The sequence below is a fragment of the Hippocampus zosterae genome, chromosome 19 (genome assembly GCF_025434085.1).
Source record: "Hippocampus zosterae strain Florida chromosome 19, ASM2543408v3, whole genome shotgun sequence".
NCBI classification, from domain to species: Eukaryota; Metazoa; Chordata; class Actinopteri; order Syngnathiformes; family Syngnathidae; genus Hippocampus; species Hippocampus zosterae.
In genome coordinates, this window is record NC_067469.1 from 5,263,183 (window position 1) to 5,403,103 (window position 139,921).

A 139,921-nucleotide genomic window follows, 5' to 3' on the forward strand; every position below is an offset into this window, starting at 1 on the left:
ACTGTATATTAAGATGCGGTATATTTGACTTGATGAAAAGCAATTCGCCTTGAGCCGTTGAGTCAACAAACGCTCTTCTCCGAGAAAACCGCAAACTGCGTTTATTTTACTGGGAGTCGGTTCCCTCGGCCGCTTAAAAAGCCGCGTCTGTAATCTCTGTGAAATCTCTCCTCCCCGCAGGCGATGTGCCCATCTTAGGGAGTTTACTCCTTAAATTCAATGTGCAGGTTTCACTATTAAAAGACCGTGAAAAAAAAAAAAAAAAAAGGCCGCAGAGGCCGAATTTGCAAATTAGCCGCGGAATTTGTGGAGTTTGTTTTAACGCTCGGCGAGGAATTATTTACAACCAACCAGAATGAGAAGCATCCATTGGATCAACAAACGGAAAACAGCACAGCCCGTTATTGCATCAATCAATTCTTAGAACACAAAAAGAGGAGAACATTGCAGAATCCTTACTAACATCTTTGACATAGCGAATTCTCTCAATGATCCTAAAACCATGGCGCCATCCGCCATCCACATTAAAAAAGCAGAGGCAAAAAAGCTTTGCCATTGAGCATCAACGATCCACTGAAATTACCCCAAAATGTCGACTGCAAACACACACACACACACACAAGCACACACAAGCACGCCTGCACGCAACTTCACATCCTGAAATCCATTTCCTGCAGCAAAACCTCCCTGTTATTATTACACAAGACTCAAGTTGGAGATCCGCCGTGTTTCACAAAAGCCCAGTCGGTGCATCCGAGGGTTAACAGTGCGGCTGCGGTCGTCCCCGCCGCAGGAAGGAAGATATTTGCTTTGGTTGTCACGCCGAAAAAAAATAAATGGGCAACAAACTCGGGTTTGTTGAATGCTGGCTTTCCGGTAGCCTGCTGACGCCCTGCGAAGGACGATGCAGGGACCGAAGGATTTGAACTTTTTACAGGTCTTGCATAAACGTCAATTGCACATTTTAAAATATCTGTTGGGGAGGGCATTCCAGGACGCAAGTGTCTCACGCTAAACAGTTTTTGCCACGCACTATAAATTAAGAAAGGTGAAATAGTGAAAAACAGTTAAAGGCTATAGTATATAGTCACATGTGAGGCCATTGTTGTTTTTACACTTTGTAACGGGTTTTCACCAATTCTTACTTGAGACGTTTAATATATTCATCATTCATTCACTTCCGTACCGCTTGATCCTCACTAGGGTTGCGGTGGGTGCTGGAGCCCATCCCAGCCATCTCTGGGCAGTAGGTGGGGGACACCCTGAATCGGTTGCCAGCCAATCGCAGGGCACACAGAGACGAACAACCATCCACGCTCACACTCACACCTAGGGACAATTTAGAGTGTTCAATCAGCCTGCCATGCATGTTTTTTTGGAATGTGGGAGGAAACCGGAACACCCGGAGAAAACCCACGCAAGCCCGGGGAGAACATGCAAACTCCACACAGGGAGGCCGGAGCTGGAATCAAACCCGGTACCTCTGCACTGTGAAGCCGACGTGCTAACCACTGGACTACCGGGCCGCCCCGTTTAATATATTTGGAAACAAATCTCTGAAAAAAACTTTGGAGGGTCTATCATATTTCGAAAGAACTGATGGAACAGCACATAGGGAAGTGATAGCGTTGCATTTTCTCACTCCTTGCCATTCACATTCAATCACAAACTTGAAATACTGTTTACGTGGCTCCATGCGGGTTGAAGCTGGGAAAAATGGGAAAGGAACGGGAAAGCCTCCAGAATCAGGCACACCGACCAAGCGTAACATTCCACATGAAACCACAAAACGTGTGTGCGCGCGTGTGTGTGTGTGTGTGTGTGTGTGTGTGTGTGTGTGTGTGTGTGTGTGTGTGTGTGTGTGTGTGTGTGTGTGTGTGTGTGTGTGCGCGCGTGCGTGAGCCGTGTGTGTGCCATATGTGATTAGAAGGTCGAGGCAAAGAGGGAGACGAGTGATGCAATTCCCCGGAAGCAAAGCCAGAGAGGACACGAGGAGGATGTAAGGAAGGAGGAGGAGGAAGGAGGAGGAGGAAGGAGGGGAGGGGAGGTTGCTTCTGTCGGACTCCGCGAATGTGCTGACGAAACAGTTGCATTTGGAGAAAACAACTTATATCTACTTGTATTTTATCTAATATTTGTAGATTTTTTAAATATAATATTTCTGTTGTGCCCTGCGATTGGCTGGCAACCGATTCAGGGTGTCCCCCGCCTACTGCCCGAAGACAGCTGGGATGGGCTCCAGCACCCCCCGCGACCCTAGTGAGGATCAAGCGGTTAGGAAGATGAATGAATGAATGAATATTTCTGTTGTTTTGAGTCGTCCCATCTGATATTTTGCACTTTTTTTTTTTGCATTTTGTCTAGTATTTGAGGACAACAGAAGGGAAGAAGAAGCAGCAGGAAGGAGTTAGAAGGAGGGAATGCTGTTTGTGGGGGCGCTCTGGAAAACGCACTAAAGGGAACTGTTGCGTTGTGGGGAAACACCTGACTAAGCGTGACACAAATGTTACCAAAAGAGCGTGTGAGTCACTTATTAAGGCTGCAATCTATTTTGGCTGCAGGAGGTAAGTAAGCCCTCTATTTCTGAACACGGCGGCGGCGGCAGCGAGCGGCCGTCCGTCCTTGAGCCTCTCAAGTGCCAGATTCGGTTACAACGGAGGGAACACTGGCAAGGACGAATGAAGGAGGAGGAGGAAGGAGGGAGGGAGGGGAGGAGGGGCCACTTGGGACACAGGCGATGAGTCAGAGGCCAAAGTAATTCCATCTTGGAATTCCGTCTATCGTTTCATCAATGGAAGGATGGAGAGGCAAGGCTGATCAATGAAATGGCAGGGAGTGTCAAAAATTGATCTTTCCAATGCCTTTCATTTCGTGAAAATGAGTCTGCGGACATCGGATGAAAGCGTCTTTGTTTTGCACATTCCCACATGATTATTTGCTCATTTGCTCGGCATTGTATTGAGTCACTATGTGGCTTTGGCAAGCCAAAGTCTTTCCAAAAAAGTCCTCTGAGGGACACATTTAGGAAACAATAGGATTCATTACAGCAATGTTTCCCGACTTTTATTGAGCCTATGCACCCGTTTTTCAGGAGGAGATATCTCACCGCAAAATAATAATGTCACAAAAAAGTATGAGCATTTAAATGAGAAACTTAGCAGCCTTCCTCAGTGTCCTAACACTTCAAACGACAGATATTTGAAGACAAATTGTGGAGCAACACGTTTCCCAATACAGTATTCACAGGCATATATTCTTTATCCATTTATCCACTGGAAATTTGTCTGCATGACTTTTTTGTACTGCCCATAAAAAACATGACATTTTTGTATTTTTCCACCTATTATGTTTTTTTTGTATGTGTGTGTGCAACATTTAGCTTTATTATTTTTACAATACAATACAATACAATACATGCTGATTTATATAGCACTTTCACAACAGCGGCTTTTGGGGACATTTCTAATGTCTATTGTGGCCTAATTTACCGGTATTTTCTCTTATTTGTTATTTTCTCTATTTTTTTGCCAGTCGCTGAGGCCACAGTGGTGCACTCGCCGATGGTGTGGATGGAGGTGTAAATGGTTTGTTTGTCTCTATAGGTGCCCTGCGACCGACTGGCAATTAGTTCAGGGTCTAGTGACGAGAAATCTGCTGGGATAGGCTTCTGCGACCCTCTTCGGGAAAATCTGTTACACTTTGGATCATATGATGTTCTCTTTGAATGTAACGTGTTGCATCACCTGACCAGCTGCGATGAATCAGATGCTTCTTACTTCCACTTCTTGTCCTTGACCTTGTCTGTTTTATTGTCTTGCCAACTATAAAGGGAAAAAAAGGCGGCAGTGAGAATCCTCCTTAGATGACACAAAATGTCCAATCGTGCAATAGAAGCAGGGAGACACAAAAAGCATGTTGCTGAAAGGAAATCTTTGGCCTCGTATTTGCTGCAAAAAGGATCGAGTCTCATCAGTCCAACAAAATTTGACCACAATTACGAAGTTCTGCTTTTAACGCTGTGGTGTCCTCATCTTGCTCTCGAAGTTCCGGCTCGACTCGCCAGGACTAGACTCTCGTGGTTTGGCATAAAGCCAATCGAGACAAGCCTGGACTCTTGTCTATGTGTGTGTGTGTGTGTGTGTGTGTGTGTTATATTGCAAACTCACCCTTAAAATTAAATGTTTGGTCACAGTATAGTCTATCACCCTAACGATAAGATGATCAAGGTTCACCCCCTTGAATAACATCAGCAAATAAATATGTTAGGTTAGCACATAAGCCTAACAGTTCTGAGGTTTGGGGTTCAACTGCAGACTCCACACTTCCTGTATGGATTTTGCATGTGCTTTTGTAGATTTTCTGCAGTTACTTTGGTTTCCTCCTGCATTCCAAAACCATGGATGTTAGGTTCATTGACAACTCCAAATTATCCGTAACTGTGAATGGTTGTTTATATATGCCCTATAATTGTTTTGTATCGTTCCAGCATTAAGACCGAGAAGAAAACACACAATTGAGGTTTTTTGACGCTTGCTAAACCAAGGTGTGAACTGTAAGATCGTAGCACCGACTCCACAGAAGGGAAAAACATGAATGGAATGATTGATGTTTATTGTTGAATGAGTCTGAGGGGAGCGGAAGGCCAAACCACCGCAGAACACGGAGCTGGACCCAGTAGCGGTCGGTCTGGCTCGGCCCCAGTGCGCTTGTCTGGTACAAAGAGAAGACTGCGGTTCTTGGAGCTCATACACCAGCGCTTCACCGCTGCTTTGCTCTCTTCCCAGTTAATTTCTGCATTTTAGCATCTGCTGCGAGTATGAGTCATATCTGGGGAGAAGCTGCAATGCTTTCGCGTTGACATCCGATGGATACACTCCATCCTGATTACACGGTTTTGGTGTAGGTAGAGGGATTTATTTTCCACACATCTGTCATTATACTCTGCATGAATGTCGGACCAAGTAAGGGCAGTGGTATTCTCAACCACAATGGGGAAATAAAGGATATCTTAAACCCAACAGCTATAGCTACAGTTAAAAATATTGAAACAATAAACATTGTAACGTGAATTGCCGCCCTCTATGGGACTGGAAACTACTATCTTTTAATAGTTCTTCTTTTAATCAATAATATAAACTTTGATAACTTGATATTTTCGTCTTTCACCCTCAATCTGGTTTAATTAAATGTTTGGGAACCCTCGAATACGGTGACAAGAATAACATGAAATTAATTTGTGTGAGTGCAAAGCTCTGGCCCTGCGTGTAGTATGAGTCACCGAAGCGAGGGAACACTGCAGGCTTGTAGGATTCATTATGCTAAATGGGAGCTGTATGGATTTCTTTGAGGAGACAAGAAACCTTGGCAACAGCAGAGCATTCTCCACCGTGCACCGAGCGTTGCATGTATATTTACAATGTGTTTTGCATCTTGGAGGATGATTTATGCAATCCTGAGTATGAATGGCTTACTGACACGCTCCCTTGAAGGTGCTTGGTTATCAGCTGTCTCTCTTACATAACTCCCAAGTTATGTATCAGCAGGAACGGACTATTGAATCACCTCGTTTGACGTACAACGTTCAGTACTAATTAACTGCTGGACGTCAGAATGAAAAGGTGAAAAAACTGAAAAGGATGAGATGTAACCGTATGTATTGTACTGTAGACGGTACAGTTTAGATATATATTTGTAAAGCTAGTTGGCTCGCTATGTTGACAAGCTAGGCAATAGCGCCATCATGTGGACAAAGTTTGAACCTAAAACCACAAGCTCCTCGCTGATGTCCCTGTGTAAATTGTAAAATAAAAAAATCATATGCCAATAAATCATCACAGAACATCAATAAATGCGAAAAACATGTGCCTTTTTATCAATGACAGAGAACAAATACATACACGGTACAGTATAAAAAAAAGCCACATTGCGCATGCGTAAACCCGCACTAGGCCTTGGAGATGTACGGAGTATCATTGGGAACAAACTAGGTTAAAACTGTTGCGAAAGCGACTCTTTGTCCACAAATCGTATTAAAATATGTCAATATATATTGATAACTGACGTTCCCAAAAGAGCACTGCAAAGTAAACTGCAAAGTATTGCTTTTATTTTTAACTTCTTCGCCTTCATGTTGTTTGTCTAAACGGAGTTGCCGTCCATCTTCCACTGCGGATTAAGTTCCGTGTGCGTTTCGAGTACGGATAGGGATCAGCGTTTTCGACTGTTCAGAGGGGCTGCCATTTTAGCGACCTTACGGTAAGAAAGTCGTTGCGATCCTAAAATGTGGATGAGCCTCAGCCCTGTTTACGATGCAGTTTAGCGGTAGCTTTCGTTCGCCTGGATTGCCAGGACAACGAAAGGGGCACAGATGTGTTTTTTAGTGTAAAAATAATATGGGTTAGCGTCGTTATTTGAATGCATCTTTCCGGAAAACGTTTCTGCATGAGTGCCATTGGGCTTATATGTAACACTGGCTATGATCAGCACTGGCTATGATCTACACTCTTTTTATTCACACATTTATTAAAACACAGATAGTAGGTATGCAAAGATTAAGGTTTCAAATTACGGCTACAAGGTCACTGTTGGGGTTTCAAGTTCGGGTATTGAGTGGGAGAACCTAAAAGTGGTGGTAACCCCTTCCTTTCTTTGATATCTAACTTGCTTCGACCACCCTTCTTACCCTCCATCATTTCAGACCACCCTGCAGCCCTCAGTTTCGTCTTTGCATACATCAGTTTAAAAAGTGTAGAGCAGTGCCTTGCGGCTCGGGTTTCAGCGAGCTCTGCGACCATGCTCAAAGGATCATTCCCGATTGAAATGAAAGGAAATGCCATTAATTCATTCTTGCACCCCGCCCCAAATTCAACCAATGTAAATAGTTTGTTTTTGTTGAGAATAGCATACTATACTATTATACTTTATACTAAACAAATATACAGTAATTACAACTCTTGTTTCCATCAGAATCACTCTATGATGGGCATGGCGGTGGTCCAGCTCAAGTCCCAAAAACACCACAAGGATATCCTGGATGCCCTGCAACACCTGAGGCTGCAGGGACACCTTAGTGACATCACAGTCCAGGTCGACTACCAGGGCCACTCACGGGCATTTCAGGCTCACCGGGTGGTCCTTGCCGCCTCGAGCGGCTACTTCAATAACATCTTCCTGTCACCAGATGCCATCCCAGACCACATCCCGCTCTCCAACATGCATCCATCTGACTTTTCTGACTTTTTAGAGTTTGTGTACACTGGTAAGGCGGAGGTGGCCCGGGGCAGGATGGCCGATGTGCAAGCGGCGGCCAAGATCTTGGAATGCAGAGAGCTAGCCAGGGTTTGCAGCATGAATCGTAAATCCTGGTCGGATGAGGTAAAGGAATCATCACAAGTGACCACGACTGGCAAAAAGAAGAAGCCATTGACGCCTCAACTTCCTCGAAAGAGTTCAGAGCGGCTTTCAAAAAGATATAAGGTGAAGACCACCAAGCTCAAACTGAGTTTGGGTGGCCGCAAAGTCTTGCAGAGAAGTATCCCAACTAGAAGCGAGGAGTATAATGCTGAAGAGGAAGATGACTACATCTACTCGTCCTCGCCCACCTCACCTCACTTTGATGACAACACACCGAGTCTGAATGATACGGAGGATACATTGCTGTTGTCCGGGGTTGAGGAAGAGGACATCAGGGCGTCCAACAGCACCTCCAAGGGGAAATTCTCGTGCAGCGAATGTAATCGGTGCTTCCAGTACGAAAGGAGCTACCTGAAGCACATGAGGTAGGTGCTCGGTTGTCCGGGGTTCCCAAACCTATTTGGTCCAGGGACCCCTAATTCAGTTATTACCGTGCACATACATATTTGTCAACTGGAATCTAACCTGCCACACGTTTTACTAGATTAAACACAGGTGGATTTTATTTATCATCACTGTCATTTCGGACAATATTGGATAATTCAGAAATGATCAGGGAAATTTTGGGAGTCACAACTTAACTCGTCCTCCGTTTCACGCTTAGCACCTACCACGGAGTCAAAGCTGACCTGGTTTACCGCTGCGAGACCTGCTTAAAGACCTTCTCCAACCGCAGCAACTTGAGGATCCACGAGAAGCACGTCCATAGCAGTGAGCGGCTTTTCACATGTGAGATCTGCGCCAAGACCTTCAAGCGCAAGAAGGATGTAGTGCGCCACCACAAGCAGGTCAGGTTGCAAATGGGTGAAAGACATCTTGTGAATTTCCACCAGGGTTCTGGTAAATTCCCATGAGAATTTCAGCTGGGGAATTATGGAAGATTTCTATCGGAATGTATGGGTATTGAAAAGCAACAGAAAGTCCTAATTTATTTCCATGGCCTTTCCAGGTGCACGATCCTCATGTGCACCAATGCTCCGACTGTGGCAAGTCACTGAGCTCCAAAGCATCCCTAAAGTTGCACAAGCGGACGCATAGCGGCATCAAGGCCTTTGTCTGCACCGACTGCGGAGCGCGCTTCACCCAGAACTCGGCTCTCAAGATGCACCACAGGTACGAACTTGGCCACGGAACGAATTCAACTCACGAGGTACCGGTGTACTCTGTTTACTCTAAATAATGCATTTTTGTTCATTTATTGATGCCAGCGAGGTATAGTGACAGGCAAAACTAGTGAATTCAGCTCCATGAAATGGCAGAAAAGATTTATGTCTGGCTGTTGGTTATCTTTAGAATCCACACGGGCGAGAAGCCCTTTGCCTGTGATGAATGCGACTCCCGCTTCACCCAGAAAAGCATGCTGGCCTATCACAAGCGCTCGCACACGGGTAAGACGACAACCCAATCACGATCTTGTCCTTTATGGCGCTTTTGTCAACTTTTGTTGTTGTCCAAGGCGAGAAACCCTTCATGTGCGAGGCCTGCGGGAAGAGCTTTGCCTCTAAGGAATACCTGCGGTATCATTCCAACATCCACACCGGCTCCAAACCGTTCAAGTGCGAGCACTGTGGCCGGGGCTTCGCCCAGAGGAACTCCCTTCGGCAGCATTTGACAGTGCATACGGGTAAGCATTTGCTTTGGATCTTCCAAGTTTGAAAGCTGAGATTGTCATTTGACATCCCGCACCCTTTCCCTACCCCAGGCGAACGTCCTTACGCCTGCACTTACTGCGACAAGCATTTCACGCAGCTCAACGCTCTCCAACGGCACCAGCGCATCCACACCGGTGAAAAGCCCTACATGTGCGGGTTGTGCAGCCGCACTTTCACTGACAAGTCGACTCTTCGCCGACACACCGCGGTGAGTTACACGCCGTCTCGAAAAACAAAAGACCCAACAGATGGAGAAATAAAAGTGTTGGAACAAACAAACACAAAATTCTGACAAAAAAAAACCCCAAACTGAAAATAAATTAAAACCTTAGTACAAATATTTAAAAAATATAATAAACCACATCTTGTGACCTTTTCCTCCACTGTGTCCCAACTTAAGACTCATGATGCCAATGCCCCGTGGAAGAACTACCTGGTGGTCTTGGAGGGCAACGTGGAGGAGAGGAAATCCAAGGCTACAACGCAGGAGAAAAAGAGTGCAGCCAAAAAAGAATCGAAAAGCAACGTCACCTCTCTCGCTGCCGCAGTGTCTCCCGAGTCGGGGGCCATCACCGTGGTGAATCATGACCACCTGGGCATGGTCACCGTCATCGAAACTGAGATGCTGTCTCGGGATCAGGCGGGGACGTCAGATGGCAGTAGCGGTGGCATCACGTTGGACATCCCTGTGGGGGCAAACTGCTCCGAAAGCACCCACTCGCTCCCCGTGGATACCCCCTCCATGTCATCCCTGCTGGAAGAGGCCGCCTCGCACACCATTCTGGCTCACGAGGCCGAAGCGGCGCAGCTCAACATTCTGACCGTGGTCGTGACTGACAATATGTGTGCAGATGAGCAAATTCGGCAAAGAGCGTCAGAGATTCAAGGAGATGAGAACGTGTGAACGTAAATACGAATTCCATTGGACTCCATGTTTAAGAGTCATGGCTGTATTAAATCACAATTTGAGCTTATTTTTAGCTGTTGTAAACATTAAAGGAATTGAGATTTTGAATCAAAGCAGAAATAGTGGCTGGTAGCACACCACTCATGAAAACCAGTTACAAAAAGACGTTCTCTGGCATTGTTATTGGGGTATGCATAATTCATAATACGAATGCGAATATGAATTGCAAATAAAGAGCCCTGTATCAACAAAATAAATAAAAGATGTCATCACATTTTGGTCCCGGATAAATGAATTGACAAAGTGTGTTTTAAGGATATATACATAAGGATATTTTTTCTATATTTGCTGGGAGTTAAACCATTAGCATATTGTAGAATGTCATTCAAATCAATAACTCCAATGTGTTTTGAGTTCTTCTGTGGAACACAAAAACAATGCGATTTTGGATGACTCGGGTGCATAAAACATGGCTGTGGAGCCTAACAGGGATAGAATACAACTTTATTGTCCATTTGCACAAGCTTTGTTTTTTAAAGAATAGGCTGGATACTTTGGTGATAGATTGGAATCGACACGGGTGGGGAGGGGCATGCTTGGTGAGGAGGTGGAACGACATGAAATGATAGAGAGCTCCTAACATGGCAGAATAGCCGTCAATAAGTATTGAACTCGACAAAATCAGTCATAATTTTAAATAAAACAATCCTGAGGTATTCCACGCACATGGAGAGGAAATAAATGGCTTTTGATATGCATAACAGTCTCTTTTAACGCATTTCTAAACTTTCTGAACACGCGAGAACGTCGTCATAATGTGTTTTAAGTAGAACAGGATTGATATTGATAATATTTGCTACAAACAGTTGTGAATTTGTGAGAAACGCGAGCAATTTGAGAATCCTTTCTCAAGGTTTTAGTGCGCTTCCTTTAACCTTCATTGTGTCGCTTGCAATTGGATGTTGTATGTGTCACAGTCAAGAAAAAAAAATTGTGGAACTATTGCGGTGGAACGATCCAATGGGGGGAAAAAAATTAATTCAGATTCAACCACCATGATTTTTTTTTTCTCCCCATCGGATCATGACCCAATCGTGCTATGTGAAAGGTCACAAAATGAAATTATATTTAGCCATTTCAAATATTAAAAAGCATACGTATCGGCTGGAAAGGTCTTGTTTCTTTACAGTGTCTCACCTCATTGAGAATATGGGAGTTACAACGACAAAAAGGAAAACCTTGAACGACTAACATGAGGTATACATGCGTGTTCCACGCGAGAGGAGTGGATGTGGAGATACTTTACATATCGACTGGATTTGGAGGGAAACGTCACTGTAGCACAATGTTGAGTTGTGGGTGTGTGTGCGTTTGGGGGGGCGGGGCATGCGCATAACTTGTTTGTGTGGGCGTCCGCCTACTCTCATTTGAGGTCTCCCTCGTCACCCTGGATGGTCTTTTTGATGCGCAGCAGCAGCGTTGTGTGCCACTGGTCCAGACGCGAGATGGAGTCAAACTCCTTGACCTGAACCACAAAAGCATGGCACGATTGTCAAGCAAGAAGCAGATGCCCACAATGAAGAGAAACAGGTGACAAAAGGAGAGAGTGTGGATCAGCCAAGAACAAACTGGCAAATCTCAGTTTTAAAAATCAAACGTGGCCCTTGAACCTCCTGAAAAAGACTTACCGCCTCTGTGAAGGCCTCGCTGTTCTGTTCCTCATGTGCCTCAAGCAGTTTCTTAAACAAAAAAAGTAGATTATTAATACTTTTGTTTGAGAAATAAAAACTGAATGGCGGTTACCTTCAAGAGTTTGCATTCTCTCGAATCTGAGAAAGCCGGGAACATTTCCTCATATTTCTCCACAGCAATCTATGGGGAGGACACACCTGGTTGGTAGAAGGTCTTACCAGTGGTGTAGAAGAAAGCCTCAAGAAGCACACTTGCCTTAGCGTTGAGCTCGTCCACGATGAAATGACACAGCGCCGCTTTGAAGAAATACTCCTTTGCGCTGTACTTAAGCAGCGGGTTGTCCATCGTGTTGGCGCCGACCTGTTTGTATTCATAGTCATAAAAAAATCATTCAGCCTCAATTATAGATACCAATTATACTATTTAATGACATCAATTTCCACACTCATTTCAACCAAACTGTCAACTAAGTGTACATTTTTAGTAATTGTTGTCCCACGAGGATCAATGCCAGACTCCATTTTGGCCACGCTTTTACCTGCTCGTAGATCTCAATGGCCTTCTGGTACTGCTCCAGCTGAGCACAGTAGGCCCCCACCTTCAGCAAACACTTGTTGGCCGAACTACAGGAAGAGAGGAAGTCTTTACGTTACAAAAATCACATCACTATTCTAATATAGATTTCTCGCAGATAGCAATTTTGAATACCTGTTAGATTCCTCTCCCTTGTAGTAATCTGCCGCTTGCTCAAAATGTGCAATTGCCTTTGTAGAAGAACAACAAACACTGTTTAAGTATTCTCAGGCAATAGTGGCGCATACTTCCAGAATCAATTAGAAGTGTACTTTTTCGATGTCCACCAGTTCAGCCTCGTAGATTTCGGCGATACTGATGTGATGTTTGGCAGCGATGGTGAATCTTCCCTGGAATGGATTTATTTCAATGAGTTATTTAGTTGTTAAATGAAGATATTTCTTCCAGTGTCAATCAATTTTTTTGCAGTATTACCTTTTGAGACAGCTTTTGTGTTGTTATTTGCATAACATTATCTTGTTTAGCTAATGAAGTGCCTATTTACTACATATTTTGCTTTCTTACCATGTCTGTGTAAATATCGACGGCGGCATTTAAACACTTGATTGCCTCTTTTGGCAGCATAAAAAAGAAGAAGGAAGAGGAGGAGGAGGAGAATGTTAAGTCATGAAGTGTTAGGTTACACGACAGGACATAAGTTAAAAACCAGAGAACACAAAAAGACACACAAAATGGCTACTAGAGACAACAAAATGTGTACAGCTTAAGCATTCCCAGTTGATGTTATCGGTCCAGAGGCTCACCGTTGGGATCGGACTTCTTGTATGCGTTGCCAGCGTCGATAAAACTGGTGGCGCTGTCGTGTTTGTTTTGCAGCTGCATGTGGAGGTGTGCAGCCTTGCAAAATGCTCCACCAGCAGCTAAAAAAATGTTTAAAAGAGTTATTTAACATTCAGAACCATGAGTCAGCATTAACTTGGCAGCACTATCATAAAATGCTCCTCTGTGCAAAAAGAAAAACATCCTTGCAGGTGAGGGGGGTTATGTTTATTTTTCATGTTCTTTGCTCACCACTCCAGTTCTTGGCCATCTTGAACATGTTGGCTGCTCTGCAGTACATCTCACAGGCCTCCTCCACTTTGTGATGTCCTCTATGCAGAAAATGGAAGGGGAAAAGGTACATGACGCTTCAATAAAGCCATGTTTAGTGTAAGCCAGGCATGTCCAAAGTCCGGCCCGCGGGCCAAATCCGGCCCGCGGTCGAATTTCATCCGGCCCTCGGCCCCTGTCATAAAATCAGTGCCGTCTGGCCCGCAGGTTGGGCGCAATGGAACACGTGTTGCATTGACTGAGGTCTCGTAGACTGGTGAGTGATGTTTCATAGAGTACTGCTTCCCTCTAGTGGCTAAATGAGTAATTACATTCACTAAATGAGTAATAGCATTTAGACACTAGAGGGCATCACTCACGAGTTAACAAGACATCACTCCGTGTTTATATTGACTGATATGTCATATTTCAAATTCCTGTTTCAAATGAACCAAAAGAAATTCTTAAGATTGTTGAAATTCAAATAAAAATGGAAATGTGAAACAGACTGGCTTACTAAAATTTGTTGAACAATATTGTTGTTCAATGTAAAGAATGTCAGCCAACGTCGGCCCCCCGACATTTTACCACATAAAATCTGGCCCCCTTGGCAAAAAGTTTGGACACCCCTGGTGTAAGCCATTAATTGGAGTGGACTCTCTTGAGTTCAGTCTGATAGTAATGATAAACGAGACAGCCAGCCAACCATGCTAAAGGATGACATTACCCCATGGCCAACCACATAATTACCGACGATACTAAACATTAATTTTGCCTTTTTAAATATTTTGTCAGTTATTTGCGTCATAAACTCAACCAAGGGGGAAAGTGCTGAATAATGCTAATGCAGTCTTCTTCGTGATTTTTCTTTTATGGATGATGTGGTGCCAAATTCACTCTATAAAATGATAAGCCTGCTGCCGAAAAGTCGAAAAAAATGTCGTGAAGGAATACAAATAATCATGATGAGCTAGCTTGTTTAAAGTATCAAGAGGCTAACCAATGAGTTCGCATATATCACACATGTCATGCCCTCGTAGTTGAATGTCTATATTTATTTGTGTGTGTGTTTTTACTTAATACAATAACAAACCGGTTCTGGGCGTAAAGAAACGGGCTGTGTGCCATAATGTCACGGAGAGCAGCTTCCTTACCCGCCAAACATCCCTCCCAAAAAAGAGCCCGACGACTTGACTTTCTTGTCAGCGTCGGCCATGAGCTGTATCGCCTCTTTTTCTTTCCCACTGTTGTCCATGTTTTTAGATTATAAACTTTGCAGAAAAGAACCGCAGAGGATTGACTTGTCAGGGCAGGGATTACGCAGAGCGGTTTTGCGCAGCAGTGTGGTTCTTAGTCGCTTCGACTGGGCAACGTGGGAGTTGTATTTTTACGTCAGCGTATGCGCATGACTTTTGAGTGAAAAAGAACTACAACTCCCAGCTCAGTGTAAAAACTAATGATTTTTACACGAACGGAAGCGACATTAAACACTAGTGTCGTTTTTCGTTGTCATGTTAACATTTTACACTATATTGTTTCTTACACTATACCCTACCTCCTAACACCGTAAATACAAAATGTTAAAAGTAAAAGTGACTTTTAAAGTAGCTCACAATTCTGACCAACAGATGGCGCCAGACTATTACATTTTAAGCTTTTCCCGGAAATTAAAACGCTAAATTGTGTACACACGCACTCCAGATTCAGTTTATGTTGACGTGGCTTGTTTACAGCAGCTAATTACAGTACGGTTCCTTTTCGACATGCTGCTCAGTCTATATGTGATTTGCAATTCACGCATTAAAATATATTGCACACCCTTTGTCATAATGTCTGCCTTACTGGCCCATGTCAGAATCAGAATCATCTTTATTGGCCAAGTATGTAGAACACACAAGTAATTTGTCTCCGGTATAACACGCTGCATTAGTATCATACAATACATGCTGATTTATATAGCGCTTTCACAACGGCGGCAGCTGTGACAAAGCGCTTAACAAACTGTTAACAAAGTAAAACAATAAACAGATAACACAAAACACGGGCAATCGTGCAGTCCTAACCACTTTTCCGTCACACGCTTTGTGTTTGAAGCAGTTTGAGATGAAAGAGGACTGAATCAAAGTGTCCTTTAACCAGTGGATCAGAGACGTCATGCTCAAAATGTGCACACGTCGGCTACAAGCTAAGTTTCAAAGTCAACAAGAAGCTGTAGCATCCATTGATGGAAAAAAAAGAGATTGGTTCACTTCTCTTCATCTTCGTAAACAAGGACATGACAAATAGGTATGCAAGGACATTCTGTAATGTGCGTGAATATCACCAAGAGCCATATGGCTCTTGGCCTGCAAAAAGTCAACACACATGAAACAAAAACAGGTTCCTCTTAATTCTTCGAAGCAAAGAGTATGTTTGTTCGCACCCTGTTCTAAAAACTCAGCATGAAAATGTGTCTGTGCATGACAGACATTCCAAGACATACACCACCAAGTGATAAAGTATTGTTGCTATTTAATGTAGGATACTAGAAACAATGTAACAGAAGGCAAAGTGGTGCTTGTATATAAGATAGTGCTTGTCGTGGTCCAGCACTATCGCTGTTTCTTTGCACATTTTCAGATTTTCTTTCTCTGTATTTGTGTGTGCGCATGTATTGGAATCTTTCTGTGTTTAAACAACGTGTTTAAAGCGTGAAGAATGGGTATGTTAGGTCTTATATTACAATCCGGTTTTTGTTGTTTTTTTGGGATTATTCAATCGATTTTCCAAATATTTTTTGCTTGCAAGTGTTGTGTTTAAAGTCTACTTTAGACACAGGTAAGTTTGGTATGTAACTCCTGTGATGAACGGTGGATCACAGCACTGCATAATGTTGCAGTGCTTTATGCGGTCTAATATCACACTTCAGTATCCTGTCTAAAATCTGAACGCAGAGGCAAGCAGTCGCTACAATTGAAATTCAAAGTGGCCATTTTGTGCACATCAGCGAAGGTACTTCAAACTCAGAACACAAAATCCCTTTTGTGAGAATTGGACGGGGCTACGAGGAGCTGAGGCCAGAGTCGGACTCGGCACTGCCGCTGCAGGCTCGCTCCTTGCCGGCGACACATGGCGCCATGGAGCACGGTATGGAGTAGCAGGAGCAGGCGGGACTCTTAAGGGTCTCGTCTGTGATGACCTCCCGCAGGGAGTGTTGCTCCTCCACCTGGAAGATGTTAGGCTGCTCCGCTTGTTCCTCGCAGATCCTAGAGAAACAGGGGGGGAGTTTGCTTTGCTTTGATACATTTATATCAGTAGTGTCAAAATATTATCATTTTGGTGAATTACATTAAGCCATTTTACACTTAAGATACATAAATGGGACATGAGGCAAAGAAAAAAAACATTAATGCACCTATTTTTGTTGACCTCAGCACAATGAGTAAAAACCTGCATTTGGGCTCAGTGGTTGATTGCATTAATTGCTCTTATGTCACTTTCCATTGTTTTCAAATGATTGTGAAAACAGCTGCAGTTTTGTTGGTATTGGAGCTTTGGGTATGACTGTATTTTTTGTTTAAACAGTACCAAACCTTAAAACCCTTGGGGTACTTTAAGTCTTTTCTTGGACTTTGCACTGACACGAAATGTCAGGACAGTTCGCATCTGAGCCTTAACAGAAGAGTGCAGAGTGGCACTTAGTTGTCCACTTCTGCCACTCTGCAGTGTTGAAAACAACGGTTGCCATCCATGTAAGCGTTTTACGCGTCACACCAGATGTCGCGTAATTATTATCATTTTCAGAAAACAGGAGGCCATGCCGCAGTTGAGGCAAAATCCTGTCTGTTACGTATCCATTGCAGCAATTTTATGTCTAAATATGGGTAACGCGATGAAGAACTACAATGTGGTGTCTGTGTAATTATGCAAGCAATCCCCATACTGGTGCATATTTTATTTTTACATTTGTCTCAAGCATGAGGGTGTTTTTTAGTAAAGTGTGACAGCTAAGTATCCCAAATGGTGAGGCAGAAGACTGGTGGTGATCTTTTAAGCTTTCGACGTAAAGTGAGGCTGTAATCCCTTTCAAGACTATCATTTGAATTCCCCCGGAGGATCACATGCTACAGAGACCAAACCGAATGTTTGTTCTGTAATGTTTATGCTACTAAAAACCTTGATGTTAAAAATACATATTGGCTCCCCATGCAATTCAATTAGCGCTTTGAAGTCGGAATGTTTGACAAGACTCATGAGTAACTGTCCAAAGCTTGGCCCGTGAGGCATTTTGAGGCCCATGGCTCTTCGAGTGAGCAACGCATCCAATACACCCAGTGCCTCATGCAAAAGCTTGTCATTCAAGTTTGAAGCAACCCAGCCACAGAGCGCGGACATGCCAGGACCCATAAGGCAAAAAGCAAATGATAAGTCAGGGCAGTTGACCAACTATTTCTTCTTTGGTTCAGTCCCAATGCACTACTCTGGGTTAATAATTAAGAAGTGCATAACAAGTCAACTGTCTTGCATTATCACTGAGGAACATTGAAAGCTCCTGTTTCCAAAGTCAAATATGAGCATCCAAGCACCAAAATGCCAGAGAGACTTAACAGCAATCTGACGGACTCGACTCCAAATGTGGCAGTGAGATGTCCGTAATTCTGGGAGTAAAAAACAAAAAAAAAAAAAAAAATTAACACAAGTGCCTGTGGGACAAGTCGCAATGCACGATGAATTGCATTGTGGAGAGGAGCAGAGCAGAAGGTCACACAGGGGTGATTATTTTCTTGTCTGATGTGACGAGCATTGAAGATGTGGAGAAAATGTGTTTGCAGAAACAAATCTGTGAGAAGGACAGCACAACCTGCTGACCTTGCAGCTTTTCACCGCCAGGCAACTTTGTGACCCGCTCCAGAATGAAAACGCAATCAACTGGAACGGCAGTGGACGTCCGCCAAAGAGAAATAACCCCTATTTGTCAGACCGGGAAATTATCATCAAATGTTCCTGTTCCTGTAGGAAATGGTCATTCAACTAACAATTTGGTCACTTTCCCACCACGCACAAATGCGATCGGGCTTAAGAAGTGTAAATAAGTCATTTCGTCATGTTGACCTCAATGCAGTAAGCCAGGATTGGGTTCAAATCTGGGCTGACTGGGTGCTCAATAACTCTAAAATATTCATATTTCATGAAAAAGAATAGTTAAGGCAAGACAAAGACTCTGCCCAACAGTGACAGTGCGTGTCCTGCCACTGAAAGGCAGTTAGGCTCTAGCTCACTCACGACCAGAATGAGGACAAGTGCTATGACGGCAGAAAAAAATAATAATAAAAAATAGAGACACGGATGTCTTACCTGTCATAGATGAGTCCGTCAATGCCCTGCTCCCTCAGTTTCCTCCTATTCTCGTGCTCGTTGTTGTCATCGCCCCAGCTGAACACCACCAGGCCTTTGTCCTGCGCCTCCCTGATGAGGCTCACGTTCATCATCAGCTCCTCGGTGTGAGCGCTGATGCCCTGGACGACACATTTGTTTAAAAATGTTAGCCTAATGTCCAAAAACGGGAATAGTTTTCCTGTTTAATATCTAAAGGAGGGCCCGAGATAGGGTGGGCGGGGTCATACTAGGATGTCCTCGCTCTGAGCGAAGCTCATGGCGATCTCGGTGGTCTGGCAGCGTATGTCCATCAGCTCTGGATACTTTTCAGAGATGCCCTGCGTCAGGAAAAGGATGGGGTACTTGTTCTGCTTGCGGCGCACCCTGAGGGATAAACACAGGAATAAATTTGGATAGGACTTCATAGGATTCTATTCTACCAGACATCTAGCGGTTATTTAGTCCAGACTACATTGAATAGTACAGTATTGATGACATTATTTGGAAGTTAGTTAACTCAACCCAACCCCATTTAGATGGGTACAATTAGCTGTGTTTGCATTTTAGTAAAGTTTGTGTCTTAGTTTGACTGACCACGAAGATGTCACTCCTGTTAACGGTTGTATGTGAGCTTACATGGAGCAGATATCGGGGTCGAAGCAAGAGAAGACGATGCGTCGCTTGCCTCCTTCGCGGAGAACGCAGGACAAAATGATGTCTAAGAACATGTTCATGTTGAAGTAGGATGACATGTTGCCTTCCCATGACCCGTCCTGTCGGGACAAACGTTGAGCACTTCGCACATTTCCATTGATTTAGCTGTCGTGTTCCGTTTTAGATGCGTCACCTTCATCTGACTGATCCATTTGAGCTCGATGTTGAAGCCCACATGTTCTGGGAGAGCTTGGAAGATCTGCGTGGGGGGGGAAGGATTTCAGTCAATTGACAAGTCAAAAGAATGATGCTTGTCTTACCTGCGAGAGCGACGGGAAGGGCTGATGCTCGTCAATATCGTCATCGTCCTCCAACATGTCTGAAAAAAAAACTGTTGGGTCAGCTGAGTTCTGTTATTTGACGTCGTATCTGAATCGGCTTTTGAAAAAAACAAAAAAAAACAAGACCTTTGAGATCGTTTCCCTTCATGGCGGTGACGTGAGCCAGCTGAGTAAACAAGACAAACGGGCACCTTGAGAACTGCGTGGCAATCTCACAAACGTGCAGTGACACTCAAAGTTAACCCTTGAGCCCAATAATATAACTGTCAAGAAAATACGGTCACGTCATTAGGCTGTCTAAACTAGAAGCATTCTTCTAGTAGCTTAGAATATCAGAGAAAACACAAAAAAATGTCAAACATAACTTTTGTTCTAAATAAAATTTAATGACAGTAAATTAAATTTTTGGGCCACAAAAATGGGACACGTGTGGGTATAAGACAAGATTTAAAATACATCAATAAACACATTTTCTTTTTGCCCCGATCTGAGCAAAATGATTGTCATTTAAAAAAAAAAAGTCTGATGAGTTTGTGTGGACTGTGTAACTTACCTTCAGAAGCTGCAGCTGATCAAACGTTAGATCTTTCACAGGCACCTCAATGAGCTCCAGAGTCTGGTCATTTTTCTGGAAAATGGCACGCAACATCCAAGTCAAGATAAGGGATTGTTTTCCCATTTGACATGCTTCTACCATTCCACGTGACACTGTGCAAAAGTCAATGTATTGCGATGTGAGGCATGATGTTTGCACATAGACGTAGCTGACCTCCCCCTTTGTCTACAGCCCTAATGGAGCCCCGTCAAGTAAATGCTATGCCGTCAATCTTATGCTGTCATTGTATTTCATGACCCCAATCCAAGCGGTGACCTTTTTCTTGGTGGCGATGCAACACGTGAGGTCATGGTACACGATGGGCACGGCGTCTTTGGAGAGGTGGACGTCGAACTCCACGAAGGCGGCCCCCTGCGTGTCCAAACAAAGTTGCACGGGTTTTGAACGGTGTACTGTCGAAAAGGTCGCGCTGCCTTTGTTGGCATCCAAAGAGACATACGTGCTTGGCGGCGCTCTTAAACGAAGCAATGGTGTTCTCTCGCACTCTGTGATGCCTGAAAACATAAATAGTGCATTTGGAGAGACTGGCATGTAACAAGAGAGGGGTAGAGCGCCAAAAACACCTTTCGCACAGCCAGTCAAAAGCTAGAACAAGACAGCACAGTGAGACCTTCCTTAAATAGCCAAAACCAGCATATTGACTGTACTGTACTTACTTGGCAGCTTGGGTGCTTCCAGCTCCCCGGTGGCCCACGTTCAAGGACCTTCCTTTCTTCCAGTACTTGCTGAAGGTGGCACTCATGTCGCACTGCAGGCCCGGGATGGGCCTGATCACCAGGTAGTCCACTGCAACACAACAGACGGTTGGGCTTCTTCCTCACTGTCATCTCATCCTTGCAATCTTTATAGGTTCCTTGCCTCGCACTTTGCCGATGGTCTGCCTGGAGTTGCGCCCCATGATTGGTAGCGTTACCAGACCGTGGTCCCTGCCGCTCTCCAGGAAGGTGGAGGAGAGGAGGCAGGCGGTGCCCACGTAACCCGGGTGAACGTCGCCCTGGACCACGTGCTCACTCATATCCTCCTGCAAAGTCCCACGATTAGAAAAAAAAGGCTTTCAAAGTCATCCTCACCTCGACCCATGCGTGTCTTCTTGCCTCAAAGAACTCAAAAGTGAGCTCCAGGTTGTCGGGGTCCATGCTGTGGATGCTGTACTCGGTCCACCGTGAAGGTTCCAGGGCGTAGCCGCACTCTGGCTGCGAGTGGCGGGACTTGTAGCATTTTGGGCTGATCATGCTGATCTCCAGGGTGGTGGGCACTTTGGGTGGGGATGACATGTTGCGCGAGTCCTCCCCCTCCTCCTCGCCCTCTTCGTCCTCCTCCTCAACACCCTCCAGTGTCAATTTGATCCTGAACAGATGGGCAGATGCAAACTATGTTACCAAATGGCATGTTACCTTACTCAGGCCTTAATTATTTTTTTCCCCAAAAACGTTTTAAGTCAAAGCCAACTGCAGTGCACTATATAAAATGCATTAAAGCCAGAGCTGCCCGAAATGAGCAACAAAAACAAAAAAAAGCAGGTAAAAAATGTTCATGTGCTTTTTTTGGGGATTCAAAAAAATGGAACTACTGTACACTGGACCTCTTTTAAGGGAGACAAAATGGTCAATGCCTGCTCAGTGATTTATTCGACTCATGTAACGGCTGTGGGCTCAAATCATTCTCCCAAGAGGATGTGTTGGGCGTTGCGTTTTGGCCAACCTGAAACGAGACTTCTTGAATTTCTTCTTGGTGATGGACACCGGAGACATCTTGGAATAGTGCAGACGCAGGCGAATCTCCGTTTGGCACGTGAGCCAGCCGACGTCGACACACGTGACCCCATCTAAAGCGTGGGAGGACACAGCAAATGAGGAAGGACATTGTTCATGCTTCATTTCAGTTCTGTTCTCGCTCCAACGCTATTCAGAACCAAAATCTTAGAAAATTTAACTATGCCCTGAAATAAAAACAAAGTCTGCTGTTGCTCAGAACAAATAAATAGGACGCTAATGTTGTGAGAAAAAAATATGAATGGGGAAAAAAGTGATTTAGTATTTTTGTTAATCTCCAAATGACTTTTTTTTCCACTTTGGATGCAAACATTATTTTGGTTTGACAGTGACAATATAAACAGAGCTTTTTTGTTTGTTTTTTTAATTCAAGTAGCTGACACAGTCCTACTTGAGGAAATAAGGTTAGCTTTTTTTTTCTTTGTTCATTTGGTCCAATGACTTACTGTGAATTCCAAACTGTCCACTGTTGACATTCACGTGCGGTGCTGTAATGAAGGAAAACAGCATTAGAGAAAGCAAGAGAAAATAAATGTGTCAAAAAAACAAAACCACTCAGCCCAGAGCAGCTCCTATTAAGTTACTTTATATTGACAACAATAGTGTAGCTTTACTTTGTGAACATTGAATTGCAACCATGGAATGCCAAAAACCAAGGACATGCTCGGAATGATGCCTTTCCACCGCTAACACCAAATATTGTGAAAAGAAAAGAATTTGCTCCCAAGAATAATCGCGTAACAGTAATAAAGGGTGGTGTGACAAAGGTGTTTATGCTGTAGGCTTCTCTAGAACCAACTTGGTTTGCGAGAGCAAACATGACAGTCATATGCTTGTTACCCCAAGCGACTACTGCAGCGTTTACTTGTGTGCAAAGCTCGTTCCAGACAGTATCCCAGCTCATCGCTTTCATAAACCAACAAGTGCTGAAATGTTCTCCGGGGGTGATTTTTTTTTAAGCTCTATAAGGAGTTTATTAACAAGCTTTGCCCAAGCCAAGCACATTGTGCACCTGTTGTAATACCTGTGGGGCTCATGGTGCGGGGATGATGATGGCTCTCCCACACATTGACTATCACCTGAGAAGGATCGCCCGCCCTCTGCAAGTAAAATGTTTGTTTTGTTTTGGGGTTTTTTCACAGTTTTAATGCACACAGCATGAGTAAAAGGTTTTGGTCTGCTCTTCAAGTCATCTCTGGACCAGACAGACCATCAGTGGCCTTAGGCGGAGGGTTGGGAGGAGGGGTGCATGTCTGAAAAGGGGGGGGGATGTGTGAGAGAAGATAGAAATGTTAGGCCCCCCAAGGAATCGCCAGATTTACACAACGAGGTTGGAGAAAGTATCTTGACGGCATTTTCATTTTGAAATACCACCATTTGTGGATTAAAAATAATGTCTAAAATATAATATGAATAAATACACAAAGAGATTTTACCAACAACTTAACCTGCGTGTGCATATGACGAAATACAGAATTCGCTTATCGTGTCATTTATGGAATTCAAGTTTGCACATGCAGCAAAATTTGGAACCACCTTAAGTTGAGTCTGCAACAACAACTAGATTAGATGATTCTTCGTAGGCATTCAAAGGAAGGTGAAAGTTCATGAAAGAGAGAGGGAGAGACAGAGAGAGAGAGAATTATTCACAGATTCACAGTCAGAAGAGGGGGAAAAAAAGTAGTCTTCCCGGTCCTGCCAGAAGTCAATCCATGACGTCAGCTAGATCGCACTTGGACATGTCACAAGATAGAAAACAAGTGTGTTTAGTCAGGTTAGCACGAAATCTTTGCTCCAGGTACTTAGCCTTTAGATGACGCATTATTGTATTATGAAACATTTAATTGTCTACCATGGATGGAATTTCCTGTCTGTGTCTGAGAGGAGTCACTCAAACAAAACACAGCCACAACACATCGTCCATTTCCTGTTCTATGGTTTTACAGTCATTGCACTTTTTACACTTCACAACTGTCGGACACATTTTCTTGAAAATCCGTGTCAATTTCATCCGTGTCACACCCGATTACAACTTCACAATTGCAAGATATTTGACTTATGGCATCAGAGTGTTAATATAAAATGACTCACTTTTGCCCCTAGAAAGAAGCCCTTGAAGTAGCGGTACTTGACCTCAACTCCCCTGGGAATGGCGACCGTTGTCGTCCACTTATTTCTGGTGAAGCGAGAGAGGACATTGCAGTCAGAAATGCAAACAAAAAAAGATCTTTTGAGCCTTTGTGGAATTGCAAAACCAAGTTATCACAAACCCCTCATCACTGGCTTTCAAGACCACTGCTTTTTGGTAGCTCCAAATGCCGAGGGATTCACAGCTCCCAACCACAGCAATCACCTCGCCTGAGGAGCATTCAGGAGAGGAAATTTCAAACAGGAAATAAAAGGCCAGTAGCATATCAACTACCTCGACAACATAAAACACAACAGTCAACCGTAGCTATTCGCAGGTTTTCAGGAGCATTACCTGCTGCAAATAGCAAATATGTTCCATGTCAATATGTTAAAAACCCTAAAAAACTTCAATAGAAGTCTGGCTCTTTGTGCAGTTGACATCAGAGGAGCTAATGTGGTAAGCATTTCAAGATGAGGCATAGGAACGTCTGGTAAGCGCTCAAGGCATGACAATGACATTATGTGACAAATCAGCAAGGGGTGACTATGTTTGTACTTTTGTGTTGTGTCGGCCGGGTTGAACAAACCTGGACAAGTTTCTCCTCTGACACTGAGGGTCACCTGGGAGACGTCCATTATTGACAAGACTGTCCACTACCACGTGCCAACGAGAAGGGGGGGGGGGGACATATTATTTCGTGTACATATTGTCACTCAAATACCCGCAACCACATGGACAGTAATGTAAATGGTGTCGATAGTACATATTTATATTAACGGTTGCGAGGTTATTTGATATGTATTTGCCCCAAATCCTGGAAATGCTTTGACGCTTTGTACAGTTACTCTAACAGTGAAAGGTCATTTTTAATAAACCGATTTACCGATTACATTACCGATAACATCGAAAGCACGCATTTCACATGAAGTTGCCGTTTTGTTTTTGTGTGTGTGTGGGGGGGGGGGCGGGGGGTGCAAGTACATACATTTAGCTTAAGAGTTTATAACCGAAATTGACAAATTGCTATTTTTTAATACCTTAAGCCACGCAAAGCTTGTCTGACAGCTTTCCTAATTGTTCATTACCTTTTTAGGCAGCAATTCGTGATGGAGTCCGTTTGGTCAGGTTACAAAGGCATTTTTATGAACGGTAACGAACCTCTCCGCCTTCCGCGAGGCATTTTTTGTCCGACAACGAATGATACCGCCGAAATTAACTTGAACTTCTTAAAACGTCAACGAAAACGGCTTCAAGGCGTTGACGCGCTAAAAACCGCAGAGCTAGTCCAACAAATAGCTTTCTGTCTTCTCCTAGTGGCCGAGAGAATAGCGACAATGTAGAGGATTTAATTTCAAATTAAAACAAGTGCTATGTTCAAATGTAACTTTTCTGTTATTTACTTTCAAACTTTTGACAGTATGATGATAGAATAGTGATTTGAATTATTTTATAGCGAAATATTGGCCTTTTAATTATTTTTGTCTCGCAAACAAGACACTCTTGCATTTTATTTTGAAAGCATGCGTTAGTGTTATTTGTCCCCTTATTTTCCGGTTCCCTTCACCACACTGTTGTAATAAACAAGCTGAGACCAGCCAAAATTCATAATGTAGTTCATGTGTTTAACGGTGAAAGTCTCGTGTTTTCTGTCTTTTTTTAACAAGGGTCAAACACGTCTGAATGACTGTGGTGCGTTTATTGTCGTCCGCGGAGATCGTAAAACACGTTTTGTTTCATTTCCCAATTAAAACACTGAATACACTTTGGACTGAGTTGACGTAATAATGCATTGCTGGCTTTAACGTTGCCAACCACAATCCAATGTAATCGTTATCAAGACTAAGAGTTCACCTGAGCATTTTATGAAACACTATCAATGCAACAACCGAACGATCAGGAAGAATTTTTGTGTATATAGCCATTAGGGAAGTGAAAGTAGTAGTGTCTTACTTTTGGCAGCAAAACCCCAGCCAAACGTTTCCCGTGGTTGCAGATCAGACCTGCACAAAGGTCAGGAGGAGTTTTGGACCATTCCTCTTCCAAAAAACGGTTTCAGTTCAGCAATGTTGTTGGGATGTCTGGTGTGAATCACTCTCTTGAGTCATGCCACAGCATCTTCATCGGGTTGAGGGGAGAGTCTGACTGGGGCACTCCAGAAGGCATATTTTCTCCTGCTGAAGCCATACTGTTATTGATGTACTTCTGTGCGTTGGGTCATTGTCCTGTTGCATCACTCATCTTCAGTTCGATTTGTCTTATTAATTTCATTTTCTTTTCTCTGTTCTCCCTTTTTTTCGCCCCTAAGAATGGTAATTTTAACTTGTGAGATTCAGAATTTCTCTATCGAATGTAGTATTTTGAAAAAATTATATCTACAGTTTTTATTTATATGTACAATGTTTGTTATGCGGGTTAAAGTTTATTTTATCTTTTTATTATCAATTTTGTTTTACGTCTTTTTCCCCATTTTTTCACTACAAATAGTCATTTTTGTTTCTCTCATTAGCATCATGATTTGTACTTTTTCCGCCTTGTGTCATTTTTCTGGAAATAATTATTTTTGTACATCTTCATCTGAGTACATTTGTAGAGTCCAGTTCTGTCTAGAAGCGTCCAGACTCATGACAAGATGGGGTTAAATACATTTAAAAATGAATCAACGTTGTTGATTTGAACTCAGAGATTGTGTTCATATTTGACCTTTAAAAGGCGATTTTGTCAACCGGAGCATAAAATGGCTGTGATTGAACATTTTGGTGTGAATTGAATAAACAACAGAAACTACAATCTTCTCTATTTCTTCGGTGTTTGCATTAGGTAAGCAATGATGTTTTCACAGAAGACACACAAACTTGCTTGAGATAAAACAAATGGGCGTCCTGTTCCTGTCTACTTTAGTGTGCGCATTGAACGAGCTAGTCTGCTTCAGTGCTACGCACCGAAGCGTAATATTCATCTTATGATAATAATTGTGCACTCGCCATGTCAGATGTTAATGCCGTGAGTTGGAGAAGGAGATTTTCCAGCTGCATAATCGTGCAGCATCGAAAAAAAAAATGAGCCGAAGGACACTCATCAATATGCCATGACAAGGTTGCATACAGAAGCGAGTCAGGTAAATATCAAGTTACATATACTTAAGAGAAATATGTGGCATGTTGATGCCTGACTGTTTGTACTTGGCTAAATGTGTGTGCAACCGATTACTATCCAGGAATCTGTCCACGTTATTTATTTCACACAGACTGTTATCTCTCATGGAATTTATCAGGCAATATAATCAAGACTGAATGAATGCAGCGATAAAAACATTATCGCTAGCCACATATTGTCTTGCCAGAAAAATAGACGGATATGATATAATTTATGCAAAAGAAGCAGCAATACCACAAAAGGACAAAAAAAAAGAGACAACAATAAAACAAAGTAGATCCCCAACATATACAAATGTCAAAGGTGCAAAGTGGGACTTATTGAACCTCAAGGACAGTTTGGAGCAGTCGAACCATTGTAGGTAACAGCATAGAACGTAGCACGCTAACCATTTTTCTGTGAGTGATCAAGCGTAAAATTAAAGATATGTTCCAAAAAACACTCGAGTATACAAATTGCAGAACATTTGAGTGAACCATAGCTTTGGTTTAGATTTTCCTAGACCAAAAAGGACCAGGCATGGCTAAACTGTAGAGGTCAAGTCACCGAAGCAGAATCTTTGCCACTCTCAATGACAAGTCGCGGTATATCAAGCTGTAATGTACGTTATAGGCAAACCCGAAGATAAGAGTATAAAAAGTAACGGATGTGGCCTGCCTTCTATGGTATGCCTTTGTCTGACTTGCAGAGAGGCGTTTGCTCTCCCCCCGGGCAGAACGGAATTTTGCGAACCCAAGGCAGTGACGACAGACACCTTGTGATGCCAAAGGGGAGGTTGTAAATGTCGTCGGTTTCCAAGGTAGCAGAGGCCTCCGGCTGCGTTTCGTCCGTGACGAACAGTCCACGCTCGCTTTTGGTACCTGTATCACAGAAGAACTCTTTTGAAGAAGTGCGAGTTGACGGCTGAGGCTAATTTAGCCTTAAACCTACCAGGAATGGTGTTGTCCAGGAAGAACCCCAGGAAGCCTCCGACAAACATCGGAGTTGTAAATAGGATCTGCAACACCGCATCCACTTCACTTTGGCCTACGGAAAAACACATCCAGACGTTGTCATAGGTTAGCTAGGGCCAGTGCTTGATGTGCGCTAGGACCACGAATGAGTCCTTAGAAAACTGTCTCCCCACAAAACCCAAAGCATTTCAACACTCATGCCTTACGGTGTCCTTTCATGCCAGTAAAAAGATGCGATTCATACCCGTGACCAAGACATTTGGATTCTTGTTGATCCAGTTGGGAATGACTAGCCCAGAAAACAAGGAGAAACCGAACACAAAGTTGTTCCTGGAGGAATTCATATCTGTTGACTTAAAAAAAAAAAAAAGTAAGTAAGGTCATGACTACTGAATAAAAAAGAAATAGTAACTACGGGTCACCTGTAGGTTAGAGATTCCCGTCGCAGCGATGACCCCAAACATGATCAGGAACATCCCTCCAATCACAGGGTTGGGAATGGTGGAGAAAATGGCTCCGATTTTACCCAGGACCCCCATTATGATCATCACGACTCCGCTGAGCAGAATTACCATTCGACTTCCCACCTGCACCTCAGACACATCATCAGAAATCATTCATTCCTTCATTCCTTCATTCATTTATTCATTCGTGTATTTCAAGGCACTGTAAAGCAAATACTTTGATGGCGCTGAAAACTTAAAATGATGTCGCGCTCTCTTTCAAACCTTGGTGATGCCCAGGGCAGCCACGTTCTCGCTGAACGAGGTGGTGCCGTTCCCGGTGCCAAAGGCCCCCGCCAACAAGCTGCCAATTCCTTCCACGCCGATTCCCCGGTTGATGGCGTGCTTGGGCGGAGGCGGCGCCCCTGAGAGCTTGGCGCACGCATGATAGTCGCCCACCGACTCTGCCATGGAGCACACGATTCCCGCCATCATGCCAATAATGCCTGCCAGGTTCACTGCCGGGGTGCCCCACTGGCCTGTGGGAAAAGGCGGTTCTCGATCAAGGGGTTCTCCAAATGGGGTCAGGGGTCTGTGAGCCATAGCTCGGCTGTCCCTTGGACCTAAAGGTTGGAGATGGACCAAATCAATGTGTGGATCGGAATGCTTACCCGGATAAGGCAGGACAAACCAAGAAGCCTGGGTAACCACGCCTTCCTTTACGTCAGTCCGGGCCTGGTGTCCGTATTGGTTCGGATCAGATGGCAGCACGTCGTAGATGGTGAGCAGGTGGCACACTAACCAGGAGACCGCAATGCCCAGCAGAATCTAATCGACATCAATTTTTTAGCATCGTACGCTGACTGTAGCGGAGTATTCTGAGGACCTACGGGCATCATCTGGAAAATGTAGAACCTTTTGGTGTGCAGCTTCTTGGCCTTACTGTATGCAGGAATGGGCAGCTCGATGAATCGCAAGTACTGGGAGAACAGGATGATCAAGGCTGTGGTCCTGTGCATTTTAGAAAAAAAACGTTACTACTGCTTTACTGCGGGCGTTTGCAAACCTTTTGGGTCCGGGGACTCCTCAACACACAGACAGACATTGCATTTCATGTGTAGCAGACGCACATGGCTGAGATTCCCCAGTGGCTGCCGGCCCGGACTCCAGCCGCGTCGAACATGGACAGACCGATGAGCGAGATGGTGGGCGCGATGGTGAGAGGGCCGACAAAGCGCATCAGGAAGCCGACGAGGCCAGAGAATCCCACTACGATCTGCAGGAGGGAAGCCACCATGATGGAGCCTTGCAGCTGGGATGGGAGGATGGAACCTGAGAAATTATTCCATCAAATTTGACCATGTTTGAGCCGGCTTACTGTTGTCAGTCGGGTCCGCCACACTTCGATGAAAACGGGCGAGGACGTGTTCACCAGGGTGGCATTTTTGGTCCAAGAGGGACACTGGAATTCGGGTATGGACAACATGGCCAATGCTGGAGTGAGTAAGGCAAACGTGCCCCCCTGCAGGATGGGAAGCCTAACAAGAACAGGAACCAATGGTGATTTTTTAAAAAATATAGATCACAATCATGAAAGTGTGCATTATCCAATACTTTCATTCTTAAAATGATGAATTAGCATTAGCTTACATCACTGGGAAAATAACCACACTTCATTTTCCCAATGGTCCAAATGTTACACCCCTTGTGTTTAGCATGTTCTCACCTAATGCCAAAGGTGACCTGCAGAATGGTGCACAGCCCAGAGACGAAGAAGATTGTGTTGATCAGGTGACTCTGGGTCAATCCGTCGTGCTGCAAACACAGGCTGTCCGCCAAGATAAGCGGGATGGCGATGTTGCTGCCAAATGCCGTCAGGTAATGCTGTGGAGTAGAGAAGAAGCTCTGTATATTGGACGGGGACATTGCAAAACTACATTTTTATTTTTTATTTTTTGGCGACAAGTTTATAAATCACCTGAAAGGCCAGGAAGACTAACAAGTACCAGGGTGGGGTCTGGGTCACACTGTACACTGTCACACTCTTGTTACGGTCTACTTTACCACCGTTTTCACTTATGAAAGGCTTGAGGGGCTCTGCCGCCCTGGGCTGGACTTTGTCCTCATCCATCTAAACACACGAAAAGAGTACTCAGAAAAACAAACCATAAATCCACTCCCAAAGCTCAAACAGGTAGTTCTTAGAAGGTCCTTAAGCTTGACATGAAATGAATAATTTAATGTGCAGTTCAAAAGAAGTTTGTTAAGTTTCTAAAAAGGTGGTTGCTCTTATAATGTGTTCGTGAGATATATGAGCTAATTCAGCCTCTGATAATATTTGAAAATGTCTCCAAAATTGTTTGCTAAAGCTAATGCTTACCTCATATAGATTCACTGTTTGTTTTCTAGCTCAAATATGCCGTCTTTTTCGTGGTAGGTTTTAACCGAGTTACTATTACATGAGCAGTATTTCTGAGTCTTTATTTTGCACTTTTTGTCAACACGTTTTTAATAGACATACCATATGGATGGACATATTTGCTTTATTGGCCCATGAGCCTTATGTTTGACACCACTGTTTGAGCTGTATATCAATTTTGGGCAACCACAAACCTGAATAAGTCATGTCTGGTAATATTCAACAATTGCTTTTTCTTTAAGTATTTGAATATATTTTATTATAATAACAAAAGCGCGCATCTCTGTGGATCAATACTCACAAACCATTGATGGTCTCAAAACGACCCTTTGCATAATAACACTTACAGGCTGCTGGCCCGTTAATGATTTCGATGTTTAATTTTTCATGTTGAGAGATTAGAGAGGCAATTGTTGTGAAAAGATTTTTAATTGCGATAGGAAAAATACCCCAATGACTGCACACACAAAAGCTTCGAATTCTCTTTGTTGTTTCAGTATGTGCCCGATGTGGCAATGAAAAAATATGGCCAAAATGTTTTTATGGTCTCCTCAGGACGATACGTGCTTGCAGTATACATACACAAAACTACCATAAAGCTCTTACTTACTTATAAATCTCACAACTAACATACATAACTAGCTCGCCTATCAACAGCCAAATTCCCTAATGAGCTAGCTAAGCATATTAACAAAACTAACAAAAAGGTAAATCAACAAACAATCTAGCTGTCAATTCGCGAGCAACTCGAGAAAGTCACGTGTTATCTCTTTTTTTCCGTTTAATCATGCCAACTAGTTAACCAACAAGAAGCAAACAACCAACTAGTCAACAGCCAAATGACATCTTATCAACAAATACGGCCCTCATCTATCTAGCAAGCTAACTCAACAAAACGTGACTCTTGTAATTTGCATGTTACTTCCCCCCCGCATAATCCTGTTGCAAAGTAAACATATATCATGAACCAATAAACTCCACCATTAGTACAAACCAACAAGCAAACCTCATAACTAGATAATTCACAAACGCATATCTACCGATAGGGCGGCCCGGTAGTCTAGTGGTTAGCACGTCGGCTTCACAGTGCAGAGGTACCGGGTTCGATTCCAGCTCCGGCCTCCCGGTGTGGAGTTTGCATGTTCTCCCCGGGCCTGCGTGGGTTTTCTCCGGGTGCTCCGGTTTCCTCCCACATTCCAAAAATATGCACGGCAGGCTGATTGAACACTCTAAAATTGTCCTTAGGTGTGAGTGTGAGCGTGGATGGTTGTTCGTCTATGTGTGCCCTGCGATTGGCTGGCAACCGATTCAGGGTGTCCCTCGCCTACTGCCCGGAGACGGCTGGGATGGGATCCAGCACCCCCCGCGACCCTAGTGAGGATCAAGCGGTACGGAAGATGAAATGAATGAATATCTACCGATATAGCTACGTATCTATATAACTTAGTCACTTAGAAACCAGGTATGCACTTAAGCTACTATTCGCTACTCGTTAACTAAAAGCGAACTATCAATGTAATAATTAACTAGCTGAATAAAGAAATACGGTTTGTCTTTCAAAATGTATTGTCAGAACAGTAAAACTAGAAATTCAGCCACCTCCTTGGTCCCAATCTAGTTATATAATTGCTCTAAATAACAAGGTTAGCCATTGAAATAAAGGTCAGCATCAGCATCAAGAGTGGAACAGGATTTGTTTGACACCTGTCACCCGAGGCCGGACACGATCGTAAATAACCAGATTGCATCTTGCTGACCTTTCACCCTCGTGAACAACATTTAATGTCAGTGTCACATTTAACAAAAAGGTTACAAAATGGAGTGGGCCACCAGCAGTCAATTAGCTTTTAATTGCCATGGACGTGCGAACATAAAGGTGTCGTGATGGTATTTGATTTGATTTTTCTTGGTGCAGCAAGAAGACAAAATGAGATCCACCAAATGCTCATTAATTATTAATACAAAAAGATTTAGAGTCAATGCTCCAAACTTTTTTCCCTTTTTACCTCACTTATTGCTCATATACAGTATATGAAAATACGCAAGTTTGGCCGACAAACTCCCTGCAAATGCCTTAATGCACACTTGCACACAAGGACACACACGCACGCACGTCTGTCGTTAACTTCGGTTACACATGCTTGAGTAATTGAGGAATTCTCATCAAATCGTCCAATAGAAACTACATTTCCATTCAATTGCTTTTTAAAAAAAATCCTTGAATATATAATTCTCCTGGAAAAAAATCAACTTTTGAACAAAACAATCAAAATCAACTCCACTTTCCAGACATCTTTCCTGTATTATTCTCCTCAAAACAATTCTCAAAACTTCTAACTTACAGGTTCCATTCTGGCCACGCGCAGCACACTCCTGTGGAAGCGAATTTGAGCAGTGTACACCAGACAGACATACAACTCATATCGCATTTTAATCTGAATGCGGCTTTACCTACCCAAATAAACGTCTGGCAGCGTGGAGAGCTTTCATCCCCTTGTGTAATTGTTCCTGCGGCATCAGAGAACGCAGAGGGAGGAGAAAAGGAAAATTGAGACACTTGAGAATTGCGGCTCATCGTGGTGGCGGTGGATGTGTTTGTGGCAACTATAGTTGCATTGCTGGTTTAATCAAATGAGGTTTGTCAAGCACACCATCGTTTGTCATTGCTGGCAGCTAATGATTGAAAGGACTGCATCCCTTCAAATATTTGATTTTCCAGGTCCAAGTTTCAGTCTTCACGTTGACATCACGTGGCTAGTTTTGGAAACAAAGAGCATGGAATACTATTCAAGACAGTGAACCCTTGTTGGAGACAAAAACCCGCTCACAACATTATTGGCTTGCCCAAAAATGTTTAGAATGGCAAACATACTTAGCTCTCAACGATTGTAACACGGTAACGAGTGGGTTACTCTAGCATGTGAATGTTTTACGGGATTAGTCTGAGGCCCAAAAAAGGGTCTACTGACTTTTGAACACGAGTTGACTGAGATTGCTTGATTATGAACATCCATATTCCGAGTAATATAAGGGTGTGCGCACTTATGCAACCACATTATCTTATTGAGTTGTGCAGGTTATAGATCACATCAATAGTGAAAAATAATTAGGAACGATTTGTCTTAGTCACACATTTTCGGCTGTTTGTCGTGTGCACAAAATACAAGCGTAAACAACAATAACGATAAAAAAAAACCCCCATCCTGCAGCAGCCGGCTCTGGTAAATAACTATTACAGTGCACGTCGTGTTTTATCTGTTGCCTGTGTACTTTATTATATTAAAGAATAAAATGTGATTTAGGGTAATGCTTCTTGCTGCACTCCCCCCCCCCCCCTCTTTTTCTTTAATATAAAAAAGGCCAGGGAGCATCATCACAGAGCGTCACATGTGAGCGCACACTGTTGATGAGAATGTGGCAGGCCTGGATGATTGAATGCCGTTGGCTGCAGCCCCCCCCCCTGCCCCTTCTTTATCCTCTTCATTCTGCTGAAGGCCATCTCACGACTCGCATGCACGATTCTTCTAACAAACATGGACATCGGCCCACCCCGACGGCTGCGATATGAGCCCCCGTGGGATGCGGCGTTGCTGTCTTTGGTGTCGGGACAAGACTAAATGGGTCTATACGTAAGAGGTCACTTTTTGTAAAATGTGTTTTGAGAGCGTTTATATATATGTTTATAGAGTCAACAACAAGGCAATCTAAAATAAGCATGCAAAAGTAATGCCCATGTCCACATGCAGACTTTTTTCTCCCCTTCTTCTTCTACAGTATCTATTCGTGTATGCACTCACGGTCGACAACAAGGCACTCTAAAGCAGACACGCTCACCTGAAGTCCCACTCCGCATGCCAGACTGTTCCAGGCACCGGCATACTATCACACCTTCTCTCCGTGACGTGCATGTACTCAATGCCGACAACAAGGCGCTCTAAGGCCGCCGTACCAGTGCACTCGTCACACTTGTCAGGCTGGCTTTTGTCACACCTTGTGTCATTCATTTATAAAGTCAAACGCCGTGTTGTCAAAGCTGAATAAAATTGTAACAAAATACATAACTGAAACACATAAAAAGATAACTAATCACCCTTGGATGATGTCCACTGGAGTGTTTGTCATCTCACCAGTGTGCATAATAGGGGGCTTGACCTCGCGGAACACATTTTTTTTCCCACCTATAAAACGGACAGAATAAAAAATGTAATTAACTTTTGAATAGCTTATTTATGAGGATATAGTGTACTGCATCGTTCTCACCTCACATGTGGTAGTCTTTTGTTGTGCTGCAGAAAACAAGAGTCAAGTATTTCTTTTGTGCTTTCATTATACTGTAACCGCTACTGAGCCCGCATGTCATGAAGTGTTTTGCTTACTTCAGGAGGACTGCTGAGCTGAAGCCGCACCATTGGGGTGAGAACGTGTGATGTGTCGAAAAGCCCAGATGAATATTTGACAGGGAGGCTAACGATTGGTTTACAATCACCGGACACTTCATTAGGTACAGCGGTGACTGCCAATGTGAGAGCTGTTTTGAATTTTGTGATATACGTAGCTGATTTCAAACTACACAGGCGATTCAACTGTACACACACACACACACACACTTGAAGGGATACACTGGTTCAACTAAATCCAAAACAAACCTTAACACAAGGGACCCGGATGACAAGAACAGGTGGCGACAATAAAGTCACACAAGGAAACAAAACCAAATATAATCCAAACAAAACATTTTTCTTTTCTCTCTGTCTCTGATTGCATTATCACAGGCTAAAGGTATCCTTAAAGCTGCATAAAAACACATTAAAGTGAAGAACTGCACAGTAAACTTAACAATGCAGGCAATTATTTCAGTTTGAACGGTGTCGCTTCTCAGAACGGAACTAAAAATGAAGGTCTGATAATGAAGTTTGCAGGGTGTGTGATTGCCAATAGTTGCCATGCCTTTGGGCGCCTCGCGGCATTAAGCCCCCACCTGCTGACAACTACCCTGTTCCTCTCAGTAATGTTTAAACCATCACCTGTGTGATGGCTTATTTCGTCTATAGGAGAAGAACAAAAACAAAACAAAAAAAAGAAAGAAAACGAGTTGTTGCTGCTTCTCCCTGCAGGTCTAATGAGTCATGACATGAGCGTCCCCTCCCACGCTCCTTCCCTCTCCCCCCTTCCTCCCCGACTCTGAGCGCCTTTATATTAGAGGGGCTGCTCCCCTTCCCGCAGAAGCCTCCCTCCCGCCTTATCGGGAGGCTCACCGGATCTCACAAGATGACTCGGACTCCTCTCGTTCTGCTACTTGGGTTCGCTTTTCAGATAGGTGAGTTCAGCACCAAGGACAGTGACTCTGAGCACTTTTAACTGCACCTCTATTTTGTTGTTATCCTTCCTTGCGGTTTGTTTTGTTTTTGTAAAGCCATGCATATTTGTCTCTCGAGCAGGGAATCAAGCACTTCCAGTGGGGAAGGATGGCCAAAGAGAAGATGTGGTAAGTTACTGTATTATTTTGCATTAACATGGATGTACCGTATACGACACGGTATATCGGGCATATAGTATGCAGTACTGTATCCTGCGTGCAATCAGCAATGAACACATGAGAATGCAACCACAATCATTACTGTGTAGGAAGGAACTCACACTGCAATTATCCATATATGAAGGGTTACTTATTTTACTCCATACACTACAGTCATGAATGTAAAATACTAAATATTGTGAAAATGTGCCGTGTAGGAAGTTGAAGGAAAAATAAACTCAAATAAACAAAACTACTCACCTTTAGATGACGGTGAAGAACAGCCCAGGTGCAGATTACTGTGTGTGGCCAGGAGGAGAGTCTCTTTGTCCTACAATTTTTTTTTTTCTAGAAAACCATATCATTATACTGTAATGTCGGTTAAAAATGACAGAAAAAGCACAAATTCTTCCATCAGGTTTTGTGGAATCTTGATAGTAAATGGATAAAAAAAAAACCTCCCTTGGCAGAGTACTCAGCCTACTGCATAAAATCAACACAAGGCTTATTTCTTAATCAGGTGACAAGATGTTTGGTGGAGGTTCTGTCCAAATCACTCACCCACCCGGACGCCCAATTGGACCAAGAGTGCAAGGAGATCTTCCAAGCAGGTTTGTGCCATCTTCCAGTTAGTTCAGCAAAAAGAATGGCAAACAGTACATGATCCATTTTGTCCTTTTACAGGAATTAAACATGCTCCGCTGGACAAGAACAGCAAAGGGGCGACCAATGAAGAGCAGCCCAAAGATCACGCACAAGACATCCATGAACTCCAGAGCGCAGTAGAGTCGAACCGGGAAGGCGCAAAGAGTGAACGCAATCAGGAATCCTGGAGTCTGGAGAAAAGACACCAGGGAGACGATAGCGCGGAGGAAGAGGAAAAACGGGAGAAGAGAAGCAGCTGGAGGCCAGGAAGGTTCCACCAGAAGAGGCCTAAACGTGACAAGGAACCTTTGGGAGGAGAGTCCAAAGAGGAGGAGCGTGATGAAGAACGCAGTCAGGAGTCCTGGGATTTGGATCGAAGGAGCGACGATGACCTCGAGGAGCAAGACCAGCTCATTTGGAAGCCCTCAGATCAATACCACCCCAAAAAGAAGTTCCACAAGCGTGGAGATGAGGACTACGAACGCAGCCAGGAGTCGTGGGGGCTTGATGACGTGAGGGACAAGAGGGAATGGAGGGTTGGGCGATACCATCAGAGGAGACACAAGAGGGATGAGGAGATCTCAGAGGATCTGGATGGGGAACGAAGCCAAGAATCTTGGGATTTTGCCACCGATGTATCCAAGAGAGACTGGAGGCCCGGAAGATATCACCAGAGGAGACACAAGCGCGACGAAGAACTCTCAGAGGTACCAGATGAGGAACGCAGTCAGGAATCCTGGGATTTTGACAGTGGGAGGGCCAAGAAGGACTGGAGACCTGGGAGATACCACCAAAGGAGACACAAGCGTGATGAGGAACTGTCAGAGGACCCGGAGGAGGAGCGCAGCCAGGAATCTTGGGATTTTGACAGTGACAGATACAAGAGAGACTGGAGACCAGGTAGATACCACCAAAGGAGACACAAGCGAGATGAGGAACTGTCAGAGGACCCGGAGGAGGAGCGCAGCCAGGAATCTTGGGATTTTGACAGTGACAGATACAAGAGAGACTGGAGACCAGGTAGATACCACCAAAGGAGACACAAGCGAGATGAGGAACTGTCAGAGGAACCAGATGATGAGCGCAGCCAGGAGTCTTGGGATTTGGAGAATGACAGATACAAGCGGGACTGGAGGCCTGGGAGATACCACCAGAGGAGACACAAGCGAGACAAAGAGCTCTCAGAGGATCCGGATGAGGAACGTAGCCAGGAATACTGGGATTTCGACAGTGACAGATACAAGAGGGACTGGAGACCCGGGAGATACCACCAGAGGAGACACAAGCGAGATGAGGAACTGTCAGAGGACCCGGAGGAGGAGCGCAGCCAGGAATCTTGGGATTTTGACAGTGACAGATACAAGAGAGACTGGAGACCAGGTAGATACCACCAAAGGAGACACAAGCGAGATGAGGAACTGTCAGAGAATCCGGATGAGGAACGTAGCCAGGAATATTGGGATTTTGACACTGATAGATACAAGAGAGACTGGAGACCAGGTAGATACCACCAGAGGAGACACAAGCGAGATGAGGAACTCCCACAGGAAGCCCGAGAGGAACCTGATGAGGAACGTAGCCAGGAATCCTGGGACTTCAACGGGGAGAAGAAGTCCTGGAGGCCTTGGAGATACTACAAGAATAAGCCAAAGCGTGATGAAGAACTCTCAGAGGAAAAGTGGGAGAACTCAGATGGAGATCGCAGTCAGGAGTACTGGAACTTCGACAAGAGACATAGCAAATATGATGACAAAAATCCTGAAAAGTACATTTGGAAGCTGTCGCATCAGTACAACCACAAAAACAAATACCACAAGCATGGAGGGGAGGAGGTGCCTGAAGATGAAGACCTGAGTGACGATTCAGAAAATCCAGAGGATAGGAGCGAAACCCTGGGGTATTTAATTCTTCTGACAGATTACAGGCCAAGTCCTCAGAAAGTGTAGAGATGACTTCCTGGTTTTACTCGGGGTTAAAATGAGTGGTTGTTTTTGCAGATATCTGGCTGAGAAAAGAAACCCGTGGATCTACTACCATCCCGCCTGGTTCAAAGGGAATCAAGAAGAGCACGCTGCCCCAAACAAGGTAGACCAGATATTCACAATCAAGCATCAGAGCAGTTCAATTCCAATGTCGAGCATCGAGAATTTTGAACGTGGTTCTGACTTTTGAATGAGTGCAGATGGATGAGGCGGCCAAGCTGCTGAGTCACAAAATCGACCAGCTCGCCGACCAAGAGGCATCACAAGGCGCCACGCATCCGAGGGCACTCACGCCGCATGAGGTTCGTCAGGCTACATTTATCTAAAAATCATGTCATCCCACAATCAGACAACTGGATAACATCTCACGTCATCTGTTAAAGGTTCTTCACAGCCTTGTCCCAGCATTGCACAACACCCTGTCATGATATAAAACTTCAAATGACTTCAGCCCTCAATTCCGTGTCTGTGCTGTTCTCGTGTCGTCTTTTTGAATCATTTGTGGTCAGACTGACAATAAAAGCCTTTGAGGAGGTTTGCCCAGGGTGTTCAAGCACCATTCTATGGTAGAAAATCAGCAGAAGATAACGTGATGTTCTGTGGGTAAACTATTTTCCATCTCGTGCTCGCTGACCCACTAAAGCCGCGGAGCACATCCAGTCGCTCCTTCACAAACACGCTTTAGGTGGGGGGGGAGAAAGGGCAACTCATTATGGAAATGTACATTCCGCACAGAGACATGCCGGGCACTTGCCGAATGAGTGCACATCAACAACTTGGCCTACAAGTACTGACAATGCTAATATTTCCTCAGCAGAACTTTGGCACGGCTCCGCTGCCTGCATCTTTTATTTATTTATCCCCCCCCCACCCCCACAACATTTTTTTTCCCTTCAATGGTTGACAGCACTTTTTTACGAGCCAAACTTGCCGCACCGTCACGACCTCCCAGGGCCATCACATCACCATTAGAAAGACACGCGGTGGCTCCTGTGCATCCTGTGGGGCTAAACGATTAAAACCAGAGGAAATGGCTTGTACGACCATATGGCCAACTGTGCATTATTATTTTATTTGATTTTTTTTCAGGAGAAAGCACTGGAAAACCTGGCGACAATGGACGAGGAGATGAAGAAAATTGCTGCCAAGTTGCATGATAAGGAATGAGCTACGACTAAGGTTTACATGGAAAACAAAACGCCGTTCGTTTCGTCCGCAAAGTTTAAGTGTATAAAAAAACTAAAATGGAGCCGTGCTTAAAAAAAAAAAAAGAATCGACGACCTTATTACTGTATTTGTGCCATTTTGATGTGACATCCTAAACACGTGCATGGGAATGTTTTTTGATGTTTATATATACAGTATATATCTATATAGCAAGTGTCCAAAATTGACTGATGTCATTGTCTTTTCAAGTGTTTGTGTTCAATTAAATGATTATATCTGGGAACAAATACTTTTTTTAAATCCTGTGCTGTCATGTCACGACCCATTTACTCACAAAAATGATTAACTGTAATACATATACTGTATATATTTTTTTGTGTGGATGTTTTTAAGACGACCTGCTAACGTCTTTGTTTGGATCAATTAAAACAAAGTAAATTCCGCATCGGAAAAAGTTTTAATTTTGTGAAGATTCGGTCATGAGGCTACAAAAAATAAAACTTCCAGGGTAAAAAAAACAACAACAAAAAACAAATTGTGGCCTACATGACAAATCTAGGGCGCATCTCTTTCGAGGCCTTTCCTTGCTTAACTGCCTAGAAGAGTTTACGATGCACCGAAACAGACATTCCCGCCAGTTCTGTTGCCGATGGTGCTTTTAAGCCCTTCAGCTTTCCGTCATTTTTTGTTTTTTTGCCGCTGGCTCTTCTGTCACTTTTTGTTTTTTTGGCGCCGGCTCCTCCGAGTTAGCCTGCCGCGAACGGTCTGTCTCCACTGTGATACCCGAGAGGAGGTAACCGCCACCGCCGCTCATCAACAGCATGGGATGCGTCCTGTTCGGCAACACCTAAGGGGACAAAACACAAGTCAGGACACATTAATTCTATGACGAGGAGGACCTGAAGGGTAACACTCGGTGGGCAGGATGTAACCTGATAATGCCGCAGCCATGTGTCGGTGAGGCGCAGGTTGACCGTGCCGCCTTGCTCCTTCAGTTTGGTGAAGCACTCGACTAGCGGCTGCAGAGAAGACGGCAACATGGATGCAGTGATGTTCGCCGAGCTGGCAAAGTTAGCATCATTCCTTTCACATACTGACAAAGTGCTCAAAAGAAGCATTAACCCACACTACGTTATTGCACTCGGCTTGAGAGTTTTTGAACAAAAAGAGCGTTCGCCCTGAGCTTTAGGAGCCACACATCCTGTTCTGCTTATTTTCTGTTTTTACGACAAAACATTTTAATACTGAATTGCTGAGACACTTGCTCCCATTTAATTTCCTTGAGGGATAAAGACGCATTTTCTTTGTGTACCGGTATTTTCCTTTGGTGGGAAGCTCATTTTTCACAGGACCCCTGCAGTAATAAGACCCATTTTAAATAATAACCCTTGTTCAACGGAATCGTTTGCGAACTGAGCTCACCTCCTTATACTGCGAGTAGACCACAAAGGGCCTGGAGGGTGACAAGAACCTGAGCAGGCACATCAGGACGGGACATGGGTGGAAGCGAGAGGCGATGACCAATCTGCAAGAACCGCAAAACAAGATGAGCGAAGCAAAGAATCATTTACGCCGTCAATGCATTATTGGAAATGTTGTCATTCCGCCTAATTTGAGAAGCTCGTGATTTAGGACACAAGGGGAGCAGCGTAATAGCGTTTACGATATAGCCGCCATTATAAAGGAGAATCCATAAATAAACACCCTTGCGACGTTTCATCAATAATAAGGAGGCTGTGGGGCTTGAATGGCGCTCCACCAACTGGCAAAGTTACAACGGTTATAACACGATTCTGATCTAGCCTTGTCCACACCGTCCCACGGGACATTCCATTTGACATTTCTGAAAATCCATTTCAATCATAACGAATTGAGAAATGACACGAACCCGTCTGCGTTCATGCCGTCTAACTGGGCCGCTGCCGCCGCGAGCTTCTTGCGCCTCTCCTCTTGCTTCACCCGCTTGAGTTGAGCCTAAAACATTTCAATCACCGTGATGACCATCCAGCAACCTGTCAATCATACCCAATCTTTTGCCATACCTTCTCATCTTTGCTTCGTTGGCGATCGTCGTCTGTGCCTGGTTCCCTGCTGGCGTTCGTCTCCACGTTCTCGGAGTCACCCGGGGTGTCCTCCATCTTGGGCTGCGCCTCAGCAACCACGTCGGGGTGAGGTGCCTCTGAGAAGCCGGGAATCCACAGCATATTACGCTTGTGAATGGAGAGAGGTTCCGCAAAACTAGCATGTGTCTGTGTTTGTGGAAATTGCTGTGGATCTTCCTGTAAGACGGACTAAAAGTAGGATATGGCTTCAACAAACTCTAGGGGAACCTATACCTTCAGCACTATCGGGGTCCTTCGGGCTTGTGTCCAGCGTGCCTGCTAGCAAAGCATTCACGTGACAGATGGGAAAGTCATGCAGCGTGTCGTGGAAGTGAGCGGGAAAGCCAAAATTCTCCACTCCTGCCCGGACCGGCCCGCCCCCCGGGTACATTTGGATCACTGATCCATAGCCTAGACGGGAGGAACAGGAGATCAAAAGAGCGAGTTAGAAAATGAGAAAGCACTTATTGTACATTAAGGGGCATCAGATGGTGACATTTGGATGACCATTTCGTATCTAACATTCATTGATGTACTCTATACGTTAACATTTTCTGCAGAAAAAAAAAGCAATTTCCGTAAAGAATTTTAGAAGCATAACAATTCAATGCTTTCAATTTACGCATGTTTCCAGCTGATGGCCCTTAATACAACCGGATTAATATTTATTGTGTTGGTTGTGGCGTGCTGTGAAATGTTACTGAATGTTAAGTATGTGCCTCGGGATGAACAACAAACTCACCTCCCATTCTTTCCATGACGGCCCCCAGCACGAGGCCAGCACATGTTTCAAACACCAACACCTTGCTGCCGGCGTGGATGTTGGCCAAGGTCAGCATCTGTGCCAATGTGTCATATCGCAAGTGACTGTACCACACACACGCATACACGTTATTCAAACCGTTATGCGTTTCTGCTGGATGCGGGCAAAAAAGATATGTATATTACCAGATCTTTCCTGGCTCTCGTCCGTGGTACATAAGCGCCATGATGCGGCAAGTCGGTTTAAGAATGGTCACAGTGTTCTCATACCTGAAAAAACACGAGATACCACTCACACACATACAATGATTTTATTATTTTTAAATATGTGCTGGGCTCTGGCTCACTTCTTTTTTTTCTTCTTAATATATTTGTCCTGGGCGTATTCTGTCTTATCCCTGAAGGTGGAGCTGTTGTCTATGAGCTTCTGGATGATTTCCTACAGCATAAACAAAACAACATATTCAAAGAGACTCTCAACTTGCTTCACTTTTAATACTGCTCAACCGAGCCTTAAGGTCTCAAAAATAATGAGCCCATAAAACATGGACAAGGTGGATACCGATCTACCAAACAGTGTCATGGTGCACGTCATGGAGTTTCCAGCATTACCTGACCCTTAAGGCCTTGCTCTTTGAGTGTCTCAATGTCATCTCGGGTCAGCTTCTGCGACTTGCCGTCATCCACGATGTTCCGATTGTCCGTACCCGCCTCCTTCGTGTCTGTAGGAGCATTTTGTGGTCTCCAAGAACTCCTTCTTCAAACAACTCTCGGCATTGCCAATGTTTACTTCACTATTTATGTCCTTTCCCACACTGAAAAACAAGAGCAACAAAAAAAAAAAAAACACTTACCAGATGCTGCACTTGTCTCATCTTTTGGTTTCACAGGCTGCAGCTGTCCTCCAGATACAATTTCAAAAGTGGTGCTGTATAGGTGCCCCACGGCGTTATTCAGGAAGAACCACTGCTTCTCAAACACCACCTTCCTGTTATCACAATATGGAGAAATAATGTTCTTCACAACTTATGTCAGTTCCTTGTTAACGCAGACATGAGGTTACTCATTGGAAACCCCCAGGTTGAACAACGACCACTAAAGTCCAGTTTGCCTTCGCACACAAGATCGAAAACAACACTTGTTAAGTGATCTTGACATATGATCAAAACGACACGAATTAAACGTTTGAGACTAACTTTGTCGACTGTATTTGTACAGCTTTGTAGATCTCGCCCCGCTTCAGCATAACGTAGTCCCCCTCGTTGATCTTATACGGGGAGTCGTCGTCTCCACTGTCTGCCATGATCGGCGAAATAGACAAATGACCGATCAATAACAACGATCACCGTGGTTTATGAAATTATCGTTAAACTCGCGTTGCACGTGTCGTCTTCCACTTTCCGTCTCAGGGTGACGGGTAGACAACAGAATGGAGCTACTTCCGCGTTTTCATCATTGTTGGCGGTGATTGGCCCGAAACCGACTCTAGCCAGCCAATAGTGTGCGATATTTTGTATAGCAGATGCCGATTTCAGAATCATCGATTTAAAGTGAGTATTTTTTAAATAACTACTGTAAAACGTATATTTCTCCATTGTGTCTTAATGGACTAAGATAAATTTGACCTGACTATTTGGTTTAAATTAAGAAGTTAAAAATGTACAAATCAAGCATGTTGTTCGCATTGTATGGAGCTAGATAAACACTGTTGTGGAGAGAGACAGTTAAAGGCAATAAGGAAGTCACAATGAGGTAGTAAAATCATAAAAAGGGATTTATTCTTACAAGGGTCAATTCATACAAAGTTTGAGACCAAAATTATTTACACAAACACCAGGCCTTGGCTTGACAGCAGATCAAAATGCTGAAAATGTAGACAAAAAGATAAATAATAACTAGAAAATTCATGACATTATTGCTCTGTTGAGCTCTTTTGTGGATTACAAAACAATAGTATTTATCCTTGGCAGGGATTTACTGTGTTTCATCAATAAGAGTATCACCGTGTTGTTCGCTAGCCCATTACGAAATTACAGCATTGTCTTTTCTCAATCTTGACCTCCGGTCAGTTTGTGGAACAGTTCTTCATCTAGGGTCTCATTCTGGTCCTTGGATCGCGTTGAGAGGAAGATGTAGCCGCCGATGAACTCGTGCACCACCTTACAATCACAGCTCAGGCAGCAGAAAGCTATGGTCACGTTCTCGTCGAACTCAATTGTCACCTGCAATCACGCACACACGCACGGCAAAGCATGGCTCCTAGAGACTTTTTTGTGGGTCCACTCATGAGAGACACTACTATCAAATTTCATGCTGTCGATTGAAAACAGGGTTCGAGGGTAGAATTTTTAACTAACTTGATTAGCGTTTAAGACAAAATCTCTGCAAGAAGTTCTGCTTTGAGGACCCTTAGAAATAGCTAAAAAAAAGACCTTAACGTGGTTGCTTCAAGCCAAAATAAAAGGCTCCCTGAGTCTTTCCCAGTTTTTCGTTAAAACTCACTTGTTTTATTTTCCAATTGACGTTCCACTGCTTCATGTTGGCGAACCTCCACGTGGTGACGGGCAGGCAGGTGGACATGTCAAGACGGATCAGGCGATTGTACGAGATGCCAAGGATTTCGTCCTTCTTGCAGCCCCTGAACCTGATACAACAAAGTGGACTTCTTGAATGGTTTCTGATGAACGACACACTTTTTTTTTTTTTGCCTTACACACGACCTGACGATGTAGTAGTTGATGCCAAACTCTGGGAGAGACTGCCAAGCCTGGATGAAGCGCATCTTGGCATCCATGAGGGAGAGGCGCGCTATGTTCTGATGGGCCTCCAGGATACGTGCTGTGAGCTTGACACAAGATCATTGATGGTAGTGGTAACCGGTGTTATAAAACATCACTTCAAAATCAGCAAGTTCTTTTTGCCATCTATGCTTCCATCAACCTGTTTGGTCTTGTGCTTCTTGGCGTAGCGTGGCGACACGAAACATTCGGCGTTCATCTCCATGGCGTCCAAGTCGGGCGCCGCTTGGCCCGGTGGGGGCGCCAGGCTCTTCATCTGCAAAAAGGACTGGATGCTCCGCACCTCTGACTTATACGAGCTGTATGCCATGGTCTTGCCTTTGGAGGCCAGGACGCACGCCGCCTTCCACTTAGCGTACTGCGTCTCCTGCGGTACCACCAAAAAAAAAAACATGGTTCAAAATTCACTTTTTTAATCGCTGTAGAAAAGGGAGATGTGCAGTCTGATCAATACAAGTATGTTTAATTTGACACTATGTATACAGGTAATTTCAGCTTTACAGATACCACGTCGACTTGATATGCGCAGTATATGTAGCAAAGGAGCTTACATTGTCACATCGGATGTACACCTCATTCATCCCATCCGCCACCGGCAAAAGGAGCTTGATGCCGAACTTCTTGTCTGTGACGTTGACGTCAGGGACAATCTCGCAGCCTGAGGATAATACAGTGACGTAAATTCAAGTTTTCATTTCTATCAGGAACGAATCGTTGAAGTCACGCAATACCTCGTAAGTGAAACTGCTCTATGGGTTCTCCCATGGCAGCTTCCTTATTCTTGTAGTAGGAGATGGTGGTGTCCTTAAATACAAACCAGTACTCTTTGTAAGGCCGCAGTGTTAGTCTTCTTGGTCTGAGTTGAGAGAAAGTTGTTTTCACAGTGATTAATTTATTTTACACTGGTACTCAATAAGTCAAATCTATTCTCTTTTCAATTGTAATGTTTTAAACCATTGTTAACTTATTTTTGCACTTGTATGACTGTTACAAATAAATCCCATCTTCTTTTTAGACTTGGACCACATGTTCAGATTAAATGTCCTATGTGCCATTTTACAGTGTTCAACCCCCCCCATACACACACTTGGATGACCATTAAAAATGTCGAGAGTCCAAGGTGGAGACGCCATTTGTGTCATTTATGGCTAGCGGCGGATTCTTGACACTGGTAACAGAATAAAGTCAATAGGAGGTAGTTTTTTTACCTGAGAAGGCGCAGGTAATCTGCCAGCTCTGGAACGTCTGTAATGTCTTCCTGGGGGTTCGAACAAACAAGTATCGATGATCAGACATGCATACATGCAATCAACAGAGGCCCCGAAAGATGACATGACAGTTCTGAAATACATTTACCATAATTCTGTCCGAGACGCCACCTTCCAGCGTCACCTCCAGGTTGGAGAGGGCGGCTTCCACTTCATCAATTTCCTGCTCATTGGAGTGGTCCACTGGATCAGTGGACACGGTCAGTTTACAGATGTGATACTGTAAAGACAAAGCTCGAGTCCATTCACTCACGTACAAAACAAAACTGACAGACAATATGTTTTCCGTTTTTGATGTGCGATTATGTCACGTTATCCTCTTCACCTGTAGCGACGCGAACATGAGCATCTCCTCCTCGGTGCAGTCGATATCCTCGAGCAGGATGGACCAGCGAGCCTGCTCATAGAGCTGCGTTATCCTCACGGCGTCGTACTGAAATACAACATCCATCTATTTACCAGTTGGTGGCCTATGGGTCAGATTGACCCGTCCGGGTCTTTTTTGTGTGGGATGCCAAATATATATACATTCAGAATGCTGAATGGTTTTTTTATGGCTTTTACTGAACCAGTGTGAATGGAACGGTGACCTAAAAAAAAAATTAAAACTACGGCGTGTCGCAAGCCAAGACTTGTGTCATAGTGTTGCAGATTGACGTGGCGTCATCGTAATCATCAGTCCCATAAACAATGATGTGGCCCTTACTTTGGGATTGAGGTCAAAGAAGACATTGTACTTGAAACGCAGCAGCAGCTTGTCGTTGTCTTGAACGCCCTGCTCCATTAGGGAGCGCGAAGAGTCCAGCCAGCTGTCAATTACATGGCAAGTATGAATCAAAATGAATAGTAGCAAAGGAAAGACCATATGCAGGAACACAATGAAGTCTTCTACCCGGCGTTTCTGATGGCTTTGTCCTCCAGGGATAAAGGCTGGTAGAGCTTGGCCAGCTCGTCAGGTGGCAAGTTGGGCTGGCAGTCGGCGAGAGGGTTCTCCCCAAACCACAGGCTGGTGGCCGACACCGGCATCCCGTTCTCGGGGTCGTAGGTGGCCGTCATGGTCTTGCTGTACATTGGACCTTGTGGGTTAGAATGAATGATTAGGGCTATTGGTCTTAGGGTTGGGACATTAAGATTAGGAGAGTGGGGTACCAGGTTTGGCGGTGACAGTGTCAGGATTTCAGATTAGGGCAGTGACGTTTGCTAAAAGGTTTTTTTTGTCTTTACCTGAGCCCCCTGGCCCGCCGCTGACTAAATCAATGTCCCAGATATCCTCCAGCGGAGAGTTTTGCCCTCTTTTTTTCTTCTTCTTGGATGGATCGTCCGGAGGCTGGAGCAGGGACAGTTCCTCAGACCGCCGGATGTCTGACAAGAAGACGAAGAAGGAGCAGCGGCTTATTTAAAATGAATCAAGTTGCATTTGAAAGAAAAAAAAAGGGGGGGGGCACACACTCACTGAGGATTTGACAGATCTCTGCCACGGCCTTGAAGACCACGCAGGAGAATCCGACGGTCATTTGAATGGTTTTCATATTGGGGAGCTGCAAGAGCAGGCTTTTGTGTTGGGGCGTGTAGCGCAGGACTGCATCAGCCTGTGTGGTAGGAAAAAAACGTAAAAGTCTGAAACAGAGCTGGTCTCGCAATAACCGAGAAACCCACGTCTCATTGAATGCATCCAACGAACCACGAGACACGAGTGAGTGCGTACTGGAGAGAAATTGTATCGAATTGGAGACTGAGTACAGCAAGAAAGGTGGACATTGCTTAATCAATGTCAAATAATTGCACATTGGATAAGCACACGTTGCAATTTTTTGGGGGGGGATTGATTTTGTCGCTGACAAACGTTTAGTACCTTTGAAGTTATTATCGCATTAAGTGAAAAGGAAATGCATTGTGGCTTGCACAGTACTTACAATTTTCTCCTATTTTCCCCACCTGAATTCCATACTTGTCCAAGGTCCAGTGGGTTTTGAGCAGCCAGCATTGCCGTTGCTCCCACCACAGGGCATGATCCGACCAGTCCTGGGGAACCTCTGCACATGAAAACATCACGCATGTAAGATATATAAAAACCCCGTTTCTATATACATTCTAAATGTATTCATGGTATGAGCTCGTCCATGTTGACAAGGCCGTGTGTGATCAGGTTGACTCTCAACTGAACTTTGTGCCCTGGGGCAACATGAGCCATTGTGGCTAACAACAATGGCACTCGAGTGCGGAGCAATGCGAGGCAAACAAAGGTGCGGCCTGACAAACAACAGGGCCAGATAGTGTTCGAGAGCTGCGACATCTGACACCTACTGATCTTCTCCACCAGCTTCAGCATGAGACCTCCGATGTGCAGGTCGCCCTTCACGCGCAACGTGAAGCTCATTGCTTTATCGCCGGCTTTTTGGTCCACGTGTACCTGCAACTCCCATGACGTTTCCCCATACTCTGCTGCAGTCATCATTACTCTGCAAAACCATGTATAAAATCTAAGAATTATACATATGTAAAATGACAATACAATGTGTATGATGCACAAATATTCATATGAAACAAAATAAAACATGGCTGCATACAAAATGAAACTGAAATATGGTGTGAGGCAAAAAGTAAATTGATATATACTGATAGATAGAATGGAAAGAAATAAAATGAAAGTAAATACGGCGAGATGTAATAACGTCACAAAGCTGACTAGGATGAAATGCCTGCTTGGGGGAACTAGACTAAACTATGTTGTTTTGGTTCTTTGGAAATATTGGGCAACAGCTAGGACAAAAGACAAAAGATGTTTCTCAACTTCCTATGACAGCATCATGATTAATTTGGCTGCCAGTCCGTAAACATTAAAACAATGACGCCACAATGAACAGGAAAAATTATTATTATTATTCTCAAAATAGTTTCATTTTTGTCCTTTTAGTGTCACTGTAACCACAGTTCTGCGGCCCCCGCAACTGTCCATTTAATATTATAAGTGTGGGATAAAAGGCTTGGTGGGGAAGGCAGGTAATGAGGGGAGACAAGAAGAGCAGGAGGAAGAGGAGGATCAGGGAGGGTTCCGCTGTGGAATGCATGACGAGCAGGGACATGACTGTGCTGCACTGGGCACCAATCTGCAGCTTGGAAGTAAGGAAAATGCTGGAAATTCCACGCTCAGAATAGTTTCATATTACAATTTAGATTGATAAATAAAAATTGTAAAATTAATGTACAGTAGGTTTAATTGTGAGCATGCATCTGCATTGGTCTTAACGTTAAGATCTTATTTTATTTACATATATAAAAAAATGAATTCCAAAGAGACCACAGAAAGGACATCCCTATCCTAACAGGGTTAATTATTCTAATTCCTCAACCTGTGGTGAAATTGCATACAAAGTAAGGGCATGTTAAATGACATGTGTCAATTGTTTTTTTTAAAGCTTTGATGTACACAGAGAGGTCAAAGGTTCCAGACAACTCAAGTAGAAGAATAAGCAAAAGCATTATGACACTGACAATAACAGTCTTTTCTTACTGTTGTGAAAAAAAACACCCCAGTAAATTAACCATTAACTTACATACTCACGCAGGACCAAAAACGAGTTAGACGCAATATAAATCACTTTTTCCTAATCGAAACCCTTCTTTAACAGGGCTCACCTGGATTTGGATATTTGAGGCGCTCCCGGTGGAGTTTTCGTGAGAAGTGGTGGGAGGAGATACTGGCGTTCGTTTCAGACGGAAGCTGCGCCCCTTTCGCCGCAGGTGAGTGACGTAAACGGAAGTGGTCCTCTGTGTTATCTCTGCTCGTCCGCAGGATGAAACAAAGTGTGCTGTTTTCCTAACAACTGTCGTTTTTTTGGGTTCAAAACGCAGAACTAATTATTTTAGGGGTCAAAAACGTACTGGAAGGTAGCTCGGGTGGTTACATTCAATTAGCACGTGAACTAATTTCCCTGCAAATTCTCATCGAATTCCTGGAGAGAAAATGGCTGCAATGAAGATACAAAGTGTTCTCCTCTTTCCTTTTTGGATTCCCGCAATTAGTGATGCTACCTCTAATACTGAAGGTCCGAAGCACGCTTCAAACTTGATTTATAGTGAAGCAGTGAGTCGGAGCTTGGTTCGGGTGACGTCACTGTTATCATGAATCATATTTCAATTCCCACATTGCTAAATCATTAGGACAAGTAAGATTTGAGTCATATTCAAGATGAGCCGTTCTTACTGACGGGATGGCAAATACATAGAAGGTAAAATAAAGTCTGCTATGAGTAACGTTTTGTCATTTTGTCTACAGGCCCTTAGACTGTGCAAAACTTGCTGTCCCCCAATTAAGTCTAAACACTGAGTACGCCAAGCACAATCCCCAAAAAAAGATATAAATGACAAACAAACTTTCAAGTCTTTTTATTTATTTTTTTAAATTGTGTATATATATTGATGCTTCAAGGATCTCATTTTATACGTTGGGGTTCAAATGACAAATTCCTTGAAACACCACTGACATTGCCAAGTCACGCGACACATTTCTACATTAAAATTGCAGGGTTTTATTTATACACAAGATGCACATCACATTTTTCTTCCGAATGAATCTAAATTGTCTCTCCTATGCAGAAAGAATGAAGTGTAAAAGCACTAAATGATTTCCTTTATCCAGTATTCAAAATCTCATACCTGTTGCTGCCACACGAGGGCGCCAGTTCACCGTGTTACAGTTGATCCCATGCCCACTAGTTGGAGGACTTGAGGAACAGTATTAAATTTTGTTGTCCTGAAAGGAAGAAAACAGTGGCTTACGTTTGCTTCTTAGTGTAACACCACCCTGGTTTTAGAGGCTTTACGTAGCTGAGCGTATCCATTCAAAGTGAACAATCCCAGGAGGATTATTAAGCATTTATGGGGGGGACTAAGGAAGAACTGGCGGTCCAAGCTGAACATCTCCTGTTAAGTGCAGTGTGAAAAGGCCTCCTGAAGCTCCACCTTGCTTCAACTGCCTGTTTCTTTGCTAACCTCAGCCTCTTCTATGCCTCTTTAGCTACAGTACTCAGATGACTTGCCTCATATCTGGACGCTGCAGTATTATACGTGACGGCTTCCGCTCTCCTGCAGCAACTACATTTTTCTCTCAGATAAAATCGATCTCCTTTGCTTACACCTTTTGTGACGTTTTAGCGCTGGAATCTGGCTTATTATACATCAGTTTCTGCATTGCCAATTTTCTTTCTGCCCTTTGTCTCCTCTTGGATAAAATTTGCTCCTTAGTGAATACAGGAGACTCTTGTTTGGATGCATTCAGTGTCACGGTGCTTTCACACCTACTGTATCTGTAACTACTCACTAGGTTGGTATTTTGTAGTATAAAAACCGAATGCCCCATGATACTCCACAGTCTCTACATAGCTGCAGCACTCCACACCCAAAACAAACATGCTGATTGTGTCATGTTTCTACATGAGATCATTGCGGTGAGCTTGTGTGAGAGGAAATGTAAATTGTAGAGAGGGGAACAAAAAAACAAACTCCTTAGCTTTGGAAAGCATGGAAAATAACCAGTCACACTGAGTCCATGTCCCTGAGACACCTGCAGTGAGTGGCAGAAAAGGATGAATATTGATGATAAAGTGCACTTTTTGAGGCAAAATAAATTAAATGGAAGGCGGGCGGGAAACAACATCTGTGGGGGCCCTCTTTTGCCGACTTTCCGTATTTACGGAAAGGGAAAACCTCCCGGTGACCTGGGAACACGCTTACCCAATTAGCAGCCTCGCCTATGGATCAAATGGAAGTGAAAACATTCGCTGCCGTGACGGAGACGCATCACAATGACCCATTCATGCCGCTGAGGCTCGTGCTTTGGGGAAGATTTGAGGGTGGGGGGGGGGGGGGGGGGGTTCTTCCAGAGACTGAGTGGGGCGGTGGGGATAGACATGAGGGAGTCATGAATGCAACAAGGAACTACCTCACCGCTAGCTTTGATGGCTCAACGGAGGCCTAATTCATGACTCAATATGGGTGCGGAGGTAAACACTGTTCAAAAGTGTTGTTTTCATAATGTTACCGAGTCGCCGCCATCCGCCCCCAACCCCTTGGACGCTCTCACCTCTGCAGCCTGGTGAGACCGCTGGACCCGTTCCTGTGGGAATAGTGCAGAAAGGCGGACGGGGGCATTTCAGGAGGCCTGAGAAGTAGCAGGGAAAGAGAAACTCTTGACAGCACCCAACTCTGGGGACTGGAAGGGGGGCGCTGCCCTATGGCCCCGCCGAGTGTTAAAACTCAGATTCATTGCCCTCCTGAAAATACATTTCCAGTCTGGGCTTCTTAATTTATTTTTTCGGAAGCCTTCGACCTCTTTGGAGGTCATGAAATCCCTTGCCAGGCAACAGAACATGCGCAATCGCTTATTTGGTTTGGGAGTAAGTTTAGAAACATCCCCTGAAAACGAACTAATTGATGAATAGATCACAATGTCTTCACATGGGCTGTGTTTGCGCTGCGACCAGAAACTCAGAATAAAGCTTCCTCTATTTCCAGATTAATTGTTTATTTATGAGTGTGGAGCCACAGGCGCTTCTATTGACGGAATCGTTTAGAGGTTTCCGTTGAGCCTTATAAATGTGTTAGCTCCACGCTATAGGAAATCCAAATGTATGAAAACTTTTCAGACAGCAAAGCGCTGTTGCTGTGCTTTATTTCTGGAGGTTGCAGGACTGATCTTTTCTGCATCAGTCCAACGACTAGGGCCTAAAATCCACCACCCTAAACCAGGGAGAGGAAAGCAAAAAATGGAAATAAAATAAACGCATAGTCATGTTAGCTTACTCTGTGGCTGCACCTTAGCTTTGACCGACGTACTCCATACTCTCCATTTTGCTGCTGTAGTCCATTTTATTGCTGCCCGCAGTTTCCTCCTGGATGAAATTTGTTGAAAAGTAAATGCATGTGACCAGATTTTGGATGCATTCAGCGGGGCGGCATTTTTTTGCAGTTTCATATGGCTTGTTCTCTCCTTTTTTTTTTCTTTTTTGAGCAGTAGAGAAGTTGCAAAATGCGGGGTGGCCTTCTGCTTCTGTCAAGGGAGAAACAAAAGCTAGCGGAATGGGGGGGTGCGAGGATGATGGGAATTACATCACTGTAAGCCACGGCCGCCACCCCTGATATCCGATGTTTCTGCACGGCGCTCTCCGCATGGAAACATCTGATGGAAATAAAAGTTTTCACGGTGCCTGCTCGGGCTGTCGTAAATACCGCCTGTCAGCGGTGTATAAGGCAGTACTGGAGACGGGGTTTATGGCAGGGGACGTAATACGGTGCCTCTTTGGGAAATGTGGCTACCGTAAACTGCCAGTATCGCTTTACCTGTCTCTGGCAGCTCCTTGTCATTCTTCAGTTCTGACTAAAAAGTAATAGATGGTGATCATCCGCCTCGGACGTGTTCTTGGCTGACTGCAAGACGCAAATTGTGCGTAATAACCTTCAAATTTTCTCTTTCGTCGTCACTCTCACGGCATGAGGGGAAAGTTTGATGCTGTTTTTTTTTTTTTGTGTCCCCGTGTGAATGTCAGGTGTGCTGAATGAAGCCATATGCGCCTCTGTGACTTTTATTAGCTTTGTCAAAGCCCTCAGAGACTAGAAAAGGAAACCCTACGTATACAATGGCTTTAAAATACCACCTTTTCCTCTGCAGGGCCTGGATTTCAGAGGCAATGATGTGGAAGCGATTTGATGCCGCGCCGCCGCCTGCTGTGCTGCGGACGAAGCTCCCAACCCCCCCACTTACAACTCGGAGATGCTGTGACCGATCTTGCAGGTAAGAGTGTAAGAGGAAGTGGGGGGCCTCGCGCCGCTTCCCGCCACACGTCCACTTTTCCGACCGGCCATGAATGGGTGCCATTTTGAATCATGTAAATCCGACTAGCCTCTGCCTGTATCAGCTGATGCTGGTTAGTGTTGTCTTTGGCCCGACCTTAAAGGCCCAGGGGTTGGGGGGCATGGGGGGAGTGGTGCGGAGAAAGACATACTGAGGGTTAGTAAAGGTTGCATAAACTCAAGCCGGGATAATTTTACAGACACTTTCTGTGGTCGGCTTTCTGTGAATGGAACGATTGTGGGGGGCGGAAAGTCAACCCTGTTAGGATTCAGTTCATTAGCACCTATCTGACTGTTTGAAGTTACCTATTCATCCGGTATCTAAGCTCCACTCAGACCGAAGGGAATAAAAAATGATCTCTCTATCTCTATATCTATACAGGTTTCCGAGAGTCATTAAAAAAAACATTAAAAGTTCATTAAATTGATTTAGCAAAAACGAAGGCCTTAAATGGCATTCTTTCTAATGTCCAGAGGCACTAAAAAAAAAGTAGTAGTTGATGGAAAAACAGTATTCACAATTTACCTTGACGATACAAACATTTAATAATTTTGATTGCAAGTACAAGCGTGATGATTGACAGGCCTGGATTGATTATTTGGTCTAGGACGGCCACATCCTCATTTAATTCTGCATCCTTGAATATAAAACGCAAAGTTCCTCTTCAAACCGAACAATAAAAAAAAAATAGAAGCAAAATTTCCGATTGCTCTTCTTCTTTGGATGAAAGATCATTTGAAATCACAGCTGACCGTATTGCTATTTGTCCTTTGTTCCGTCCTTCCATCCGTCTGTCAAAGCGCCCATTCGAGATCAATGAAAACACAACATTGGCCTGAATATGACGTCGCCGGACTTTGTATCTCAAATTTCAATGGCTGTCCTTCTGAACACAAACCAGTTCACGAAATCGTCATTTGCGATGTCAACTTAGCACGCCAGCTGCACGTGACCGTCTCACTTCACGTTGGCTTTTCATAACAAAAATATGTCTTTGCAAACCTCCGACGCATGTCCAGAAAAAGACATCGTCTTTCTCCCAGGAGTGACACCTCTTCGTATTTACAATCCTTGTTCCTGGCATGAGAAGGGAAAGACAGTCGAGGGCAGTGGGAGTAAATAACGGGATGGGGACGGGGAGGGAGCGGGATGGGGAGACACAGACGGACCACCGCTGCAGATGTTTTCCACATGTAGGAGGAAAACAAGCTCGCAGCAAGATGAGTGCGAGGAGAGGGAAGCGAGAGGGCTGCACCTGTTGTGGGCCGGTCGCTGGCCAGGGGTGAGCTCACTCCCTTGAACGTGTAAGGCTGCTTTTGCTATTAAGCGGCTCAAGCAAAGGCAAGGTTCACTTTGAGCACATTTTGAAATTGCGTATCCCAGCTTTGCGTGCGCATAGCTCGGGATTTAAAACAACTCGGAGCCGCATTCTTTTATCGCCGCCGGGTGTCAAACGGGGTCAACACTTGAAAAAGATGCAAAACAGAAGTTTGATTGTGTAATCCGTAAAGTGGTTTACGATATAAGTCTTGTTTTTTTTTAAGCTGCTTTTACTGCTTTGGCTACCAAAGGAAAAAACAATTACACAAGCCAGACACTTACCGCTCATGTAAAAAAAAAAAAAAAAGAAGAAGAAATGTACTAATTAAATCTAGAATGGCAGATAAAGCGCGGGTCTCCTCCAAGGCCTCCTAATTTGCATCAACACTGGTTAAATACTGTGCTCCGCAGTCTCCGTGTTGCTGCAGCGGCCTGTTTTCTTGCTGCCCTCTGTCTCCTCATTCATAACATTTGTCAAAGTAACAACAAGAGAATATTGTTTGGATACACTCTGTGCTGCAGTGTTTCGGCAGACGATATTAAAAGGCTGTGAAGTTACGAGTTGCAGTATACCGCAGCGTCTCTACATTTTTGCATCGGTCCATGTTCTTTCTCGGCTGTCGGTTTCTGCTTGGATAAAGTTTGTCCAAAAGTAGATGCATGAGTCCCTTGTTTGTTTCACTGTAGCAGCATTTTTTGCACTATCCCGGGACCCGTTTTCTAGCTGCCCTCAGTCTCCTCGTGGATAAAATTAGTCGGAAGGTAAATACATGAGGCCGTGGGTCCTTTGCCAAAGCCAAACGATACAAATTTAGATCAGTACTGCCTATATGTCCGAAAAATAAAATCCAGAGTCTGCACCTTTTACAAATAACATTTCATGGGTTTTCCTCTGCAAAGCTTGCCTGATAGTCCGTCCCTTTTTTTTGTCTGCTTATTGCGTCAGCCAACCACCAACGTGAAGACTTCCTTGACGGATGTAAAAATACTTCTTAAAATGAAGTGAAATACAACATCAGGCCATCCGTGTTTTGATGTTTTGGAGGGAGGGGGGTGGGGTTTCGGCGAGGGGGGGTGTTTGGGGGTCTTAAAAATATTTAAGTCAACATCGCACACCTGCCCGATTTCCATCGATCACTCAAGACTCTCTTTATTTCTTGTTACACTTCGGAAAAGTGGTAGGTAAATATCATTTCTGACAGGGTGACAGGAACAAGGTCTGGTCCAGCCTTGGAATGGAGTTCTTGGGCTAATCATGCATGATTGCAGCCCTCGCATGCCAAAACACACTCGGCGTGAGAGAGGCTGTTTTCAGCTGCTTGTTGCCGCAACACCGCTGGATGACAGCTTACTATTCTCCTGAGGGCTACCACTCATAAACTCATCTCGACCGGCTTGGTTTGTAGCAGGTACCAGGGCCTATCTGGGCACCGTCCTTTGGGATCCGGTCAAGGCCGGCAGCAGTTGGCACCGCGGGGAAATGCGGGCACAACGGTATCTCTTGTTGTTGCAAATTGTTTGTGGCAACGCTCTCTTGTGGAAAGTCGAGGCCGGCCAACGTGTAGTGCCAGACAACTCTTACTCCAGCTCACCTGTGTGCCGTGACTGGGGAACCAAGTGACCCAGATCTGGATGGAAACCATTGCAAATATTTCCCCCATGCAGTCTGTGGAATAAGCATTTGCTGGGCCTCTCTGCGGGGTATTGCACAAACTGTAAATGATTCTGACTCTCCAGTTTGTGTCATCTGTTCCAAAGAAGTGGTAAACAGTCAGTTTGCCATCGAGCCATCCACGCATGTAGCCCGGGCCGTGATGGCGAGGTGAGAGGATTTAAGTGGAAGAAAACATCAGTCGAGCGCTTAAGAAAGACGTGTATCTTGACTTGCAGAATTATTTCTTGTATAACAAGCAAAGAAACGCAAATTGGAAGCAGAGTGGTTGGATGAGAAGGCAATCTGTATCTAATTTCCTTGTCTGCGCAGCGCTCCTGGCAAGGACCAACCTCTTTTGCCCAACTACTGCTCAGTTTAGAAGCACAGGCCATGCTGCAAATATTTGGCTTGGCTGTGGATGTTGAAGTATATTGGCACAGAGAGCATAGATATAAAAAAAAAACAGCAACTCGGGAACAATTATGAAAAAAAAGTGAAAAACAGTCAAATGAAAGTGCTACTAGTGGTGCACGTGTTTTTCCTTTTCCTGTCCTTTTCTGTCCTGTCCACTCATACACTGAATGATGACGGCAACTATTGTCAACGATGTACACAAGTGCCATTGAAAATCGGGACAAACGAGTGCAGAATTGCTCTGGTTGATGACGAGCAAGGAACGCTGAAGATTTAAAATAAAACAAAGGAGAGAATCCAATATCGGTCATCCAGGAGGGACTCGGAGTCGAGCCCTGAGGACCACCCAGGACACGCTGGAGAGAATATATCGCCTGGCTGGCTTGTGAACTTCAAGTGGCTGGAGAGAGGGAAGTCTGGGCTTCAATGCTTAAGCCGCTGCCCCCGCGACCCGACCTCCAATAAGCGGAAGTGAATGGATGGATGGGTTTCTCAGGTACGATGAAATATGAGGCTAAATGGGATGAATAACCGAGCCGTTGCGGATTCAAATGGGATTGCACAAGGCGTTGTAGATTTGAGATCTTCTATTGCACTCATATTCCCCCCCCCCCATAAAAAAGTCCTCATCAACAGGTCATTGAGTGTGTCGTCTCTCATTTGGCATTGACGCAACGCCTGCAGGACACAGGCAAACAAACACATCGTTCCTCTCATTGACACAAGCACCAAGGCAGCTAGCCAGCTACCTAGCTAACCGTCATGCAAACCTTTTTAGCCAGCTTTGTTTGTTCACAGCTGAGGCTCAAAAGAAAGGCAGCACCGGTGCACTAACGGGCCAGCTTTGACAATTTTCACACAAAGGCTGCACTGTTGGCTAACAGTGAGCGGCCTGTTTCTGGGAGGTTTGCACTGTTCCTGGGGCCCATTTCATGGAACAGTTAGCAAGGCCAAAGGCAACCCGTGGACTGGAGTGATAGTTAAGACCTTCGAGGCAAAACCTGGGTCTGGGCTTCCAGCTCTCCCCTCGTAGCCCCCCCCCAGCCACCCCTAACCCCTCCGTTCAGATGCTTTCACAAAGCCAAGTGGGAACTGTGGGTGCTGCAGGTGTCCTCTCATAGAGGGCCACATCACATGGGCCGGCTGATGAAGTGAGTTGGCATGTTTTCCCTCACCGCAGGTGTTGGAAAATCTGGACAGAAATTATTTGGCCGGGCAGCATTTGCAGTATTCGTAAACATGATTTTCATATTGCGAGTTTGTAAATAAACCACTGCAAATACTGTTGAGATTTTTTTATGGTGATGTTGGACGTGGTTTTGAGGCCGTGTTCACACCTCGGTTGTCTGGTTTGGATCAAACCCACAAAATATTATACATGGTTTGTTTTTCATCGCATTTTTGGCTCCTGGTTCAATCTAATAGCAAAACTATATCGACTTTGTTATATTTTTTGTGACTTGCGGAATTATAAGGCTGTCCCCGGATGGGATGGGATGAGATTTAGGGTTGGATTTGTGTTTACCGATCCATGGTGGTATTTTAAAAATATGATTATAATGAAAAAAAAATATGGTGTTGCTCCATTGTATCCTACAATTTTTTTTCTGGACTCCAGCTTAGTGATTTCTCTCTTAACACTGATCCATATCTTGGGTTTGAATTGATCTGAATCGTTTGCTTATGCGCGTGAACCACGAAAGCGTCTTCAGTCAATCACAAGAATTGCTCCGGTTTGTTTCAACCAAAATCTCCAAAACCGAGTTAAATAGAAATCGGTTGAACGTGATCTGCGCATCACTTCAAATAATTAATTCATCGTATCTTATGTTCGATTTGAGGCCTTCTCCAGCCGCACCTTCATTTCGAACCGTCGTCGTTTGATTCTACCTCACTAGTACGAAAGCATGCAAGAAGTCAAAAATGCCAGAGATGAATATCTAGCCTCCTCTCCTTCTCTCTGACCACAGAGTGGTCTTAAAGAGCCCACTTCCTCCTTGATGTCAACCCTTAGCCGTGCCTGTCCTGTACTTTTCAGTTTGGTTTGGACAGAAGGAGACGGCCTGGCCAACAGGAGTTGGGAGGACAGGGCCCAGGCTCTCCCACATCACTCACAGCTTTCTGATATGCGGTCGCGCAGGCGGCTAATGACAGGGGCAGCCATTTCATATGAAAGTTTCCTCCGCTCCTGTCTGACATCAGACTCTTAAATATGGGGGATGAGAGAGTGGCATGGCCCTTTTGGCGAAGACCTGTTCACCGACAATCTATGGCGGGGTTGCCTTGAGCATATTCCAGTCCAATACCAGACAAATGCAATCGTTATTTAAATACACGTTGTGTAGTATTGAACTTGAAAAGCCGTGAAAACAGATTTTGAGACGAATAAATGTCAAGTGTCACGAGTGAAAAGACCTCATTGTCTTTGCCGGTTTGCAACTCGACCGAATAATCAAGCGGCTCTGCGACAGGGCCGCTCGCTGCACCTGCATCCACAGATCATCACACCATTGTGGCATTTGAAGAAAAGACCCCAGTCAAACACGTCCCCTGACCTTCTGCCGCTAACATAAACTAATTAGGCTGGCTCTGAAAGGAATGGCCCCGCCGTTAGATTAATCAGCCTACGCAGGTCTGGACCGTGCAATCCCTGCTCCGGCCAGCTTGCCCCCGCTAGACCCTCATTATCTCACGTTTTCAAAGGAGCGCCGGTTGTGGCAAGGAGGAGAGGGAGGTTAGGGGGGCTGCGGGGATGGAGGAATCAGTCGAGGTGGCGGTGGTGCGGGAAGGGGCTTCCCCAGTTCAGACCCGGAAAGAAAATGTCAAGCGTGAAGCTCTGTGAATGGTCAGTGCTGCTCGGTCCAGCGGGCGGCACAGAGGGGGTCTTTGTCCACCATCACTTAGCACCAATTACAGCCCGTCAAAATAGTTTTTCTGCTGCAGGGCGACGTGTTAATGGGCCTGGCGTTGGGTGTGAGGAGCGGCCTTGTCCACACACACCAACCAGGGGTCAAAGGTTAATAGATCCCCTCTGATGTGGCGGATGAGATTTTTGCAACCTTTAGCTGGCAAGTGAATGCCGGGACAAAGCCTGGAGAATGTGATACAATTAGGCGGACAGCTCGCTAGTGTCAATGCGGTGGGCCGCGGATGGCTGCGCCCGCTAGGACCAGATGGGCAGATGGACCGTAGCCAAAGCGGAACCGATGAAGGTCAACCCCCCCCCCATGCCACATCCAATGAAAGGACCCAGGTGAGGAACCAAAAAGCATCCCAACTGGAGAGCATCCTTTTGGAGTGAGAAACGATTAACACTCCTGGTTGGGGGGGGGGGGGCAAATGAACTCACCTTGTTCTCAGGAAAAGGTCAAAAGGTCAGAATGCTTTCAGACTTGGAGGGAGTTGACCATTTTCAAACTGTTGCCTGTCATCAGTCAAACTTGGAAGTTGTCTTTTGTCTCGATGGGGGAAAAAAATGAACCTGGCGTGGCTGGTGTCTGACCCGCTGGATGTTTCCTGAGTTTAAGTAATCAGTGATTATCTGATGTCAAGATGGAAAAAGTCAGTGTTGGTTGAAATCGCATTGTGCTACGTGTGCTTTGGTTTGGATTCGTGAGGACAAAGCCGGGCCGTTTAAATGCATAAGTGTGGGAATGGAACCGTTGCCAAACAACCTGTGCCAGGGGACTCGGGAGATTTTTAGGAAAATACTCCACACCACAAGGAGCAAATCCAACCACACGCAAGCCTGCGGGAACTCGTGGGTGACATCAATCCACATATGAGTAGTCTTAAAATACTTTCTGGATGTACCGGTGTTCAAATCTACCCCCCACCCCCACCCAATCCCTGAGTAAATGGTCATGGTGATCTGTCGAATTAAAGTCGGGAGGGGGTTCTGCATTGGATTTGTTTAATCTGCATCAAATTTGAACATCTTATGTAAACACGGGAGTGAGCGCCCATGCCAGGAACGCTACTACTGGAAAACGTAAATGTCGGCGGTCGAGTTTGGCAGAGAATCACAAGAGCGGAGGCGGGGGAGAGAGAGAGAGAGGCCTGCACCGAGATCAGCTAACCTCAATTGTTAGTGGCGGGTCAAAGACGACCGTTTCCATCGTCAAATTAGTGTCTTAAAATGGCCCGCTTGGATCACGGCTCATTGAAGACCACGAGGGGGTGGTGGGGGGGCGTTTCATTTCATTTGATTTTTTTTTTTTTTTTGGATCATTGACACATGATCACTCTCGGAAGTCGCCCCCGTATTTATCGCACGTTTTATAGACTCGCAAGCTCCGTAAACATAGACGTGGCGGGCTAATTATCTTTACACTAAGTTCTGCTGTGGTGAGTGATGTGGAAACAAAATTGAACAAACGCAAACACCATTAAGAGTTCGTGCGTTGCTTTTCAACAGCCCCGTCTTGTTGGACTCATTTCCTTAATGGCTTTGCAGCTGTAGTTCACCCTCACATTAGGCCACAACTCTTTGGCAAGCGACGCCAATGCCCCCACCCCGACCCCCGCCGCCCGCCCCATTCGCCTCGTTGTCCCTTTTGAGATAAGTGAGAATATGACTTTGATATGAAGGGATGATTTTTATGATTTATAACTCAAGCCGTCATCCCTTCAACTACAATGGAACGTATTTTGTTGAAGGGGGTGTGGGGGGGGGGGAATAGCGACTGCGAAGTGAAGGTCATTGGAGCTTAATGCCGATCGCAGTGCTTCCTTGAAGCGGCGTGACGGCGTGTCTCCTGCGCTCATCGATCAGATGAATTCCAATGACTTATTCTTTTCTTCCTGTTATTTATGACCTTTGTTGTATGATGGATCTTGGCATGAACTCCTCAGGTTCACAATCTGTTGTATTTTTTGTCTTACGTATACTTTATTCAGATGTTTGGACTGATAACCGTTCTTTTTTTTTTGGGGTGCGTGAGATTTATGACGCGCGCGTGTCCGGTGGAGGGAGGGGGCGTTGAGATGTTACCGCGCCGACCTTGTTCTTGTCATCGTCCTAATATTTTCATGGGCCCCCCGCTGGTCTTTTGACTCTTCAAAGTAAAAGAAAAAGGCCGAGGATGAGAGAGACAAAAGGAGCGTCGAAGACACAACAGCAACGGAAGTGTGCGAGAGAGAATGCGAGTCAGGCAGAAATGTTGGCCTAAAAAGGAAGAGGGAGAAAATAAAGGAAAACAAAGCCAGGCGAGAAAGGGAGTGAGATGTGGGCCATTCATAAGCAGACTTCTCTAAAGGGATCCTGGGCCAGCACACCTGCTACTATTCACTTCAGAGGAAATAGACACTCTGTGGAAGAGAGGCTTTTGGCCTCAGGACAAAACCACTGCAGCGCCAAATTAGAAACAGGAAGGACTGTGGCTAAGGCTCAGATTAAAAATGCACTCTCCACATGGACTCAATATACTGCGGCCCTGATCCCGCTCTGGAAACCCAAAACCCAACAGCACTATTTTATGCTCCAGTCAACAGAACGCACCATGTTTGCACAGCGACAGTACGGGGGATTCTTTCCACTGTCGACCCCTGCATGTTGGTAAACTGCGGACTTTACGAACGCCATTTGTAAGGCAGAAAGACGGGCCTGAAGTACACTTGATTGCATTGTCATAACTTGTAACGGTGCCGCTGTTTGTTTGAGTTTTGGCCGAGGCGACTGTATCCTCGGCATTTGAGGAAAAAAAAAGTGTTGGGCCAACCCTAGCTTTTTTTTTTTTTGAAATTGTGACATACTGTCCATTAAAAAAAAAAACCTTCAAGAGCTTGTTTACATCTCTTGATTGCATCACATGTGAAACAACATAACTAGCGTTTTTTATGAGCTGCCCATTTTGGAAAATGGCTTGTATTATTCAATACAGCGTCCTTGAGGATACAATTGCATTCTTTTAATTATGGTGGGCAGGGTTTAGTTTATTCAAATTTAGGTTTGCTGCTCAAAATAGTGCCGCCCCTTGTTGTCATGGCAATAAAATCTGTTCTCGTGTTGGCACACACCAAAGTCGAGGCGTGTGGGGTGAACATTAGGTAGGACCACCTGATTTCAACAGGGGTGGTGGTGTGGGGGGGGAGTAGTCTTGGATCTTGGTATTTTCCACAAAAGCTTGTAGAGGTGAGGCCATGGAATTTTTGGAGAGGATCTGGATAAATGTTTAAAAACGGTTGTCTGTCGATCAGTCATTGGAGATCATTTGTGCATTCCCTTTGTACTCTACAGGTGAGAAAATAAATATAAACAGGAGACTTATCGGATCTAGATTGTCATGCTCGCATGGAAAATTCCAGCATAGAAATTGCCAGCTTTCTTCTCGTCGTATATATAATATATTTTTTTTAACCTAGCAACACATGAATATTCAAATACCCTGTCCATGCCTCATCGGTTTTTTGTCTGCTGACAGTTACCTCAACATATTTCCTGACCATTGACGTACATAGGACCACCCCACCCCCCCTCCCTGCAAATATTTGAAAAATAACATAGGAAAGTGGGGAAAAAAAGGTATGTACTGATGCATAAAGAATATTTCCATTTAGTCATGAGCCCGTCCGAGTAGTGTAGTGCTCGTTCCTCAATCTATCATTTGACTGTGGTCGCTGGTGGTATAAAGGCCTCACTGTAATTATTCCTCCATATATTGAGGGCATGTAGAGTTTGTTCCTTCCCCACACCGGAAAACGGCGCGACCACCACACCACCTCCGACCCACTCTTGAGTTCATTTTTTCATAATACAAAGTCAAGATTTGCAGATAGAATTTTTTTTTATGATGAACTTGAAGGTCCTGTTAGCACCATATTCATTGTGTGGGCACTTTTGACTGTGAATGTTTGAGCGAGAGAGAGCCTGTTGACGGACGTTCACGCATTATGCCATGACTCGGAGGAAAGGAAAAACCTGCCATGACATCACTCCGCAAGTTGGAGTGCAGGTGCAGGGCGGGGATAGGAAGTGAGTAACGGGAAGCTCGGTGAGGCAGACTTTGCCGCGCTGCTGTCAAGTCTGTCGCTCGGCAGTTTGAAGGAGTGACAAATACACCTTGCAGCTGAGTTGGCTTTGGGAGACTTCAAGGGGAGGGTAACAGCTCATTAGCATGTCCGAGTGGAACATGGAGAATATTATTGTAGCCCGTGTCAGTCATTGCGAGGGGAGGGGGGGGGATTACGGAGTCCACTATTGTGATTATTCCTTTGTGTGAGTCCCTCTTATTTCTATGCAATTAGCTCAAAACATGACGTTATTTATCCAAGGCAGTTTGTCGATTAAGACAAAGTACAATGAGCTAGTTTTTGTTTTGTCTGGATGCGGTTGCGAATCTTGTGCGGGAACATAATGACACCTTTTCACTTGTTGTCGAGGTACACGCTGTTGATCTAGATAATCGCACTAATTGCAGTGACCGGCACATCGATGTGGATGAGCTGACGCCCGCGCCCTTGACGATAGATGTTTTTACAAAACGTATTAGGCTAATGAGAAAAATGCGGTGGAGTGGAATTCTGTCATACCACCCAGGCAAAATAGAGCCCTGTCAACCCCTTGGCTATCTGCATCTGGAAGCGGCCTTCTGGTAATCTGCACTAAGTACAAAAAGTTCAGCACCAGCTTGTTCTCATAGACCACCGAGTGAGACCCCCCCCCCCTCCACCTCCTCCATACTCCCCAACAGGTCGCCTTTCATGGCTTGGGATCAACGGGTGCTCCGCTGGTTCCAGGCCTAGAGCTCCACAAGGCGCTGCGTTGACATTGTACTAACTCGGGACAATATTATCATTGGTTTTATGTGCTAATCGTACCTCTGCGAGGGCTAAATACTTTTCTTCCTTGAAAGCTGCGAAAGACCGTCATGCGTCACGCCCCAAAATGCAAGACGGAGTACAAATGCGAACATCCGCGATGGTGAGATTTACTGTGTCAGATATGGACATTTATTTCACAGGCGTGCCGCGGGATGTCATGTCGCTCGCTGCCTTTGATTGATATCTCCACTTCCGACCGCAAAGGGAGAAGAAGGCCGCTCCTGCAACCCTTTTCAAGCGCTGAGTGTAGGAGACGCCCTTCAGCAAGCATCCTAGTCATCAGTCGCTATTCGCCTTGCATGCACCCCCCCAAAAAAAAAAAAAAACAACCGTAACCATCAACAGGAATAAACACTGCACTGACCTTAGATCAGTGTCTAGAGGCAAATCCATTCGCCCGTTTTAGAAGTTCATATGTGGTCCATATGGAAGTCCTTCCTGTATCCTCTGCAGAAATGTGTTGGTGAACAAAGGGCTAGAAACACATCCGGAAGTTATTTGATCACAGGACGACAGTACAATAAAAGTAAAGAAGATTATGAAGTAGAATTTCCCCCCTCCTTTGATAGTTCTTCAAAAGAGGAACATGATTTTGAACCTTAGGGGGGAAAAAAAACTGGATGTGCCATTTAGTCCACGTATTGGGCGATAAAGACTTTGAAATGGTCGTTTGTCTTGTCTAAGGGGCGTTGAATCATGTTCCAAACCGGTTTTGCTCGAAGGGGGGTGGGGGGGGTGGAAAAAAGTGTTTGGCGCAAGGGCTTGTCCATCAAAGGTTTCGCTCGCCGTTTCCCCGAGGAACGAGTGGTGATTAAAGAGCCATGCTTTTTAAGCTCGCAAATGTAGAACTTCATAATGGACTCCTCCAAAGCCGGAGGTAATGACCTCAGCATGTCACTCCGGGCCAGCTCCGCAACGATTGCACGGACGATTAACTCTTACAGCGATGGCGCTGGCTGAACATATGTACGAATGGTCGCCAATTCCATTCCTGCACTTTTTTGTCATGTCAATATGGCGATCAAAGTCCAAACAAGTTAATTTGTGGCACATTTTACAAATGACTGCCGAGTCGCGCTCACATGCCTAAGTGTGTATGCGTAGAAAAGCCGTTCGATAATTTCCTTATTTGCCCCCGCTAAAACCGATCCTGCGGACGCGTGTCCGTTTGATGTGTTCAGAGCTGCAGCGCAGATGCTACAGTTTTAGCGATGTCGGACGTCATCTTGCCGGCTGTTCTCGGAATACAGAAAAAAAACAACACCGGCACCACCTCTAAAATTAGCGTGCGCAGCACATGAAGGGGGAATGATGGGGAGGGGGGGGGGGGTTCGCGAGGAAGAGAAATCGTCTCGCCTCAAGTCGATCGTTTTTTTTTCTGAGCGATCGTGTGGCCTCGAGCCAATCGGAGATCGCCTACGGTGACTTTGAGGCCGCTCTCATCAAAGATAAAAGCAGCAAGTAAATATATTCCTTCTTCGGGGCCTCGCCAGGAATCTGGAAATGCGATTTTTATGTCTCTGTATTTGGCTAGTTTGTGTCACAGCCGTGCCCACCGCACCTGCTCTTTTGTGTCTGCACCCTGCCATTTTCTATCCGACCACTAAATGCCCCAGACTTTTTCCTTAAGCTTCCGAGGCCGCTTGCTCCAGTTCAGCTCCGACGTCTGTTTGTTGATATGTCTAGGAGAGCCGCTGCATTAATGCCAACTCCAGTAGGGTCAACGTCAGTGAATACCATAGAAAAAAAAAATCGAACTCGAATGGCATGAGCTGAGAGATCGCACTCTTTGATGTGAAGGATGTCACGTATGGCGAGTCTTATTTTATTTCTTTTTGGGAGAGGGCGGCCAGGTGGTCGAGTGGTTAGCGCGTTGACCTCACAGTGCAGAGGTCGTGGTTTCGATCCCGGCTCCGGCCTTCCTGTGTGGAGTTTGCGTGAGCTCCCCGTGCCTGTGTGGGTTTTCTCTGGGTATTCTGGTGTCCTAACACATTCCAAAAGCACTCAAAATTGTCCCTTGGTGTGAGTGTGAGGGCAGATGCTTGTTCGTCTCTGTGTGCCCTGCGATTGGTTGGCAACCGGTTCAGGGTGTCCCTTGCCGAATGACCCCCCCCGCCCCCCGCGACCCATCTGAGGGTAAAGCGGATCGGAAAATGGATGGATAATGTGGGAGTCTTCTGACACACATTTGACTCCAATAAATCTGTTTTGAACCAAACCAAAGTATTCATAAGTAAACAAGCGATTTCCAATCATCAGATGCGTAATGCATAAAATATTTTTGTGCATAAAATAAGCTCTGACTTAGCACCCTTTTTTTTTTTTTTTTTTTTTAACGGATGTGCCAGATGTTGAACGAGTAACGAGGGGTGGTGGAGTGGCGGGGATCTCAGAGGCTCAAGTCTGTGCAGCAGGTGACGGGATGCTTTCCAAAATCACATTATTGTGCTTTCAAAAGTGATTGAAAATACATATTGTCATTTCAGGCAGGGTTTTTTTTTTGTTTCTCTCCCAAAAAATAAATGGCTTTAGAGCATTGTGAGTTAGTTTTGAATGGTGGCCTCTTGTGTCCCCGGTGGCTGACCGCACTTGGAAGCCAGCGGTCTGGCGATGAGGCCTGGAAGTCAACCCGGTAATGGTGGAGATAATAGGTCCTTATGACTTTGACCCTTGAAACCTGTTCTTAGCAAGACGTTTAGGAGTGGTCCCGGAGGAGCTGTCCGATACTAAGCGCGGAGGAGGCAGAGGAAGAAGGGTCGGAGGAACTGCAACCCTTATTTGGCTCTAAGCGCATTCTTAGAAATGAATGAGACCCGTGTATGCAACATTCAAGGAGCCGTATTTCTACCCTCAACCAATGAAAGGTTTATAGACTCTAACTAGAAAGACAAACCATTAAATCTAACACTTGTTTTAAACACAAAGATACTTCCCCTGGCCCCTTTGTACCGCTTCCGACATTACCCCTGGAACCCACCTCGCAGGAATGTCCAATGTTTTTTTTTTTTTTTTTAATCAAATGTTCATTAAATGCGCCCATAAAGAAACTTCCTCCCTAAGACCGTTAAAAGTAGCTACTAGCGCAAGTATGTGCAGCCCATATGCAGGCTTGCGGTATATGGTGGGGTCGATGGAACAGCAATGGACACCAGATGGGGGTGCGATGTAGCAAGGGGGGGGGGGGCAGGGGGGGGTGGAGATGCTAGAATCAAATAACACATGCGGAATATTGTGTTTGTGAGCATATATCATCACACTGTTGCATCAACTCCAAAAGCCGAGTGCACATTTGGAAGTGATATTCAATTATGACCGTAATTTCGCATTCGCGCAATGTTCTACACACACACACACGCACACACACACACACACCGCCATCTTTTGTTGAACACACATTTGTTTTTTTGCACCCACCAGGAAGCCCTTCAATAGTTGATTGAAAAAACAACTGGTGCACTGGTTTTCCATGCGAGCGTTTCATGTGTCCGAGATTGAAAACCAACATTCCACGGTCCCGATGTGCGCACACTTTAAAAAAAAAAAAAATCGAGCGTTTTGAGCGGCCTTGTGATCCCCTCAAAACCCCCTTTTCCCCAATGCAAACACGGCAAAAAATGCCATCCGTCAAAACTGCGCAAATCTCTCCCCGGGCTTGTTTTGTCTTCCACACATGTACACACACACCTCCTCTTATGATCTGATCCCGCCATTGTAGCCCCCTCGCCCCCTCGCCCACCCCACCCCATGTCTTATATATATTCTAGCCTTCAGTTCAAGCCTAGAAATGACAGTGCTTCCATCATAAAAACATTGCAAGCAGGAAGATATTGACACAGGTGTTCCTGCTTGAGACTGTCTCGCTGCAACACATGATATGTTTTGTTTCTGCCAGCCAGCCCATTCCCACTGTCTTAGCGAATAAGACTCTCAAGCTGTTTTCAACCGTTCGCGTACGCTTTTGTTTGCCGCTGTGACACATTCCTAATTTCCACCTTGGGATTGTTTTTCTTTGATTCGTCCGGCGTTGAGACACAGCAATGACTCAGTCATGTGAGGGTGGAATTAATCTGTCTGAGCACGAGCTGGATGTGAACAGGTGGAGGTGTGTTTGTCTTAATTAATTTAAGTGCCAGTGGTTTTTTTCTATTTTTGACCCCCGAGGGCCCGTTGGCGTGGCTTCAGTCTCGCACGTTTTTCGCGTGATCCCCGGGTAGCAAACCTCCGGATGAATCAACCGTAGGCTTCCCTTCTTTAATTCAGGCCATGTTCAGACCTGTAATTTGGTTCTCCGATACTGTCGAAAACAAAAATTGGTATTTGAATCAAACGTTCGGTCCTACTGAACAAACCCGAGATGTAAATTGTGTCCGCATGCTAAAGGTGTTTTTGGGAATCATATCCAACCCACAAATTTGCATTTTGTGTACATGTTTTCTCCATTTAATGGAAATACATTTGTACTTGGTGTGCATTTTTTTTTTTGTGGCCACCAAATTTTTTTCTTCTTTTTCCACTTGAGCCCTTGTCTGCTGCACTTGAATTGACCCAAAAATTGCTCTTGATCATTTGGACCGGACGGCGTATTGTATGAATCAATCATCAACTTCCCCGTTTTCGAGTTAGGTCGTGTTTGCACCTGTAATTTGGTTCTCTTGTCCAAGCCAAAGCAGAAAATCACACCGTTTTTTTGTTTTTGTTTGCTTTTAATGCTCTAATTTGCATTCACACTCCCCCGTCTGCAATTTGACTGCATAAGGTTCTGTTTGAAACGACTACGGGCTTACCTACTTTATTCAAAGCCCATGTTCCCATTCGTAATTTTGTTCTCTGGTCCGGGCCAAAACAGAAGATCAGACACTGCCTATTTGCATCACATAATCGGTCTTCATATTTAATGAAGGCAATGTGCAGACCCTGTAATTTGGTTATCCGGTCTGGCCAAAGCCGTGGCATGACACTCACAATACAAAAAAGTGATGAAAAAAAAAATCGCACGGCAGTACAGTTTGTTTTGTTTCGTAGTATCGGGTCGAGTTTATCTGAGATGTTGGCAAATGAATAGAATATACCACAGCAGTTGACTTAAACCGAAGCTTTGACGCTTCAATCATAAATCCGGACAAATCCGACTCGAGTTAATTTTCAGCCAAAGCATTCACATTTGATCCAACTGAAAAATGGCAGCGGTGCGTCGACACCCGAAGCCTTCATACTCAATCCATCAGAAAGAGGAATCGCAGAAGACTTCGCATGGACCGAGCTCAAAGCTGTCAAGTGTGAACACACTTTTTCTTCTGCTAATTTGACAAGGAAAAACACCGGGAACTGCTTTTCACAAGAGTCTTGGGGGTCTTTGCCGTCGTTCTTGGAAAACAAGCACCGATGTTTTCCTAACCCTCCCACGGGAGTCTCTTGCGCTTGTGTAACTTGTCTCCGCCGTCCTATGACTGCACTTCGCCGCAGCAGCGGCACTCTGACCTCAGCCGACTACACTATTGTTGTTGCGCTCCAGTTACACTTACCATCAAGAGCTCACCGCTTGCTTTTGCAATCTTTGTAAGAAGACGCGCTTCTGCTGGCGTGTCGTGTGTATTTCTGTGTGTCACCGATGTGGAGGGGGGGGGGGGGGGGAACTCGAGGCAGAGCGTATTTTCTCACGATAAATACACATTTATTTACAAATAAAGTGGTTATGATAGAAATAAATACAAAATAGAAAAACATCTGCGCATTATACTTCATGTGGTATTGCACCCGTTTGGAAATGTACATCAGAAATACATTTTTATTTTATTTTTTTTTTAATTATCAAAACCAGTAAAAGGAATATATTCCTCTGATTAAAATATTTATTTCCCAACTTGACAGAGACATAAATATATTCATATTATATGCTTCTTCCGGGATAGCTCTGTTTTGTGTCTTTTCATATAAATAACGTCTTCATTGGGAAAACCGGGTGTCCATCATCACCCGCCTGTAACCCGCTTTCTCATTCTCACCGGCAGCCGCATCCCTCGACCACCATGTCCTGATAGTTTTTAAGGATGACCTTCTCATATTCATCCAGGTATAGCAGAGAGATGGGGCTCAGTTCGGTAGGCACGCAGCACGCCTTCGGGATGTTGGCGTTCACAGAGTTGACCAGCGTCTGCACAATGGCGTGGTTGGTGGAGTTGAGGTGGTCCGCCAGGGGGAAGGGACACTCCCCGTGGCAGTAAAAGGCGTGGTAGCCCGGGGGCGCCACTATCCACTCGTTCCAGCCCACATCGCTGAAGTCCACGTATAGCGCATGCCTCTTGCAGCTGGCTTTGTGCTGGTGCTTCCGCCGCTGTTTGCGCAGCGTGGCCTGGCGCTTTTCTCGCGTGTGCAGCACCGAGTCCCCGCGCCCGTCGTGGCCGTACGTCACCAGCAGAGGCCTGGCTTGAGGCCACGAGTCCTGGTCCTGGTGAAGGGACCTGCTCACCCGCACGTGCCTGCCGCGTCGACGGGCGTGCTCGTCGCTGGCCTGCCGCTCCTCCGGGTGGCGCACCTCCACCATGAAGCCGTGGTTGCGACCTTTCCCGGAAGTCCACTGCGACACGGCGGGGCTCACGTCGAAGCTTTCCCACCGGCTGAAAGAGTCCTTCACCAACCGGGTGTCTAGCAAGCGAACCAGAGGCTCCCCGTCGCCGCCGGATTTGGGCGTGCCGAATATCTCGTAAATGTTGATGCGATGGAAGCCGGCGGCCGCCGAGCTGACGTTTGCGGAGCCGTTGTTGGGGCCGGTCGGGGTGACGCCCTTGACTTGGTCCCTGTAGATGCGAAGCTCTGCCGACGTGATGCGCTCCTCTTCTGGGACGGAAGTGAGGTTGAAGTAGAACCGCTGGGTGGTTTTGCTTTTCAGGCTGGCCAGGGCCTCCATCGACTCTGGAAAAGACAGCGCAGGTTGAGCTAATTTGGAAGAGATAGACCGTCAGGGCCAAACTGACCTACATTTTACATGAACATTTTCGAGAGATTTTTTTTTTTGTCTAATCAGGTTGTTAGCACGTGAATCTAAATCCGACGGGGGCCGTTGGAATCGGGAGTGCTGGCCAATAGAATTGAAACTATATTAGCAATGGGGACCGTTTCTTTAACCAGCCACCTTCACAAGACTCGCAAGGCCAACTAGATTTCGTCGATAAGTAATCGGCATCTCTGGCGAGTTCTTACCCAAATATTGATTATAAACTGCTGCAGATGATAGAAGTGACATCGTACCATATTGTTTTTGATATAGGACCAAGAAGTGGATGAAGATGTGTAAATCCACACCGAAAGTTTTTTTAAAAATGCATCTTTAACTCATTCACTCCCAAAGACGGTTTTAAACGTCTTTTCAGACTTGGTCCAGAATTGGCTGGTACTGAACTGCTACCCGCTGGTTTCTCTCACGGTTAAGTTTTAGAACTAGATCGGCATGACTTTAATCGATGGACAGTTACCATAGCAACCACAGAGAGTAAAGGAATGCTCCGAAGTTCAGTGTCAAGGCCACTGTTTCGGCAGCCGTACATTAATCCTCAGACAACAAACAGGATTCATTTAGCTCGGGATCAGGACCGTTTTTGAGAGACTTGGAGAGGTTGTTCCTTGAAAGTGCATTTCGAGCAGCCGCGTTATTTTGACTGCCCCGAGGCATGGCTAAGATAGCACGGTATATAGACTCATTGGTTTTTCCCTCCTCGCTGCGTAAGTGACACAAATTATAGTGCGGCGTGCAATTTTCTGCGCCGCAATCCCGCTTTGAACTCTTACTTGTGAGCATGACGAGCCGCGATCTGCACACGTCGTTGCAAACTTTGAACGACGCGCCCCATCGTTCAAAGAAGCCGTTTCGGAAATTCCACCATCTCATCCAAAAGCTCCCACCAGAGGCACAAAGACCTCAATTAGGCGTATCACTCCTTATTTGATGTGGTGAGTGGGGGGGGAACCCCAACTGCCCCCACTCTACCTTGTCTCTCCTTCTTCCTACTCGGTCCCCTCCCCTCCCCGAATCCCAAATCCTCCTGTTCTCCGTGTTCCAAATCCTCTTTGCTCCGTCTCGCTCTCTGTCACGCCGTCTTTAGCTCCCTCCTCCTCCTCCTCAACAAACAAGTCCGGGCTTGTTAGAAACGTGCGACTTGTAGATTGCGTTGATCAACATTCCTAATTTCTTTTCAGGCTCCCGTGCCGAAACAAAACGGGCAGTGTCACTTTGGTTTTTTTATGTCCCCATACCGTTTTACGCAGCTGCTTTTTATTCCTGGATCTTGACTGCAAGTGGAAACGAGGACTGTATCTGAGCAAAGCGATGATGATAAACAGATGTGTCAATCATCGGAATACAATTGTATTTTTGGAGCCCTTGTCAGTTATGACACTTTTGAATCTTAATCAGGTTTTGCCCTTTCGAGATCTGGCCTTACGCTATAACCTGAATCGTCATCTGTTCGCTCCCTATTCACGGGGTTCTTGGTCCTCATCTGATCCTAATTGTGCTCATTTTTAACTTCTGGCACCCTTGGTTACCTCCCCTAACTTTTCTTCTCGACACTCAAACCAGAATTTTGTCCCCCTAACAGCACCCCTGGGTGTAATCCACCCAACAGAGCTTTCAGAGGTTTCCTGGTCCTTAACCAGGCTAGTCACCACTTTTGCCCCTTCCTCAAAAGCACCACCAATCACCTGCAGAGGTTCCTGATCCTAAACTGGTCTGGCCTACCCCCTCATCAGAATTCTCATCCGCCTAAGCTTTTTCTTCTAACAGCAGCAGACTACGGTTCCAGTCCCCTGCATGGGTTCCTGGTCCTCAACCGGTCTGGCCTACCCTCAAACCAGAATAGTCATGACTTCCGTCCCACTTAGTTTTCTCCTCTGGAGAGGTTACGGATCCTCATCTAGTCCGGTAACAAATCGTGATGACTTTTGCACCTTTCTCTCGTCCCTGTGTTCGGTTCCCTGGTCCTCAGCTGGTCTGGACTACACTCAAGTCTGGCTTGTTTGCGGCGTTTCTGAGTGTCGCACCCGAGTAAGCGCAAACGCCTCCCTCCAAACCGCCCCCGAGGTCTCTGCGTTTCACCGCCTATGTCACTTTAACGTGCCACCAAACACTACTTTGGGGAATTAAGTGGTCGTCGCTATTATTTTAGTATTGCATTGCGGCAAGTCGAATGATTTAACATTTAAAAGACATTTTAAGTAGCTGAACACTCAAATCGGCAGTAAAATCAACCGAAAAACCAATAATTCATATAATCAGGGTAGTAACGGACGTTTTAACGACGCAGGAGCATTTTTGAGGAATGGTGCAACGTGGAGAAGAGGTAATTTGGACAGGATAACAATTTGGAATTGCGTCTGGCTGCATGACGCGTTTGCCTTAATGCCATGTTGTGGGTTGCTGAAGTAACCCGGCGCCCGAGCGATCGTCTGCGCAAAGACCAACGCCGCTCTTTATCCTGCTCCTGCGGTGCGTGTCTGGAAAAACTGTTTTCAGAGGCGTACTGCAAACACCATCAATTATTAAGTAACAAATTTACCCCTCGGGGACTACACGGCCACTTGGATATGTTTTGAAGCTCTCGCTACGGCCCTGGCCGGCGGACGTGGTAAAAGTACTGACGCTGGACTTTGTTAGAAGTCGAGATATTTGTGGGGAAGAAATAAGAACACACATTCAACTCTTTTACTGAAGTGAAAAGTATCGGCGTTTGTTCCAATTTTAGAATTGAATTGAAATCGAATGCCAGAAGCAGCAAGTTGTCGTTTTTTTTCCGGCTGTCACAAAACAATGCGTTTGATTCAATTTTGGAGCCACCGTCAAACAAAATCTCTTAAATAAGGCTACGGAAGTGGAATATCTTGCTTTGTCATCATCGTTTGTCCCTGCTCATGTTCCTCCATGTCAGCTGTAACTGTTTTTTTTTCTGCCTTATAATGCCACAAGACCTTAACTCATTCTGGACTAAGTCTGAAAAGACGTTTAAAAACGTCTTTGGGAGTGAATGAGTTAATCAATCAAGATCGAAATGGCAGTTAACAACCTCTGCCGGGAAGTTAACAAATTAAGGAAAAGAAAGGACGGATAGTTGTTTTCAGGAACGTGGTCAGAACATTTAATCCTCGAGTACAGTTTTGAAGTATTTGTTACTTCCCAGAAGTGGAAGCCAGACGCCCCCCCCCAATGTTTGCTCAAAGGCCTTGCGTCACAACCTTTTTTTTTTTTTTGAAGTGTCCCCAAAACTTACATTAACAGTGTAAATAAATTGAGACGCATGTCACCTTGCGAATGACTAAAAAGGTGCTGTAAAACAACCGAGTGCTCTGAAGTCAGCATGCTGACACCCTGAGTCACGTTTAAGTACATGTTTGGGCTGTCTGAGAGAGCCCGGGAGCTGGAGGCTGACAGGTCGTGGTATTCGCTAATACGCACCTTCGTGGTGAAAGCTTCTAATCGTGTTGGCCTCGCTGGCTGCCCTCTCGGCGTGCCTTCCCATGTTCTTGGGCCGCCGGGCGCTATGGTCGCCGTTGGCCGAGTGCATGCGGTACAGGTCCACCATGTAGCTCGGGACCACGGCGTGCTTGCCCGGCGACGGCCTGCGTTTCAGGCCAAACATGCTGAGGAGCCGTAACTCAAACTCGTGCAGGGCGCCAGCAGATTGCTGCGGGCTGTGCCGGCCCGACTCGCCGTACCGCCTTCGGCCCACCTCGGGGATGAGTCCCGTCGCGCCTTCCATCAACACCTGAGCCATAAGCAGTACCATGAGAGAGCCGACCACGGTGACCATGATCAGTCAGTCCCTGCGGAGGAGAAAGTGGGGACGTCCTGTCAATTTGCCGAGCGACATGGAAGAAAGGGGGAAGACGCCTCGTCACTTTGAGGTGGCGGCGGCGGCGGTTGGCGATTAATCATCGGCATGAAGTCTGATCTCTAAGATGAAGATGGAGGAAGTCTATGAAGGACAGGAAGGGCAAATCAAAGAAGTCTCCAATTAGAAATACGCTGAAGGAATGCAGGCGAGTGGAGATCAGAAGAGACATGAAAGAGTCTTTTCGAAGAGGGGGGGTGAAGAGGGAAAAAAAAGAGAAGGGGGAAAAAAAAAGTTAGGAAAAGAAGAGGCCCAGCCTGCCAGCCGGCCGGGTGCTACAAGCGTCAATTTGCGGAGACTTTGACTGTATAATCATAAGGGATAGGGTTACTTCAAGAGGCTTGCAGGTGTTAGATCTGACGTGCACCACCGGGGCCAGATGTACAATACATCTAAAAAAAAACTGCCTGCAAAGGAAAAGTGCACTTTAAGCACACGTTTTCCCACTTCCCTGCCTCATTGAAGAGCATCAATACATGCAAAGCGTGATAAAAGTCACTCGGAGATTTGAACTCACACGCTCAAGTCTTGTTTTATTATTATTTTTTTCTTACCTGACGAGGAAGCGTTGTGTCCGGTCGTCGTTCCACCGTTGGGCTCCGATAAAGTCCACATGAAGTCGCGTTAAATCCACGCTGCTTCTCCGCGGAGGACCACAGACAGACAGCCCGACACCCTCACTTGTCCGCTCGCGCACATAATGTCACGCGCCGGCTCGGTTCTCTCTCTGCGATTTGTCCTTTTTACGCACACACACACACACACACACAAAGAAGAAAAACCAGAGCACCAAACGCGTTCTTGTCACGAGGAAGTTTTTACGCGCAAGAGGGAGCGATCAAAGTCGAACGCGTCTCGGTAGAACATCTTCCCAACAACGAAAAAGCGGTCTGGAAGCAAAGTGGACTTGGGTGCGCTCCGGAGCGCCGTTGGATGGTCGCGTCGTGCGCCACCGACGGAGTGCTGCGATTGATTTGGCTCCTTCCCCTCGGCCGGCCACTCTTTTTGTCGTCCGGTGATGTCACCGAGGGGCTGTCAATCACATGGCCGCCCATGAAAGCGCCTCCCGCGGACTTTTAGCCCTCGGGCGGACGGGCGGGGTGGTAGTAGTAGTGGTGGTGGTGGTGGTGGTGGGTGCGAGACTCACACCCAAGCCAACTTTTTTTTTCCGCCTCTTTTTTTTTTCTTTTACCGTGTCAAATAAACACATGAGAGTCAGTGACACCCCCCCCCCCCCCGTTTTTCTTTTTTTTTTGGAAGGCCTTCTGGTTTCTCACCCGGTGGGGCTTTTATGATAAGGAAAAACTACAATAGCACTTAAAACCATGTAAATTTGGATAAGCACCAATTTGGGAACCTTTCGAAATACAGACCATTCATGCATTATTAATAGGATTAAAAACCAAAAAAATGTTATATATGTTTTCGGTGAATATGAAATAGATTTGACTGCACCACTCAAGCTATATCAATACAAATCAGCGATAAAATGGTCCTGTCGAAAATTCAGCAAGTTGCAATATTACTTCGGATGGGAATTTTAGCCACATTTGTGTTGAGTATGGGCTGGAGATTTAATTTTCGATTTTTTTTCCTTAATTCATCCCCATTAAAAAAAAAAAAGCCACCATTGATCCCCTTGAACGGGGCCCATTAGGCCATGATAGTTGGGCCAGGCGCTTGTTTTGGCCAAAGCGGCTGTTGTGTTTTCATCCATGGTGATGGCAATAGATTAAAGCCCCCAAAGATTCACAAGATACTGTATCTTTGTCTCCTGCCGGGATAATAACATTTGATGAAGGATAATCCCAGATCATCCACTTTGCAATTAAAATACAGATATAGGCATCTGGTTGCATAACGTTAGTCACCTCAGCAGCAAACCTCTTACGTGTTTGCTGTTGGGATCTTGGCGATGGCTCCCAAAGCAATTGCAACACAATTGAATATGACGCAAAAAAGGATATATATATATATATATATATATATTATACACAGTATATATGTATAAAATGTGTGTGTGTACAGTATACATACACAATTTTCTATTAGCCAGGTCTTAGCTTTGGAGGTTACACATCGTGCACAAGTCGGCACGTTCACTTCATGCCATATTTACTGTTTTTCACTTTTTTATTTTTATTTTATGCCCTACTATTGTTTTTCATACAAATATTTACAGTAATGACGGTAACGACAGTAAGTCTGCATGCTTGTTTCAGTATGGGGGGGGGGATTCAAACATGGCACATAGCAACTTTCCGGACTGTTTTCATAATTTTTTTTTTTTTTTAGCCCTGGAGAACCCATGGGGTCAAATTTGGCCCCTATAAATTCTGCTACTCAAATGCTACCCTTAAATCCCAAAGGGTCAAATTTGGTCCTAATCCTAAATTAGGATTAAAGCAGTAAATATTTGAAAAAAAAACATATATTTTGGTGTTCATGGAACATATAGCAGTCATTTCATGTAAAATTCCTAATTTTCCAAAGAAGAAAAAGGTTCTTGGGTTCTTCAAGGTTAAAGTATGATCTGTATTTTTTTTTCCCCATGACTTGTGTTCCATTCCTTCTCCTCTTGTTGAGTTTGAACTAAACCACAATCGCCGCTTCATTCTTTGCATGACAACCGAGCGCGAACGACCGGCAGACAACCGCCACCATCGCTGCTCTACTTCTTTTCCCTCCAGCGTGCATTTGTTTGTAAATGCGATCCACAAATATTCCCTGAACAAAAACACAAGGTCAGACCAGAGGGGCTCCCACACAGAGCTCGCTTGCGCTATAAAAGTGAAGGGCTTCAGAGTGGTTTACTTTTCTTCCAGCCGTGTTTTTCCCCGGTGCTGCGAATGAGTGGGGAAACATCATTCAAGTGAAATGCATCTCTGTCCAAACAAGCGCGTCTTATAGCTTTTCCCACACTCTCATTCCAATCGGGAACATCTTCATACGTCATATTCCAAAAAAAAAATTTGAGAGCGGAGAGAACCTCTTCATTGTGCAAACTGGGATTTTTAACACCCCAACTGTTAACTAGTATGTAGCGAGTACTAATTACTGCGATTATTTACATCGTCGTCCCAAAAAAAATGATTGGCCGGGAATTGGTTTGTTTCATTCTTCCATTTTTGTTTATCAGTTTATCCTCTCCGTTGGACACCTCGTTAGGTTGTTCATTTATGTCGCGGATAAGCTATCGAAGTTTGCTCGGCAGTGTTGCCCTTTCAATCAACGTGTAATTGGATCAGCGCGGAGAGTGAGATTAGATAACGGTGTCATATCTGTCTCGAACAATGACATCGGCGGTATCGGACTGAGGAGGAGGGGCGGGGGGATGGGAGGGGGGGGGGTAAGCTCAAGATTGAAGCAGCTCTGGTTCTGTCGCATGGACATGCAAATCGAACTAACTCCATCTGAAAAACTGTAACGTCGAGACATCTGATAAATATCCATTCGGCCTCCAACGATGCATCATTCGGACTTTTTAAAATGTTCGTGTCGTGCTTGTCTGCCTCATCCTTTTTACAAAAAAAAAATTCAGCTGAGTTCACAAGTTTGTTTGCATAGGAAGAGAGTTACAACACACTTCCTGTCCATTACATAATATGCTCTGACCCTGTACCAAACGGAAGGCACCCGACCATATAGTACCATTAAAAAAAAAAATGTGAGGGTTCCTGTCGGGATGCACTCTCCATCTATCCATCCATTATCATCTAAATTGATGATCCTCAGTTGTATAGCAGGAAAACCGAGTCAATATCACCTTACTGGACTGGTCGCTGGCGCATACGAGGTGTGTCAGCAAAGTTCCAGGACTGGCGTCATTGAAGATAGAAAGAGGAACCAAAAATAAAAAATAAAAAAAATCTCACAGTGAGTAGGGAGGTTGTTCTAACACTCAAATGTTCTTCTTGACCATAAATTGTCCGAGGCTCAGCGGATTGTGAGCGGGCAGGTTGTCATGGTGGCAACTCTCGCCTCTTCTCCTGCACAGAAAAAAAACAGTAGCATCATCTGGTTGTCGACCGGTTGTTCAGCTGGCACATTTTTTTTTCAGTCTCCCACATAGAGACAAACAAGCATGACATTTACAATAATTTGTTAATTCCAAGTGCATTTTTTTGCGCTAGGGTGAGGGAATTGAGAAATCCAATCGGTTGCCTTATCTTGTGGAAGACTTGCAGAAAATGGAGTGAGATCTTCCATGTGTGTGTTCCACGTGTACGTTTTGCGGATGGTACAGCACTGGCTTGTCATCACCTACATTCCACGAGTCGGGGGGCCGTTTGTGGGGAGATGGTGGGGGGGCGGCTGAAGCCCTGAGATGACACCGCAAGATCCAACCATTAGCCTTTCACCTGCTGTTAACAGCAACTTGGCCGGACTCACGGCCCGCATTCCTCTGCCTTGAGCCAGATGGGCTTTTTTACACTCTGGAATATGACCTGCTATGAAATCGATTTGGCTGTGCGTTTGCTGTTGTGAATTCCCTAATTTCATTCATTCATTCATCTTCCGAGCCGCTTGATCCTCATTAGGGTGGCGGGGGGTGCTGGAGCCTATCCCAGCTGTCTTCGGGCAGTAGGCGGGGGACACCCTGAATCGGTTGCCAGCCAATCGCAGGGCACACAGAAACAAACAACCATTCGCACTCACACTCACACCTAGGGGCAATTTAGAGTGTTCAATCAGCCTGCCACGCATGTTTTTTGGAATGTGGGAGGAAACCGGAGCACCCGGAGAAAACCCACGCAGGCCCGGGGAGAACATGCAAACTCCACACAGGGAGGCCGGAGCTGGAATCGAACCCGGTACCTCTGCACTGTGAAGCCGACGTGCTAACCACTGGACTACCGGGCCGCCCACTTCCCTAATTTGATTGTCCTTTTTTTTTTTTTTTCGTGGCGAAATGATTCAAAGTGGAACGCGGAGAAGCACTGCGAATGGGAGGCTGGTTGGGTGGAAGTGGGACAGATGCCATTATAGGTTGTTCCCGAAATGGAAAAGCCACTAGTGTCAGAGACGGCCGGCAAAAAAAAATAAAATAAATAAATAAATAAAAATGAGCCAGAGTCAATATTTATGGACACCGAACATGTGGCACGCTTCTCTTCCCCACTAATTTGAGCAACAAATCCATCTCCAGATTATACGGCCCCCTCGCAGATCACAGGCAACCAAGGCTCCCAAAAAGTGCGTGCCAAAGAACGCGCTGACGTTGGTCACGCGCTACAAACGGCGCATAATTTAGCGAGCTGTTTATTTGTTTGTGGCTTCTTTTCCATGACACTCTTAATCTTCACGCTCGGCCTGTAATTATAAGCATCCACTGCAACCTCCAAAGTCGAACTCCAACCGAAAGGAGTTGAAGCAAATTTCCTGGTGAAAAAAATCTGCACCAGAAGTTAAATCGGGTGTCGCGGTATAGCCGAGTGGAAAGCACGCCTGCCTCACAGAGAACCGGTTCTGGGTTTGAACCGAGGCCGCGGCCTTCCCGCGTGGTGTTTGCATTATTATCCGAGAACCCGCGCGGCTTTTCTCAGGGTACACCGGCTTTGTCCAACAATGGGAAAACTTGCATGTTAGCTTCTTTGAAGACCCATTGAATGTGACTGGGTGTGTAGCTTGCAAATTTCAGATTCCAATTTTTTTTTTCTTTTTCAATACAGTACTGAGGTAGTCCAGAGTTGCAATGTGGATCTTATAGACACGGCACATGAAGCGTCATTTCTTTGCTTCATGTGGCCTTCTTGAGAACATGCAAATAGGAATGGTATCGAGATGCGTGCTCCATTTAGCATGAGAGAGAGAGAGAGAGAGAGAGGGAGCTCTAAGTATAGGGATGTGCCCTTTTGAATGCAGCTCCACTCATAAAGAGCCCACGCGTCACTCAATTATACGTCTGCATGATTAGAAGCTTGGGTTCTACGTAAACAGCCCGCGTAATTTTTTTTTTTTATATTTGACCACTCAACGGCCCGAGCAGCTGTTTACAGGCAGAGGAATGGGAAGCACTTAGCGAGTATGCTGCTCAATATCTGTGGAAGCATGTCAGTTTGCAGTAGAAACCTCCAAAAGTAGTCCCAATGCCCTTAAAAGTCGTAGGGGGGGGGGGGGGGTCACATAAATCTGACCTTCGAGAAGCTGATGGCCTTGGTTTGGAATGTAGCATCGCAATCACGCAAACACAAAAAGCAAAGCAAGAACAATATTCAAGTGACCTTCACTCCAAAACACCAACAAGGTTTTTAATCACTTTCCCCACCGAGGTGAAAAAGCGTCATGTGTAATGTGGCTCATAAACATGATGCTCCAGCTGCACCCCCCCAGAAAATCTTCACTTTCGATTAATTTAAAAAAAAAAACAACTAAAATAAAATGTTTTTTGAAACACATCGCCATCTCACAGGCCAAGATTACAGTCCGATGTAGCGCTTGGTGTTTTATCAGCATGCCTGATGACACACAGAACAGTGCCGAGGTTTACGCCGAGCCCAGAATCTAATATCAGACTAAGCAAGGTCAGATTGTCGATACGGTTTGAGGTTAAATAAAACCAATGACACTAAACAAGCTTGCTGTTGATTACGTAACCTGTAAACATGGCACTTGGGCTTCATGGGGGGGGACAGAGGGGGGGCTTCTGCTCCTACGAAAACCGACCTTAACCAACTTTGTACATTAGCCGTAATCGACCTCGTCGCCATCACTGGCCATGCATTTTACAGACTACTTTTACGTAACGCCAACATATTTAATTTTCCCAAATTCACACCGCCCAAGTTGGTCCTCAGCTCTCCGCAATTCTCCCGTCGCATTTCATTCAGCCGCTATTTTGCTACATCCGATCGCGTCCGTCGGGCCTACGCAGCAGTCAGGGGGCGGGAAAACAAGAAGAAGAAGAAGGCTCGTCGGCTACAGGGAGGACCCGATTGTGCTCTGGCATCCGCAGAATGACATTATAGCAACGTGGTTTGACGATAATAATAATCCTCGGCGCAGCTGTATAAACATTGAACTGACATCCACTCCCTGGGCACGCCGTATGTATCTTTAACTTTGTCTGATGCAACTATTAGTGTCTCCGCCCAGCTGGCCAAGCCTCCCTTTTGGGCAATATTCCATCCCCATTTGTAAATTGCCGTAAATGTCATTGGAAAATGGATGTTCGCTTCACATTGCTGTCGAAAGAGAAGGGGAAAGCGCACCGTGTGACGAGTACGAGCGTGTCATTGACTCTCTTAAGTGTGGGAAGTCCTTGTTTGATTTTCTTCAGGCAATGACGCCCCCTGACCCCCCAACCCTCTGTCTAGCGTATTTCCCGGTAACGTTTGTCTCCATTCGTGGCACTTTGTATAAATATTTATGGGACTAAACTAACTCTTCTGTATACAGTTACCCCTCTTCCACACACAATCTCTTGCGGAATGCCATCTAATTGGCGGTTTCCTTTGTTTATCCGCTCTCCGTATGGCGGAGTGATGTACAATCAGGTGAAGATAAAGCCGTCAATTGAAAAGGAAATCAAATGAGGTTCATCATGCACACTCCTCGTACCCCCCCCCACCCCCGCCCCACGTCTGTAATTCACATGCTAGATTACCATTACGTGTCGTTGTTGTTTGTGATACAATAAACAGACTCCAGATGGCTCTCGGGGTAAGACGTGTAGTTCCAGAAGCCAGGCGGTGGAGAACTGCCGTATGACTCCACTCGGGCTCCTTTTCTGTTCTGTCTCATCGCAACCACGAGGAAATAGCAATTAAAGCTTCCCAGGTCGGGGGATTAATGCGTGTAGTGTCCCCTTCAATAAAACCGCATGACTAAGATTGGACAAATCCGAGGCCTAGCGAGAAGCAGTTCAAACTGTCTGACTCGGGTTGCCTAAGCCCCAACACATCCTTGACACTGTGCAGCCATGTATGTAAACGGAAGGCAGGAAACGAGATCTGCCAATTTTCGCTCTAACCGCACGACGCTGTGTTTTTGTATATGTCTATGTAACAAGTAGACAAGTCTATAGACTGGTTTTGATCCAAAAGTACGTGAAAACACATACAGTGGTACCTTGACTTTATTTTGTTCTATGACCGCGCTCATAACTGAAATTATTCAAATAAATAAAAGACACCCTCCCCCAACCCCCGTTGAAATGAATTGAGATTAGTTCCAGACGTCACGCAAAGCACGATGTCATTTTTATTAAATACATAGCACTGTACTTTATAAAAACAAGATCAACAAAACCTTTAGCAGTCTTTACATTGTCTTGTATTTAGGGTGCCAATCGAACTTAGTTCACTGAAAAAAAAAACAACCTTTGGCAGTTATTTGCTCAAAATATTGCAATTTCACCACTGAGTTTAATTCAAAGAAAGCAATGGAGATTCATTTGCGCCTATCACTACGGTCGTCTCGGTCTTTGCTTTGTCATCAGGCTAAAGTGAATGCTTCAGCACCCAAAAATACAAATTATTATTTTCAAATTTGTTAACGGTTACCGTATTTCCATGACCATGTTTGCGCATACGTATTAAACATACATAAGACGCGTTGAATTATTGGACGCAGGCATGGTTAAAACGTAGACGAAGCCTAAAAACATACACTAGCATGTATGCATGCTAGCAGGAGCAAAGCTGAATTCGGTATTAACAATGTACTGATGTTATTTTTTGGGGGTGGGGGGGATCAATTCTCATCTTCAAATCCATCATTTCTGAAATGAAATCAAACACGCCAGGTTCCCTCGCGTCATTGCCACAGTCAGTCCCTTTGCCAGAAAGGATGCCGGCTTTCGCGAAAGTTCGAACAACAGCGCGAGCGGACACGGAAGCCCAAACATCCATTCACAAATTGTGGCGTCACTTCCCCACCGGCGCCGCCTCCCCCCGCCGTCTTAGTCAGGCTCTGTTGGCCATCGCTCCCTCGCCGCTCGTAACTTCACGTTGGCCGTTTCTGTCCACTCATTCTTCTCATGCTTGGACACTGGGCCTCTTGTCATAAAGTCAACTTTTTAAACCCAGAATGAAGCATTCTATTTTCTTAACCTGGTCAAGTAATCATATTACCTAAGACTCCATAAAGGGGAACAAACAGTAGCGTAGAATCCGGGCTTCTTTTTATGTGCCTTGAGTGGCAGATTGGCTTTCATCAAAGAACCCTGGCGAGTTAGAGAGTCATTCCACTGCGCCCGAGCATACGAAATTGATCCTCATATGCGCAACATATGGTGGAAAGCAATTTCCACCCGAGTGTTTTAGTATTTCCTCCTAATTAATTTCGCATGTACGAGACAAGCGCGAGCGGCCTCCCAGAACCGAGGCACAAAAGCCAGCTTTGTTTCATTCGTTGGTCTGCGGTTTTCGAACTCGCCTGCGCCTTTTTTTGACACACCGTATTAACACCGAAGGCAACGTTTCGGGTAGGGAAGTCACATTTTGCTCTCGAGAGGGCCAAGAGTGAACTTTTATCATCGGGTTGTCGGGTGCTTCAGCAAAGCCGTGCCAACATGAGGAAGGAGAGACGGTAAATTCCCAGTTTGAACTGTAGTAACGGAGTTCGCCATCAAACACGACGGGTTCCCTCGCGTCATTGTCGGAGTCGACCTCGTTGCCGCGCGGCTCCCCTGAAATTATGTCGGCTTTAAAAAAATATCACTGTAAGTGGCTATTTCTCTGCGATTGGCTGGCAACCGATTCAGGGTGTCCCGCGCCTACTGCCCGGAGACGGCTGGGATGGGCTCCAGCACCCCCCGCGAGGATCAAGCGGTACGGAAGATGAATGAATGAATGGTGGCTATTTCTGTCCATTACCATGGCAACCAAGCACAACAGTAAAAGCAAACTTCTTACACGATTCCACTTCTTTTCGATGGTGTCGATCACCTGGATGTCAAAAGTGACCGGCACCTCAACCGTGTTGGTGATGCGGTTGGGGCTGGATGTGTAATTGTATTTTTTTATTTATTTATCATTTTGTCATTTATTTTGAAATATTTTGATGTATTTCAGAATGCGAAGTATGCTTGTCCCTCGTCTCTTGCCGTAGCCCAAGCTAGGGCTGTGGGGATTGGTTAGAGAGAACAGTCGGGAATGGAGGCCAATTTCCCAGTTTTTCACCTGCTTCACCTCAAGAGAAAAAAAAAAATGGATGCATCCTACCGCGCCGTGAATTAAGGCAATAAGTCAATTGCGCTGTACTTTGATCATCGCCGGCCACCGCAAACAGTCAGAAAAGCTCTAAATCCGTTTGCGGTTGCTCGACGTTTAGTATGGCAAAATGATCTGTCAAGTTTGGCAATTGATGTCAGGTGGTAAGAGCCCAGTTTACGTCTCGGCTCGCTGCCCGGCAATCCCGAGCGATATTTTGAAAACAATACATTGTAACGTCTTCCAAGAATCACGGGAGAAGCTACAACAGCGCTCACAGTCCTACTGTGTGGCCGTGTTTTCCAAGTAGGCTTTCCTGGGTGGGTCGATTCTAACTTGAGGTAGTCTTGATCCAACGTGTTTCGCTATCACCGCAACCCGACTTTGATCCGATCTGGCGCGCTCGCGCCGTAAATTTCATCCGACTTTTTTTTTCATCCGCTTGGAGTTTCCACGGTGTGAACACGCAAACTACAAAGTCACGGCCTGCCCGTGAGACACAACAGTTTCTTGTCGGTACTTGTCGGCACGTCAAGTCAAAAGACTTCCTCGAGCGTTGGCGTCGACACATGAATAGTCGCCTTGATCAGATTAATCATTAAAGTCAGGAGATAGGAGCAGATCTGGCTTTTGTTTTTGACCCGATCTCCATGCAGTGACACCTTTGTTTGGATAGGGCGTCTGGGACCACCTGGAAGAATGTAACTTCTGTTAGCCCAAACCGCACATTTCTCCACTTGAAGGCTTCCTCTTCTCTTCTTCCCCCTTTGGAGAGGTGGCTTTTTATCTCCACTAGCGCTTCATCTTTTTTTTTTTTTTTTTTTTTTTTTTTAGATGTGATGCATAACTACAGAAGAAACTGTCCAGAGGTTGCAAGCGCCACAAACAAAAATGGGGTGGTATTTGCCACGCAGATTCAGAGTTGAGATACAAGCAGGTGCTTACCGGAATGTCTGAAGTTGAAGTGCGATGGTGTGTTATGATTACAGACTCGAAGAAGACTGCTGAGACTCAATCAAAGTTCTTTAATGTTCTTCCGGTCTCTTGTGTCTTCCAGATTTTCCCAGACCAAATTTCATCCTTTCGGCATCTCGAACGTATTTGTTTCGCTTTGATGAATTGAGGTGTTGCTCTGACAACCTGCATACCGGATAGCTTGATGATTCTTTTTTTTTTTTTTTTATGTTCTCATGGGGCGGCCCGGTAGTCCAGTGGTTAGCACGTCGGCTTCACAGTGCAGAGGTACCGGGTTCGATTCCAGCTCCGGCTTCCCTGTGTGGAGTTTGCATGTTCTCCCCGGGCTTGCGTGGGTTTTCTCCGGGTGCTCCGGTTTCCTCCCACATTCCAAAAACATGCATGGCAGGCTGATTGAACACTCTAAATTGTCCCTAGGCGTGAGTGTGAGCGCGGATGGTTGTTCGTTTCTGTGTGCCCTGCGATTGGCTGGCAACCAATTCAGGGTGTCCCCCGCCGAGACCCCCCCCCGGTGTAAAGCCATTTCCAGTCCGTTTCCAATGGTCGATTGGATTGGATTGAATTGGATTAGATTGGAAGCAAGAAATCGGAATCGTGTCACTTGAATCCTCTGGTGTCAATCTGGCCCTCGCTTACCTAATTTGCACTCGACAAACGTTTAAGCCAGGGATGTGAAACTCATTTCACATTGTGGGCCGCATACGGACTCAGTAGATGTCAAGTGGGCCGCACCATGAACATTATACCATACTCTGCTATAAATAACCAAAATATCATGTCTTTCCTTTGTTTTGGTATAAAGAAGCATTGGTGCATTGATACCGTCTGCTGTGTTGGGTCTGCCTCAGGGACAAATTGAGACTGCTGTTTTCTTCTCTGATTTAAACAATATTGTCTTCTACTCTGATCAAAATGGTCTGCCCCTAGCGGATAATCCATGAATTGCATTTTATTAAAAATAGTCATTCTGTGTCTTAAATGCATTTTTTGACTTTGAAATGATCCCGCGGGCCAGATTGAACCTCCTCGGGGGGCCGCTTCCAGCTCGTGGGCCGTATGTTTGTCCTAATAATATCTCGAAAACTACAATTTCGGTCAATGATTCTGTTTGTGGGATGAAGACCTGGAGACGTTTTTCAAGGTTGGCGAAAAACCCTCTTCTGTTTGCGGCATCAAAGCATTTTTTTTTCCACGGCGGCAGAGTTACGAGCTCTTTTGCGGCATGCCTCATTTGTTGGGAGCATTGGGCGAAGAGGCTCGTTTCACCGTGGAGTCCTGCGATGAGCTTGGATTACACCCGTGAGTCCCCCGGTATTACAAGCCGATGAGTGACAGGAAAAATGGGGTGAGCTCTTTTGCAAGGGGGCAGGGGGGGGCTCAAACAAAAACACCAATAAGAAGGAGACTGGAGAAACAACAGATGAGAGGACTGATCTCAATCTGCTCCTCCCTTCTGGTTATTGACAAATAATAGCTTTGAAAAGGAAGCCGTTTGAAAGGCGGCCTTTAATCAGTTTTCTCTTTTGGTGAGCTCCTCGTCTAAGTACGATGGTAGATAGGTTCTAATTTGTTTCCTCATGGTGTCCAGGCATCTCCCCAGCGCGTTCCCCTTTCACGCCACAACGGGCCTTGATGCCATGTGTGAGCATGGAAGCTTCCAAGGCTCCCCGGTGGTAAAAATTGCGTTGCCAAAATGACCACGACCTCTAAATGAAACACTACCCCTTTTTTTTTTTTAAGGTTGCATTCAAAAGCCTTTGGTTCGTTTTTTTTAAAGGCCCATAAGGTAGCAATTTCACTCAAATATGGCGTGGCCCAATAACTGCAGAAGTAACTGACACCATGTCAGCACGATTTTTTTTTTTTATGTTGTGGATGTATGAGCCACGAGGTAGATCAAACATTAAAAAGGGTTGTAAAAGCGTCGTGTCATTGTTTGCAAACATGCACCAACTCGGGAGTTACATCGTTCTTCATGACAACCCGGTTCTATATTTCCTTGCCTTTTTTATTTATTTTTTCCTTTTTTGCTTTATAGAGCCAGTGGTCGCCCCCCCGAGGCACTGAGGGAGTACATTGTTCATTCTGGAGCCTGTTGCAAATCTGTTTTAAGTTCAAGAGAGGAGGAACCCTTTAATTTAAACCCCCAAAATGAAGTCATTCATTCCCCCGCTAAACTGCAGCGTGACCCACGAGGTTAAGTCAACAAATATCCCTTGCATTACTGTCAAAGACCTCCAGTCCTCTCGTTGCCATCACATCGACTTCATCCATCCTATTACAGCCGTGGCGGGGTTCCGAAAAAAATCGTCCGTTGCTTTTCCTTGTGACACGATGGGGAAGGGGAAGGAGACTACCTGAGTCCTATTCTCGGGAAGGGAGGAAAAAGCCGTCTTATTCCAGAAAAAAAAGGGAAAGGACGGACGGGCCTTGCCGTGTGCCTTACTCAGCCCAGCAGGGCTCGCTCGGGCCCTCAGACCAGTTTTGGCGGCTCCGACGCTGGCTGGAATGCGAGGAATCCCGCTGGGTTGAGGTTCGAACGCAGGGGTCAAAAAAAAAAACCTCACTTTGCTGCTCGCAGCTCATTTTTCCCTTTCCACTTTTTAGCGGTTGTGTTTGGCTACAGGAGGAATGTCAACTGTAAACCCTCCGCTGCTGACAAAGACGTGCCGTTATGAAGTGTTTAAGAGAGAGATCCCTCAAGCCCGCTTTCCAACAAGCACCTTAGTTTGATAAATTAGCTTTTTTTTTTTTTTTAATGGTAGCGCTCGTAATGATGTAATGATGCCGCGTTGAAATTGAAAATGGATGGATGCTTGTTCGGGTTGCCTTTTTGGGGGGGTTGGCCTTGACTGTCAAATGTATAATAATTACAGGTGGAATGGCCCAAAAATTCACACAGGTGCAAAATGAACGGAGAAATAGAAATAGTGTGCAAATAAAATCATTGCTTAGGCTCCAGATCTGGTCCACAGACCTGGATTTTGGACAGGCCACAAGATCCTGACTCCCACATCAACCATAGCCTGTACAGTAGAACACGAAGGCATCCGTTTCGGGATGGCCGAGCAACACGACCAGCAGCCGCTTGGCCACCGAAAAGAATAATTCCCTAGATATGCCTAATGTGACACTAATTGCTTCTTAGCCTGTCAGAGGACAAGAGAGAGAAGAAACAGAAAGACGGAGGATGAGGGTTAAAGGGGCCGGTGGAGGGGGGGGGGTGTCCTGGGTGCTGACTGAGGCTAGTAATGACTGCCAATGGAATGTCTACACCCATAATCCCCTCTGTCACCGCTGACAGATCCTCTTGACCTGTGAACTCCCCATGTAAGGAAGGGAAAGACAGGAAGTCACAACTTAATGAAATGACCCGCTAGTTAGCCCGTCCGTCCGTGTGGCCGTCAGATCGGGCGGCCGGGTGACGATCGCTCGCTCACGCTTGTGGTCTCGCTTTGGCGGGCGTAAAATGTCAAAACAAGGGAGAAGAAAAACAATCTTTTTTTTTTTTTTTGAACGGTTGTCTGTCTTCAAATGTCCCCTTTGTGATTGGATGACCTCCAGTCAACGGTGTAGTTTGCGTTTCCCCAAACTTTCTCTCTGTGACCCTGAAAATTGATGGACGGACTTGTAGGTCATGTGATCAGAATTGAGAATCATCATTTCAGAGGCTCTTTTCGACTCGTTTTAGGGTTTCTGTTCATCAGGAGGTCCAGACTTGTTATTTTATGACTTGCCGGGATTGTTTTATGTGTTAAAAGCCATTTTCACGTTGCCCGTCAAAGTCGGCTTTTTCAGCGTGTCGCTGTTCTGTATGAAAGGTACCAAGACGTAATGGGAGAATTGAAGTCCCGATTTGAATTTCCTGCCTTCAGAAGACCTGTCAGAGGTGTAACTGAGGCGCCTGTGTGAAAAAGGGAACGAACCAGGGCGAGATTCCCCAGACTCGCTTCTCTCGCCCCCTCTATGTCGAAAGCAATTTTTGCGACAGGGCATTTTATTCGCCACAGCATATGCTGGATCAGATATGGCCATGCCTCGAATGATCCGTTCCCACAGATGATCCGGCAAAAACGGAAAAGCCCGGACTCGGGTGCTGCATCCAAGACCCGCTTCTCGTGCCCCTTTGTGTCGAAAGCAATCATGGCTCTCTGACGAGTATTTTATTGGTCACACCAGATGCTGGCTCAGACATCGCTTTGCATCAGAGCTTGCGTCCCGCCAAGTTAGGTAAGGCGAATCTATCCTTATGTCCAAGATCGCCAATATAAAAAAGTTTAATCGTAGAGACTACGAAAAAGCATTTATTTCTATGCTATCTTATGCGGTCTGCATGTTATTTGGCATAGCAGATCCGAAGATGTCGGCCAACTCTCTCAAAGGTTTGTCATCGATTCTCCTCGCCTTGTCATCGCGCTTATCTGATTGCGCCGCGTTTCTGGCTGGACGTTTTTTTTCCCTCCTCTGTAGAAACAAGTCTGATTCCTAAAGCATGTTCGTCTTGCTTCTTGCTGATTATTCATTCATTCATTCATTCATTCATCTTCCGAGCCGCTTGATCCTCACTCGGGTCGCGGGGGGTGCTGGAGCCTATCCCAGCTGTCTTCGGGCAGTAGGCGGGGGACACCCTGAATCGGTTGCCAGCCAATCGCAGGGCACACAGAAACGAACAACCATTCGCACTCACACTCACACCTAGGGACAATTTAGAGTGTTCAATCAGCCTGCCACGCATGTTTTTGGAATGTGGGAGGAAACCGGAGCACCCGGAGAAAACCCACGCAGGCCCGGGGAGAACATGCAAACTCCACACAGGGAGGCCGGAGCTGGAATTGAACCCGGTACCTCTGCACTGTGAAGCCGACGTGCTAACCACTGGACTACCGGGCCGCCCTTGCTGATTATTATTATGATTTTTCTTTCTTTCTTTTTTTTTTAATTACGTGGTTTTATGACAGAATTGGACTCCAGAAAGAATTGACCACAAAAAAAAAAAGATTTATTCACAAAAATAAGTCAAAAGACCGACAAAGTTCAACAAATAAAGTCAAGTCAACAGTATTTGTAGAGCACTTTCAAACAGCCATCGCTGCATACAAAGTGCTGTACATGGAGCGATTTAACCTACACAATAAACAGTAAGACGAATCGGTAATAAAGGCGTAATAAAGGTAATAAAGTTTATATAAGGAAAACGAGACAACCAAAAACATTTTTTTAAATGGCAAGGATAAACCATAAACGTAAATTGCTTGTAAATAAATAGACAAGATGTAACCCAAACACATACAATACCAAAAAAATAAAATAAAACATGACTATAACTGCAACGAAAATCTCAGTACATGCGGAAAACCTTCATCTTGTGTGGTTGGAGGATGAAATGGCTCGGCTGATGGTTGGATGGATGGATGGATGGATGGATCTGCTATCGAATCCACATCTCGCATCTTTACAGGTGTATCATCTGTACTGTTTATAAAGTGCATATAAGCAAGTCCCTCTCTGTAAATGTGTTTGACAAACACGCAATCGCCCTCGTTACAGACTCCTGCCTGCGTGAGAATTACAGTTCGGATGAAGCCTTTGAATTACACGAGGAGCAGGAGGGATCGTGGCGGCCTTGTGCCGCTGAGTAGTGCTGACAGCAAACTGAGGAGGAAAGGAAAAAAAAAACTCCAAAATGCGACTGGTCCATTTGCCGAAACACACTCTGGGAAAGTAGCATTGCAGGCATTCCTGCCTAATTGTATATCGGTCCTCTTCCAAAGGCGGGTGGGTGGGGGGGTTGAGGGGGTGGGGGGGAGAAGTGTTAGGCCAGATTCAAAAGCAGCTCGAGATAGGATTGGGCGCTCGGGCACGGCATCCGTCCCCAACCACCTCCTTGGGGCTATTTAAAGGTACAGTAGGCTGTATTTTCCGCCACATAGCCAGGCACCCACCCTTCCGCCGGGCTCCATATTGGAACCAGATGCTGCTGGATGCAAGGCTCCTGCTAATTTAAGCGGACGGGGCAGATGGAAGCAACTGGCCCTGCTCGCGTACATACAGCCCCCTGTTGGCGTCTACATCATGAAAAAAATCAAAATAAAAATACCAAGCGCTGGCCTACTGCAACTACAAATGGTGGCCAATCAAGTTTCCAATAATGACGACGATGACAGTTTCTCTGGCTCATGACCAGGACATTCCAAATGAAAAATCGCCATTTTTTTTTTCAGCCACGTTTCGTTTAAAGACCCCAAAAAAAGCCATCCTGACTCATGCCCCGCCCCCTACCGATGCACGAATGAGCCAGACTTTCCGAATGACAATTTGAACATGATCCAGATAAAGTTGCGCGTTCCGTCCCGAGCGTTGTGCGCGTCCAACCAAAAAAAAAGGGAAGGAGCATCACCCGAGGCGGCGCTAAGCCGGCAACTCTATCCCCATCCTATGTTACCGCGGTGCCTAGCAACCCGAATAGCTATTGTGCCGCCCCTTGCCGGGCACGTGTGCGCCTCTGCGCGTGTTTGCTGAAGAAATGAAACCCTACGCTACACAGGTCCCGATACATAAGGGGAAGCATTGACACCGATACGCCGCGACTTGTGCAGGTGTGCCTCATGTTGTGTCCCGCGAGTGTTGAATACAAAGACATCCTTACTAAATAGTCGGCAGTGTTGCGAACTGACAGCCGGAGCTCGTGCCTCCTCCCAAGGGAGCATCTGGTCAATGTACATCTGCGGCGCCGCGAAGAGGGAAAAACTTGCGGATCGGCCAAGAAATTTCCTCTTTGATAGCGTTATGTTTGTTTAGCTGGATTCGCTTGACCCGTGTTGACCCCCCCTCCCTTCTCGAGCTCAGCGGTCCGCAGCCAAGTCGACGAGCGCTCTGCCCTGCGTTGACATCCGTGCGCCAACGTTGTGAAGTGTGCATTTATTTTATTTATTTTATTTATTTTATTTTTTTACAGTGGCGCCTTGTTCTGCCCGTAGTCGAAATATGGCTCTCCTTAAAGCGACATGTTCATCACACAAAAGAAGCTTGATCAAGATATGATGACTTGGTGGAGGTTAGCTATGAGCTTGGCCCGACCAATGCGGGTTTGCCGGTTCCGATATTTGCGACAGAGGAAAATTGCGTTTATTGACATTGAGTCCTTTAAACTGTTATTTCTTAGTTGTGAAATGTGGTGGAACCCCAATTTTCCTATCAAAAAAACGATTTTTAAATATTGTATTGAATTGCCCAACTTAAAAGTTTTTCAAAGTTGGTTGCCGAGCAGTTTGGAGTTTACCCAACTTTTTTTCTTTTTTTTTTTTTTTACTCCAAGGAAGAAAACACATCACAGATCAAACAACAGAGGTAGATGAATGCGGCAAACGATCATTAATATTTATCTTGATCATCTAAAAATAGATATACTGTACAGCGATGCCTTAAAATTCGCATGTACTCAAGTTTTGAAGAGCGCTGAGTTGAGTTTATGGTCACCGTGCAACCGTGAACTCAACTCGGCTCACAAACTGATTATTTACATTCGATTTCATCATATTATTCTGATAAATATTTTTCATTCTTCTTGTGGAAAACATTTGTTGTTGGGGTGTTCCCCCCCCCCCCATATGCATTTAAAACGGGCATCAATTATAGGTGAATTTTCGCATTGAATCTTAAAAACTTTTTTCATGTATTTTATTTTATTTTTTGTATGTTTTGTTTTGAGTGGCGCTGGGTTGCCCTCTATTGGCCATCCGTCACCGTGCTTGTACGTGTGAACTGATACACCCCCGTATTTCGATACTTTGTCGATACAGTAACGGTGCTTAAATGTGTTACAGTACTATTTGGGGGGGGGGGGGGAGAGAAAAAAAGAGCAGTTAATCCCCTGAGTCAGTCTCTAAATGCAACTTCCAAGCACCCACACGTTCAAGAACACACACACACACACTCACACAACACAAAGAGAAAGAGAAGGGGTTAAGGGGGTGCTTTGTTATCACCGAGGTGCCCCTTGGCTGTGATTAAGCGGTGTTTTCGCTGTCCCTCTGGTGTTCTAAAGCTTAGCGAGATGTGTCGCAGTTATGGCAGGAATGCTTCAGTGACGAGGCCAAGAGAGGGTCACGGCCAGGATGTAAACATCAACATTTTCTTTCTTTAAAAGGGTTTGGGGGGGGGGGCAAAGCGGGCTCCCCTGATCCTTTACTCCGCACCTGGCCCAAGGCACGGGCCGCGGACCAGCTTACCTGCTATCTTAATCCTCATTTGAAAACCATTTGCGGGGGCACAAAACTGACCTTAGATCAGCATCTTTGTGCGAGCCGGGTTTAGGTTTGCGCCAACGTGTAGGGATTGAGAGAAGGGATTTAGCCCAAGATCGCTATCGCAGCGGACAGGAGGAGTTTGTGGAATTGAGCCATCACCTCTTCGGACAATAGACCCTTTGTGCACGTCTGATAAAGTCTAATCAATCCTGTGACATGGCTAAAAATTTGCCGTCATGCCCAAAAATGGTCTTAATGCAATTAACCAGGACTTCAGTTCCATACATTTCACTACCGGTATTCAGAAATTCGCCTGAACGTGTATTTTATTTTTTTTTCTGTGCAATCTGTTTTTAGCTTCTCTTTCAATGATTGGCAGTTTTTATGCGTATATCATAATTGTTGGTTACATCGCTAAGATGGACAATTCGAAATATTTGAAGGGAGACCAATTTTTAATATTTGCCAATCCCCCCCCCCCCCCCCCCAGTCCAATATGCGAGGGTTCACTGTACACAACAGTTATTTTTCCTGCAGTGGTGATACAACCACATCTCTCATAGCAGCTGTGTGGAAATGGTTTGAATTAGCCCCGCCGCTCCCCCCCCTGAGACCATCCAGTAATGATGCAAATTTAGGGGCTTTCTGACAAGGCCTTGACACTTGATATGTTGGTCAACTCCCCTCTCCGTGTTGGTTTTACCAATCCATAAATATTGGATCCGTGGGGACGTGTAGGAGCACCAAAAAAAAAAAAAAAAAAATACGGGGAAAAGAAAGAAACGGAGCAAAACGTACATTGGTCTAGTGTCAGTTTTTCTTCTAAAGTCGGCCTGTTGGACCGCTGGTGGTCTGCAAGCAACCCAGCAACATTTCTCTTTGTATTTCAAAGAAATCGTTTCAAAATGTGATGAAAATGTTTCACGCTAGTCATAAATTCGCCATTGTGAGTACCTGATGATATTTACATGAAAGCTAATATGAGAAATCAACAAAAGGAGAATGAAAGCGTTTTCTTGGGTGTTCAATTATTCATCATTCATTCATTCATTCATTCATCTTCCGAGCCGCTTGATCCTCACTAGGGTCGCGGGGGATGCTGGAGCCTATCCCAGCTGTCTCCGGGCAGTAGACGGGGGACACCCTGAATCGGTTGCTAGCCAATCGCAGGGCACACAGAAACGGACAACCATTCGCACTCACACTCACATAGAGGGACAATTTAGAGTGTTCCATTAACCTGCCATGCATGTTTTTGGAATGTGGGAGGAAACCGGAGCACCCGGAGAAAACCCACGCAGGCCCGGGGAGAACATGCAAACTCCACACAGGGAGGCCGGAGCTGGAATCGAACCCGGTACCCTCTGCACTGTGAAGCCGACGTGCTAAACACTGGCCCCAATTATTCATCAGTTGGTCACAAAATAATCCTGATATCAATCAAAATGAATCAAAGCATCAAGTAAAATGTGTTCTTTTTTTTCCTGACTTAAGTTTGAGCTGTGCTATTACAGCTCGCTATGTCACAGATCTGCAGCTCCATCTGCTGTTGCACATAAAAAAAAAAGAAGTGTCCGCAGCTGGAATTGGCAGCGCTCCGAGCGAATCCCTTCTCGACATCCTTTGGAGCGTTGTGTCATTCTAACGGCAACATGGCACTGATCTCTAAGCGCGACGTATCTCCGACGAAAGATGTTTCGACACGTGTCTCGATACGCGGGACGTGATGTGATTCAAGGACGAGGCGTGGTTATCGCTCTTGTCGTTCGCCGTCGAGGCCGTGCAATCATCAAGCTCGGGCAAAAGGGCGCGGCAACTGTTTGGTCTCTCAACGTACAGTATGTCGGCGTTCATTTTCCATCGTAACTTCAGTCGTCCGTTCCGAGTCGATTTGGTCGGTTGTTGACGTCAATATTTACAGCAGTTATATGGTTAGCATTTGCTTTTGCCAACTCATACGCTCTTTAGTAACGGGTGTGCAGGATGTTAGCATCCTATCGTAGCCTAGCACGATAGGCAGGCTAGCACTAGCACTAGCCTAGCACTAGTCGCGTGTAATTTGTCCGTCGCGTGTCGACAAGAGTGTAAAAAGACACCATTACATGCCCCGGCGACTCATCGCCCGTGTTTTCTTTTCCCTCCAGTTTTTTGGGGGGTTTTGACGCGCGTCGTAATGACTTCTTTGTGACAGACGAGCAAAAACCGGTCGCCCAGCTGCCGCTCATGACTGATGTCTTTGACTTCCTGCTTGAGCGTGAAAAGGCCTCTGTGTGGTCCCGCTCGCCTGACGTCGCGCAGGTTGGGAAATGTGATAGTCACCAATGTTCGCTGATTGTTGACATTACCAACAGTCGTGTTTGTGCTACCATATGTGTGTGTGTGTGGGGGGGGGGGGGGGTCTGGATGTAGGCGTGGGTGTGTGTTTAATTCTAGCTTCCACTCACCAGTTTCCGAACCGGAAGAACACCTGGAACTTTTTTTTTTTCCTCTTCAGTGTGACATAAGACAAAAGGAGCGCTGTCGGTGTTTGATTATGAGTGGAAATGACGAGAAAAAAAATAGCCATAACAATCATCTGCGAATAACAGTGAGTTATTTGAACCTCATCCTTTGTTTTTTTTTTTTCTTAACGTTGCACATGTTCTCGATTAAATTCCCCTACCAGGAATTTACTCAATTAGCATCCTCCTTTCTAATCAGAAGCGGGGCTCAGAGGGAGTTTCATGTTGCACCACGGCGCCATCTTCTGGTTTACTGCCACATCACTACGCTATTATGCAATGTGTAATATTGGAAGAAATCAAAATTCTTCGTGAATTTTCTTCGTGAATATGGATTTACAATTCAGTTATTAGATATAAAATAATGATATAACTGAATTTTAAATAATCATTATCGTGAAATAATTCCTTCTAAATTGGTCAAAAAGGAATCATATTATTTCACATTTCGTACCATAACAGTACCCACATTTTTCCAACTTTTTTTCTCTAATCCCCTTTTACTTTTTACTAATACTTTTTTTTTTAGTCTCCATAAATGCAGGGCTGGTTTTCGTTTTGGCAAATGAGAACACGACTGCAAGTGCATCAACACCAGTCATCCATGTGGTGGCGCTAGTGTGCGGCACTAAACACGTTGGCAGTGTTTTATTTGAGGTTCACACGGGGGACAGAGCAGCCAGTCAAACTTACAAAAATCTTCCTGCCTTCCCTGCCGGTTCATACATTAGTGAAATGAGATTTCCTTTTTAATGCCTGCTGCCCTCTTGAGCCACTCTTGGGTGCTGGTGAGGCGGAATAACAATTAACAAAGTGTACAACGAACACTTTGAGCGCAACGCTGGACATTTAGCATAATAGTTTTCATTCTCTGACGCTTAATGTGATGAATGTTCATGGCTGGACGAGAAAAAGATATGAAGGAAATTATTACCGGATGGCTACTATGTGTTGGCGCCACATATTAGTGGCTGGTATCAGCACCCTCAACGTGTACTCGATATTTTAAAAAAACAAGGCCGGTATTGGGACTTGCCCATCCCTACCGTCACATATGATATCAGAAATATTGAACATATTGTATCCAGTGTTATGCATGCAACCTCAAACCCCATCAGTCAGATGTCAAAGTGCAGACTTCTCTGCCAAACCAAGGGAAGCGGCCAACGGACTGAGTCACGGATGACGCATCCTCCCTCAGAGCCTCTCTCGCTACCGGCTCGTGGCTGGAAGGCACAAATGAAAGAAGACTGGCCTTCTTAACATCAGCGCCCCAGACTCCCCCGAGACCAGCCCGACTCGCTCAGACAGACGGATGAAGGCAAGTGGCATCACACTGTGGAAAGGACTGCATTCATCCCGCGAGGTTTTCCCCGAGCACGAAGGACTCGACGGACATGAAAGACCCAAGATCGAGCGTGACTCATTGGTGTAAAAACAGCACCGTGTCCTCTACCCGGCGTATTCTCAACCCTAATAAGCGTGTGAGTCATCTGAAGGCCCTTTGAATACAAAGCCCATTTTCAAAATGCCGTCACACTCCATCAGGAACCAAAGTTGAAACCTGTCACTATGCATTTGACAGCTTGCCCGACCGAGTCCTTTCCCATTCATCTGTTTTTTTTTTGTTTTTTTTTTTGAGAAACGATGGAGAATATTCTGGCGGCCACAACGGTGGTGGCTCATGTTTAATTTAAGCACTTCTGGCGCACTTTCGACTCCTGTGACTCACTGGAGTTTTTTTTTCAAGTGTAGTCGAGGGGAAGGAAAATAAAAAGGCCGAAAGTCAAGTGAGGCCGTCAGTTGTTTACTGGACTTATTTCATTGACAACCTGTCGCAGACGTGTCAGTGTTTTTTTTTTTTTTTTTTTTGGGTTGCGACGTCCTGCTATCCTGGAATTGATTTCTGCTCACCAATCGGAATGCAGGATTGTGTAGAGTGGAAGATTTTTCTGGTTGACATGCATCTGGTGTATTGCCCGGCGAAATACATTTTTCCACTCGGAGAACTTTTTAGCTCATCAGGGGGGTTGCTGTGGATGCCGTCTGCTCTGAGTTTCGACACTTTAGGCAACGGACATTTTTGAAGAAAGATAATACCCCAATCCTCACTGGCGTATATTCTTTACCCTTTTGTGATACAAGAATGTTATTGCAGTGCAATGAGCCGCTTAAAACTATTTTGAGACTCTTGTTTGTTTGTGTTTGGATGATTGTATGATTCTGGCCCAAGGCAGGTGATACAAGTTGGTCACATTAATCAATTATCAATTAATGATACTACATACATGTCTTTTCTTTTTAATTGTCATTGCCATTTTACTTATTATTCATTTTAAAGTGAATATTAGACAGTGCGCGGCCCGGTAGTCCAGTGGTTAGCACGTCGGCTTCACAGTGCAGAGGTTCGATTGCAGCTCCGGCCTCCCTGTGTGGAGTTTGCATGTTCTCCCCGGGCCTGCGTGGGTTTTCTCCGGGTGCTCCGGTTTCCTCCCACATTCCAAAAACATGCGTGGCAAGCTGATTGAACACTCTAAAATTGTCCCTAGGTGTGAGTGTGAGTGCGAATGGTTGTTCGTTTCTGTGTGCCCTGCGATTGGCTGGCAACCGATTCAGGGTGTCCCCCGCCTACTGCCCGAAGACAGCTGGGATAGGCTCCAGCACCCCCCGCGACCCTAGTGAGGATCAAGCGGCTCGGAAGGTGAATGAATGAATGAATTAGACAGTGCTGTTTTCATTATAAAAATACTTTTGGGTGGGAGGCTGCAATAGATTAATCCGTCTCCATTAATTTCCATGAGGAAAGACAATTTGAGGTACGAGTACTTTAAGTTCTTTGGTTACAGCGCGAATTAAACTCGTATGTCAAGGCGTCTTATTACCTTGGACGCACGGGGGCGCCAGATCACCTTCAATCCTCTCTCTCTCTCTCTCTCTCTGCCTACTCCAGTTTTTCCAAATCATTCAGACTGTGAAGCTCTCTGTGTCCAATCTCTCGCCCCCTCACACACACAAACCTGCCGTCAATGCGCGGCGCACTGGCACCGACAGCGTTGTGGGTGTCTGTGGAAAGAAATAATAATAATAATATTTTTTTTAAAAAGAGGTATCTTTTAGGGGGCGGGGATCCGGGGGGGTCTCTAAAGGAACAAGGAGGAGAAATACTGCTGACTTTTTTCCCCCCCTGCCCCCTCCACACGCGTGGTGGACTAGATGGCAGGGGCTCAGCCAGGAGTCCACGCGCTGCAGCTCAAGCCAGTGTCCGTGCCCGAGAGCCTCAGACGGGGCAACAAATTCATGAAATGGGACGATGTGAGTCACCGGCAGAAATTGTACTCTCCTTTTGTTTATGCATGCAACGATATGCTTTGTTGTTGTTATTACTATTATTGCACAAATATTATGACACAACGTGCTCGGGCGGATGATGGATGGAGGCTTTGTTTACACGCCATTTAGTATAGTAGGCGCGCGTGCATGAGGGTGTTATTGAAATTCAACTTGAATCCATTTCTGTGACATGACTTGAGTTGACTAATCGTCATCATAATTATCATCATCATAGCCCCTTAACCTCCTCCCTCTCTGAGCCCCCCCCCCCCTACCCTCCCTTTGTTATTGTTGCCCGTGTTGGGCTTCAGACAAATGACCTTGATTAAAATTGATTGCATGCTGCCATCTGAGTGTCCCGTCAAAAGAATCCACAGTGGAGTAGTAGCTCTGTCCAGCAAATAGCCATATACCGTGCATGGCTGCTTGCTGCTACTGCTGCACGTTGCCCACAGCCAAGTAGACAGCAGCAAAGCAGCTACTTCCACTTGATGAAATCTCTGCGTTGTACCATAGTCACCTCACTGCTATTTCGTTCTTGCTATTTTTATTTGAATGCTGCCTCATTCAAAACAAGGATGTCCAGGATATGACATTCTTTAATTATAATTATAATTTCCAGTATGTCCACTGAAGTGACTCATGCACTGTGACGTTTTTGCAGGACCTTAAAAATCAGCAATCTGCTGTTTTACGGGCCCCCGAGTAGTTCAATCGAATGCATGTTCTTTACAGTTCTCAACTGCAGCAATTACCGAGCAGAGACGCGTGACATGTGACAGTCAAGCCAGGGTGGTCATAGAAGACAAACGCAAGTGGTTTTGAGGAGTTACGGGACAAGAATACAAGAAGTATTGCTGTACATGATATACTGTATGTGTTTTCAAAAGCTTTTTTTTTTTTTTTGAACGATGCATTTATTGTATTGTTCTTAACGTATGCAAAAGGGGGTCACGACTAAACATCAAAAGGGAAAATACGGATCCTGCAAAAACTGTGTCAACCATGTAAACCGAACTTGGTGGCACCAAGGTTATCCTAAAAGATTATTATATTATTTTCTCCAAGTGGAACAAATGAGGCACTTGATTTTCGTTTTATTTTGCTCTCTCAAGAATGATTTGTTTTTAGAAGTCCATGAGGTGTTTCCCCGCCCCCTGAAATGCTTGTGTACTGAGCGTTTGTGGCGGTGGGCCTTTTCCCCAGTACAAAATGTCCTCTTCATTCTTTTCCCTGTAAAAATACAACACCCAGGGAAAGATGAGCTCAGATACCCTTCTCTTGTTTAATTTCCCAGACACTTCTTCCTTCCTCTTTCCACTCGCTTGTGTGGCTTTATGGAAAGAACCCAGAGACAAGCAGACAGATGGACAGACAAACACAATGCTGAAGCTCCCGGGAGATAAATCAAATTTGGTGCTTTTGTGGTTTCAGATGCAACTCTTGAACGTCTCTTAACAGGAAATTGTACAGGCAGATCATTGCAGCTCATCCCAGAGGGTCAGTTTTGTTCCTGTGCTGCCCCCATACGCGGTTGTGCATTGAGATGCGAGGAACTCGAGTTATGCGATTTTTGAGACCATTTTGCTTTGGCTCGCTCGTGTAAACGTGACAGACCAGCACTGTATGGTGACTCCCTCTTGACGTGTGCTGTCAAATTAAACACAAAAGAAAGAGAAATCCACTTTGTGTATTTAAAAGAGCCATATAACATTGCCTTGAAAGAACATTTTCTTTATCTTCTGCAAAGAGCAAGTAATATTCATGGTGTGCTGAGGAGCTGAGATGGTCTCCATGTACCGTGCATAGATCTGTCCGTCTTATACCGCAGCCCAATGGCCAGTGATGTGACGCGAATTGACACTTTGAGTTGTGAGCGTGGTCACCCAGCGAATAGAACTCGTATCTCGCCTGAAAGAACATTTTCTTTATCATCTGCAAAGAGCAAGTAATATTCAGGGTGTGCTGAGGAGCTGAGATGGTCTCCATGTACCGTGCATAGATCTGTCCGTCTTATACCGCAGCCCAATGGCCAGTGATGTGATGCGAATTGACACTTTGAGTTGTGAGCGTGGTCACCCAACGAATAGAACTCGTATCTCAAGGTGCCATTGTAGCTGCCAGGTGAACATTAAAAAAAAAAAAAAAATCGCTCTTCCGTAAAAACAAAAGACTTGTTATGAACTTCATTTTGCATTTTGTCCCCGGTAATACACACCATTTGTTTTCCCAACATTTTCATGGTTCCGTGTCGAAGGGGATTTGAACATTTCATTCATAGCGCTGCCATCGAGCAGCAGTGGGTCTTCGTTTAAGTGAGAGTGGAGCACAGGCAGGCGTCCAAAAACGAGTCGTCTTCGAGATGAGTGAGAGATGTTGGCGTGCAGATGATGTTGGCTCACTCACAACATCTTTTCCTTATATAATATATATAATCCGTGCTTGCGTCGTGCAGTCTGCTGTAATGCTGGGCGAGTAAAGGACGTCAACATGCCCGTTTAAAACTGCCTCCAAAGGTGATTGCTAATATTAGAATACACTGAGCGTGTGTGTGTGAAATGAATCCATTCCAAATATTTTCAATTGATATTTTTATTAACCTTCACAGTGCAGAGGTACCGGGTTCGATTCCAGCTCCGGCCTCCCTGTGTGGAGTTTGCATGTTCTCCCCGGGCCTGCGTGGGTTTTCTCCGGGTGCTCCGGTTTCCTCCCACATTCCAAAAATATGCGTGGCAGGCTGATTGAACACTCTAAATTGTCCCTAGGTGTGAGTGTGAGCGTGGATGGTTGTTCGTCTATGTGTTCCCTGCGATTGGCTGGCAACCGATTCAGGGTGTCCCCCGCCTACTGCCCGGAGACGGCTGGAATAGGCTCCAGCACCCCCCGCGACTCTAGTGAGGATCAAGCGGTACGGAAGATGAATGAATGAATTAATTTTTATTAACCGAACTACACAAATCAATCGGGGCCTATGCTCTCTGCAGTTTAGTAGATAGGCCACACCACCCTTACCGCCGCCATATGAGAACTGCCCATGAATCTATTTTAGCGTGGCCTTTATGTGCGCCTACGAGCCAACAAATAGCAATGACAATCCACCACACTCGGTACACCAGAACAAGATTCATAATAACGATGGATAGGTGTGACCGTAGTATTAAAAACATTCGCTTGAGGAAAATCGTATTGGCTGCCAATGCTTGAGGGCACACGTATAGTTGCATACCTGACATGCATTGCCGCATTGTTGTCGACTTGTGTCTCCCGTCTGTCAAGATTGTGCGGTCATGCGACTCAGCCATTCCCGTCATCCCCTCCATTGCTGTGTCGTAATCGGCAAGCGGGAGGGTTGCCATAGCGCCGCAACTCCACCACATCGTCTGACTGAGGTTTGAGCTAGAAAGCTAATGGAATATCGTGTCCTCCCGACCCTTTTAATGTCAAAGCCTTTGATGCCCCCACTCGCCCACCAGAGCCAGATGGGGTCTCACCCGAATGCGACGCAGAACAGATGCCGGCAATTAGTGTTATCGGCAAATGCTGTGATAGAGACCTCGTTAGAAGCTTTTTTTGACTTTTTCCTCAAGAATGCAGCGTTTCCCTCGCTAAACTTGTTCTGTGTCTCTCTTTTTTTTCTTTTTTTTTTTTTTTTTTATAAATGTGTCCAATAATATCCAGCACACCTGAGGGTCAGAACTGTGTGTTTGCACAAGGCTTTAAGTCAACTGAGGTGAAGAAAAAAAAAATTAGAATAATGCCAGCAGAGCAGGCACACACCTCCGCAGGACTTGAAGCGAAATCAAATTTTGGGGGCTCTCTAGTATATAATAAAATCTAAAGTCTATTAATTGCTCTTGTGGACCCACTGGTGGTTGTGGAGCCTATTCGGAATCCTTCTCAGCAGCTGTTACACGCGCTTTGATCCACTTGAGCTCAATTGCTTGTCTTTTCTTCTAGGACTCCACCACTGTGAGCCCCGTGACGGTAACCGTTGACCCCAAAGGCTACTTCCTCTACTGGACTGACCAAAGCAAGGTAAGGCTCCCCCGCTTTGAGACGGGCTACACCACTGTACTATTTTTGTAGCAACGAGGGTGCAAGCAAACTTAAAGTGCAAACACAATGTAGACCTAATCCCCCAAAAGCGGAAAACCTGTCTGTGAAAAGGTTGCCAGTTCAAGCATTTACACCTGAGAGAGGTGACGGGCTAACTGTCGTACGGAACAAAGCCGGGACAGTCTCTCACATTTGAATTAAAATATTTGATTCAGGCATGAACCCGACACCCGTGAGATGCAAGCGTTGTCTATTGTTCCTCTCCAAAGTCTCCAAACCCGCTCTTGGATTGTCAGCAGTCTGTAAAAACTCATTGGCGAAAGAGGAGGATGGACTAGCCAAGCTATTGCCGCTTGTATTGTGTGTGTGTGTGTGTGTGTGTGTGTGTGTGTGTGTGTTTGTGTGTCTGTCTGCCACGCTATGAAATAGCCTTCATTGATTTTATCTTGGCCCTCATGAGGGCATCTCGAGATGCGTGCGGGACTGCTGATGCGACCGAACCTCTCCTGAGCGCTAATTAGCATTAGCGCCCCGCGCGAAGGTTCTTGAGGACCTTCATTGGCGGGTAACTTTAGATGTCGACCGTGAAGAGAATAGAACAACCTTCATCCAAGCCCCCACCTGAGGCGCTTTACACTCTGTTTACACCCAGCTACATGCGTTAAAGGTCACTTGTGCTGTACGCAACATAGTGTACATCAACAAAAAGATCGCTTTGGTGCATTGCTCAAGGGCGGGGTGCATTGCTTGAGTCCCAATTGGATTTTTTTTTTTTTTAATTCATTGTGCCTTTTTTTTGGAAATTCTGGCATGTCGTCACAGGCAATTTGCTTGAGCATGTCTAAAATTGAACAGTGATATAAAGTTTAGGCATTATAGTGGAGCACCTTGGTAAGCTTTTGACGGTCCAAAATTTTTTTTACATTTTAATCTCCTTTTCTTTCGTTGTGTCTTGACCGATATGTGGAAATATATTGCGGGGTTGATTTTCATTCAACGGCGTCATCGCCGTTATTAGCTTTGTGTTCATATCTTTGTGTGTGGTGTCCTATTCGCTCTCTCGGTCCTTAAAACTGTTGCGGCTCGGCCGGCCGGCAAAGCTCTATTAGGACATGCGCAAGTGTTGTATTCGCCGTGCGGTTTTTCGCGGACGTCGCCTCGTGTTTATAGACCCGCCACGTGTTCTCGCGGCACATCTGTTGAGCAGGCCATTTTAAACATGGAGCGACGCCGTCCAGTTGTGTTATGCGGCTGTCAGGGGGGGTAGAGGGGGGGGGGGGTGGGGGTAATGGCCTGCAGAGTAAAAGCATTCCTGGGATTCCTTGAGGAACTCAAGCTCACCGGTAAACGTCGCTGACTGAGGGTCTGAAGATTTAACTCGCCTTGTAAATGGACTAATAGTGTCCGCTCTGTTGTTTACTATCGATCAAATATAAACACTTCCTTTGTTGAGTAATTACGGCGAGTCAAGCGTATTTTCTCAGTCTTCAATTCTTTTCACGCTGGCGCGAGGGTATCGTTAGTGCCCCGGCGTACCTAACGGATTGTCCGTTGAGGGTAACTCGCAGCACCGCCACCCGCGCAGCCCGCCAACCTCGGACGTAGAACAGGTGCTTCTTTTTGGAGTTTCAAAATAATTAGCGCCGCCGTCGGTCCACGGCGGGGTTGAGAGGCCGGCAAAAGTGGACAGGGCGCGTCAAATTAACTGTCCCTTTTTTGCTCGAGTTGCCATGCGACCGCTCTCACGCCACCTTTTCAAATGTCACATTCTGTTTCGGTCGCTGCTCGTTTCCCGGAGAATACCGCTCGTTCTGAGAATGATATCGTTGGAAGGCGTTGTTTGTGCTTTGTTCCCCCCCGCCCCCTTCCCCTCAGCCAGCAAACGAAAGGTTAAAAGGGCTCTCAAATGAGGGAGCTGTGCGTTGATGCTGTCAGTCGCCCCACCGCCCCCCTCCCTCCAATAAGCGCTCAACGTATTGAGCGTGAGTGATGTACCCAAAGTGACAGGAAATCAGACGATGCCCATTCCGCGCCGCCCATATCCAAGTCTCTGCAGAATACGCCGGCGCGTTTGCCCGAGCGCTGCAATTTCACTCGATCGCCGAGCTTGTTGCGCCACTTTCGCCATCAGCGGCATAAATCCGCAGCCAATCGAAAGAAAAGTGAATTGTGATCTCAGCCGAGTCATAGCCCTGCCACGCCGCGGCCCCTTTCTCATCATTTGCAACCGAGAGCCTGTTTGAGAGGCACCGAGGGGAAAGTCACAAGTTGCCTCTTTGGAGCCGCATTTTCATCGAGCAACGCGCTTAAGCTCCATTTCGTATGCAAATCTTTTGTTTTTGTTCTACGAAAGCACAGATAGGACCAGAAAAAAAAACTGCCCCTTTTTTTTCTGGCTTACCATCAGAAAAATTCTGAAGCCTCCTTCTGGGTTGTACCTTTCTGTGAGGCGTCCGTAAAGCTTCCGAGGCAGAAGGCCCGAGAACCCTTGGATGAGACATCGCTGACCGTAAAGTCTCTAAGGAAGATCCTCTGGAACTGATGAAATGACTTTGTGGCGTCCTTCGTAGCAACCACGTGGGCGTCACCCGGTCTTGAGTACAAGCCAGATCGAATGAACCCAACGGAGCATACCATGTAATGCGAGTTTGGAGATTTGATGTCACGGATAAATCCTCCATTTTTATAGGGCCCGTTTGGAAAAGTGCGATAGAGGTCTGTAAGTCATTGCATTGTTGTCAGATGAGGTTAATCCTTCCGAATAGGCCGCTTACCAAACGGAGGGAACGTTGAGAAATTTATCTTCCGACATTAATTTTAAGGTTTATGCCTTTCCATACTGCGGCCAGGAACTTATTGATATTGACCGTTTATGCTTGGGGGACCGTAACTTTTTATATATGTTATTTATGGGCTGGGTCACGTCATGTTATGATCACCCGGCTTGTGCCGCGACAAAGGCCGCTTATATTTTCTCGCCGCAGTCATCGGTCAGCCTGCGCACCCTGAAAGGGCACAAAACTAGAGAGTATAAAAAAATGTTGACCTGATGCATTGGTAAGTCGATGTGTCAAGCGAGCTCCAGGTGGAAAAAGAGGATGGGTCCAGTGGGGGGAGAGATCTGAGATCAATTTAACGCAAAATACAAGGAATCGTTTGCTCTGCGCGTAAGGTACAGATGCGCAAACCTTCTTGCTTCTGAGGTCGTAACAGGATTAACCGTTCGTAATTAACACCCCAGTCACTTGCCCAGCTCCGGAAATTGTTGACGTCAGCCGGTCTGGATTCATTAAATCCTTCAGGACTGGATTTGCAAGATGAGGTTTCATCACGAGGCTCACTCTCCGAAAGTGACATTTCAAATTGGTTGCCATGGCAATCCACTTGGGACAACTTTTTTTTTTTAATATAAAGCTGAATGCGCTTTCGAAGACGTCCACAACTCATTGTTACAGCGCGTCACTTTTTTTTTTTTTTTTTTTGCTTGCCTGATATATCACAAATGAGTTTGAAGCTGGAGTGAGTTGAATCCACAGAGACATGTGAAAAAGTTCCTTAAAAGTCCTGAATGCGTGGGAAATTTGGACAATAGAGTGGCTTCGATTAGTTTTCCTAAAAAATGAGTTTTTGGGAGCTCACAAAAGGTTGGAAGAACCACAATCATTTGACAGAATTCTGGCGCACAATAACAAGAGCGAGAAATGACAAACTTCCATATGCTGTGGACCCCGAAGGGTTAATTTCCGGAATTGGTGAATGAATTTCTAGCGATGGCAATCAGTGCTCAGTGGCAAGCGGCTTCCACTTCAAGGCCCATTTGTTCGCCGAGCAATTAGCAAGGTTTTTTTTTTTTTTTTTTGCTTTGCCACAATTTCCTTTTGTTTCCTACCGCACATCAACGAACGAGCGTCAACCTCGCTCGAGTGGGCGACTGGAAAGTAGAAAAGGTCTTCAACTCCATCATGCCGGGAGGAGATGGATGTTGAGTGGTGAGTGGGATCGTAAGTAGGCATAATAACCCATAGCCAAGTTTTTTTTTTTTCCCTCCCCATTGAGTGACCTTGTTAATCATTTACAAGCATGTTAGAAGAGGCCGCATGGCTTGCGTTCGTTCGCATAAATTCCCAACTCTTGTTGTCTGAGGCCATAATATTAGGCAGATGGTTGCGTTTGAGCTCCGGATATTTCCATCCATCCATCCATTATCCTCACGAGGGTCTTCAGGCAGCAGGCAGGGGGGGGGGGGGGGGGACACACCCTGAACCGGTTGCCAACCAATCACAGGGCACAACCATTCGTGCTCGCAATCACACCTCGGGACAATCTAGAGTGCTCCTTTCACCTGCCATGCATGTTTTTGGAATGTGGGAGGAAACCGGAATACCCGAAGAAAACCCACACAGGAGAACATGCAAACTCCACACAGGAAGGCCAGAGCAGGAATCGAACCCACTGTGCCGCCAGATGTTTCCAACTTCCCTTTTTTTCTTATTCACGCCCCCCCACCCCGATCTTGTCAGAAAGGATGTCAGGTAAAACGATAACCGGTAAGCGTATTGGGAATGCTCCGACGGAAAGACCGAACACTAAGCACGTTAGATTTGCCCCACAGAGAGCGAATGATGAATGGATTTCTCTTTCGCCGCCCCGTTTTGTCCTGACATAAAAAAAAAAAAAGGCACCGCGGATGCCGCCTGAGCCGGCGAGGCGGCGGAGCTGTTCTGCTGGCTGCCACTGCCGTTGATCCTCAAAGGACTCGGCGTTGAGTTGCTGCGCTTGTGATGTCGCCGTTGCGGTCTGAATGGAAAAGAGGCACGGCGGGTCGAAAACGAAATCTTTTGAAGCGATTGTCGAAATTCCACAAATGTCAATCGACACAAATGTAGCTCCCAGAACGGACTCTCAAGGTACCTTATGCCAGTTGTGTTTTTGTTTGTACCTTTTCCGGAAATAAAAATGTGCAAGTCAAGAGTCAAGGATACCCACGCGGGGCACTTCAAGCCTCAGGAGGTACATTGAAAGCTCTTTTACGGAGAGCCTCCTTGTGGAGTTGTCCTTTCGTGCGTGTCCACATTTGCATTTGGAAGTACTTGGAGAGCTGATCTCTTGAATGATCCTTTGCGACAAAACACAAGGAGGCCCCGTGAAGGAGGCTCAAACGGATGAAAGAGCCAACGAAAAACAGCACTGATGAAAGGACAAGTAAAATGGAGGAATGCGGGTTGGTGTCGTCGCACCCACGCCGATTTGAAGGAGACAGATGTCCGCCCAGAGGACAGTTGAGACGTCAGGGGAGCAAACGCGCGACAAAGCGGCCTGATGGACGGACGACGTGAGCAAATTTAGCTTTCCCTCCTGTCATCCCCGCAACGCTCTGCTATCTGTCAAACGGGGGAGTGTACTCGTGCGCCTTCCGCAGTCCCCTCGGCGCTCTCCATCCGTCAAGTGCGGGATTCGGAGTGTGTCTGTGCATTTGTGCTCGTTTGATTGGCCCGGAGGAACACGGTTACCAGATGCTGAGTGTTTTACGCCGTAATAAAGACGTGGCCGTGCTCGGGTGGACATTTTTGCTCCTCGCTTTTCGGGAGACCCCGAAATGTTTGTTCCCCCTTGACGATTGCATCGTCAAAGACAGACAAGAGAAAAAGTTGCTGGCTTCATCTGACCCTCAGCTGTTTCTCGGAGCGTGTCAGATATCCCGATAGCTAGAATCAAGCGCCAGCACTCTCCTCAGACACTTTTGGGCCTCTTTTCTCACACCTTGGTTCCCTCCTTCTGCCCGACCTGTCATTCCTCATCATTCTTTTTTTTAATAATGACCTGGCTGGTTATCAAAGTCCTGTGCGGCTGTCAAGGAGCCACTTTTTATTGTTTAGGGGAGGGGATTGGGGGGCGGGGGGATGCAGCCTGACTCGATGCTTATTCATCTTTCTTCATCTACGTCAGGGGTGTCCAACTCATTTTTGTTGCGGGCCACATTGGAGGGCCGTTACGACTGTGAAACCATGTAAAAAAGTCAAGTCTCATTTATTACATTTGATCATTTTAAATTTGGGTACAGATTTTAGGAAGCATCGTGGAAGTTGACATGCTGGATTGGCTTTCGCGGGCCACATAAAATTGTGTGGCGGGCCAGATTTGTCCCCCGGGCCTTGGGTTTGAAACCTGCGATCTACGTGAATGTGTCGCGAGGCCTCAGACCTTGGATAGGCGGGTGGAAGGATAGATACAGTACATACGATAGATAGCTACGCTACCACTCTACCTCTATCTCTGTCCAATCCATCTTTTCGGGGATATACTTGATATCTTGATCTTGACAACATTCCTCGACAAAGTTGCGTCGCATCTGTCATCCTTGAGATGAAATCTTCAGTTGATATATCTGGAAACCTCCGGAATTGACTCAATAAGAGACACGACGAGCTTCTCTCTATCGACGGCATCCATCATGGCTTTCCCCGCGATTGGCGTAAACGCAGAACGGGAAGTCATCGAGAGGAGGCCGAGGGGTAAAATATGACAAAGATCATCAACTCAGTACGGCGACTGCACTTTATCTCAAAGGTCTTTTACTTCTCCTCATTTCCTTTTTCCCTCCGCCATCGTTTACCACTTTGACTCTCATGAAATATTCAATCTGTGGCTGTAACGTCCGGATAATTCAATCGTTCATCCTTTTTGACTTTCGCAAAGGCATCCAGTCGAAAGATGCATCGGAAGCGACCGCTTTCCTCCCACGTGTGCGCTCTCCGCGCAGCCACCCGAGACTTCAGACTCCCTGTTGTTCTTTACCAAGCAGACGCATGGATGAGTTGAGCGACTGTGACTCGCCGTGCGAGCGCCACCTGTTTCCTGACATCTGCTGTTTCTATTATTTTAGGGAGTCTCCAGCGCCTATATACACTATATATATATATATATATATATATATATATATATATATATATATATATATATATATATATGTATATATATGTATATGTATATATATGTATATGTATATATATATATATATATATATGTATATATATATATATGTATATGTATATATATGTATATGTGTGTATATGTATATATGTGTGTATATGTATGTATATGTATAGATATATGTATATGTATATATATATATGTATATGTATATGTATGTATATGTGTATATATGTATATATGTATATGTATGTGTATATGTATATATGTATATGTATATATATGTATGTATATATATGTATATATATGTATATATGTATATATATGTATGTATGTATATATATGTGTATATATTTGTATGTATGTATATATATGTATATATATATGTATGTGTGTGTGTATATATATATATATATATGTATATATACTGTATATATGGACACACGTCATACGCCTGTATGGTCATGATAGCTTTGCTAAAATATGAAGTCAAACAGTGGATTAGGACTTGCGAACTGAATATTTATGCATCCATGATGAATCCCGCAAAAAAAAATTCAGGCCACTGCTGTTCTTGCCGGACAAAAAAAAAAAAAAAAAAACTCATGTTTTCCATTAGAATAAGCAGCACAGCATGTTGCAGATACATCAGGGCAATCCGCAGCCAGACAATATTGCCCGGCGGCCGTCGCAGGTTAAGCACGCTCATTAATTTCTCTAGTTTCTCCCGACCCACCGCTGGGCCCGCTGCTCGCTTCCGAGGACGTGCCGCGTATGCTAACGGGCTTCCGTTCTCTGTTTATTTATTTATTTATTTATGGATGTATTTATTTATGTGCTTTTTTTTTTTTTTTTTGCTGGCCGTTGCACTTTGAAAAAGGCAGACGAGGCAAGAGAAAGAGGCGAGGCACAGATGATGTGATGAAGAATCTGAATTGCACGCAAGCTACGTTGGTCGGATAGGAACCGTTTTTAAAATCGCCACCTACGAAAGGAAAAGATTCTAAGAGTCAAAGTCATTCTTGTTTTAATCATTAAGTGACCCAAAAAAGTTAGAATATTTAAGAAAAAAAAAATTAAGTTCATCATACAATGAATCGGTTCTTGGAATTTTATCAGGCCGAATATCTGAACCTTCAATGTCAATGCGGCAAAACGATCGTGGATCCACAGTAAGATGCATCACTGAATCATTCAGCTCACCCCTGACTGTGATGTTTTCTTTCCCCTGCAGGAGACCGACTTACTGGACATCGCCTACATCAAAGATGCCCGCAATGGAAAATGCACCAAAACTCCAAAGGTGAGCCCAAATGGTGTGCAGTATTGATTGTAATGGACAAAAAAAAAAAAACTAAACACACTTCAGTTTGAGCGAGGGATTCTAAACGGAGCACGTGACGGCTAAGATGGCCGACGTCTCGGAAATCCATTACCGCGAGATGGAGACGAGCTGTCTGAGGTTGTGATGAGTGAGGTCGGCAGAAAAAGGAAGGAGGCAAGGAACGTATAGTGCCGTAGTTAGCACGTTGCTGTCGGGTTGATTCAAGTCAGTATTCAACCCCGCCCCCTCCTAAAAAAATTCAGTTCAGTAAAATGGGCCAAGTAATGTAACATAAAATGTGGATTTTACACTGCATTTCATGGTTACATTTTGAAATGAATCTTTTTTTTTCACCATGACAATAATTGCAAAAATATTTGTCATCAACAGCAAAAAACTTTTGAAGTAGAAAGTAGTTGAGTTAATGAAACATAATCATAATACAAGCATTGCAAAATATCGATACAATATTTTTTTTACTCAATTCAATGATGAATAAATGAATAAACTTAAGGCAAATTAAATTCAACAAGTCCACTGTACTGTTTTAGTGTAAGATTATGGCCGTTTTTAAAATCCCAAAATGGTCCCAAAAAAATACAAATTAAATAAAAAAAATTGCGAAAAAAAACCCTCCACACCACTTCAATGTTTCAAATATTGGACACATAATTTTTACACCATGCATAAATTTTTAGAATTTGGGGGGGGGGGTTGTTTTTTTTGCATGCGGGGTGTAAAATACCCCACTAAATTGCTTGCCAATTTTTTTAATGTCACCACCACCCTGCAGAGCTGAATCAGATCCACTATAAAAATGCTGCCTTGAGATGAAGAAAATCAATATCGCTGATCAATAGTGGCGACGTATCATCACTCTGTGCGAGAGGAAGGATAGCGAGCGAGCGAGAGACACAGCCTTCATCCATCTTCATTTATTTATTCCTTCTGTTTCTACGTGGGTTTCCGTGGTGCCCAAATTGCCCCAAACCAACATGGCAGCCTACAGCTTTGCACCCCCAGTCAGGCGCAGTCACGCTCCACAGGCAAGGTGTCATTAGACGTAGCTGCGTCTCGCCGGTTATGATTTCATTTCCCTGCTCCACCAGTTTGCTTTTTTTTTTTTTTTTCCTTTTTCCATAAAAATAACGTGGCTCATTGTCTCGCCATCAAACGCGTGGCCGGCCCGCCGGCGTCATCGCGCCACCCCACCTGTGAGCGGTCGCTGCTCATACGTGACTCACTCTCCCGAGCCTGATGGAGGCGCATCGATGAGTGTTGTTGGATGCTCTTTTTGCACGTGTCGCTCCGTGTGTGTGTGTTCAAGTAGCGCGACTGTGTCCTTACTGGCACTAATTAGCATGTACCCACCCGGCTGTCATTCACACTGATTAGATTGGGGGCTTGTCAGAGCAACGCTTTGAACGACAGGGTGGATCTCCGAGTCAACCACAGACAAGCGGAGGGACGCGTTGTCTTCTTTTCTTCATTTCCCCGACTGTCTGTGGTTATTTTTAGTGCTTTTGTGGCCGTCACAGAATGTTCCCGCTGCGGTGGCGACGACACCGCGCGCTTTCATTTTCATTTTGGACCTCGCCTTTGTGGCCAAGTTCTCCAAAAGCCTCGTTTCCGCCGCTCCGCTTAGTTTATGATGATCAAAACCTCGCGACTACTGTAAAGCATCACAGTACCACTTTTTTTGTCATTTAATGTATACAATGAATAAAACGAAAATAAATATCGTCCTCTTCAGGATAAGCAGTCTAGAAAAATGAACGGGTGGAAAGTGTAAGATATCTTGTCCGTTTTTTTTTGTTTGTTTTAGGGAACAAATGATACCAACAAATGCAACAATAACAATTTGAATTTTTAAAAGTATAAATATCATTTGTTATTGTTAATATTGTGCTATTTTTTTTCTTCACGCTGAACTGATATTCCCATTCATGTCATACCTTTTTGAACAAATTTGTCGCCGTGTCAATCATGTAATGAGGCAAGACCGCTGCTAGCAAGGCATTTAAACTTCCCGTCCCATACTTAACAGTTTCCGTGGGACCTCATTCGGATTCAACTCCCCACACCACCTTCTCGGATTTACTATTTCCAACGAGAAGTGTTGAAGTTAAACGTCTGCCCCGAATGGCTTCCCGGCACTGCCAGCTCGCAGCTCACCCCAGTAGACTGCTGCTAAATGCGGCTCAGCTTGCGTGTCCCGCGGCCCTTGTAACAGGATCCGGGTAAAGACCGGCAGGCGCTCAACTGGGTATAGCCCACAGAAACAAATTATAGCCGCAAGAATGGACACGGTGTGGCTAATGCTATCATCGTTATCATCGCTTGTATTGGGCATCAGTGGAATGAGAAGAGCTGCGGTGCTAGCGAGGACAAGGCTAGCTTGTCACGTTGCAGTGTTCACTGCGCGGCAAAGTGTTTTTTTTTTTTTTTTTGCTTGACACTTGAAGCAATGTCAACAAACAAACCATTAACTCATATCGAGTATGAAAGCCATTGATGGGCTACTTTCAGCTTTGCTATTATTTTCTCCTTATGTCATGCCATTGGTCGCAGAGTGAAGCCAAAACCCACTTTCGCAACTAGCGGCATACAGTAAGCGAGATACCGTGTCGCACCGCGTGTGTCCCACTGCAGCTGCCTCATGGCGTGCGTGTGTGTGTGTGTGTGTGTGTGGCGAAAGATGATATCGTGATGATGTCATGCTGCTATTCTCGGTATGCGTCGGTAGCTAACAGTCCGTGAGTGCAAGGGCGACGGGATTAGCGCCAAATCATTAAAGCCGTTTGGTGGCGATGGTGCTCCGTGTACTCTTTTACGTTCCGTTTCTCCGAATCGTAGTTCGTTTTCAGTGTGCATCCCGTTAGTTTGGTAATATGAGCTTCTGACCATGAAATGTCTCACGGAGCTAACCCGAAATAAAACACGCCCACTTATCACCTGGGTGTATTTTTCAGCATGCTCGTTGGCGGTTGAACTCCAATGACCTCAACCTTTCAGACTGAGCTACTCGTACCCCCCCCCCCCCCCCCCCCCGTCTGAGCCGATTCCATTCAAAGATTCCACGGATTATTGATTTCCATAAAAGAATCCGCCACCTCTCGCTCTGGGGCGGGAAAGAGGCCAACGAATAGAAGTGGCGGGTAAAAGGTTAGCCTGATTGACCGGCTTGGCTTTGGCTTTCTTCTTCGATCAATGTCTCCGATTAATTCCCCCTCTGTGCCATTAACGCCTGGCGAGAAATCGAAGGGGACGCTAGCTAGCTGGCTCTGACACTCGCTGATCCGCCAAACAACATGAAATGGAGAGCGGAGTGACGGACACAGATTACTCTCTCGTTGGAAAAAAAAAAAGAGATTACAATGGTGCACCTGTTCCAGCCCCCCCCAATCGGAATGCCGCTAACAGACCGTTACTTTGTCTTTTGAACTTCCTGAGTATCTTAGCTTGTATTCCAAAGGAAGAGAAGAGAAGGATATTGCTTTTCCAAACACATAAGCCGCATTAAGCCCTCATGAACAATTTGACGATTGATTCGTCTCGGCGCTGTAAAATGCACAATGTAAACACACCGCGAGCCGTATTAAACCAACCTCAGACAATACACAAACAGCTCTCAAGATCGATGTCCAGTTCACAAAAGGGCAAGTGTAGCTTTGCCGACAGAAGGTCAGAAAGTTCTGCAAACAACTCCGCTCGTGCCTTTTCGAAAAAAGAAATTGAACATGAACGCCGGCCTCGGGGACTATTAGCGTCTATACTCGCGCCGATGAAATCCGATGTGACATTTTGTTAAACACAGCAAATGTTGACCTTGGAGATGATCCAATACGCAAGAAGTGTCCGGGACAAGCTGAACAACAAATACAGTGGCTTGAAAGTCAGCGTATTACTCTGGGCTGTCTGTCTTCATAAACCTTTGTCCCCCCCCCCTCAATAATCTGGACCAACATTTGTGCCGGTGTCTATTTACTGCAGCCATTGCATCACTCTAACGTGCTAACCTTTTCCACAATCAGTAGCCTAGTTAGAACCCTTGTCCGCATCCTGTCACTTGACCCAATTTGACCTTTTGTGCTGCATTCACAGGCCATTTTTTTTTCTGGTCTCGGATCATTTCGTATGTTTCACGAATCACACCTGCATCGGCAGCGAAACGGCTCTTCCTACACGACACACGCTTGACACACGCTGGCTGTACGCGATCCACCGGGTTTGTTACCACGGAAACCGCCGGTAGATGAGAACAAGAAGTAACGAGGGCGGCCAAGATTCTGTTGTGCACGATGGCGCCCCCCCCCTTTCCAAGCCCCCGCACCTCCTTTTCCTCTCCGCCATTTGTTGTAATTGGAGATGATGAGATAATTAAACAGATTGTCATTGAATTGAAGCGCTCCAATTTAATATCACTTTTTTTTTTCCTTTCCTTGTTTTTGCCACTCCAGTGAACACACCAGCGACGTGCTTTGATTCTGTATCATCAACATCCAAACTTCCTGCCTGATTAATGATGTGCGCATCTGCAGTCGGCTGAGATAGGAAGCACATCAAAACCGTATTTTCCAGCACTTATTTCCTGGCCGATTCTCCGGGAAAGCGCTCTGCTTTTAATTGGCAGCAACAAAAAAAAACCCAGCCTAAAGTGACTCATCGCACTGATTGAAAAGTGTGAGTCATTTAAACGGTGGCGGCGCTAAAGGCGGCGGCAGCGCTAATTGTCGTCCCTTCAGAGGTGATTCTCACTCACGGCGATGAACTTTCTCCACATTCCCTCTACCAATCGGCCACATTTTAATTGGGCCCCCGATCAATATCTCCCTAGCTGCCTTGTTATCAGCCAATCTTTTTTTTTTTTTTTTTTGTAAGGGATACGCGTTAGTGGGTGGATCAAATGATGGCTCCGCTCTTCAGGATTTTTTTTTTTTATGATTATTAATCGCCGCCACGGTCACACCAGCCACCCATTAATCCCAGAGGTGAGGCGAGAGTGAAACATCGCAAGCCAGCTCCATGATCATTTTCAGTGGAAACTGTGTGTGTGTGTGTGTGTGTGTTATATGAAGGCACTTTTTAGCCACCTTGACCCCGTCCACATTCTTTATTTTTGTTTTTTTTAAGAGGGGGATGGAGTGGCAATGTTGTGTTTTGAAAACACTTTATCTCCTCAAAAGGAGTCAATAAAGCCAGCAGATGTTTCGTACTTTTTCTTTTTCTTTTAGGACTACTTTTCAAATAACTTTTTACGCCTGGCTTTTATCGGGCCCTTGGGTGTACCGAGTGAAGTGGCCCGCGAGTGTTTAAAAAAAGTCAGGCTGGTGTCTCATTCGGTCTGTCTGTTGGTCATTCTGCCACTCGGTTTCTTGATTCGTCTGTCAGTCACGCTGTCCGTCTTCTGTCGATCATTTTGATTTTCAACCAGTCTCTCGTTCTCATTTGGTTGGATCATCATCGTTCTCAGCACACGAGCATAAAAAGCTGATGAGAAGCTAAGGTCTCTGAGTTGTTTTCTGCCATCAATGAGCCGTCAAGGATCATTGATTCCCCCCCCCCTCCCCGACTCCCCCACCCCCAGCAGCAAATCCCAAGGTTTGTTTAAACTCACAGTCCTCCTTTTTTGGCACACCTTCTGTGAAGCCTCCTTGTCGAGGGGCAGATGGCTCGAGGATGTCCAAAAACAGCGGGATGTCTTCATCACGCAGCGGCTACTAATGGCTAATTGCTAACTAGTGACCGCATGCATAAATCCTCACAGTCACCGACGCGGCTGGTCTGAATTTCAGCATCATTTTGGCAGATTGTTTCGCGCATTGCCAAATTGAAAAAGCGAATATTACAGCTCTCCAATTAAGGATGCGACAGTGATGATGGCAATAAAGCACCTTGGCCGTCATTAATAGTCTTAAGGCGAAATTGCCTCTCAGAAAGTTCAAACTTTGTCTTTCATTCAGTTTTTGACCATGTTGGTCGAACGGGGAGTTGCGGACCGTTGGTCTCTCCTTTCGTTAAAACGGTTGGCCTCTGTGGACCACATGACGAGCATTTTTTTTCGCGCAAATAGACGTGAAGCAGTCAGACAGCTTTAGGGTTAGCAAAATTGATTATTCGGTTGATCGGTTGATTATTCTCTTGACTTAAAGGGGCCACAGTGGTTGTCTGTGCGTGCAACTGGTGGTGCGCTGTTGTCCTGCATCATACATCAAAAACGGTCCAGAGGTACAGTGCAACATTTTGTGTCCAAATCAACCACAATAATATAATAACAATATAACAGTAATTATATTGTTATTAAATAATAATAATAACAATAATAATAAACAATATAAACACAACAACTGGTAAAGAATCCTTTTGAGCCTCTAGTACTGCCCTAGCAGAGCAAGGTCGGGGGGGGGGGGTGCCCCCGAGGGAGAGTCTACAATGGGGACTCGGAGTAAATAATTGACAATGAAGCCCTCAAGCTGTTGCCTGTGACCCACTGGTGGTGCAGCATGGAGGAAGCATATGCCCACTTCCTCCCCCCCCCCCCCTTGAACTCTTTCCACTGGTGCCAAAACAGCCTTCTGTGTCCCGATATTCCACGAAGCAGATCCCTGCCTTCATAAATTCTTTTTTTTTTAAATACATTTTCACCAGAGGTGACTTATTTTTAAATAATGGGGCACATTACTCAGCAGTCGGGGGGGGGGGGGGGGGGGTCTGTGTAGCAACACATTTCACAGAGATTTCCTGTACGGAGACGGCGGACGTCATTTCCGACAGAATTTGATGAGGAATAGCTTAATTGTTTCAAATTTAGTTTCGTTTCCGCTCGGTTTTTCCGCCGGAGCGCGTTGAATGCTTTACGTGTGGACATTTTGTAACCTTTGCGACAAGGTTTTTGCGACAGGCACGTTAAGTTTGGAGAGGTTTGAGTCGTCCGCCGCTGCCAGTATTCTGTCAGCATTGTGCCGCCTTGAGTTAATGAGCGCGCGGCGAGACGGCGGCGTAATTACTGTACTTTTGTACCTGCCGCTTTCTCGTGCCCGCAAGCCATTTTAAGTGCCCATCATCACCCGCTTGACAGACAGCTCGGGCCAAACGGGCTTCGTCGAAGCTTGAAAATTGATGCGGATGAGTCAGAGCGAGTGGGTGAGCATGTGAGGAGCCGAACACCGAGGACACGTCGACAAGGAGGAAATGCTTTTGACTCATTCAGTACCAGCCAATTCCGGATCAACTCTGAAAAGACGTTTTAAAACGTCTTTGGGAGTGAATGAGTTAAGGATGACTGAAGTATTGTGTAGCATTTTTGTTGTGCCTTTCTAATCTCACACCTGTTCTTTGTTTCTTTTACGACACAGATGCAGTTCTTACTCCACCATATCATTTTCCAAGCAGGAACACGGGCCGTTTTAAAACACAATATCTTAATTTAAAAAAAAAAAGCCTTGTAGCGAATGGCTGCAGAGAAACAATCAACAAGCAAACTCCACATAACCTCCTCGTTAGAGGCGGCACAAAGAATACAAGCGTAATTGTTCCCGATCTCCCCTCCTCCCCGAGCATCTGCCGCCTCGTTGAAATTCCGCAGCCTTTGGATTTGGCAGCGTCATGCGTCGCTTACGCAACTCCTTCGCTGGAGCTCGGAAGATGAAGTCTCGCCTATTTGGTTTTGTGTGATTCCGTAATGAGGTGTGCGTGCGTGAATGCGCGTGTGTTGAGACTGATGGAGTTGACGTGCAGGAAGTGTGCGCGGCAGGTAGAGCGCTTCCACCTCATCAAACGCGACCCTCTTGCACCTTTCCGCCTCTCTGACTTTGCCTGCACACTCAGCGGGAATTCAATTTTTTTTTTCCTACTGTCGCTTACTCTGAAACTTTATTTGCACTATAACAATTTTCCTCAGTTGCCCTTAGCCTCAATTTAATCTAAGAATGGATTTGCAGTCCCCATTGGGATATGTGTCATGTCAGTGTCACATAATGGCAGCAGCAGGTTATAAAAAGAGATACAAAGGGGCCGTATGTTGTAAAAGGGGCTTATGGAGCTGATTTATTGCAGATCCTTACATAACTGCACATTAAAAAAAAAAAAAAAAAAAAAAGCACATTTCATTTTACTCCCATCTGTGAGTAAAAGCTTCCAATTTCCTTTTGCTTCAAAGTCTCGCCGCCGTCATGTGCGCCCTGTCAAAGCACTCGCGGCTGCATTGACCGCATAATGCAAAGTGCTTGTTTCGCATCGCCAAAATAGTTTAAAAAAAAACTGTCTCAAAAAGAATAATTATGACAAGGAGTGTAAGTAACGAGCTCCTCTGTGGCAGATTAGCGACGGCTAACGATGATTTACTTATCGGGATCGCCGTGATTGGCAGACAACGACCCAGAGGCGATGAAATTGTTTTCCTGAGTGAGTGCACCTGGGAAGAAATCTCACTTTGGTTGTCTGCCGGCTCCTAGCGTGGACGAAAGAAATGAAACAAGCTTTCCTAAACAACCTCCAGGCATATTTGTATTTTGTTTTTATGGTCCAATATGGCTCTTTGAACATTTTAGGTTGCCGAGCCCTCCTTTAGACTAAGCATGACTCCCCCCCCCCCCCCCCTCTCACCGTAGATCAATTCTTCAGGTTTCACTTTCTTTTGATGGAAAATAGGTCCCATTAATTTCGCTCACACCGTGTTACACTCAAGACCGCTGCATCTCATGTGTGAAGTCGCCGCCCCGAAGGCATCCGAGCGCCTTGGCGGCTTTTCGGCGCCGCCTCGTGAAGAATGACTGCAGTAAATTGGCACAAGGCTGTGATTGGATTATTCATGACCAAAGGATGAGGAGTACATCGGTTGTATAACTGCTCTTTTGAAAAATACATTTTTCACGCTGCTCAGCTCTGGAGCGCGTCACAAGATGAATGTACCCCCAGAGCCAACATTCGGCTTGTCAGCATCCGGGCATTTGAGGAATGAAATAAGTGAAGTACTCCCTGGCCCTTTGTTATTGGAGCATCCATTCATCCATTTTGTTCAACTTTCTCTGTCAGGACCAAGGCCACTGGCTTAGATAAATGTTTTTTTTTCTGCTTGTGGGGCGGTATGAGTAGTCTTCTTCTCTCCTGACTGAAGTGTCAGTTTGAAAAATGTCACGTGAGGGAAAGTGAGAAGCACCAGTGGCCGTAATTCAGACGTGGGTTTAGCCTACCGTTGAGTGGTCCTTTGCCTTAAAAACTGTTCGGATATGGTGCATGGTCTGTTTTTCCCGTTATCTACCCGAGGGCTGGGATTAGGGCGTCAAACTACATTTCCTCGGTAGATGAATCGGCAGGATTGGCAACCAACGGTTGTGGAAGATACAATGACAGTCAAGCTCGAGATCCCATCCGTCAATGTCAGATATGTGCCGACCGTGACCTATGAATTGTCCCTGCGGGTGGCGGCCACACTGAGTTATGAGAGTCATCAAACGTGCAGCCTTCGGGATGTGGGGGTGTTGCCGTGCAATCATGGGGAATGGAACCCACCCCCCTCACCTCCCTGATTAAAAATAAATAAATAAAAATTACCCTCTTGTTCATCTTCCTTCCCATCCTTTTTTTTTGCCATTAAATAGGCTGTTTGATCAGTTGGGAAGCGTTAAATCTCAACTACACGCCCACAGCAGGGGAAAGCTTTGGTGCCACAAAAGTATGGGTGTGAATCGGAAGGTTTTGGAGTTATTTTGGCAGGGCTGGATTAGCGTTAGCTCTGCCTGAGTACTTTGCAACAAAAACATTTGTGGTGTGTGAAGCTGTAAGATGCGGTCTCGTTGCAAAGGAAGTACTTCCTGCTTTTTATTTGATTGTCGAGCAGAGTTTGATGGGCTCATTCCACCCCCCCGCACCCCCGCACCCCCGATACAGTTTGCCATACAATTGTTGACGAAAGGGCAGCAGGCCTGCTCACACCATGTCTCGCTTGGATGAACAACAGATGAAACTTCCAATTGATTAATTGATGGATTTGCACAAAGGCGTCTTTTGATTTCGGCTCCATGACCCGTGCTGTCCCGTAACCTCACCCCACCGCCACAGTAACTTCACAATGCCTCGGCGCGAATGACATTTCACATCCACAGCTTTCAGCTATTCTTTGACCGTGACTTTCCTCGTGTTGCCGCTCTTCCCTTGGTCACTCCCCGCAATGCTAACCTGTCGCAAAGGACCGCTAATGGCTTCTTCCTAGCGGCAATACGTTTTAGCAAATTGAAAGTGGCCTCCCCCCCGCACACACACACTTTTTTTATGGGTTGGTTGATGGTTAGAGTGATTGATGCATCCCTGGGCATATTCAGCCGTCTTCAGGCCAAAAGGGAAAAGTGAGGTTGGACGGGTTCCGGAAATGGGGGGGTTCCATTTTGGCCGTCCTGGCCTGATGGAAGAGTGAAGCAGCACATAAAGCTCTTTGTTTGATTTGTTCAGTTATCGCAGCTCGTTTGCTTGCCCCGCTAAGCTTTCGCAAGACCTTTTGTTGTTGTTAATTAAGCGGCTGTTTTGTATGCTGGTCCAACAAGCGAGAGGGAGTCTTATTCCTCCTCTTTCCCGCCTCAGAGGTATTTTGTTTTTCTCTAATGGGCTGTGTTCCATGCAGATGAGCTGTTTAAATGTATATTTGTTTTACTGCCTCCTCCTCCTTCTCCTCCTCCTCAGACAATTACATTCCCCGATGCGCATCCCGGAGTCAATGCATTGTTTTTCGGGGGTTTTCACATCACATTGAACGTCTCTAAAATTGCTGTTTGTGAGATCGAGCAAAGCTCAATTAATTGTATCGATTGCTTTTGGGGATTTTGTTGTACTCTCAAGTAAGTTATAGATCTTCACGGAACTTTTCGTTTGGATGGGATAACCATATGAGTGGTTCTGTTGTCAAAGGATGATGGTGCCTTCCTAACCTAATTTGCGTCAAGGTCTCAAGTCCTGTAATACTTGTTGCATTCATTTTTCCTGTTTTTCCCTTTATGATTGATTGTTTAAAATGTATTTCATCTCATAATGTGCTCATGAATTAATAAAACTATTTGATTTGTCTGAAAAATCCATTCAAAGTAACAATCACATACAACTTGGCGTGGTGTTCCTCAGGGAAGTGTTTTTGATCCATTTGTTTATACAGTATGATACGTACAGACAGTACTGTTGGCCACACGGTGGAGATACGTTGATGCTATTATATATTCGCAAACACCCGTAACACCCCCCCCCCACCCCACCCCCAAGCATTTAACATATCAGCTTTTAATGACACAACAATCAAGCACTTACACTCCTGCTTCTCACCTTTTGATGTTTTTAAAGGGCAAAACCAAAATCGGTGATGTGACATTGCTGCGCTGCTCTTTTCATGGTCCTTAACACCTTTTTGTCTTTTTTTTTTGGTCTCCTTCATTTTTGACCCTGCCGTGTCTTCTTTGTGTTGAAGGAGGCAAAACTGCGCGAGCTGCTGGATACCAGCACGCTGGCGGGTAAGATGGAGAACAAGATGCTGACGGTGGTGAGTGGTACCGACATGGTCAACATCACGTACCTGAACTTCATGGCCTTCCAGGAGGAGACAGCCAAGGTGGAGTATAGCACACATGCAATAGTTGAAGAAACAATAAATACCCAAATTCATTGCTCCCGGGTTCCCCTTATCATTCAGAATTTTCATTTACTTATTATTGCACCTCAGAGCTTAAAGAAATGTTAGCATTCATGCTAATGCTAAACAAGACCAATGTTGTCCTGGCTGGTACACTTATATGGTACTGTAATCCAAGGCAGGTCGCCACGGCAACAACTACCACCATTCTCCAGTGTACCATTGCAATGTAATGGCATTTGAAGGTCCAGTTGTTTCATATTGTTGCTTTAATCCACTGCATTTGACAATTCTCGCAAAGGGTCTTTTGCATAACTTGTGTATAACTATAACTTTATTCTTATTATTGTTATTTTGGAGGCTGATGTGTGTGTTTCATTTCCCATAGGAATGGGCGGAGGAGCTTTTCGCTCTTGCTTCGAATCTGCTGGTGCAAAATATGTCCAGAGAGGCTTGCCTGGAAAAAGCGTAGGCCATCTCCACACACACACACACACACACACACACACGCACACACACACACACACACACACACACACACACACACACACCACCAAACCCAACCCCAGTTGACTCGTGTTTTGTGTGTCAAGTAACCCAGCCAATGACTTTTATAGCACGTCTTAGACAGCCGTCAGCGCCGCGTCACCTCCGAGCACGATTCGATTCCTCTCGGCTAGACTGGCCTGAAATATGAATCCGCCAACAACGCGCGGCTATTTGTTGTTTATCTGTGATCGGCTCTCAACCACGAATGCTTCCCTCTCCCTCTCTCCTGACAGGAGGCAAATTGACTTATGAGACAATAAAAGCAGCCATCGACCGACCGACCGACCGCGCGCTGGGCAGACTTCTGTCGGCTTGTGTCATCGAGTGCATTGCGAATGTATAAAAGTGGGGCATGCTAACTATTTGCATGTTTTGCGCAAGTCCTACACAGCATACTGTGTCCAAAATATAAACATCAGAGTAATTTCAGCGTTCACTTCGGTGCCACAGAGGGACCACGCGTTGCAAGCATACCACCAATCGCTTTAGCAAGCAAAATGTCATCACAAACGACTTCTTCTCGTATTCCCTCAATGCTGTAATCTTTATATTGAAAAACTACGTTTGCTAATTAGTCCGCAGCACAAAGATGGTGGCGAAACCTGGTAAGGTTGCAGGGTGCACCCTATGTAATATTATTAGTGATGACTTCAGCTATATATTTTTTATGCATAGGAGTAAAATTAAGTGTTTGGTTATACGTTGTCATTTCTCACTATTTTGTATTCAAAATAAAATTTGGTAAAAGTGTCTAAAACAGTGGCATTAATAGAGTGTGAGTGCTGTAAAAAGTGGACCCTGTAGTGGATATTAATTATTAGCCAGCAGCCACTTAAGGGCCCGGCTCCTGTTGCTTCTATTTATAGCACCGTCTCGGATTAGCCTGCGCGGGCTAAACCGTCGCCTAAATGCCAGTGTTTATGTACATCAGGCATATAACAGAACATGTTGAATAAAAGCCCGATTGAAATGATTTGTTGTTGTTGTTATTGTGTGCAGATACACACGACTGAAGCTGCAATTGAACCCTGAAGGTCGAATCCCCGTCAAGAAGTAAGCCGTCTCTTCATCCTCATTCTACTTCATCCTTCTCCCATGCAGGGTTTATGGTGGTGCTTTCAGGGAATATATATGGCTGGCGTTAAAAGCGTGCAGGGAGTCAGGGTTTATACACTTCTGAGTGGAATTGAGCCAATTAATTCAAACCTTTAATGAAACGTTTGTTTATGAATGCTACAGCGCATGCGGGATGGAAGGGGGAGTCGGGCTCAGCTGCTTGCATACAAAGGGCCAAAGAGAGAACAAGTTGACACAAATTACAAGAAGAAAAAAGTCAGAGTGGCGATAATGTTTTTCATAAGATGCTTCCTACGTGCTCTCTGTCTTGTTCAGCAATTGTCAAATTCTCCGCTGATGTTTTTGTGTCATCCCCGCAGCATCTTCAGGGTGTTCTCGTCGGACCGCAAGCGGGTGGAGACGGCGTTGGAAAACTGCAACCTTCCCTCGGGCAGAGTGAGACACCCGAAACATTCCTTATTTCTCCCTTTTTTTTGTTTGTCCTCATCTCTCCTCCTCCTTCTTGATTTTCACGCGTCCGTCAGTGTCGTCGTCTGAGTCATCCTCGCTTGTCATGACACAAGCGCACCCGAGGGAGCCGCACTGATGCAACTGCTTTATTTTTACCCTCGTGACGTGTCACCACAACCCCTCAAGTGTACACCAGCCCTCCAGCTAGTAGTGTTTCCGTCCCATCAACAGCATTGATTTCCAATTATGGATTTGTACTTAGTGAGCATTTAGCAAAGTGTTTTCATGAGTCATGACCATCATTTATTTTATTTTTTTGGTTGTTATTTTTGATGTTGTTTTTGATGTTTTTTGGGTGTCTTAATTGGAGCATTCAATGTGGAGTGCTTAGCAAATACTTTTCTAAGGCTGCCATGAAGCCATCGCGTCATTGTTTTGGGTTAAACCAGAACAACGTCAACCGAAAGCGACAGTTTGGATGTTTGCAAAGTGTCGGTAACTGCTTACATGGCGGCGCAGACGCTTCGTAAAGTGAACCCTAATGAATGGCCTCTTAATACAAACACTGCGAACACCGAGGAATACAAACCCGCTCGCTCTCATGCTCACTCGTGTGTATGTGTGTGTATAGAGATATGAGCAGTAGCTAATTAGCACAAGGGGCCGCAGGAACAAACGTGTTGCCTTGTGATAGTCTATCGGGATTTTGCTGCTGTTCCTGCGGGCTCGTAATTACATCTAAATGGTACGCCTGTTAATCTGTTAAAACACACAAACACACACACACACACACACACATACAAACACCCGCGCACACAATGGCTTGTGTGTCAGTGTGATGATAACCGTAGAAAAGAAGATGGATCGCACAGGCCCTTGGGATACATCTTCAAAAAAATTAATCGACTCTGGACTAAATGATTGGGACCCGTTTCGGGATCAATTGACGGACAAAAGTATTGGAATACACTTCTTGATTAATTAACTCGTTCGCGATATTGAGGGCAGAGTTCCCTATTTTGACAGCAGAAGCTGAAATTTGCCACCTAGTCTTTATCTTCTACTCAAAAGCTGTGCTGATCTCAAAACCAAAGTACAACTACTTTCCGCCTACCTATTTAAATATGTTCTCGGCGATTACATACTTGAGCGGCCGTGAATGGCTGGATTCCAGTTTCTTTTTCCTGCCCGAAGAGGTTTACAAGTTCTATTTTGTTCGATGATGCAACAGTTTGCTTATTTTAACCCCCCCTTCCAAAAATTTGCAGAACGACTCCATACCCCAAGAAGACTTTACACTGGAGGTGTACAATCTGTTCCTCAGCAACATCTGCGCCCGGCCCGAGTTGGACCACATCTTTTCAGATGTGTAAGATGTTCAATTCTCTCTCTTTTATTTCTTCCTTTATTTCTTGGGCTTTTTCTTTTTCAAGCGGTTTGTGGGGTAGCCATCGCCTTGGTAACCTTAAAAAAATGGAGGGACTCTAAAACATTGGCAGATTGTGTGGGATAAAGGGCAAGTTTATTTGGAGACTCAAAAGGCGGGTGATTCATTATCCCGCTTTCTCTTTTCGTGGCGATCGCACACAGAGGCTTTGGGGCCGTGTACTTTACTGGAGATTGCATCATTCAAAGGGAAATTTAGCACCCTGTTAATTTTGAAGAACCTTTATATCCCCCCCACCCCCACCACCACCACCTAATTTTTATGGGACGGTTGTTCTTTGGGACATGGCAAGAACCTTATTTGCTTTTGAATGATGCCAAACTCGAGGCTGTAGTTGTTCCGAGAGAGAGAGAGAAAAAAAAAACTTCACGGCACTCGACTTAGGGCACTCAAGGATTCTGAACAGTTTTACTTCCCTGCCAGGAACGTCCCCATTAGAACTGAAGCATAAACGAATACATTTATTTCAAATTAATGTCGATTTTTTTTTTAATCCAATCACGTCTACGATTTCATCATCAAAATTGCCCAATTTGCATATGTCCTTTTCAAATCCATACAAAAGAGCGAGACAGGAAGTGTTTCTGTTTCTCTTAACGTCGCCGGTGTCATGTTTTCAGACGCTTCTAATGTGCATTCTAAATTTCCATAATCAGGCTAATGCAATGCATATTTATGGGCTCCATTTTGGGAGTTTTGCTGATCACTCAAAAGCGCAGATTTAAAAAAAAAATAAAAAAATCAACGCCCCAGGTGAGCCAGATTTTGGTATGAGGTAAACACGGCTAATTGTCTGATTGTCAAATGAAAACGTTTTCTTCAATCCCCCCCCAATTACGTCTCCCCCTTCTTGTCTTTGCGGTTCAGGGGTGCAAAGAGTCGCCCGTACCTTAGCGTGGAGCAGATGACTGAGTTCATCAACAGCAAGCAGCGAGACCCCCGACTCAATGAGATCCTGTACCCGCCTCTCAAGCCCGAGCAGGTCCAACAGCTGCTGGATAAATACGAACCCAACGCTGCGCTCGCGCAGAACGGTGAGTAGGGATTCATCCAAGAGCGCGTATGCTCCATTTGCTTCGTATTGGGAAAAAAAAATCTATTGGTCAATTGTATGATCAAAAGTAATCAATCATCAGTGGGGGAAACGTTTGGAGCAATGTTTACAAGATTTGGACGTTTGAAAGGAATGCGAGTAAACTCAAGCTGGTGTATGATGAAGCGCACGCGAGCTCGGCCCGCTTTTTTTCGCCATCAGAAGTGAGCGAATAATTCATGAATGAGCGGCGAGATGGCCGCGCCGCCGTGAATCATGAAGTTCTCTCAAGTCTTCGCCGGTGTCAGCCTGCGCACGAGCAACCGCACTCAATCGCCATCAAGGTCAAGGCTTTACATAATCCGCGGAAATCTACTCATCAATAGACCGATGCCAAGCACTGAGACATCATCTCTCTCTAGTGGTGTCGGCATCCACACATTTTTTTCCGCGGGAGTATGTATTTTTAGGATGCCTTCTGTCAAGAATGACTTCTTTTTTTTTTTCCATAGTGACATGACGGAATAATATGAATCATTTATTGCAGTTCTTAACCGCTAGGAATGAATATTTAATCCGGGAAATTTACCATTCAGACCAATTTGCACAATCTCTGGAACAGAGATATCTATGCATGGGTAGACGGATGGAAACAGAAAGATAGACGGTGATGGTATCGATCCTCTCATGACAAGCCAAACCAATTTTTTTTTGTCCCATGTGTCAGAGCTTATTTGATGTTTTTATTTATTTTTTTAATCTCTTTGATATATTTGGTATCTTATGTCATCAGGCTTGGGCAATAAATTGCTCTCATCACCCCCAAAGCATATTATTTCTCTGGTGTGTGTTTACTCCAGCTACTTGGAAACTTGCCCTTCCCACTCCCAAAGATGACATATTTTGTATTTCTCCCGCCGGAAGAGAAGTGCAGCCATCTGCTTGGCACTCGTCCCCCACGCCCCATTTTCACTGCCCTCAAGGACACTCACTCCCTGTTGTCTTTTTGCCTTGACACGTACTGCACTTTTAATGATAATAATGCCCATGTAAATCTGCAAAAAATATTTGATATTAAAAACCAAATGTGGCCCCTCGAGCCCAAAGGTTTGCCTGCCAATGCATCGGAGTGTCCACGTGGACCCAATATTGTGTCTGGTGAGGTGCAGCACTCGTCTTTATTTTCACTGGGAGGAAGCCTTTATGTCACTTAATAAGGGATCATTAAATTCTGTGGAGGGCGGCCCGGTAGTCCAGTGGTTAGCACGTCGGCTTCACAGTGCAGAGGTACCGGGTTCGATTCCAGCTTCGGCCTACCTGTGTGGAGTTTGCATGTTCTCCCCGGGCTGGCGTGGGTTTTCTCCGGGTGCTCCGGTTTCCTCCCACATTCCAAAAACATGCGTGGCAGGCTGATTGAACACTCTAAATTGTCCCTAGGTGTGAGTGTGAGTGCGAATGGTTGTTCGTTTCTGTGTGCCCAGCGATTGGCTGGCAACCGATTCAGGGTGTCCCCCGCCTACTGCCCGAAGACAGCTGGGATAGGCTCCAGCAACCCCCGCGACCCTAGTGAGGATCAAGCGGCTCGGAAGATGAATGAATGAATAAATTCTGTTGAGTTTGAAAATTCAGCGCTTCAAGCCCCTCCTCTGAACAACTTCAAATTCGGTCGACAAGTCCATCATGAGGAAAACCCGCAAAAAGATTTCAAGAACCCGTTTCCATGAAACTCCTTCGTCACTTCATGCACTTGAAATCGGATTATTTTGAACTGGTAAAAATGGCCTCCTTTGGGGCGAGCACCTCCAGATGTTGACGACGTGAACGCCGGTTCTCCTTGTTTTGTCTGCTGGGAACGCCGAGGTAGTTGTTGGAGGGGTTAGAACCTCCTGGTGGCCAGGGGAGCCAACCGTCCCCCCCCCCCCCCCCCCCGCCACGATGCCGAAAGCTGCGATTTCACAGACGACAGCCCATCGTTAATTAGAGAAGTGACTCTGCAGAGGGCGGCGCCGCATTAATTAGTGTAAAGTGGCCCGGGGGTGGGGGTTGGGGGGGGGACCTGCTGCACCCACCAAGTGCACGCATCACTTTGCATATTTCGCATCACATCAGAGTGTGCGTGTGCGCGTGCTCGGCAGAACGCATGAAAAAATCCCGAAAATTGTCTTCTGCCCCCCCCCCCCCCCCGTTCAAATGTTGATCTCTAGTTGGTTGTGCAGGTCAGATCTCGGTGGAGGGCTTCGCCAGGTACCTGAACGGCGAGGAGAACAGCATCATCCCCCCAGAGAAGCTGGACCAGAGTGAAGACATGACCTTTCCCCTCTCACACTATTTCATCAACTCCTCTCACAACACTTACCTCACAGGTACCCGCCCACACACACACGTAAACATACACACATACGCACGCCCCCTCATTGTTATTCATGAACTTTTCTGCTGTGTCTTGTAACTACAAAAAAAAAAGACAAAACCATTTTCTTCTCCTCCCTTCAATGGCTGTTAAGACTTCTCCTTTTAGTGATTCAATTTCATTGTCGGCCGCTCACTTTTGAAGTGGATCAAACCGGGGCTCCTCTGATGAGGAATTTTCTGAATTTCCTTAATGGCGGAATAATATGGAAATAAGAAAGCTGTTGAATCTTGCACGATATGACAAGATTGGCGGCTGAAACGCGATCTGGTTTTGAGGGGATGTTGTTTTGTATTTAGCGGGGCAGCTGGCAGGCAGCTCTTCGGTGGAGATGTACAAGCAGGTTCTTCTGTCCGGCTGCCGCTGCATCGAGCTGGACTGCTGGAAGGGGCGCACCACTGAAGAAGAACCTGTCATCACCCACGGTTTCACCATGACCTCCGAGGTCTCCTTTAAGGTAGCGGCCAAGAAAAACAAAGCTGAGAACCTCAACAAGATCTGTAAACTAATCGATAGGCGTCGGTGTTTTTAGGAGGTGATCGAGGCCATTGCAGAATGTGCCTTTAAGACCTCGCCTTTCCCCGTCATCTTGTCTTTCGAGAATCACGTGGACTCGTAAGTCTGGCAAGCAACACGTGTAACATGTGATAATTGGATCTTAACGTTTTGATTCGGGATCATCTGGATGCTAAGCTACACACAACTGTTGTATGTAATAAACGAACCCAACATAGCAGTTATTAGCTATTACTATGATAGTCGTCAATTATTTCCTGAGTGTGTTCCTCGAAGGTCTCCTTCAGCAATCAGTAACAACATTTCTCATTTTTCAGACCCAAGCAGCAGGCTAAGATGGCCGAGTACTGCCGCTCGATATTTGGCGACGCTTTGCTGACAGAGCCTCTAGAAAAGTATCCTGTGAGTCTGGCACACACACACACACACACACACACAGTCAGTTTATGGTCTCACATAATAGCCTGGTATTGACAGTTTGTGTCGCATTTTGCGAGGCGTGTTGGGCGTCTGTCACACTTCAAAATGGCTTCCCGCAGATGCGATACATTCATGCGCAACTTTCTGTTTGCACGCCTTTGAATCTTTCATGTTCTTTTCACGTGCGATTAAATGGTCAGACGACAAAAGTGCGGCCGGCATAATCTTTTGCGCTGCTTTTTCTTGGAGGACTCTTATCAGTCTCACTTCTGTTGCCATGGCTACCGGGCCCAAGCTTGCTTTTTATCCTTCAGAAAGCCAAACTCTCCCATAACACGTCCCCACACTCCAATCCAAACGTGACATATTGTGGATTTGAGACGATATTTAAATCCCTATAAAAACGGAGTATAGCTACCCAGGCGGTCAAAGTTAGCGCCTCATTATAACCGCATACTCGACTTCTATTTGACCTTGTTGCAGCGTAATGTCGATAATGTTGACATTCCAGGGGCTGGCAAAGTTAGCATGCCGACACAGCATGTCTGCATGATTAAATGTAAATAACTATTGTATAACATGGAATAGTGGAACATGAATAGAGTAAAGTTAGCACATGAAGTTGTATGCCTCCCCGCAGTCCAAATGTAAACGCCGCCGCGGTTTCCATTCCGATGCAAAGAGAACGAAGTGAGGTTTGTGAGGCTTGCGCTTAGCGCCCATCATACCTCTCTGTCTCCAACCAATCGGAATAACAAAAGCATCTTCTAATGTCAGCTAAACGTGCCTTTTTCTTGGCGTCCCCTTATCACGATCTCCTCCTGTTGCCATGGCGACCAGGCCAACGCTGGCTGTGGCCTATTGTCACCCGTATCGCCCCTCTTTTCTCCAAACACGTCATTGTGTGCACCGGCGCAGGGTCATCGCGTGACGATTTTTGTTTCAAGTGTATACAACGCTCCCTGTTTCCATCTGCTCCGGCTGGGGACGTCTTTTCAGAAGCGAGCAGAGGCATTATCTCCCCTCAGCAGAGGGGCTCAGTCAGTCCTGACACTGGGGATAAAGCAGGGGAATGTAGCGGGGGGGGGGGGGGGGGGGATAGCGCGTGTGCTCGCAGAACGTGATGTCACGGAGTCCAATTTTGACCAGTGGCTGTATAATTGTGGGGAGAAGGTGATGGCAATGACGAGCGACCCCTCCCCCACTTGCGTGCACAACTTAGCCAATATGATATCCGCTCTGGATTTCCTGGATAATGGTTGCTGGGGAGGCGGGTGGCAGCAGATAGACTAATGTGGCCCGATTGGTTCCAGCTGAGCCTGGCGGTGACAATAAAGATGATTGCTGGTCCTACCATCAAATTCACTCCAGGGAAATGTCATTGAGTCGGCTTCCAGGGTTTTTTTTTAAAACGACCTCTTTGGCAAGGAATCGGATTGGCCAAATTTCCAGAGTGTATTCGCTTTAACACCTTTGGGTGGAAAGCAAACAGAATGAGTGAGGCCGGCAAAATGAGCGCATCAATTCTTCCGCATCCTCAAATGTCATCACAAATATTGCCGTATTGTCAACCATCAACGCGGGTTGCCTTTCAGTGAATGGAGAGAGGTTCCCCAAATTGTCCAAGTTGGCTCATTAATATATTTGATCAGGTATCTCCTTTGACGTCATTCCTTTTTTCTCCGGCCCGATCTGCCACTTGAATTTATCACCGCGTGTGACGCAAACACAAAGATATAAAAAGTGACAGGAAAAGTCAGTCTCCCGTTTCTCTCGTAATAAACACTTACAAGGACACATGCAAATGTGTCCGACTTTGAGACATCAACAGATTCTTTCATTGTTTGCCTTGCTTTAGAATTTAGATGGCGGGTTGGCAACCGATATCACACTTTCATTGCGAGAGAAAAAGCACTTGAGGCATGTGAGGCGGCCAAGTTAAATTGAACTTCCCCAAGTAATTTGAGGTCAAAATCAATGTACTCGATGTCCAGAATGCCAATCGGGAAGGCATCGAATCTCATACGCAAACGTGGAGCGAAGACCAGGAAAAATCAACACCTTCTTGCTTGTTGTGTTGTCGTTTTGCACTCCCTTTCAAGAAAGATTGATGGTCGTGTTGGTTTAAAAAAGGTTTACAGCTCATGTGTCGTGACTCACATCAATATTTCTCAACACTGTCATCGTGCCAAAACGGTTTCCTTCCGCAGGCACTTATCGACAGCAAATGTTATTTACCTTCAAAGTTTTTAAAATGCCTGCTAATTGAGCAGCCGCCCTCTCGTCTAGTTGGAATCTGGTGCGCCTCTACCCAGCCCAATGGAACTGATGGGCAAAATCCTGGTCAAGAACAAGAAGAAGCACCTCAAAGCGTCGTCGGACGGCAGTGCCAAGAAGAAGCTGTCGGAGCAGGTGTCAAACACCTACAGCGACTCGTCCAGCGTCTGCGAGCCTTCTTCGCCCGGAGCCGGTAGCACATACGCATGCATGCATATGAGCACACTGACGCTGTTATAACGTGCTGCGGTCAGTGCAGGAACGCCGCTCTCATTGTTTATCATTCATCACTTTCATTGCCCTCTCCATCAGCTGAATGGATTGTATATACTTCCTGTCGGACACGGACACCGCCTGCCCACCCGGGTGCCTTAAATACATAACACACATGTGTATCTGGGAGCAGTGTTTCTCCAGTTTAAGAAAAATGCAGAAAGTACAAATTGGGACAGCATCCTGGTCGCAGAGAGGTGTATTATTACGGGAGTAAAGTTATTCATTGGTCAGTAATAGAACTACTTGACTTGTTTTTGCACGCGGCACACTGTCGTACTGTTTAGCTATGCATCAGATAAACCCCAAATCTCATTGTGAGCTGTTTCTCGGGACATTGGAAAAGCGTTTTGTTTTGTTTTTTTCGGCATAGGGTCCACAAAGGAGGATGTGACAGAGACATCCCAGCCAGTAGAGGGCGCCGAGCTCTGCCTGAGGCCACAGGGAAGGAAGTCCATCGGTGAGTTATGGAGGGTTATTTGAAGTGTGTGTGGGGGGTGGGGGGGTGTACTCGGGGGTTTTCGGGTTTTTTCTTTTGCAATTTAGTGGTTTCAAAAAGAAGAGTAGAAGAATGATTTAGTCTATGTAAGCTTTTGTTAAATTGTTAATTATTATCATTTTATGTTTGAACATTATAGTATTATCTTTGATATTAAAGTGACCTAAATTATATTCTCTTTAATAATTTCTGAAACATGTTTATGTTGAGAGCGTCTGATTGGCTGAAGAAACCCGGAAGTGTTTTAGTACCCGGAAAAAAAAGAGGTGTGTTCTCGAACGTGCTGTGCCTCAGACGTCTTTTTTTCTCCCTTTCAATAAAACTGCATTCAAAGAATTCCATCTCTCCTTTTGACGTTCGTAAAGTAGAGCTAGCCAGTAAAAACCACGAACCCCTCAACTTACAGTCTATTGTCGACTTTGTTTTTAACTATCGGGATTATTTGGCGCTTGTATTTCACTGTGCATGACTGGGACTGCGTTTCCACCTTTTTTTAACTGTGCACTATTTTTATTTTATTATTGTATTATATAGTACGAACTGATGTTATTTTGGCCTTCATTCAAGGTGAGGTGGAGGCTGAAAGTGAGGACGAGGACGAAGACGACGATGACTGCAAAAAGGGATCCATGGACGAGGTTGGTGCCGTGCCGACGCTGCCTCCTAGTGCTCCTTTTCGGAAAACGCGCATGCATTAACGAGAGCATGTCAGCATTTTGACCATGTGCATTATTGTCAGGGCACGGCGGGCAGCGAGGCATTCGCCACGGAGGAAATGTCCAACTTGGTCATCTACATCCAACCTGTCAAGTTTAACAGCTTTGAGGCATCCAAAAGTATGGTCACATGTAGAATGATTGTTTTGGTTTTTTCTGGACTTTGTGCATCTTCATTTGTTGTGTGCCTTCAGAGACCAGTCGCAGCTACCAGATGTCGTCCTTTGTGGAGACCAAAGCTTTAGAGCAGCTCACCAAATCTCCGGTCGAGTTTGTTGAGTATCCTTCCTTATTTAACTTTTGCACATTCTTCCATGCATAAAGGGATTCGAGAGCTAAAACGGATGTCGCACAATTTACCTAATTGAACTCAAGTGAATGTAGAATCGGGGTGTCAAAATAGGGTTCCAAGCCAAGGTATCAGGATAGCTGAGTGCATTCGTATTTTGTGAGCCTTGTTATCCTTAGCCTTGCTTGCTTTGTGAAGATACAACAAATTGCAGCTCAGCAGGATTTACCCAAAAGGCACCCGAGTGGACTCCTCCAATTACAACCCTCAACTCTTCTGGAACGCCGGATGCCAGCTGGTGGCGCTCAACTTCCAAACCATCGGTAAGAAATGTATAACCTGTTGCGTTATTGATTCTGATCTTGTTCTTGTTCCTGCGTGCAGATCTCTCCATGCAGCTCAACCTGGGCATGTACGAGTACAATGGCAAGTCAGGCTTCCGACTCAAACCGGAGTTCATGAGGCGGCCCGACAAGCACTTTGATCCGTTCACCGAGAGCACCGTGGATGGGATCGTCGCCAACACGCTCTCTGTCAAGGTGAACCAATCGAACCACCATATGCAGTGGTACCTGGAGCCGGGCTGGACGATTGACTCAAGATACAACTATATAGGAAATTAGCTCCATATTTAGCGGGGCATCAATGATTTGCCTTTATGGCTTCCTCGCCTCCCCCGTTCTAGATCATCTCGGGCCAGTTCCTGTCGGACAAGAAGGTGGGCACCTACGTGGAGATCGACATGTTCGGCCTTCCCGTGGACACCAAGCGCAAAGCCTTCAAAACCAAAACATCACAGGGCAACGCCGTCAATCCCGTGTGGGATGAGGAGCCCATCGTCTTTAAGAAAGTGGTCCTGCCCACACTGGCCTCGCTCAGGATTGCCGTCTTTGAGGAGGGCGGCAAGTTCATAGGGCACCGCATCATACCCGTCTCGGCCATACGGCCAGGTCGGTAAAAGAAAAGGGCGAGGGTGTTGAATTGGCTTTAAACGCGGTTTCAATTAGTGTTTCAAAACAAGGTTTTGGTACCGTATTGTGCTTTCAAAGCTCCACGTGGCTCTTCTTCCTGCAGGTTATCATTACATCAACTTGAGGAACGAGAAGAACCAAACTCTGACACTTCCGGCTCTCTTCGTGTATGTGGAAGTCAAAGATTATGTTCCCGACACGTTTGCCGGTGAGCGCCCACTCTGACACGTTTTGTCAAATTATTATCATCATCACCGTGGCTGTCCTCCATGCTCAGATGTCATTGAAGCCCTGTCCAACCCCATCCGCTACGTCAACCTAATGGAGCAGAGAGCCAATCAGCTGGCTGCTCTTACCTTGGAGGAGGGCGGGGACGATGAGGCCGACAAGGAGGTGAGCCACTTTTCAAAATAAAAGCACTCGTACTTTATATTGCACTACCTATACTTGCTGATTGGTTGAAAGAAGCAGAACTTTTCAAAACAAAAACACATGCATATTTCTCTCCATGCCGATTGAGTGCATCTAATATTCATACAACCTTTCACAATAAAACCAGATTGATTTTTGAC

The 139,921-nt window shown here is 45.4% G+C and overlaps 9 protein-coding genes across 17 annotated transcripts in view; 3 read left to right on the forward strand and 6 right to left on the reverse strand.

The window, feature by feature from the left end:
- The first annotated feature begins 5,952 nt into the window (after window positions 1-5,952).
- On the forward strand, window positions 5,953-10,246 carry gzf1 (GDNF-inducible zinc finger protein 1). Its single transcript, XM_052053092.1, has 8 exons — window positions 5,953-6,255; window positions 6,967-7,778; window positions 8,018-8,201; window positions 8,363-8,526; window positions 8,707-8,801; window positions 8,870-9,037; window positions 9,116-9,273; window positions 9,466-10,246. The coding sequence occupies exons 2-8, from the start codon at window positions 6,976-6,978 to the stop codon at window positions 9,967-9,969; spliced, it is 2,076 nt and encodes a 691-aa protein (XP_051909052.1). The 5' UTR covers window positions 5,953-6,255; window positions 6,967-6,975; the 3' UTR covers window positions 9,970-10,246.
- Window positions 10,247-10,497: 251 nt separating this feature from the next.
- napbb (N-ethylmaleimide-sensitive factor attachment protein, beta b) lies at window positions 10,498-14,670 on the reverse strand. Its single transcript, XM_052053103.1, has 11 exons — window positions 14,442-14,670; window positions 13,270-13,349; window positions 13,002-13,118; window positions 12,763-12,809; window positions 12,510-12,587; window positions 12,373-12,428; window positions 12,203-12,287; window positions 11,920-12,024; window positions 11,776-11,844; window positions 11,661-11,711; window positions 10,498-11,497 (listed from the first exon to the last, which is right to left on the reverse strand). Exons 1-11 carry the CDS (start codon window positions 14,540-14,542, stop codon window positions 11,396-11,398), a joined length of 891 nt encoding a protein of 296 aa, XP_051909063.1. The 5' UTR covers window positions 14,543-14,670; the 3' UTR covers window positions 10,498-11,395.
- Window positions 14,671-14,967: 297 nt separating this feature from the next.
- On the reverse strand, window positions 14,968-24,893 carry gpcpd1 (glycerophosphocholine phosphodiesterase 1). The gene is made up of 19 exons (XM_052053104.1): window positions 24,743-24,893; window positions 24,296-24,383; window positions 24,117-24,201; window positions 23,050-23,125; window positions 22,472-22,513; window positions 21,955-22,078; window positions 21,355-21,600; window positions 21,112-21,281; window positions 20,910-21,039; window positions 20,693-20,747; window positions 20,509-20,604; window positions 20,191-20,265; window positions 19,764-19,803; window positions 19,617-19,675; window positions 19,490-19,555; window positions 19,279-19,415; window positions 18,891-19,026; window positions 18,622-18,782; window positions 14,968-16,532 (listed from the first exon to the last, which is right to left on the reverse strand). The coding sequence occupies exons 1-19, from the start codon at window positions 24,789-24,791 to the stop codon at window positions 16,328-16,330; spliced, it is 2,040 nt and encodes a 679-aa protein (XP_051909064.1). The 5' UTR covers window positions 24,792-24,893; the 3' UTR covers window positions 14,968-16,327.
- Window positions 24,894-27,372: 2,479 nt separating this feature from the next.
- On the reverse strand, window positions 27,373-33,905 carry LOC127592385 (solute carrier family 23 member 2-like). Of its 4 annotated transcripts, none has more exons than XM_052053095.1 (12): window positions 33,580-33,897; window positions 30,684-30,836; window positions 30,432-30,589; window positions 30,084-30,243; window positions 29,836-30,017; window positions 29,596-29,716; window positions 29,377-29,533; window positions 28,991-29,244; window positions 28,685-28,849; window positions 28,507-28,615; window positions 28,240-28,335; window positions 27,373-28,169 (listed from the first exon to the last, which is right to left on the reverse strand). In XM_052053095.1, the coding sequence occupies exons 1-12, from the start codon at window positions 33,697-33,699 to the stop codon at window positions 27,970-27,972; spliced, it is 1,875 nt and encodes a 624-aa protein (XP_051909055.1). In that variant the 5' UTR covers window positions 33,700-33,897; the 3' UTR covers window positions 27,373-27,969. The 4 variants fall into 4 exon arrangements, with proteins under 4 accessions (XP_051909055.1, XP_051909056.1, XP_051909057.1 ...); XM_052053096.1 differs by lacking the exon at window positions 33,580-33,897 and adding an exon at window positions 33,467-33,530; XM_052053097.1 differs by lacking the exon at window positions 27,373-28,169 and having other exon boundaries at window positions 28,205-28,615; window positions 33,580-33,904.
- Window positions 33,906-34,916: 1,011 nt separating this feature from the next.
- Window positions 34,917-40,491, forward strand: chgb (chromogranin B). 5 transcript variants are annotated; one of them, XM_052053091.1, is made up of 8 exons: window positions 34,917-36,441; window positions 36,563-36,609; window positions 37,160-37,250; window positions 37,324-38,304; window positions 38,785-39,181; window positions 39,282-39,369; window positions 39,467-39,568; window positions 40,356-40,491. In XM_052053091.1, the coding sequence occupies exons 1-8, from the start codon at window positions 36,393-36,395 to the stop codon at window positions 40,431-40,433; spliced, it is 1,833 nt and encodes a 610-aa protein (XP_051909051.1). In that variant the 5' UTR covers window positions 34,917-36,392; the 3' UTR covers window positions 40,434-40,491. The 5 variants fall into 5 exon arrangements, with proteins under 5 accessions (XP_051909051.1, XP_051909049.1, XP_051909048.1 ...); XM_052053089.1 differs by having other exon boundaries at window positions 34,918-36,441; window positions 37,324-38,664; XM_052053088.1 differs by having other exon boundaries at window positions 34,920-36,441; window positions 37,324-37,991; window positions 38,112-39,181.
- Window positions 40,492-40,871: 380 nt separating this feature from the next.
- trmt6 (tRNA methyltransferase 6 non-catalytic subunit) lies at window positions 40,872-44,742 on the reverse strand. The gene is made up of 12 exons (XM_052053099.1): window positions 44,494-44,742; window positions 44,152-44,285; window positions 43,910-44,019; window positions 43,645-43,736; window positions 43,484-43,567; window positions 43,278-43,402; window positions 42,770-42,946; window positions 42,476-42,612; window positions 42,322-42,407; window positions 41,856-41,958; window positions 41,366-41,452; window positions 40,872-41,280 (listed from the first exon to the last, which is right to left on the reverse strand). Exons 1-12 carry the CDS (start codon window positions 44,598-44,600, stop codon window positions 41,101-41,103), a joined length of 1,422 nt encoding a protein of 473 aa, XP_051909059.1. The 5' UTR covers window positions 44,601-44,742; the 3' UTR covers window positions 40,872-41,100.
- Window positions 44,743-45,053: 311 nt separating this feature from the next.
- fermt1 (FERM domain containing kindlin 1) lies at window positions 45,054-51,159 on the reverse strand. The gene is made up of 16 exons (XM_052053094.1): window positions 51,000-51,159; window positions 49,668-49,822; window positions 49,299-49,396; window positions 48,817-48,952; window positions 48,588-48,725; window positions 48,256-48,439; window positions 48,070-48,172; window positions 47,689-47,796; window positions 47,452-47,583; window positions 47,304-47,353; window positions 46,827-46,951; window positions 46,647-46,753; window positions 46,238-46,462; window positions 46,018-46,142; window positions 45,800-45,941; window positions 45,054-45,519 (listed from the first exon to the last, which is right to left on the reverse strand). Exons 2-16 carry the CDS (start codon window positions 49,816-49,818, stop codon window positions 45,346-45,348), a joined length of 1,998 nt encoding a protein of 665 aa, XP_051909054.1. The 5' UTR covers window positions 49,819-49,822; window positions 51,000-51,159; the 3' UTR covers window positions 45,054-45,345.
- A 20,911-nt stretch (window positions 51,160-72,070) lies between these two features.
- On the reverse strand, window positions 72,071-78,440 carry bmp2b (bone morphogenetic protein 2b). 2 transcript variants are annotated; one of them, XM_052053100.1, is made up of 3 exons: window positions 77,853-78,440; window positions 76,863-77,230; window positions 72,071-73,330 (listed from the first exon to the last, which is right to left on the reverse strand). In XM_052053100.1, exons 2-3 carry the CDS (start codon window positions 77,215-77,217, stop codon window positions 72,420-72,422), a joined length of 1,266 nt encoding a protein of 421 aa, XP_051909060.1. In that variant the 5' UTR covers window positions 77,218-77,230; window positions 77,853-78,440; the 3' UTR covers window positions 72,071-72,419. The 2 variants fall into 2 exon arrangements, with proteins under 2 accessions (XP_051909060.1, XP_051909061.1); XM_052053101.1 differs by lacking the exon at window positions 77,853-78,440 and having other exon boundaries at window positions 76,863-77,026; window positions 77,137-77,207.
- A 23,721-nt stretch (window positions 78,441-102,161) lies between these two features.
- Window positions 102,162-139,921, forward strand: part of LOC127592379 (1-phosphatidylinositol 4,5-bisphosphate phosphodiesterase beta-1) — a 46,012-nt gene continuing 8,252 nt past the window's right edge. The window contains exons 1-23 of the mRNA XM_052053082.1: window positions 102,162-102,486; window positions 106,462-106,539; window positions 114,725-114,793; window positions 126,261-126,401; window positions 126,811-126,890; window positions 127,971-128,024; window positions 128,408-128,483; window positions 129,767-129,867; window positions 130,813-130,979; window positions 133,195-133,341; window positions 133,688-133,845; window positions 133,921-134,003; window positions 134,222-134,306; window positions 136,614-136,794; window positions 137,248-137,334; window positions 137,941-138,011; window positions 138,113-138,209; window positions 138,284-138,368; window positions 138,577-138,701; window positions 138,763-138,917; window positions 139,064-139,328; window positions 139,453-139,557; window positions 139,627-139,742. Of these exons, the coding sequence (XP_051909042.1) occupies window positions 102,388-102,486; window positions 106,462-106,539; window positions 114,725-114,793; window positions 126,261-126,401; window positions 126,811-126,890; window positions 127,971-128,024; window positions 128,408-128,483; window positions 129,767-129,867; window positions 130,813-130,979; window positions 133,195-133,341; window positions 133,688-133,845; window positions 133,921-134,003; window positions 134,222-134,306; window positions 136,614-136,794; window positions 137,248-137,334; window positions 137,941-138,011; window positions 138,113-138,209; window positions 138,284-138,368; window positions 138,577-138,701; window positions 138,763-138,917; window positions 139,064-139,328; window positions 139,453-139,557; window positions 139,627-139,742 (2,625 nt within the window). The 5' untranslated portion in view covers window positions 102,162-102,387. The remainder of the gene's footprint in view (window positions 102,487-106,461; window positions 106,540-114,724; window positions 114,794-126,260; window positions 126,402-126,810; window positions 126,891-127,970; window positions 128,025-128,407; window positions 128,484-129,766; window positions 129,868-130,812; window positions 130,980-133,194; window positions 133,342-133,687; window positions 133,846-133,920; window positions 134,004-134,221; window positions 134,307-136,613; window positions 136,795-137,247; window positions 137,335-137,940; window positions 138,012-138,112; window positions 138,210-138,283; window positions 138,369-138,576; window positions 138,702-138,762; window positions 138,918-139,063; window positions 139,329-139,452; window positions 139,558-139,626; window positions 139,743-139,921) is intronic.

Coding starts and splice junctions, on each gene's coding strand:
- trmt6 (XM_052053099.1), bottom strand. CDS start 44,600: ATGGCAGACAGTGGAGACGACGACTCCCCGTATAAGATCAACGAGGGG. Junction 43,568..43,644: donor ATTAAGAAGAAAAAAAAGAA/GTGAGCCAGAGC, acceptor GTGTTTTTTCAG/GTATGAGAACACTGTGACCA. Junction 42,408..42,475: donor AACGAAGCAAAGATGAGAAG/GTATGGCAAAAG, acceptor GAAATGTTTTAG/GCTCAACTCAAGCGGGTGAA.
- fermt1 (XM_052053094.1), bottom strand. CDS start 49,818: ATGATGACTGCAGCAGAGTATGGGGAAACGTCATGGGAGTTGCAGGTA. Junction 45,942..46,017: donor ATCAACTACTACATCGTCAG/GTCGTGTGTAAG, acceptor TTGTTGTATCAG/GTTCAGGGGCTGCAAGAAGG. Junction 45,520..45,799: donor TCAATTGGAAAATAAAACAA/GTGAGTTTTAAC, acceptor GCGTGATTGCAG/GTGACAATTGAGTTCGACGA.
- napbb (XM_052053103.1), bottom strand. CDS start 14,542: ATGGACAACAGTGGGAAAGAAAAAGAGGCGATACAGCTCATGGCCGAC. Junction 13,119..13,269: donor GATGGCCAAGAACTGGAGTG/GTGAGCAAAGAA, acceptor ACATTTTTTTAG/CTGCTGGTGGAGCATTTTGC. Junction 12,025..12,202: donor CCATTGAGATCTACGAGCAG/GTAAAAGCGTGG, acceptor GAATACAAACAG/GTCGGCGCCAACACGATGGA.
- LOC127592385 (XM_052053095.1), bottom strand. CDS start 33,699: ATGAGCCGCAATTCTCAAGTGTCTCAATTTTCCTTTTCTCCTCCCTCT. Junction 30,018..30,083: donor GGCGGACCCGACTGACAACA/GTAAGCCGGCTC, acceptor CTCCCATCCCAG/CTGCAAGGCTCCATCATGGT. Junction 28,850..28,990: donor CTGCCCTGGGCATCACCAAG/GTTTGAAAGAGA, acceptor TCTGAGGTGCAG/GTGGGAAGTCGAATGGTAAT.
- chgb (XM_052053087.1), top strand. CDS start 36,393: ATGACTCGGACTCCTCTCGTTCTGCTACTTGGGTTCGCTTTTCAGATA. Junction 36,442..36,562: donor TGGGTTCGCTTTTCAGATAG/GTGAGTTCAGCA, acceptor TCTCTCGAGCAG/GGAATCAAGCACTTCCAGTG. Junction 37,251..37,323: donor CAAGGAGATCTTCCAAGCAG/GTTTGTGCCATC, acceptor GTCCTTTTACAG/GAATTAAACATGCTCCGCTG.
- gpcpd1 (XM_052053104.1), bottom strand. CDS start 24,791: ATGGACGTCTCCCAGGTGACCCTCAGTGTCAGAGGAGAAACTTGTCCA. Junction 21,282..21,354: donor CTGGAGCTCACTTTTGAGTT/CTTTGAGGCAAG, acceptor TAATCGTGGGAC/TTTGCAGGAGGATATGAGTG. Junction 19,804..20,190: donor ATCAGCTGCAGCTTCTGAAG/GTAAGTTACACA, acceptor TTGTTTACTCAG/CTGGCTCACGTCACCGCCAT.
- bmp2b (XM_052053100.1), bottom strand. CDS start 77,217: ATGGTCACCGTGGTCGGCTCTCTCATGGTACTGCTTATGGCTCAGGTG. Junction 73,331..76,862: donor TAGAAGCTTTCACCACGAAG/GTGCGTATTAGC, acceptor TGTCTTTTCCAG/AGTCGATGGAGGCCCTGGCC.
- gzf1 (XM_052053092.1), top strand. CDS start 6,976: ATGATGGGCATGGCGGTGGTCCAGCTCAAGTCCCAAAAACACCACAAG. Junction 7,779..8,017: donor AGCTACCTGAAGCACATGAG/GTAGGTGCTCGG, acceptor TTTCACGCTTAG/CACCTACCACGGAGTCAAAG. Junction 9,274..9,465: donor CTCTTCGCCGACACACCGCG/GTGAGTTACACG, acceptor TCCCAACTTAAG/ACTCATGATGCCAATGCCCC.